The sequence below is a fragment of the Arvicola amphibius genome, chromosome 12 (genome assembly GCF_903992535.2).
Source record: "Arvicola amphibius chromosome 12, mArvAmp1.2, whole genome shotgun sequence".
Taxonomy (NCBI): Eukaryota; Metazoa; Chordata; class Mammalia; order Rodentia; family Cricetidae; genus Arvicola; species Arvicola amphibius.
In genome coordinates, this window is record NC_052058.2 from 21,785,011 (window position 1) to 21,905,329 (window position 120,319).

Below are 120,319 nucleotides of genomic sequence, written 5' to 3' on the forward strand. Positions count from 1 at the left end.
TGGCTATACAGTTCAAGACCTGTCTCAAGAAACAACACAAAGAAACTGTTAAATACTTTGTACATCTTTTTTCCTGTGGATGTAGATAACTCAGTAGTAGAAGACTTGCCTATCATGAGCAAATCTGGGTTCAATACCCAGTAACTAACTGAACAAAATTTCTACATTCATCTTGTTTTTGAGAAAGTTGTGTGCTACCATATGTAGTACTAGGAACTAAATCCAGGATACTGTACATACTAAGCCAGCACTCTACAATGGAGCATCTCCAGCTGTGTGTTTATATGCAGCTACATGTGGGTTTTCATGGGAGTACAGGTGCTCATGAAGGCCAAAACAAAACACTGGCTCCCCTGGAGCTGGAGTCCTCAACTACCTTGCCTGGGTGATTGGAACTGAACAATATGCCAGTAGTCAGGCATCTGTACTGACCTGCCCTTAAGGTCCTGACAGGACACGTTCTTAGCTGCTGCCACGAAGAGCATCTTCTGTGTACATTTGCTATGCTTCCTTCTAAAAGGTGAACCTTTCCCACCTCCCCTCCCTTTTCCCCATTTGTTCCTGTTTCTGCTTCTCTGCTTGTCTCTGTCTCTTCCCCAACCTCTCTGCCTGTTATAGAAGGCTGCTTGTTTGTTCCCAGCTGCTCAGCCCCGAAATAATCACACAGAAACCATATTATTTGCAATACTGTTTGACCAATAACTTAAGCATATTTCTGGCTAACTCGTACCTTTCCTTTTCCTTTTTTTTTTTTTTTTTTTTTTTTGAGACAGGGTTTCTCTATAGCTTCGGAGCCTGTCCTGGAACTAGCTCTACTAGACCAGGCTGGCCTCGAACTCACAGAGATCCACCTGCCTCTGCCTCCCGAGTGCTGGGATTAAAGGCGTGCGCCACCACCGCCCGGCCTAACTCATATCTTAAATTAACCCATCTCCATCAATCTGTGTATTCCCACAAGGCGAGGCTTACAGGTAAAGTTCCAGCATCTGTCTCCAGCAGGACTACATGGCTTCTCTCTGACCCCATCTTCTTTCTCCCAGCAGTTTAGTTTTCCCCACCTAGCTCTGTTCTACCCTATCAGATCAAGCTAGTTTCTTTATTAACCAATGGTATTCACAGCATACAGAGGGGAATTCCCACATCACCTGCCTCTCTTCTCTTCTGCCACTTCTGAAACTAGAAGCTGGTCCCCTACTCTTCCCCTTTTTGTTTCCTTTCCCCAAATTTTAAAAAACAAACAAACAAACAAAAACGGGACTGGAGAGATGGCTCAGAGATTAAGAGCACTGGCTGCTCTGCCAGAGGTCCTGAGTTCAACTCCCAGCAACTACATGGTAGCTCACAGTATCTGTAATGAGATCTGGTGCCCTCTTCAGGCAATAAATTAAATAAATTTAAAAAACCCCTCCATGTGAGCTCTGCCATGTGGCATCTCTCTCGTGCTTTTTAAATCACAACACAATACTTGCTCTTAACTGCTGAGCCACCTCTCTAGTCTATTTTGTTGTTTTTGAGATGGGGTAGTCCAGGCTGGCCCTGAAATAGCTGGGGTTATTCTGAATTTAGTGATTATTGTGAGGTTGAATGTTTTGATGGGGGTGTAGGTTTGTGCACCATGTACGTTCAGTACCTGTGGTTACCTGAAGGGTGAGTTAGATCCCCTGCAACTGAAGCTATGGCACTCTGAACAGCAGCCAATGCTTTTAACTGCTGAGCCATCTCTCTAGTCTCTGATATTTAACTTTTTTTAGGATTTTGGAGATAGGATTTCAATATGTAGTGCTTGGCTGACTGGAACTCATTATGTAGACTGGATCAGGTTGGTCTTAAATTCAGGTTTGCCTCTGCCTCCCAATTGCTGGGATTAAATGCATGTGCCACCAAGCCTGGCTGCTCTTAAACCTTTGGTCCTGTTTCAACCTTGCATGTGCTAGAACAGATGGAGCCACCAGGCTGGGCCTGAATGTTTGTATTTTAAATCAATGGAGTAACACACCATTTCCCCAATTAATTTAGTAAATATTACTATTTACAATAGGCAAAATGCCCTATTGACAATTTTGATAGTCTATCAATTTGACATAATATAGAATCACCTGGTAGGACCTCTGAGGGGGCTGGAAAGATGGTTTAGTGGTTACAAGCATTGGTTATTCTTCCAGAGGACTTGGGTTTGATGCCCAGTACACACATGGTGCTCACAACCATTTATGGCTCCAGTTCCAGGAGATCCATCTGATACCTTCTTCTCACCTCTATGGACACACATACACAAATAAGTAAATAAATAAGCAAGCAGGTCAGTGGTAGCACACACCTTTAGTCCCAGCACTTGGGAGAGAGACGCAGGTGGATCTCTTTGAGTTTTGAGGCCAGCCTGGTCTACAGAGTAAGTTCCAGGACAGGCTCCAAAGCTATACAGAGAAACCCTGTCTCAAAAAAACCCCACAAAACAAACAAACAAACAAACAAAAAAACAAATATTTAATTTTTTAAAAGGACCTCAGGGAATGTTTATTAAGAATTATTTAATTAATTGATAATGGAAAGACCTGCCCACTGTGGGCAGCAGCATTTGCTGGGTTTGAGGTCCTGAATTTAAAGGAGAAAGCTACTTGCCTCTGCCTCCAGAGTGTTGGTATTGAAAAGAGGCAGACATCTCCTTTTTTTCCACTCCTGTCAGTTCAGGGCCTGCCAGGTCTACATAGCAAGTTCCAGTCCAGATAAGTGAGATCCTGACTCAAAAACAAAACACAAAAAACCAAGAAGAAACCTCTAGTTGAGTACTGGCAGGAATCCTTGAATTCACTGCTCTCTGCTGTCTGGCTGCTTCAGATTCTGGCCACCTTCACTTCCCTGCAGTGACGATTTAAGCTGGAATTGTGAGTCAGATCGATCTTTTCTCCCTGAAGTTGCTTTTGTTAGGGGATTTTATTGCAGCAATGGGAAAAGATGCTAAAACAACTATGTGCTTACTATAAATATATAGTTTATTTATCTAATTATCTTCTATGTGAATATGTCAAATACATACAACAGTGATGGACAGATAGGTGCTCAGCAAATACTGGCTGTAATTAGCAATAGATAAAAAAAGTTGCAGAAAAAAATGGAAAAGAGAACTTTTTTTAAAAAAAAAATTTTTATTTAATTGGTGTTTTGCCTGCATTTATGTCTCTGTGGGTGTCAAATCCCCTGTGAGCTACCACATGGGTGCCAGAACTGAAGCAGGGTCCTCTGGAAGAGCAGTCAGTGTGCTTGACTATTGAGCCATTTCTCCAGCCCCAAGAGAACTCTTTTTACCATTGTTTAACAATGTAGAACTAAAAAAACAGTATCATTTTTCTCTTTGTAGTGTATATAGAGGGTTGAAGAGATGGCTCAGTGGTTAAGAGCACTGCCTGCTCTTCCAAAGGTCCTGAGTTCAATTCCAAGTAACCACATGGTGGCTCCCAGCCATCTATAATTAGATCTGGTGCTCTCTTCTGGCCTGCAGGCATATATAAAGACAGAGCACTATACATTAAAAAAAAAAAGATTCTCAAGCAAAGAATCTGTTCTCGTGAGGGAGCTACATGGATGTGAACAGGGACATCAAAGTAAGCGTCCAAGAAGAAAACAGCAAACCAGGGGGCTCTCTGAGAAATTTATTTTATTTAGTGTGAGCAATAAAACACAAGAACAATGGTTATAAAGGACAGAAACAAATCAATGAGAAATGGTACACATTTTGCAAAAAAAAAAGACTTCTTTTCAGACTGCAAGCGTCTGGGCTCACAGAGAGCAGGAACCTATTGATGACCAATTAAATGCCCAAGGAAAATACAAGACCGTTAGGAATTTCGTGTGGCTGAGGAAAAATGGCATTTTTTTACATTACACTGTTTTCTAGTGGAATGAAAACAAAGGTGATGGGTGAGAGAGGAATAAATACTCAAAGAATCTGCTAAACAAACCTTCAGCACAAGGTTTTCATTTGTCCCTTGCAAGATCCAAGCTGCAAGGCAAAGTCCTCTATGATCACAGCCACAGCCACCTTCAGGAGAGAGGTCTGCTGTACTAGCCAGAAAGTCAGGCTTGGAAATTCTCATTTGCCACAGCAGAGAAGGATGTGAAATTTTAGGGAGAACCAAATGTCAACAAGCTGAAGTGTGAGTGTAAGGGGAGAGTGGGAGGTTGGAGGCTAGACTCTGAGGGAACAATATGTGATTAACACAAGGGGTCTTAGCGGAACTGAAGAGGACTGATCCTCAGACCAATCACATCTTTGCCAATTTCTGTCACCTGTGGAAGTGGAGAAGAGGATCAAGTTAGAGATTAATAAGGCTGAAAACCCCAAAAAGGTTATTCCCTGCACCCCACAGGAGCAGTCGGATGGATGGTTGGTGCTGGTGCTGAGAAGTGAACAGTGGGCAGAAGCTTGAGCTCTCCCCAGTACCACTGCCTCAAGGAGCTGGGACAAAGGGACAAATACAAAGCGAGAAACCAACCACTATGTTTCCTTCTTTTCCTTCTGCCCCTCCCCTCCTAGACACACTCCCCCCCCCCCCCCCCAAGAGAGGGTTACTCTGTGTAGCTTTGGAGCCTGTCCTGGAACTCACTCTGTAGACCAGGCTGGCCTCGAACTCACAGAAATATGCCTGCCTCTGTCTTCCTGGGTGCTGGGATAAAATGTGTGCGCCACCACTGCCCAGCTCCTAGACACATTCTTGAGGATGGTACTTACTGTAGTGACCCTGCAGATTTGCCCCTTGAACTCAGGGGAATAGCAGGCCCCACTGAGTGGACACTTCTCCACTGGTTTTCCACGGTAGATGGGCCGGTAAGATGCAGCACAAATGTCAAAGGGGTTGTGCATGTCATAATTGAGTTGGCAGGCATCTGTGGGGTTCTTCTCACAGGCAGATAGGATTTTTCTGGTCTAGAAGAGGGAAGGGGAAGGAACATTTTATTTAAGAGGACAGAAAGCAGCACAAATAATCTCTGATAAAAGATACAACTATATGCTGGGCATGATGGTCTAAATCTATAATGTCAGCACTTAGGAGCAGGAGGATCTCAAGCTCCAGGCTAGCCTGAGTTACATACTGAGACCCAGTCTCAAAAAACAGAACACAACAACAAAAGTAACTGTACTACAGAAATACAGGTACTGTCCTGTGTATAGGATGTATGTGAAAAACTAACAATTGCCATTGCTTCTCGGTAGCACTCAGAAGGAGGCAGGAACAGGAGACTCAGGAGTTTGAGGGCAGGTTTGGGATACACAGTAAAATCTTTCTTTTTCTTCACATGGCTCCGTTGCTCTAAAGTCACATCTAACAAAGTCTGGGGATTAGACTATCAGGATTGAGCCCCAGAAAGAGTTAAAACAGATTTCTATTGCCCAAGAAGAATGTTCTTAGATGGCACAGATAATGGAATCTGTATAAGTAGAAGAGGTCAAGATGTGCCACCTGGAGCTTAAGTACTGATGCATAATCTTCAGGTGCACTAGAGTTTAGGGACAGATACATTATCTGCAGGTGCACTGGAGTTTAACAACTCATGCACTATCTGCAGGTACACTAGAGTTTAAGGACAGATGCATTATCTGCAGGTGCACTGTAACTTAAGGATAGATGTATTATCTGTAGATGCACTGGAGCTATTTAGGTTGCAAAGTGATGGTGCAGTAAGATGTAACACAAATGTCAAATTAAAAATTAAACCAAGCCAGGTGTGGTAGAGCATGTTTTTAATCCTAGTACTGGGGAGGCAGAGGCAGGCACATCTCTGTGAGTTCAAGGCCAGCCAGATCTACATAGTGAATTCCAGGACAGTCAGGTCTACATATAAAAAAAAAAAAAATTGAGTCAAATTTGGGTAAGGTATTTTATTTTTCTGTATTGCTTTCTCGTTACTAAAATACAGGTAATTATAGGCTCTACTCCATTTAAATATCTATATAGAGTATTTCAGAATGTCAATTACCTAGTGCCATATCTGAATAAATTATTACTCTAGTTTCAAGGTTAAAGGTTGGTAAGTGGTCAGAGGGTGACATTCTATTGTGTTTTTTTTCCACTTTCAGGTTGAATACTATTGTTTTGTTTCAGAGACAAGGATCTTGAGCCTCTACTCCTTCCATCTGGTCCCCCTAAAGTCATTGATGGAATTCTACTGTACCTGTTGGGCCACTTCAGGCTTGGGCCCAAGTTCCAACAGGCGCCGGGCAAAGGTGGCAGCTGTCTTGAAGTTCTTGAGCTTGAAGAAAAGATTGAGGGCTGTCCGCAGCACCAGGATCATGTGCACAGGCTGCAGGTTTGAGTGTGTGAAATAGGCTGCCATCTAGTGGACAGAAAAAAAAACACAAGGCAGACTGATACTCAGCTGTTTATAAACAGGTACACAATCATAAAAGAACACCACAAAAGAAAGCAAACATGATAGACTTTTAAACAGAGATTAGTTCTACCTCTTAAAATATGAGAACCGATGATCTGAGGAACAGGGTGGAGAAATGGAGTACCTCTTCAAGGAGATGAACTCCAGTTTTCCTTCCTCCCCAAAGCCAATAATGTTTTGAACTAAACACTTTAGATGTAATGGAGCGCTGGCTCCACACATCTTACCTCGCAGATGCGCTTCTGCTGGTCCAGGCTCTCCTTAGGCAGCTTCTTCCTTTCTATCTCCATGCACAAACCCACAATATATTCTCGGCAGATTGTGATGAGCTGCTGGGCCTGAAGAGGTTGCAGAAGACAGTCATGACACAGACAAGACTATGGAGGTGCCCAGGACTGAGCAAGAGGCTAGACTCTCCTACCTCTGCAATCTCCTGTTTATTGTCCACGACAAGAAGAGGCACACTGAGCAGGATGGAACGGAATTTTTCCACAGCTTCCTCAAACTTGCCCACTGTGGTGAGCTGGTAGCACAGCTGCAATCGTTGGATCAGGTCATTAAGCTTTAGGCCCACAGCTGGTACACCATTCTTTAGCCCTGCATCCTTCCTGGAAAGGGAAAATTATGAAGAAAATAGGTTAGTCAAGAGCCAAGGACTCATGCCCTGTTTTTAGTAAACACAATCACCAACAACCCTACTGTGAAAGTAGCTGGGAACAGGATGGCAGCTGATAAAAAACCAAACTCGAAAGTAACAAGCCACAGATCCTTTCTTTCGGAAGCCTTAGCTCTGGGGCAATTCCATGTCACTGTGGCTACCATCTGAAGTGTTTACTCCAACTTGGAGTAGGTAGCAAGGAGTAATGGACCTTACCAATTGCGATTAGGGTAACTATACATGGACGGCAAGCAGGGAAGGGCTTGATAGGTGGTGCGGCCTCGAGCATATGTCTGCAGGAAAAGCTGCTTATAGGGGCCAAACTGGATTACTCCCACCTGGTCATGAAGAAGCTAGCAAACAAGAAAAAAGAAACACAAGCATTTGTTTTCTTAGTTTGGTTTTTCAGGATAAGGTGTCTCTATGTGGCTCTGACTGTCCTGAACTCTCTCTATAGACCAGGATGGCCTCGAACTCACAGAGATCCACCTGCCTCTGCCTCTAGAGTACTGGAGGATTTGTTTTCTACCAATTAAAAATTAAGTCAAACTTGGGCAAGGTATTTTACTTCTCTGTACTTTTTTCTCATTACTAAAGTACAGGATCTACTCCATTTAAATATCTACATAGAGTATTTTTTAAAAATCCATAGAGACAATAAATAATCATTTATATAGGTGTTATAGTCATCATAACATTTGATACAGTGTGCACAAGAAGAGGTGCTGATTTTACTAATGTAAGCCAGAAAGCAAAATGCAGATCTCTGTGAGTTCAAGGCCAGCCTGGTCTACAGAGTGAGTTCTGAGATCCAGGACAGCCAGGGCTATACAGAGAAACCCTGTCTCAAAACAAACAAATAAACAAAACAACAACAACAACAAAAACCACTCCCATGTGGTTAAATAGACAATCAACTATTCTCTCTGGAACTCTGCATAAGACACTCAGGAGAGAGGGCCAAGATTTTTAAAGACTTACCCGCATGGCTGTTTCAAAAGAACCTGCCAGGATGTGATCAACTGGAAGCTGAGAGTTATTGCACCAGATCTAGTAAGAAACAGAAAACCTAAGCAAAATGAAAAATTTCCTTTCTCCTTCCAATTCTCCTCCTCCATCTCTGTTAAAAGTAGCCATTTTTTTTTTTTACACAGTAACCAAATATTAACCAGCTTAGAAGCACTCATCCCTGTATAATTGTGTTTTTCTGCTTACCTGAGTTGGGCTTGTTCCCTTGGTTGGGGGCACAAAGAACCCATCTTCAGCACCACTGGTGACCCCAGAGGGTACATCCTAAAAAAAAAAAAAAAAGAAAAGAAACAAACAAAAACAAAGGCTTTATTTATTTGTCTAAACAGAGTCTGACAAAACCTCAAACTCTCCATGTAGCAAAAACTCCTCCTGCCTCAACCTAGTGCTAGAATAATGGTCATATGCCACTGTGCCTGATTACGTATTGTGGGGATCCAAACAAAGGCTTTGTGCATGGCAGGCAAGCGCCCTACAACTGACTTATGTTTGTAGGTCCCAAATTAAGACATTTAAAAAACTGTCCAGGTACTGGTGTTCTGATGAATTCAAGACACAACCATTTAGACACCTACCTCTGTTCAAGAAAAGATGTGATGGTTATGGGAGAGAGACAATGGGAGCCATCTCACCAAGGACAAAAAAGATACAACCTTTTAGATGCCTACCTCTATAGGAGAAAGGTGACATTATAAGAGGGATAGAATAGGGAGCCACCTCACCAAAATGAAAACAACATAACAAAATCTCCAACTCAGATTTCAAACACTCCCCTCTTTCAAGTGGAAGACAAGTATCAGATAGAGAGAAACTGCATCCCCTTCTCTTATGCTACATGAGAATGGAAACAAGGCCACAGACTCTGGCTCTCTTCTTACAAAATGTATCAGAGATATATACCAGCATAGGAGGCTGTTCTGGACCCCCTCCTTTGTGGAGACTTCAGGATAGGCAGAGTGTAAGAGAGGTGTGTGTGTGTGTGTGTGTGAGAGAGAGAGAGAGAGAGAGAGAGAGAGAGAGAGAGAGAGAGAGAGAGAGAGAGAGAGAGAGAGAGAGCACACCCCTCTAGTTTTCAGAGGGTGAAAAGGAAAGAAATTCCAGAGTAGGAACTTCACATACCAGCTCAGGTGGCAGCTCCAGATCTTCTTCTACATCCCAGCCACCTCCTTCTTCTTGTCCCTTGCCAAGTGCATCCTCTCCCAAACCTTCTGGAGCCTCCACAAATCCATCTGTAAGGAAAATTCAGGATCAAAATAGATTTGGGTGGTAGCATAGTCAGAAAAAAAAGAAAGCAAAATATTAGTGTCCTATTGGTCCATGAGTTAGAAGCTTAGAGACTGCTGCACAAATAGCCATGGAGTGCTGTGGGATAACCCTTTGTGCACTGCGAAGATTTGTTGCTGTGATTGGTTTACTAAGCAAGCTGACTAGCCAATAACTGAACAGAATAAGGTTAGGCAGGAGAGCCAAACTGAGAATGCTGGGAAGGAGAAGGGCAGAGTCTGGAGTTGCCAGCCAGACACGGAGGAGCAGGAGATGAACATGCCAAGCTAATAAAGGGACCGCCATGTGGCAGAGAGTAAATAAGGAATATGGGTTAATTTAAAATGTAAAAGTCAGTAATAAGCCTGAGCATTTATAATTAATAGAAGCCTGTGTGGTAATTTAGGAAGCAGCTGCCAGGTACTTGGGGACAGGTGGTCGGACAGGAAAGGTCCATTTACAATGGAGCCTATCATCTCAGGAGAGCACTAAAGCAGCATTCTCACCTTCATCTAGCTGCAGTTCTGCATCCTCTCCCCAGCCTTCAGTACCAACAGTGTCGATGTCAATGTCAGCAGCCAATGCTCCTCCCTTCCCTACCAAAGGAAGGACAGAAGGGAGATGGTTAAAGAGTAGCAAGTCTCAAGTCTTCATCTCCTCTACAGGCAAGGCGCATGCTTTCAAAAGCAGTTCGGGCTGTGTCCTCAGGAGTGTGTGCTGTCCACTTAGAAAGTGGTAACTCTGAATGTCAGTAAACATGTATTATTGTGTGGTTAAGTCTCAAAACAAAACAAACAAACAAACAAACAAAAAACTCAACTAAGAAACAGTAACTGCCAAGGTGCTGTCCTGTTCTGCTCTGTCCAATTGTCTTTTTTTTTAAATGTGTATGTATGTGAGTGGCTGCAATTCCAGTGCTGGGAACCCAAACTCAGGTTCTCACTCTTGCATGGCAGGTACTTTACTGACTAAGTAATTTCCAAAGTTGCCATCCATATATTATGAGTTATTGTTCCTGTTGTATATATGTTATGCTAACTTGCAACAGGTTCCACAAAGTGAGGAAATGGGAGAGATAACCAGAGGTTGCTGTAGTTCAGTGGAAGAGAGCTTGTTTGTTATGCATGTGGCCCTGGATTCAATCCCTGTTGAGGTAGGAGAGAACTAACTCCCTACTACCAAAACCTGGCTGTCTCTGGCTGCCCACTCCAGGAACTTTTTCGTGAAATGTTTGTCCACAGACACACAGCCCACGACGAACAGGAAACTGAGTGGAACAAGCACAGTGAACTAGAGAAACGCAGCAAAGTCTTCACAGACGCCAGGGTAGCACAGCCGCCCACCCACATCATTCTCTAAATTTCTTTCCTTTCTGTTTTTTATTTTATGTATGTAAGTGCTCTGCATCAATCCCACTACAGATGGTTGTAAGTCACCATGTGGGTGCTGGGAATTGAACTCTGGAAGAGCAGACACTGCTCTCCACCACTGAGCCATCTCTCTAGCCCCTAAACTCTATTTTGTTTGTTTGTTTTAGGTGTGTGTCGGGGGGGGGGGGGGCAGGTAGGGCTAGAGAGCCGAGAAAGGGTTTCATGTGGCCCAGCCTGACCTTAGACTAGTTATGTAATCTGTGATGGCTGGCTTTGAATTCTTGTCTCCTCTGCATCAACTTCCTAATTGCTGAGAGTATAGGTATGTGTCACATCTGGCTCACATTCTTTTTAATGCTCTCAAAAAACTTTTCCTCAGTTTGTGAGACTACATCCTAGCCCTGGCTAGCATTTCAGTGCTCCGTGAAACGTCACACAGAAAAAAGAACAGATGAAACTATTACTTACTGGTACCTTCTAAAAATGTTTTTTTTTTTTTGTTTGTTTTTAAAACATGGTCTCATGCAGACCAGACTGTCCTAAAACTGACTATGTGGCCAAGAATGACCTTGAATTTTTAATTCTCTTACCGCTACATCCCTAGCTGGTATTGCAGGTGTGTGTCAGTTATGTGTATAATGGTAGGAACTGAACCCAGAGTTCCACATGCTAGGCAAGCAATCTACTAAGTATATACTCAGACCCATTTAGGATAACTAGTAACAAGAGTGCTATAGGAGAAATGAGCACTTACCCTTGCTGGCAATGGAGCCTTCAAAGAACCCTTTGGACACAGTCAATAAGGGCCAATTGGTATCCAATGGCATGATAGGTGCAGGAGGCTGGAGCAGCTTAGCATTAGGATCAATCTCTGGGATCTGAGAGGTGGAATAATGGAGACGTTAAGGATAAACAGCTCTCAAGATCTCGACAGCATCACACAGAAAAGGTTATGTGCTTCCTCTAGACATCTCTCAATAGTTTGCTGAGTAAAATTTATGGTTTTAAATTATCCCAAGATAAGAATGATTCCTGTTATCAGAGACACATGTGTAAATACTCACTGTCTCCTTCTCGGGGTCAAATGTTTCCTTCAGACTCTCAGCTTCCTCATCTAAACCATGTGTAGCAGCTGTGAGATAGGCCAGGGATTCTAAAGAAAACACAGGCTTTGTGGTATAATTACAGTCCCAAGAGAATGTTATTTCAGTAGACTCCTGAGTACCCAGATGCTTCCTAATACCCAACCCTAAGTGCAGCCTGAGGTTGTTAACTAGTTTCTAATACAAAGAATATATCGGAAGTGATGAACTGTCACACCCAAGATCAGTTTACAGTAATTGTGGATTCTATTTGGGTGTCATCTTAATTACCTGTTCTGAGGGTAACCAGGTACCATGTTGTGAATTTTATGAAAAGGCAACATGGCAAGATGATACTGCCTTTCAGACAAGGGAGAACAAAGACCCAAATACCACCCACACTCACACTGTGGAAATGCATTCTTCTCCTGTTGGGTCTTTTTAAAAATTAATTAATTAATTAATTAATTAATTAATATGTATACAATATTCTGTCTGCGTGTAAGCCTGCAGGCCAGAAGAGGGCACCAGATCTCATTACAGATGGTTGTGAGCCACCATGTGGTTGGGGGGAATTGAACTCAGGACCTTTGGAAGAGCAAGCAATGCTCTTAACCACTGAGCCACCTCTTCAGCCCTCCTGTTGGGTCTTTGTATGTCTACAGTACTGGCCACCCTTTGAATGCAGCTTTAGTAGAACACACTGAATCAAAGCTAAGCCATACTCTAAATGTGAAGGGACGGGTGTTTTATTTATTAATTTTTTTATATGTTTATTGTGTATGCATGTTTGTGTGGAAGTCTCATAGCACACATGTGAAGACCAGAGGACAATCTGTTGGGAGTTGGTTCCCTCAGCTGTTTTAAATATATCTTGGAAAGGGGCAATAGATATCACAAACGTGGCAAGAAGTCCCTGAAACAGCCCAAGAAGCATGCTAAAAACATGGATGAAAAAAATCTGGTAAAAAGAAACTTGTTGTGCCTGATGACTATAACCCTTGATTCCATTTCTGCTTAAACATCTGAGTTCATTGTCACATCTTTTGTCACTTACTAGAAGTGTTCTATTAGAGTCTATTATAATTAAATGTTTGTTAAAAGTAAATTAAATTAAAAAAATTATATTTTAGGTATCTTTCTTTGGAATGAATGAATGAATTTGAAATTTATGCCCAGGCAATGCATGGGCAGCCTGTATATGGTGGTTCTGTTGAACTTATCCATATTGGATTTCATGGTTGGTCTAAGTTGATAAGTTGATGAGGACGACTGACCAGGTCTCTTCCTCAAGAGAGCACCAGATCTCATTACAGATGGTTGTGAGCCACCATGTGATTGTTGGGAATTGGACTCAGGACCTTTAGAAGAGCAGGAAGTGCTCTTAACTGCTGAGCCATCTCTCCAGACAGTAAATGTTTCAGATTTTGGAGATTTTCAGACTTTGTAACATTCGCATAGATATTACAGTAGGAGTTTCCTCGTCTGGAAATCAAAAATCTGGACCCTCAAGATGACTCACAGATATGGGTTCTTGCTACCAAGCCTAGCATCTGAGTTCAATTCCAGAAGTACAATACATGAAAGGAGAACCAACTGCCATAAGTTGTCCTTTAACTTACACACACACACACACACACACACACACACACACACGAGATAGTTACTCATCCATCCAATAAATAATAATAAAAATTTTAAGAAAAAAATATAAACTCTGAATTGAGAAATTTTCTTTTTGTTTGATTTTTCAAGACAAGATTTCTCTATAATTGCTCTGGCTGTCCTGGAACTCACTTTGTAGACCAGGCTGGCTTTGAACTCACAGAGATCTGCTTGCCTTTGCCTCCTGAATGTTGGGATTAAGAATGTGTGCCACCACCACCCAACTAAATTCAGAAATTTCTAAGCATTGTAATGACATTTAAGAAGTTGGATTTTAGGCCGGGCGGTGGTGGCGCACGCCTTTAATCCCAGCACTCAGGAGGCAGAGGCAGGCGGATCTCTGAGTTTGAGGCCAGCCTGGTCTACAAGAGCTAGTTCCAGGACAGGCTCTAGAAACTACAGGGAAACCCTGTCTCGAAAAACCAAAAAAGAAGTTGGATTTTAGCTAGTGAGTTCAAGACTAGCCAGGGTTACAATTGTTTGGATTTTGGAGCATCCAAATTTTGGACTTAATTTAGGAATATTTAATCTACACTAAGTTTTAAGGTTTTTTTAAAATATTTTTTGCCAGCACAGCTAATTTCTTTCCAATTTTTAAAAATTAATTTTTTTGAGACAGTTTCTCTGTGTAGCCCTGGAAGTACTGGAACCCCTTCTGTAGACCAGAACAGCTTTAAATTCAGAAATCCACCTGCCCGTTTTCTGAGTGCTGAGATTAAAGGTGTGCACCACCATGTTTTTTGTTTGTTTTGTTTGTTTGTTTTGTTTTTTTTCAAGGCAGAGTTTCTCTGTAGCTTTGTAAATATATAAGAACTAGTTCTGGAACTAGTTCTTATATACCAGGTTGGCCTTGAATTCACAGAGATCCATCTGCCTCTGTCTCCCAAGTGCTGGGATTAAAGGTGTGCGCAACCACTGTCTGGCTTGGGCTGGCAATTAGTTCATAATTAATCCAGTTGTTTATCCTTAAGCACCATCATCAATGCTAATAACAACCTGGGACTTATCCCTGATTCCTCTCTATCAAAGCCTATATCTAGACTTAGTACTTAATTTTTTTTTACTAGAGATATATTTTATGTGTGATTTGCTACACATGTGTATATACATCATGTGCATGCTTGGTGCTCATAGAAGTCAGAAGGCATCAGATCCCCTGGAACTGGAGTTAAGTAGAGTTGTGCTGGGAACTGAACCTAGGTCCTCTGCAAGAGCAACAAGTTCTCTTAACAGCTAATCCACCTCTCTAGTCCTTTGTTTTTTGACACAGAGTCTTACTCTTAGCCCAGGATGGCTTCAAACTCATGGAAATCCTCTTGCCTCAGCCTTCTGAGCGCTAGGATTGGATGGGAGTCAACATTCTGAGAACTTGTTTCTTAATGGATCTCAAATTCTAGCATATTTGGTATACAGTGAGTTGTCAATAAACAAACAAGAGCAACAACAAATCAAGTCCTGTAAACTGCATGAGTTTAATCTCTACAGTGCAAGTTAAGAAACAGGACTCCTTGTCTGGCTCCACCACCATTTGGTTTGGAAAAAAAATTTAAACATACTATTATTTTTCACACACACACACACACAGTACAATAAAGGGCAATTCCCAAAAAATACTTCCAAAGGCCTCAAGGAGGTTGGCGAGTACTGGATAGATACTTACTCTGTCCACAGTTCTTCAGGATCCGCACTCTCTCTGACACATCACCCAGGTATAGGGCATTCTGATAATGGCCACTCATGTCCTTTCGGATCTCAGCTATATCAAGTCAACGAGAAAACAACTTAAGCCTTCTCTCTAGAGATCTCTCTCCTCTACTTACCTTCTTCCTTCCCCACAAGTTGCACATTTCCCAACCTTAGTTTTAAAGGAACTCACCAATCTTCATCATTTTACGAAGTTTCTCCAGGTTGCCGGTAATAAGGTACAAGAAGGAAAGTTTGTCAAAGTTTTTAGTACGCTGATAGCACATTTCTACAATCTGGTGATTACCCTGTAGCAGGGCCACTTCTCCCAGCTTCTCCCAGCAGTTCTTGTCATCCAGGGCTTTGGCTGCTTCTAGAGCAATCTAAAGAATTCCCATGGTCAGTGTTTAGTGTGGGCTATGACTCAACACCAGGGGAGTTCACCAAAACATTGCCAAAAATTTCCCAAGGAATTCTCTATACTTGCAATCACTACTTCCATTCTATTTCTATCAAGAATTCTATGTATGTATACATGCATGTATGTATGGGTGCATGTCCATCCCAGTATTCTTGCCCTCTGAAATTTACTTGTACAGTACTGTCACTATCAGTTGTGTACTCCACGGAGACTGACCTTGCTTATGCTGTCTTATTTCCTATCTGCTAGCTCTGAAACTCCATAGGGACTTTAGGGAAGGCAGAGCAAATAGTAAGAAGAGAAGAAATGCAGCTGAAAAGCAGCTTTCCTAGGTCCTTTCCTCCTTGAAACAATGTCTGTACCCTCTATGCCTCAACAATTCCTAAGTACTTCATCCAGCAATACCAAGCTCCAAGAAAAACAAGCAGATTCTTGGGATTTCTACTATCTTGCTTCAATACTAGACGTTCTTCTTTTTCTTTTCTTTTTTTTAATTGGGCTTTCCAGATAGGGTTCCTCTGTGTTTCAGTCCTGGCTGTCCAGGAATTTACTTTGAAGACCAGGCTGGCCTTGAACTTGGAGATCCATCTGCCACTGCCTCCCAAATGCTGGGATTAAAAGGTGTGTGCTACTACTGCCCAGGTTAGAAATTCTTGAATTCAGTTTGAAAATAGTAAAATGATGTGTGCGGTGGTGGCACACATCTTTAATCCCAGCACTCAGGAGGCAGAGGCAGGCGGATCTCTGTGAGTTCAAGGCCAGCCTGGTCTACAGAGCGAGTTCCAGGACAGGCTCCAAATCTACAGAGAAACCCTGTCTCGGAAAAACAAAACAAAACAAAACAAAACAAAACAAAAAAAGGCCATTTCCTGCAAACCCAGGAGAGGAGGACCTGGCCAGAATTTAAATCCTGCTTCAACTTTGACAAAAGAGAGAGAGAGAGAAAGAGAGAGAGAGAGACAGAGACAGAGACACAGACAGAGAGACAGAGAGAGACAGAGAGAGAAAAGGAAGAAAAGAAAAAGAAGATGATCACAAGAGTGGAAATACTGTGGCAGAAGAAGAGATGGAAGAATCAGAAACAGAAGAAGAAAATGGCTCACTTTAACTAAAAACATCCTAATTGCACTCTGGCTAAGGCACAAAGCCAGGATACCACTTTTGTGGAGGAGAACAGTTTTCCACCTAGCCCTCTATCATGTTCCACTAACTGGAACTCTCCCTTTCTCTACAGCCACCCGGGACAGGATCGTAGCCCTCTCACCTCGATGTTTCCGCACTCCAGAGCTAGGCTGAATCGAGTTTTCTCATCCTTTACAAAATGTAGGGCCACTTCAGGATAACCCTTCTTCTGGAGATACGCAATGATTGACTGGCCTACGAGTTTGGCATTCCTCACCATGTGCAGAACCTAGACATTTGGTGTGGGAAGCAGGAAGCAGAGGCTGCTTATAAGGAAAAAGGAGCACTACCTCTTAGCACTTCCCATTGGGGCTCCCTGCTTCATACCTCATCATACTTCCTGTTGATCAGGGCCAGCTTGAATTTGAACTCGGTGGGGTCAATGGTAAGTACCCTAGGACGACACTCCCTGTCCAGGCAGTATACATTGTTGCCCTTCACTCTTGTCACATAGATGGGTAAGTCCAGAGTTCGGATGATCCCATGGTCCCTAGAAATAGGGAGGAAAGGCACAATTTTCAGGAAGTGCAAGGAAACCCAGCTTCTTCTTTTCTTTTCTTTTTGGTTTCTCAAGTTAGGATTTCTCTGTGAAACAGTCTTGGCTACCCTGGAACTCACTCTGTAGACCAGGCTGGCCTCAAACTCACAGAGATCCACCTGCCTCTGCCTCCCAAATGCTAGAATTAAAGGTGTGAGCCATCACCACCCAGCTGATGCTATGGACTTTTTATGTTTTGCAGTAAAATGGATTGAACCTAGAGTCTTGGCCATTCTAGGAAAACACACTACCACTGACCAACTCCCCTTAAAAATGTAACAAATCATATGTGAGCATGATGTACAGAAATGTGTGCGCATTGCATGTGTGGAAGGCAAGGGACAGCTCCGAGGAATCCGTTCTCTCCCTCCTTCCACCCATACAAGGGTTCTGGGATCAAACTTGGGGCGCTAGCCAGGCTCACACACAAAGCATTTTTGTTTAGACCTGATGCACCGTCTCACTGATCCCTCCCCAATCCTTTATAATTTTTTTCTAAAGTTTTGAAAAATTTTTTATGTATCTGTGTTTGTATGTGTATATAATGCGTGTGTTGGGTGTTGGAGGATAACTCTCAGAAGCAGCTGGTTCTCTCCAGCCACCTGAAGGAATCTGGGGCTTGAACTCAAGTTGCCCGGTCTGAGAAAACCTGCCTCTATACACACACACCACATGCCCACACCCGCTCACATGAATGTCTTTAGCACATATGTGCCCTGCTAGCTTTTTCATGGAGAATGTTAACAGAGAACTGCAGTTATATCTCTTTGAGCTAGCACAGTGATTTCAAGAAGACACCTTCTCCTACTGTGTCCCAAATAATTAACTTACCCAGTGGTGACGGCATATTTGATGTGGTTGCTTGTGGTATAGATAAACACCCCACTCTCATCCCAGGCCCCACTCTTGACACGAATGTTCTCATGAATGTTACACAGAGCATCCAGCTTGCGGTTACAGATCACAATGGCTGTAGGAGGCAAAGGGCATGAGTGCTCTGTCGGACAGGGTGAGTGCAGCAGACTGGCAGGGAGGAAGTGGGCTCTGAGACGGTGGATATAATGAAGCCTTACCATGTTTGGCCAGCAGTGCTACATGAGACATGTCTGCTGACCAGATAACGTATTTCACTTTGGAAATCTTCACTGATGCCAGAGTCCTGGGACAGCAAGAGAAAGGTAATCACAAACTGGCCGAATTCCCTTGTCTCAAGCTAAGACCTATGTCTTTTCCATCTTTAATTAATGTAAAACTCAACTTCTCAATGTAACACCAAGGAAACATTGCCTATACTATAGGTCAGTGAGCTAAAATGTTTTGGCTCACACTCTGCACTGCCCCCTTCCTCATTCTTTGTCCCCTATTCCCTCCTATAGGCACTTACACCTATCAGTTCCACTACTAAAAGTATAAAATTCTTTAAGGACAGTAACTGTGCTATTCAACTTGTGTCCTTCTCACTCTACGACCTGAAAGCATTTGTCGCTATGTATGTATTATAAAAATGCCTAACTACACAGTCTGTTGCTGTACTCTAGAGTGCATGCGTAGGGTGGTAGGATTGCCATGGAAGGAGAAAAAGAACTGCGGAGTCTTGAAGAGCACAAGCAGCAGCTACGCCACATAGTAAGCCTAGGAAAAAGCTCCTAGTAAAGATTTCAACTTCCCCTCACTACATCTCTGTCTGTCAGAGGTATCTGCCATGTTACCGCTTCTGCTGGACATCAAAGAGTGTGATGGAATCTGCATCCCGAAGCAGGAGGTTGCCAGTGCCAGCATAGAAGATTTCATCACAGTTGGGCACCTGGATTTTTTTGGTGATCTCATTCTTCAGATTCTTTATCAGAAGCTGAAATGAGTACAGGTGGAGTTACAGGAGGCAAATAAATCACGTAACAGCTAATGACGTCCCTTAGCAACTATTCTTTCAATAAAGAATTTCTTTCCCTGTCCAAGTCATCATGCTGATCGCTCCAAGACTGTCTCCAGGGCCTTATTATTAACCTCTGTTTTGTCTCACTTCTTCCCCACCTCGCTCAACGTTTATGCATATGTGGGTACACACACCATGGTGTCCATGTTTATGCATATGTGGGTACACACACCATGGTGTCCATGTTTATGCATATGTGGGTACACACACCATGGTGTCCATGTTTATGCATATGTGGGTACACACACCATGGTGTCCATGTTTATGCATATGTGGGTACACACACCATGGTGTCCATGTTTATGCATATGTGGGTACACACACCATGGTGTCCATGTTTATGCATATGTGGGTACACACACCATGGTGTCCATGTTTATGCATATGTGGGTACACACACCATGGTGTCCATGTTTAGGGTCCGAGGAGAAAGTGAAGAAGTAAGTTCTCTCCTTCTACATATGGTTCCCAGGGACTGTATTTAGGTCATCTACATTGGAAAGGGTCCTTACCCACTGAGACATCTAAAAATCTAATGGCCTCTCACCTCTCTCTTAAAAAAGAAATCCTAGCTGGGTGGTGGTGGTGCATGTCTTTAATCCTGGCACTCAGGCAGGCAGAGGCAGGATCTCTGTGAGTTTGAGACCAGCCTGGTCTGCAGAGTGAGTTCCAGAACAGCCAGAGATACACAGAGAAACCCTGCCTCAAAACAAAACAACAAGAGAGAGAGAGAGAGAGAGAGAGAGAGAGAGAGATCATAAGAGGCTGGGCCTTGTCCTTGTGGTGGTGTAGGCTTATAATCTCAGCCACTTGGGAGGCTCAGGTAGAACTATAGGACTATGAGCCCAGTCGGGGTTAAGGAGTGAGTTCATTCCCAGTCTATACAGATCCTCACTAGTCTTAGTGAGATGCTCAAAATTACATGGTGCACAGCACACACACACACACACACACACACACACACACACAGAGTTTAAAAAAAAAATAGCTTGGGATATAGGTAAGTGGCAGAGCACCTACCTTGCACGAACAAGGCCCTAAATTCAATCCCTAGGACTCAAAAATCAGCAAACAACAAAAAAAGATATTCATCTAAATTTGATTTTCTCAGTCAGTTGGAAAGAAACCAGGCAGGGATTAAGCTTTAGTTGAGTATTTTATTGGGAGACCCTCACTTATCCTAAATTGGGCCTATCGTATTTATTCATTCATTCACTCACTCATTCATTTATTTTGAGGCAGGGTTTCTCTGTACATCTCTGGCCATCCTGGAACTTGTTCTGTGGACCAGGCTGGCCTCGAACTCACAGAAATCTGCCTGCCTCAAGCCTTAAATGAGTGTGCTACCATTCCCGGGAATCTAAACCTATTACATTTTAAGTACCGATAAGGGGAGTGGGACAGGGAGGAAAATCTCTGTATATAAATGATATTTTACTAAATTAATTAAAATCTGATGGCCTTAGCTCCTCTAAGTTCAGAAGCCCAGAGCCCTAGTAACATCAACCCAACAAATCAACTTTTCCTCCCCAGGGATTAGTCTAGGTCTAGGGCTAGAGGGAGACCCAGGACCCAGGACCACAGCTGCTCTGGAGAGACTCAGGAAAAGCAGTGCTCTTCACTGTGTGCTGCTATCGCACTCCCTAAACTGGTTTTTCCACTTTCAACCTCAACTCACCGAATGCATGCGATCTAGGACAGCAAACCGATTCCGAGCAACCCAAACTGCTGTCAGGCCCGAGGATCGTTTCCCTTCAGGGGCTGAGAAGAACAAAACCAAAGTATGAGAGCATGTGGTGAGCCACTAGCAGGTGACAGAGTCAGGTGCCATGGAGCTGCCATTTTGGCTTCACCAGTTCAGCTGCTTCCTAACTAATTCAGCCATAACCTCAGGCTACTGTCAGTGACTTTTCTCCACCAGTTTCCTCCAAACTCCAGCCCCCACCCCTGCCAACCCTCTTATCTCTAGGCCAAGTGGCTGCGTTTCAGCCAGCACCACATCCTGGCAGAAATGCTGCCCATCTTGGGAGACAGCATACTCCATCAAGCTAACGAGCAGGGCCTTCCTGGCCAAGCTGAGGCACAGCAAGCAGCCTGTCAAAGTCTAAGACCTCCTATCTAAGCAAGCTGGAGAAGTGACAGAACCCCACCCCAGGACGCAGCTGCTCTGCTGCTTTTAACATGCTAATGCTGGCCCCCTAGTAGGGCAGGGTGGGACACAGCACTTCCAGCTAAATGTTGACAGGCTCAGTGCTGGGCAACACAGCATCAAGCTGTTGCTCTGTGAATGTCAATTCAGCATTATCGCCCTGAGGAGAGTTATAAAATGTTCCTCAGTTTGCAGCTGATTGGAATTTTGAAATGGATACTCCACTCTCTGATAAACTTGTAAAGAATATATTCAAACAGTCTTATCTGTTATAGCAATGGAAAACAGACCAGAGCATGCTGACCAGCCTTGCTTTGTACTTTTCTGGTACCTGGAATGCCAAAGAATTTACAAAACAAATTTCTACCACAACGCTTACTACCCGAGCTTCTACTTTCTCTCTGGTGTCCACCACTTGAACACACCTTTATAATTACTATCCCTCTTAAAGGATGGATAACAGAAGTTCTACTGATTGCTAACAGATTATGGAAAATGAATAAAACTATGGTGGGCTGGGAGGCACCAAAACGTAAGTTTACTTAGGAAGACTTAACTGACTAATTTGTGAGGGAGACTTGACTTTATGGATCTCTCTCTCTTTCTCTCTCTCTATATCTATCTATCTATCTATCTATCTATCTATCTATCTATCTATCTATCTATCGTTTCTCTCATCATCTCAGCCTGAGCACATTTAAAAGGGTAAAGGGAGATGGCATAATGTGCAATTCCAGTATTAAGGGCAACTATGAGTTCTAGGCTTCTCTGGGTTATACAGTGAGACCCTCTCTTATACGCATATATGCACTCTCCAAAACAACAAAACAAACAAAAGAGAATATTACAACAATAATGACCTCTTGGCACTCACAAAAGGGACAGACCTAGCAAAATATTTCTCAGAACTTTGGAGGGTATAAAATATCAAAATGTACTAGTAAAAGGCAGGGCCTGTGGAATAGGCTTTAGACTGTTTAAGGCCTGTAAATCCACTGGAAGAACTGCACTGAAAAGAGCATAAATGAGACTCCAATCCATTCTGAGAATGTTTTGTCAGCAAGTTCTAGTAGTAAGGACATCAACAGGGGATGGTGGTGATGAAAGAGGCAGGCAGGGGTCTCAGCTGGATCCTGGGATCCCAGGTGGGTCATGGGACTGTTAGCAGCCTCATCTTTTTGACATGCAAAAGAAAGCAAATCGGATCTGGATATAGAAAGGCAAGAATAAATCCCCAGGCCCAGGAAGAGACATTGCAAGACTGGAGCCACATTTTTAAATAAATGAAACTACCAGGGTGAAAGTCATATCAGCTGACAATAATCTAGGATAACATGCTGTGCTGAAAGAGAAAATGGAGAGTTTCTAATAACCAAATTATAAAATATATATATCTAGCTGGGGTAATAAAATGGAGGCAGAACATGAATATTTCACACACAATTGCCTCTGGTGCAACTGTCAGCAGCACCTGCCAACACACATGAATGATGCGGCCACGGCCTGTGGTGAGGAGAGCTGGAAGCAGAGTGGAGGAGACAAAGAGCACCCACCATCAGGATTCTGGGAGTCTGCATCTTTGGGGATGGTGTATAGATCATAAGTACTATTCTCTAAATTGCTTGCTCTCTGTAGGGAAAAGGAAGACATGTTTAGGAAGCAGCATTGAAGACACCGTTTTCTGACAGAGAAGACATCACTGCAACACAGACAATTCTGAACGTATACTTCCATTACCTGCACCCAGAGGGTGATTGAGTTATTTCTATATGTGACAATTATAACGCTCTTAGCCAAATAACCAAGCACTGATGGCACTATTTTCTTTATCCTCTAAAAATGCAGATATTATCTGAATAAACACAAAGATTTCTCTCTATTCCACAATTAAAAGACAAGGAACCTGGTGCTTCATCTGAATATACTTGTCAATTTAAAAGTATGCTTCAGAAAAGAAAAGGAAAACAAAACAAAACCGATCTAAGAAGACATTCAAGAAACTGTCAGGGCTGGAGAGATGGCTCAGAGGTTAAGAGCACTGGCTGCTCTTCCAGAGGTCCTGAGTTCAACTCCCAACAACCACATGGTAGCTCACAACCATCTATACTGAGATCTGGCACCCGCCTCTGGCGTGCGGGCATACATTGAGGCAGAATGTTGTATATATAATAAATAAATCTTTAAAAAAAAAAAAAGAAACTGTCAGAAGAATATGGTTGTGTTAGATACTAAATGAGCAAGATGACGTATGAAAAGTTATATAGGAAAAGCAGTTATCATTCAGCCACCAGTATCCTAAAATTAGAATGCCATTTCTTCATTCTATTTTTTTCCAAATTATGTGGCAGGAAATGGGGAGGGCCCTGAAAACTCAGAAGGTGATTCACTGGAGAATCAGCTTCCAACACAGGCCTTCTATGTTCACCTGAGCAGAAGGAACAGAAAAGGTACCTCCTGTGCACAACAAATTCAAACACTCCTTCTGACCACCTCACAAACCCTTAGTAGGTTCATGACCATTTAGTGTGAGCTTGAGTGTCCACTGTGTCAGCTTGTACAAAACATCCATTAGGAGTTCTATCAGGAAAGGGTCAACTTGCCCACCAGGTACCCATAGGTTTACTCCTCAGTATTGAGGGGGAAAGGAGGAGCTTTTAAGAGGCAATTAGAAGCCGGGTAAAGGTGGTACATGCCTTTAGCCTTTAATCCCAGCACACGGGGAGGCAGAGGGAGGTGGATCTCTGTGAGTTCAAGGCCAGCCTGGTAAACAGGGTGAGTTTGAGGACAGTCAAAGGATACAGAGAAACTCTGTCTCAAAAAACCAAAAAATACCATTAGTGGCTCTCTAAAGACAATAAGATACTCACTGAGGAGAACCTAGAGAGATGCCATAATTACTTACAGTGCACAGCAGGACTGCATTTTCTGCTGGATTGTATGACATGTTGAACACTGGAAACTTGGAACCACTACATAAAAAAGGAAGAAATAGAATAGGTGTAAGAATAGAAAAGAAGGCTGGGCGGTGGTGGCGCATGCCTTTAATCCCGCACTCGGGAGACAGAGGCAGACAGATCTTCGTGAGTTTGAAGCCAGCCTGGTCTACAAGAGCTAGTTCCAGGACAGCTAGAGCGGTAATACAAGAGAAACCCTGACTCAAAAAACGAAAGAAAGAAAAGAACAGGAAGGAAAAAAAGAATTATCACTTCAATGTCTACATAGCCACTCAGTACACATATGTTCACTACTTCTATACTGAGGAAAAACAGATACTGTGTTTTTTTCTCTTTCCATTAAAGCTTGACTACTTAATCGTCCAATCAGCAAAGCACAAGCCACATTTCCATCAGAAGGTGGTAAGTGGTGGTACAAATAAATTCCTATGCATAATTGCAGTGGACACCACAGTGTAGTCTGATGTGATTTCTCTGCTTGTTTTCTTCTGTCCCTGGGACTGTTCACAAAAACCCATTTTTTTGTCATAGTGAAGCTAGCGGGTGGTTGTCAAGCCTGCATGCCAGTGTTTGCTGCCATGAATGTTTCAGCATGCTGCAGCTGGCATTCAAAGCACAGGTCCTTTGGCCAGGCACCCCAGAGGTTATCACATCTTCAGAGCTAACCGTTCCAGAGACACAGTTTTGCCTTTTAGGGTTGTGGGATTTTGCTGTAAAGGTTGAGTTCTGATATACTGCAACTCTTAAAAAATATCTTCCCTATTTTATTATCCTGAACTGTGGTCATTTAGGTTTATCACCCCACTCTGCCTGCCACAAGGTTCCTCAAGGCATAAGTGAAAAAGGCCAAAATTTGCATTACCAAATTGGGCTACATTTTAGCTAGGAGCTTTCTGTGATCTGCAAGAGATTTTGTAGACATTAGTAGAATGTCCTTGCACAGAGCCACGAGCAGTCCTCCTGTTCATGACACCTCTGTATCTGTCATTATGGGATTTAAACTGAAGGTCTGTTCAATGGGCATCCATGTCTGATAGCTGAGACCCCAAAGGCTGGTTATAGAGTCCTGCTTGAGGAAGTGCAACAGATGAAAGGGTCTGGAAAGGAAGTCAGACTTGCCTCCTCAACTGCATCACAGCTACATCTTTGGAGCTGTTGAAGTCCAGCTGACGCAGGAATCGGTCCTTTACATAATGTAGCATATTGCCATGAACAGCATAGGCTGGGCGTTCACGTTCCAGCTTAAATACAATCATTCCACCATCATGGCCTAGAGAACAGAGGGAAGAGAGGAAACAATCATCTGTAAGCAAAAGGATGGTTAGAAATAGGAGATACACAGATGAATATATTCAATGCTAAAAGGGTAGAGGGCATCTCCTACGGCTTGGAGACAGACTGTGCCTCAAGGGTTCATGTGTAGAAGCTTAATGTGAGATGCTGAGGTGGTAGAATCTCTAAGAGATGAGGCTTAGTGAAACGTCACTAGGTCATTAGAGCACCCTGGGAAGAATGTTGCTATACAAAGAAAATCCTGAATTCTCTCTGGAGTCTTCCCTGGTCATGTGATTTCTCCCTCTTGATCACTACTATCAAGATGCTTTGTGTCATACTGTAATTGAGCCAAAGGAATCCTCACCAAAGGATAGTTGGGCTGCTCAGTCTCGGATTTTCAACCTCTTTAATGGTGAAAAAAATAAACACCTTCTCTTTTTCAGATCTATTTTATGTCTACATGTGAGTACCTGCATTCAAATTATATGCACATTGTATACGCCTGGTGCCTGAGAAAGCCAAAAGAGGGCATCAGATCCCATGGAACTCGAGTAACAGGCAGTTGTGAACCACCATGTGGGTGCTGGGAACGGAACTTTAGTCCTCTGTAAGGGTAGCAAGTACTCTTCACCCATGAGGCATCTCTCCAGTCTAAATCCCCTTTTTAAAAAAGTACCTAGTGTAAAGTATTTCGCTATAGCTATAGATAACAGAATAATATAACATCTAAATGCATTCCTAAACTCTCACAATCCTTCGAATCTTTTTCCAAGTAATTTCTGTCACTCATCTCCTTGCCCTTTCTTCTTGAACCCAGGACCTCAAACAAGCTAGGAAAGCACTCTACCAATGAACTATATTCCCAGCCCTGTGTTTAAATACACCCTTCTGTGCATTCCCTTAATACTTTGTATAAACCAATGTTAGCATTCAAGTATCTCACACCAACTATTTCACATGTTCTCTGAAGAGAGATTTATATGATTTTTCATTCTTCCTCAGTCTTTAGCAAGTAAGAAAACCATAAAAACTATCTGCTTAAAAGAATGAATGTTTACTTTTTCTACATTTATTTGTTTGCCGGGGGAGGGCATATGGTTTTATGTGTTTGGAGGCGGGAGGACTACTTGTGAGAGTCAGTTTTCTCCTACCACATGGGTTCTGGGGATTGACTCAGGTGGTCAGGCTTATTGGCAAACACTTTTACCAGCTGAGCCATTTTGCCTGCACATGAAAGTCAATTTAAGAAGCCTTTATGAAACAAGTAAATAAATTAAAAACAAAACACGAAAAATCTTTTTGTTTCGTTCTCTCTATTATTGTAGAACTCACTTTGTAGACCAGGCTGGCCTTGATTCAGAGATCCTTCTGCCTCTGCCTCCTGAGTGCTGAGATTAAAGGAGTGGGATACCACTGCCCAGCCTAACAAAAAAAAAGCTTTTATGATTGTTTTTAAGAAAATGTTTCCAGGTGGTAGTGGCACACGCCTTTATTCCCAGCACAATGGAAGCAGATGCAGTCAGGTTTTTGTAAGTTCGAGGACAGTTAGGGCTACACAGAGAAACCCTGCCTGGAGGGGTAAAAAAGTTTGTATTCTCCCAATTAGCATCATTCATTCCTTAAATAATCTCATTTTTATACTCCAATTGCTTGCTCTCCGTGTACAAACCAGCTTTACTTTCAACTCAAAATTTTCCAATGGCTTCTTTTAAAAACTTGATCGAATTTTTTTTTCTGTGTATGAGTGCTTTGCCTACATGTATATCTGTATACCACATATGTGCCTCCAGGTCAGAAGAGGGCATCTGATTCTCTGGAACTAGAGTTATGGATGGTCGTCTTACTGTGTGGGTGCTGGGAGTCAAACCACGGTCTTCTCTAAGAATAACAAGGGCTCTTAACCACTGTGCCATCTTTTTAGCCCCTTTCCAATGGCTTTTAATTCATCCAAGTAAATTTTTTTTTTTTTTTTTTTTTTTTTTTTGAGACAGAGTTTCTCTGCACACTCTGGCTGTCCTAGAAACTCAACTCTGTAGACCAGGCTGGCCTTGAACTCACAGAGCTCCACCTGGCTCTGCCTCTGCCTCTCAAGGGCTGGGATTAAAGGTGTGTGACACCACTGCCCAGACAGAGTAAAATATTAAGTTCTAGCCATTATTATGGAATATTAGTTTAAGAAGTGTTAGATTTGTTTATGCTGTGGAATATTTGTTTAATGTGCAAAGATTTTATGTTGCATTTGTTTAGCTCTGTGAAGCTGTGTTACTTTGCCTGCCTAAAACACCTGATTGGTCTAATAAACAACTGAACAGCAATAGCTAGGCAGGAAAGAGATAGATGAGGTTTCCAGGGGCAGAGAGAATAAACAGAAGGAGAAAAAGAGAAGGAGGAGGAGTGAGAAAAGGAAAAGGAAAGGAGGATGCCAGGAGTCAGCCACCCAGCCAACAACAGAGTAAGAAATAAGAAAGACACCTAGAATAGAGAAAGGTATAAACCCAGAGGCAAAAGGTAGATAGGATAATTTAAGTTAAAAAAGCTGGCTAGAAACAAGTCAAGCTAAGGCCAGTCATTCCTAATTAAGAATAAATTTCCATATATTTACTTGGGAACTGGGGGGCAAGCCCCCAAAGAACAGAGTAAAAACAATCAATTACAAGCCATAGCTTATAAAACCAAGCAAAATCGGAGGTGGTTTTACTTCCTACTATCTAATACCATATACTATGTTCCCACTGGCATTTCTAATATTCCCCTATCATGCTAAGAACTTCTCTTTTTCATCCAGTTCATGTTTTTTGCCTATGACAGTCTTCCTTTCCCATGCATTTCCATTTTTCTCAACACTCAATATAAGCCAGCAGGACACACGCTGTCATCACCTTTCTTTTTGCTTCATTTGGTTCAAACACACATCATTTTATATACTTACTGTTTACAGTCTATTTCCCTTAACGTTCCATCAAGACAGGGACTTTCATGCACTGCTTTGATATCAGCACTCAGAGTCTAATATTTATTATGTATTTGACAAATGAATGAAATAGACTTGACTTCTATTTTCTCAGTGTGAGAACTCTAAGTGTTCAATATTAGTCTCCTATGAGCTCCTAGGAGCACATCCAAGAGAATGAGCTTAAGGTTAAACAGATCTGGGATGAGAAGAACACTAAAGAACACTTTCCCCAGAAGAGAGGTAAAAATGAGAAGCACTTCAATTAGATGGCTCTGAGAATTCTGCTTCTTTTTGTTATCTTATTGCCACACACTGGAGACAAAACTGATGAAAACCCACTTTCAAATCTTACAAACGTTTAACTAAATCAGAGGGGTGGTATAAGAAATGGCCCTCACCTGCTGCAAAAAGGTTAAGGTTGGGGTGGGCAGCTAGGACCCAGAAACGATCATGATCCCTGCGGAAGGTCTGAACCCCAGTCCTAGGAAATGAAAAGGTACACAAAGAAAACGGTTAATTCTGAAACTTCAGTACAACATACACAAGAGAACTGACAGAAAGCACATAAGCTGACTTTGAAAGTGGATCAGGCACACAAACAGTACAGATGAAGTTGTGTGCCAGGATACAGTCTTCAAGGACAAACTGATCCTATTACTGCAACTCGTCAGCTTCTCCCTTATTACTTCCTACTGCACGCTCACTTCCCAGTTCTCACCTCCTTAGCTAAACATCCAAGAAGAAAAAAAATCACATTTAAGTTTAGAGGAGAAAAAAGAATACACGGAGATTTCTATCTAATAAATATGTGTTGATATTTCAGTCTCTAAGGTTTGTTTGCTTATTGATTTTAACAGCAGTGGTCATTAAATTTAGGGTCTCATGCATGATAGGCAAACACTTTTACCACAAAGAACTATACCCTTCAAATTTTCATAATGTAGGGCTTGACTTTTCTTCATGCTAAAGAGAAAGAAATATTCTAACTTTTCCCTTTCCTTTAAAAAAAAAAGTATTAGGCCAGGCGGTGGTGGCGCACGCCTTTAATCCCAGCACTCGGGAGGCAGAGGCAGGCGGATCTTTGAGTTCGAGGCCAGCCTGGTCTACAAGAGCTAGTTCCAGGACAGGCTCCAGAAACTACAGGGAAATCCTGTCTCGAAAAACCAAAAAAAAAAAAAAAAAAAAAGTATTAACATACAAGGTGTGCACATGTGCACATGACCTTCTCATGTGAAAGTCAGAGGACAACTTGCTTTTGGGAGATGGTTCTCTTTTGGGAGATGGTTCTCTTCTGCTGCTGCAGGCTCAGGATTAAAGCAGGCCATCAATCTTGTGTGCAAAGTGACTTTACCTGCTGAGCCGTCTCACTCATCTTTTGTTGTTTTTTAATTTTTGAGACAGGGTCTCAGGTAACCTTGGTTGGCCTCCAACTCACCATACAGCAGAAGATGACCCCTGCCAACACCCAAGTGCTGACATTACAGGTATGTGCTACCATGGTTGGTTTCTAATCTAATTTTCAAAGACAGAGAATAAGAAAGTCACATAACAATAATATCCTTACCGCTTAGACATATCCCAGACTCGGATACTCTTGTCCTCAGAATTGCTGAGGATCAACTCTTGGCGAGGGTGGAAAACAGCACAAGACACATTGTTGTAATGGCCCCGGCAGGTGTCAACCTCCCATGCCTTTGACTCTGAAGAACAAAAGGAATTATTACCACAATTCTCTATAAGTCTAACATCTATAAATCCAACATCCTTTAAAAAAAAAAGATTTTATTTGTTTTAATTATGTGTGTATCTGTGTGTGAGTTTGTGCAGCTAAGTACAGTGCCTGTGGAGGCCAGGATCCCCAGAGCTGGAGTATCAGGTGGTTGTGAGAAGTCTGACATAGGTGCTATGTCAGGAACCAAAATCAGGTCCTCTGAAGGTCCACTGAGCTATCTCTACAGCCCCAATGTTTTGAAGAGATGAGGTTTAGCTATGTGGCTCAGGCTGGTCTTGTACTTGTGATCAACATCATACATGCTAAGACTGCAAAAATATACCACCATGTCTAGCTATGATACTCTTAATCAAGTGTTAAGTATTATTGCAAAAATACTAAAATAATTTTTCCCCAAATGGGGCAATGATTTTATGTAAGTCTTTTCCTCTTTATGTATTGTTTGTCTGTGTGGTTTTGTTATTCTATCCCCAACACCCTCTTTTCTGAGAAGATACAGTTTTGCTGTGTTGTACAAGCTGGCTTTGAACTCCTAGGAACAATACGGATACGGCAGCACCACCACAGCCTTACTCACCATTCATGCGCCAGATCTTCACTTGTCGGTCGTCTGCCCCAGACACAATAAGGGGCATGGTGGGGTGGAAGGCGGCCCAGTTTACTCCACGATCATGGCCCTGTTAAAAAGACAAGGTGAATCTTCCAAAACTGCTTTAAAGACACAATTCAAAGCAATCACACTGGTATTTCTTTTTCTGCAATTCGGGCACTCTAACTCAGGGCCTTGGATATGCTAAGACCACTGAGCTATTTCCCCAGCCCTCTGAAACACTCTTCAAGTAAAAAGACTCAAGGATCTGTGCCACTTTAAAGTCCATTTGTTAATGTTTTATTTTCATTTGATATGGTTTTTAAAGACAGGGTCTTGTTGTATAGATTGAGTTGGGTTTAAACTCTAGACCTTTCTCCTTCAGTCTTCTGGTTTGAACATTAGAATAGCCATGTCAATATGTCCACTTACTTCAAATTCTCACGGGTCGTTCCAAAGATTTCCACCAGGAAATTCAGATTTATTTATTTATTTATTTATTTATTTATTTATTTATTTATTTATTTATGTTTTGTTTTGTTTTCTTAAGACAGGGTTTCTCTGTAGCTTGGCAGCCTGTCCTGGAACTAGCTCTTGTAGATCAAGCTGGCCTCAAACTCACAGAGATCCGCCTGCCTCTGCCTCCTGAGTGCTGGAATTAAAGGCATGCACCACCACCGCCGGGCTAATTTTATTTGTATTTAGTATGTTTTGCCTTCCTTTTTACTTGTCTATGTATGTTTTATTGCTCCAAGTACTTGTAAATTCTTAAGTATAAAGACCTACTTTATAAGTTAATGCTGAAGTTCTCAGAGCATGATCTGGAATCCTTTGGAGGAGTTCCAAGAGCCATCAGGAAGTCTGTAAACTCAAAGCTACTTTCCTAATCCTAAGACTTTATTTGCCTTTATTGTTATTAGCCATATTTTCCATAGGATACATGATAGGTGATGACATCATTGCTCTGACAGTTAATGAGATATATGCTGACAGAGCCCATCTTTTTAAAGGCCCTCAGTCTTAGGCTGGGGGTGTAATTCAATTCAATGGTAGAGCATCTGTTTACTATGTGCAAGGTACCAAGTTTAATTCCTAGCACAAACAAAAAAATAAAAACAAAAAACAAGGGGCTGAAGAGATGGTTCACTGGTTAAGAATACTGACTTTTCTTGAAAAGGACCCACCCAGGTTTGGTTCCCAGCAACCATATATGACTGTTCATAAAACTGCCTGTAACTCCAGTCCTAAGGGATCTAGTGCCCTCTGATGGCCTCTGAAGGCATCAGACATTCATATGGTACAGATATACTTGCAAGTAAAACACTTAAATTTTTTTAATTGAAAATAGATTCTTCTCTCATACAATACATCCCAACCAGTTTCCCTTCCCTCCACTCCTCCTTGTTCCCCCAAAAGTAAATCACTCTTATACCTAAAAATAAAAAAATCTGCTTCATTTAAAATATGGCTAATATTGACAGATAAAATACATAAATAAACTCTTGAGAATCCCTATGAAAGTTTAAGAATGATGACTCAAGAGTGTCCCTATTCTACTGTACCTCATTCTTTGACAGAATTATAGATAAGGCAGCTTTGATTCAAATAATATGTATTTCAGTGAGTAGTTATGTGGTTTAGACTCTTTTTCTGGTTTTTTGAGACAGGGTTTCTCTGTGCTACAGTCCTCGCTGTCCTGGAACTAGCTCCTGTAGACCAGGCTGGCCTCAAAGTCACAGAGATCCACCTGCCTCTGCCTCCCAAGTGTTGGGATAAAAGGTGTGCACCACCACCACCACCACCACCAGAAAACCTAGTTTCTTTTCCATTTCTCATCATTAATGAAGTTTCTCATATAAAATTGGCTTTTGGTCCTTCTCACTGACTTTCTCTTTTTTCTGTTTTTTCAAGACAGAGTTTCTCTGTAGCTTTGAAACCTGCCCTGGAACTAGCTCTTGTAGACCAGGCTGGTCGCGAACTCATACAGATCTGCCTCTCTCTGCCTCTCTAGTGCTGGGATTAAAGGCATGCACCACCACTGCCCGGCTCTCACTGACTTTCTTTAGGAGCCTTCCTTCCACAAGCCTAATAATGGGTTATGCTTTGTGACAGGGATGGAGCACATGTCCAGTTTTCTTCCTTTCTCCCCACTGGGTTTATAAGATGGCATATCTCTCCCTTTCACTGTTGGCTTACTTACAGTTCTATTCTCCAAACCTCAAATGGTGCCCAATACTTACATATTTGCTGAAAGAATGAAAAATCGTTGGCCAGCAAGATGGCTCAGTGGATAAAATGCTCACTCCCTAAGTCACAGTTCAAATCCTGGGACTCAAAAAAAGATGGAGAGAGCCAACTCTACAAACTTGTCCTCTGGACTCCACACATATGTTGAGGCACACACCTACACACATCACACACCCATACAGAGATGAAAGTAAAATGAACAGCATACTGAGACTTTTCCCTAGCGGGCAGCACATACTCACCAACAGCAACAGAGATAAATACCTCGAGTACGTGCTTCACCACTGCATCTGTAGTTCCAAACAGATCAACCCCGGTTATTCCTCTCACATCTGACTCCACAGCACCAGGAGACAAATTTTTTTTCCTCAGACCTTTGGAGGGTTAAGGAGTGGAATGAAAGATGCAAATATAATGTCATAAGAGCAAAGTAGCAGAACTGCATAAAGGTATATCGAAAGAATAAGATAAAATGAACCAGGCAGGTAAACCTAGAGAAAAGGAGGAAAGGAGCTCACAAATACCTCTATGTGTGCACTAGCTCCTTCCTTAACACTTACACAACCCCTGCTAGGAGCCAGCCCAAACTTCCAACACAACTCAGTTCATTAAATCTCATCTCAAAGAGCTGTCTATTTCAGATTAATAGCACTTTCCATTCTTCAATCTTCTCTAAATGTGGCCTCAAATGGCAATCACTCAATGTCTACTTTCAGGGTCATAAAACCTATAGCAACCTTTTCCCATCTTAAAATTTTATTTTTTTACTTTTTAATTTTTTTTTCAAAAAATGTATTTTATTATTTGATGAGTATGGGGGTTTGCCTGCATATACATGTGTGTGACCACATTCATGACCAGTGCCTGCAGAGGCCAGAAGAGGGCTTCGTATCCTCTGGAACTGAAGTTACAGATATTTGTAAGCTGCTAAGTCGGTGCTGGGAACTGAACCCCCAGGTTCTATGGAAGAGTGGTCAGTGCTCTTAAATGCTGAGCCGTATCTCCAATCCTCACGATAGAAGCAATTTGAAGAAATGCCCCGGGGGAGTTTGTGCTTTAGTGTTTTAGTGTGTCCCAAACTGGAAGCAATGTGCAGAGGCGTTCCAGATGCACTGCAGAACTACACATATTAAACCAAACAGTCACCTAGTTTGGAAGAACTATTATATATACTATGAGAAGATACAGCAATAAGGTACTAGCAAAAAGTGTACTCACACCTACTTGCCTCTTGGACAAGACACCAAATAATTACAACTGTTTGATTTCTCATGTTCTTGCATAAAAAACTGCTTATAGATATAACATATGTATTTTTCCATTAAAGCCAACAGATGCTAGTTTCACTGGGGGGAATTATTAGCTGATAATTTTTTTGTTTTTGTTTTTCGAGACGTGGTTTCATTGTGTGGTCCTGGCTCTCCTGGACCTCACTCTGTAGACCAGACTGACCTCAGACTCACAGAGATCTACTTGCCTCTGCCTCCCAAGTGCTGGGATTAAAGACATGAGCTGCCACCGCCTGACTGATAATTTTTAAATGATAGGCAAAAGATACCAGGATGAGAAGTGTCTTTTTTGTGGATGATCATGTTTGTGATTCATCTAGAAATCTTTAAAAGATAACTACTTGAAGTAAGTTGTGTTGGCTTATACATGCAATTTTAGCACTCAGGAGTTAGAGGCAGGAGGACTGCCACAAGTTGAACCTGGGCTATTAGTGAGTTTCAAGGCTGGTCTGGGCAGGGAGGACTGGTGGAAAGTTGACTACTTGTGTTAAAACCAGAAGCAAAGGTGGGTGGTGCTGGTGCACGCCTTTAATCCCAGCACTTGGGAGGCAGAGGCAGGTGGATCTCTGTGAGCCTGAGACCAACTTGGTCTACAAAAGCTAGTTCCAGGACAGGTTCCAAAACTACACAGAGATATATTGTCTCGAAAAACCAATAAAAAAAAAAAACAGAAGCAAAATTATAGTACAAAGCACCAGTATCAGATTTAATTCTGATAACAACCCTTAGAGATAGGTAATAATAATCATGGATATCATACCAAATTGTACATAACAAAACGAAATAGGGATGAAAATCCTTTAAAAATATTTGGGAGAAAAAAATGGTTAAGAAAAAGTTACTTAGTATTTGTTAATTTTTTTTAAACAGACAGTATTTTAAAATAGGGACTAAATAAAACATATAATTAAAAATAAAACCTAAGAAGCTTCAGACTAAAATGTGGTATCTGTAGAGAAAGAAAAAAAAGTTAAGCTCAATGAACTTATCACCATTGTTTTAAACTATACTGTATTTCTTCTATTAGAATAGTACCTAACATCAGCATCAGAGAACGGTTTTAATCTAATAACTTAGCTTATGCCTAATTCAAGAGATTCTTTGTAGGTATAGAGACATAAAAGTTATAAAAAAAAGCACTCTCTCCTGTCTCGAAAAACAAAAAAAAAAAAAAAAAAAAAAAACCAAAAAAAAAAAAAAAAAAAAAAAAAAAAAAGCACTCTCCTCAAGCTTCATTAATACATGGTCATAAGTATGCCTTTGACTTATTTCATTTGTCCCTTTAATAGGGTCTGTCAACTTTTTCTAATGAGGCTAATGTATGAAATAGGTTCAAAGACAAATACAAAAGCAGACAGCTGTGAGGAACTTCACCTCCAATAACCTTCAACAAACACATTAAAATGAAAGCTGCATGACAAAATTAAAGTCTTTGTTGCACTTGCCTGCAATGATCCAAGAAAAGGGGAAGGGCGAAACAGATGAATAGTGACAGGCAGTGAAAAGATACTTAGAGAAGAAATATTTGAGCCTTTGACAAGCCACTCACTAGGACTGAGCGACAGATGGAAAATTTCTACAGCAGCTACCCAAATCCAGAGGGAGAGGAGAACACTCTCAGAATGGACCAGTTATTATATGCCTCCCAGTGGGGACCAGAGGAAGCAGTAAAGAGAGAGGGATGAGCAAAGGATTTGGCAGCATATTAATATATTCTAGTAGATATTTCAAAGAGTGAGCCTGAATTATATGGGTTGACATGCAAAGGTGTAAGCATATTAAAATAATTTAACTGACAGTTTACTTGGAAGCACAAGCTGAAACCCATCTTCCACAGCTAGTTTTTAAACTGTTCCCCTAAAAACTAATGATTGTTTTCCAGGCTCACAGAATATTCAGGTTTTAGTAAGTTCCGGGGGGCTAAATTCACATGGGAAAGATGTTAAGGGACGGCTTTGCCTTTAAAGTGTTACTCACTAATTTAGAGTGTTCTTTTCAAGAGTCAAAATAATGAGAAACGTCACAATCCCCTAAATTTGGGTACATTCATTCCCTTATTCAGAAGGTCCTTTCCTGCCTTGGAAATGTTATCGTCAGTCCCTAAGAGACCAGAAAGTTGGTTTCTCTTACTGTTTCAGACTAACCGGAAATAAAGCAAAATGGAATTCTGAAGATTATGCTAATTTTGAGGACAGAAAAATATGTTAAAAAGTCTAACCCAAATGCTCTTCTGCTTACTCAAATACCAAAACATTGCCTTCCACTCTAGTTAAAGGATTATTTTAAGTCAGCAGTCAGCAGAGAAATAGTAGATGCGTTCACATTAGTACAGCAAGTTAGTACATCATTCTCACTATACCATCTACAAATTACAGCAACTGCAATACCACATAGCCATCCATGCAACCCACACATTCAAGAGCAACACAAACCCCACTGAGGTCATACTCTCCCTCACTCCTCTAATCTAAGGCCCTTAACTTTGATGCAAACATGCTTTCTGCCTGCTAAAGTTGAAGAAAGTACTTCTTGCCCTGGGCATTTCATGGTCACAAATGAGAACCTAGCCACGTTACTTCCCCAAATCGCTTCTTATTTTAATTAACAGATTTTTTAAAATACATTTCCCAAGTCACTTTAGTTAGACCACAGGGAACATGCTGTGCTAGCAGCAGATGGCAAAGCAGTACTTTTAAAGTGGAGCGGTATAGGGGCCTTTCTCAACTCAATGTTCTGGGGATGAACCCCTAGTACCTAAAAACAACTGTGTAGCATAAAATTAACATATATTCTAGGATAGAATTAGCTGTACACAATTCCTGGGAGAACTGAGAAAAATCACTCAAGATACTTCCTCCAGCACCTTTCTCACAGAACTTAAGACTATTCTACATAGCTTTCCCTGATCAGCGGGGACAGCACAGGCTGGGAGCCGACCTCATTAGTGCATATATTCCGAGCAGAGAGTGTGTCTTGAATGTGAGCATGGAGCAACCGTATGGAAAGTCACAGCCAGGTTACTGCAGAGTGAATGCTAAGCTCCCCAGTACTGGCAGTGAGGAGAGGGCACAGGCTCACAAAGCCTGTACCAAGCTCCTCCTGTTGGCATGGCTGGTCACATCTGGGTGTACTTCAAATAGCCTAGTCGGTCTGACAGAAAACTGCAATGGCAAAGCCCTAGAGGATGAACATAATGGCCCTATCTCCCAAACCATCTTGTTTACACCACGTCCTGTAATTCTAAGCTTTGGAAAACTGCAGAGACAGCATGATACAGTGACTACTCTCCAACTGCCCTCTTTTCTCCTTGACTTGTTTGGGTTTTGTTTTTTGTTTTGTTTTGTTTTTCCTTTGGTTTGGTTCTTTGAGACAGCGTCTCATATAGCCCTGGCTGGCCTTAAACTCATTATGTAGTCAAGAATGACTTTGAATTTCTGATCCTCCCGCTTCTACTTCCTAAGTGTTGGGATTATAGCATGCAAGACCGTGCCCAAATTCCCTTGGTTTATTTCTACAATAAATAAATTGTAAATGCTGCGATAACATTCCAATCACTGTATTCAGGAATCCAAAGTTTGCACTGATGGTTTATAAAAGCAGCAACTCCTAAACGGTCCGAGCCCAGCACTGTCAGAGGAAGCTGGGTAATTATCACTTTAGCACTTTATAGAAAGGGAAAGCTAAACCCTTCACTTTCACAGAAAAGCAGGTAAGGATCCACAAGGGCCTTCCTATTTAGGGAAGAAATGCTGTTTTGCAGTCTCATATAACTTTCCTAAGAACCCAATCTCAGAATTTCTGAAGTGGCAAATAAAGATAATTCAGTGAGTGAGGTTTTTTGTTTTTTAAATTTAACTGGGCAGAGAGCACAGTATTTAGAGTCTCGGTTCCCTATTCCAGCATGAAGCCCCTCTATGCATGTCATAGACAGCATTCTCTCTCAGTATTCTCCATGTGGCAACATTTTAGATCTCCGTATGACATTAAAATTTCAATCTTTATCTCAAAAATTATATATAAATTATGACAGGAGGACTTCGCCTAATTATTCAAAGGGCTCAGAAAGCTTATTTTTTTTTAAGATTTATTTATTGTGTATACAGTATTCTGCCTACATGCATGTCTGCAGGCCAGAAGAAGGCACCAGATCTCATTACAGATGGTTGTAAGCCACCATGTGGTTGCTGGGAATTGAACTCAGGACCTTTAGATGAGCAGGCGGTGCTCTTAACCACTGAGCCATTTCTTCAGCCCTCAGAAAGCTTATTAAAAGGTATTCTGAATACAAAAGTCACCAACTCCTTCCCATTCTATGTTCCTTATTATAGAAGAAATCTAATAGGGAGACTTTTCTATTTATAAATAAGGCAACAGGATTCACAAATCCCATTTACTTACATATTTTCATTTTTCTTTTCTGTAAAATATGTATTTTACTTGAGTGGAAAGCTTGGTTCTTAATCAAATAAATCAGATGTACTTTTTAAAAAAAATAACTTATTTAACTTTATTTTATGTGCATTGGTGTGAAGGTATCAGATACCCTGGAACTGGAGTTACAGACAACTGTGAGCTGTCATGTGTGTGCAGGGAATTGAACCTGGGACCTCTGGAAGAACAGCCAGTGCTCTTAACTGCTGAGTCATCTCTCCAGCCCAGATGTACATATTTCAATGAAAATCTGAGGTAACTAAAGAAATCAAATTAGCTTCCTAGAGTAAGTCGCGTTCATAGAAAATACTGCTAACATGAACATCAAAGCAGATTCAATACCTTCAAAAACAAAGATATTATACAGAAATGGAAATTCTGAATTTTGTTGTTCGAAGCCAAATACCCTTGCTGTTTTAAGCAATTGCAGTTTTGCGCCAGACGTGACTAGATTGTCCCCTGAACTTGGGCAGCTCACCAGAAATATCCCAAACGCGGACAGTCTGGTCCAGGCTAGCGGACACCACCAGGTCTTCAGAGGGGTGGAACTGGGCACACATTACATAATGGTTGTGTCCCGTTAACACACTGCAAGGAAAAAACATTCAATTAAAGGTAGAAATCAACAGACTCCTAAGCTAAATGCTTTCTTCACAGTCAGTGGATGCTTTTCTCATATTTTTGTGGAAGCAATGTAAGCCATCCTAACAATTCTAAACTAGTAATAAGCAATGACACCTGTGCTAACAATGGTTCCTTTTCTGCTATTTTGTTTTGTGGTTCTTTTGATTCCAAGTGCTGGGATTAAAGGCATGTCCAGCTAATAGCTCCTTTTTTTTTTTTTTTTTTTTTTTGGTTTTTCGAGACAGGGTTTCTCTGTAGCTTTGGAGCCTGTCCTGAAACTAGCTCTTGTAGACCAGGCTGGTCTCGAACTCACAGAGATCCGCCTGCCTCTGCCTCCCGAGTGCTGGCATTGAAGGCGTGCGCCACCACCGCCCGGCCTAATAGCTCCTTTTTAAAAATATATAGTTTTTTGGCCAGGCAGTGATGGCACATGCCTTTGACCCCAGCCAGAAGGCAGAGGCAAGCAGATCTCTGTGGGTTTGAGACCAGACTGGTCTACAGAGCAAGTTCTAGGACAGCCAGGGCTACACAGAGAAACCCTGTCTCAAATAGACCAAAAAAAAAAAAAAAAAAAAAAAAAAAAGTTATCTTCTTAGTGCAGTGGCAACAGTGGGTGGGTGCCACGTGGAGTCAGTTCTCTCCTCCCCTTTACATGGATCAAACTCAGGTCACCAGGCTTGCAAGGCACCTTTTTGCTTTTTCCAATAATTCTCTTTCTAACACTAATTGTTTAATATTTAAATATTACTAATTTCATGGAACCAAGATTACTCTCAGATTAAAGACTTATAAAAATATGAAAATAAATGCAATATTAGTAATTCATATAGGAAATACACTTGACTGATTTTAGTAGAATACCTTTAGTGGCTGAAGTTGGAAATTCTTATGGCAATTCTACTAGAGGACCAGCCCAAACACTAAGTGAGACTCATTGTCTATATTACAACTCCAGTTTTATGGACATAGAACTGAAAATGGATCTAAACGTTCTACTCTAAAAGTCTAGTTTTATGACCTATTCTTGTTAAGACATCACAAAATCTAGGCTAATATTATTATATTTAAAAGAATCCTACAAATATGATCAGTAATTAATCAGTAGATATGGCCTGCCTGGGAAGGAAGATGACTGACCTGAGAAGAAGCTGATTGTAAGTATTTAGAAAGAATTAGACCCTTTTTGTGAGGCTACTGCCTCTTGGTTTACCAGACACAGGTTCTAGATTGCCAGTTCCACACACGAATGGTTTGGTCATCTGAGGCACTCAGAATCCAAGGATACTCCTGAAAGACATTTCAGACAGGGCTAGGACAATCTCGTTCTCTCAGTGTGCACACTTGACAAGTGTTCTAGCATCACTAAATTACACCCAGCCCTTGTTTTTCAGACAGGGTTCACTATGTAGTTTAAGCTAGCCTTAAGCTATGCAGTCACAGTGCCCAGCTTCTTATTCACAGCTGGAGCTCTAGTGCCAGGTATAGAGATTACTGTGGAGAGATTACAGAACACTGCATAATGAAGGTAAACAGCCACTTACATGATGAAAAAATGTGGTACGGATATAATCCAAGTGCCCAAGCAATGTGAAGAGGCAGCGCCGAAGTTTATAATTCCAAACCTGAAAAGACAGAAATTCAACCACAGAATAAGACATAAACACCTTGGACTTAAGAAAGTCTCACTGGGTTCCTTTTGTTTGCTTGCTTGTTTGAAACAGGGGTTTCATATACATAGAAACTCCTACACTCGCACTTACTATATGGCCAACAATGACCTTGAATTGCTAATCCTGCCTCCAATTCCTGAGTGCTGAGACCCAGTTTTATATGGTGCTAAACTTCAAAACATTAGGTAAGCATTTCACTTAGAAATCTAGTTTTGGAGATCCAAAGTTGCTGCACTATATTTACCTTTAGATCTGTCTACATTCTGTTGACTATCTCACCTAACGTTAAGGTGTTACTATTACTAACAAACTCCTTACTCAGCAATCTAGAGGTTTCTTCTTCATCTGGATTTATTCTGACGACTTCATTTTTCCCTAAACTTCCTTCTTCCTTAGATTTTCTTTGGTTTATCTCCAAACTATAAAATTACTCTTAGTTATTCAATTTTTCTTCTTTTTCCGGTCAAGTATAGCTGGTATTTAATACAGGAATCTTAATGCAGACTTAAGCACCAGGGGTAAGAGAAAGAGAGGTACTCAGAAGAAAGTAAGGCACACCCAAGAGCACGAATACAGGCTTCTCAAAGAAAAACCACAGAATGTAGGACATATCCACATATGGGAATGGGCTCAAGGGAAAGTTGCCTCTCTTTGTCTTAGATTATCATTTGTCTAGCATTCAAACTATTCCCTGTGCAGCATCCTTTAACTCTCTTCTTACTACTGACAAATTCCAAATATCTTCAGTGAGTCTCCTAGGTACTTCAAGCACAATAGAGCCAATACGGAATTATTCATTCTCCAAAACTCCAGAAAACTGTACCTACTGCAGACTCGTCTTTCCCAGCAGTGAAGGGGAAAGAACCAGAATAGTATCTCATTCACTTTTCTTTATCATCCCTCTGACGTACATCACAACCAACCCCTGGTTTTGTCCTTAAGCTCTCATTCCATCTGCTTCTCTCCACTTCAGATGGTATTCCTAAGTTTAGATTCTGCTCACTTTCCCCAAACGTTTATAAAATAGTTTCCTCATTGGTTTCTATGTCTTCAGTCCTTCCCAATTTATCCAATCTTTTATTTACTATTATTTGAGAAAAAAAAATTTTTTGGTTTTGTTTTTTGAGACAGGGTTTCTCGGTGTAGTCTTGGCTGTCCTGGAACTCACTCTGTAGAGCAGGTTGGCCTCAAAATCACAGAGATCCACCTGCCTCTTCCTCCCAAGTGCTGGGACCACTGCCCAGCTTCATTTGAGAAATTTAAAAAATAAAACCAATGTAAATCTTCTACCACTCCTCTATCTAAGCCCCAGTATTGGCTCCACGCTTGTGTAATGACAAGAGAACTCCTGAGCACAGCAAACGTGCACTCCTGGTCTTATCGACCTTCTAGATCTCTCTATCTTCTGCCCCCTTTCACTGCCTCTAGATTTCATCTCTCTAAAAGGAACTAGAGATTCCCAAGCACATCCAGCTATGCATGTCCATTTCTGTACCTGGACTGTTCTTTTTCTATTTTGAGTATTTATATATCATTCAAACTATTTGTCTTAGTTAGGATTTCTATTGCTACAATGAAACACCATGACCAAAAAGCAATCTGGGGAGGAAGGGTTCATTAGGCTTACACTTCAGCATTGCTAGTCATCACTGAAAGAAGTCAGGACAGAAACTCAAACGGAACAGAATCTGGGAGGCAAGAGCTGATGCAGAGAGGCCAGGAAGGAATCCTGCTTACTGGCTTGCTCCCCAGCCCACTCACCCCACCCTCTTATAGAACCCAGGACCACCTGCCCTGGGATGGCACCACGCACCATGGGCTGGGCCCTCCCTCAATGATCACTAAAGGAGAAGATACCTTACAGCTGGATCTTATCGAGGCATTTCCTCAGCTGAGGCTTGTTCCTCTCTGATGCTTCTAGCTTGTGTCAAATTGACATACAAAACCAGCTAGTACACTATACATGCTATTATTTGAGTATACATTTATCTCTTGTATTAGAATAAAGGCTCCTTGAGAACAAAAGTTACTTTGTACTTATCTTTCAATTCCCACACAAATGAAAAGTTTCTGATATACAGTGAGTATTCAGTAAGTGTTTGTTGGATAAGTGCTTTGAATAATGCTAGAAGTCCAAGTCCTCTATAAATGAATTCTCCTGTCTTTCAATTCCTTAGTTCCCAAACCTTACCACATTCTCCTATCCATTATTCCCAGCCACGACAGAGGGCCTGTACCTTAATCTTATAGTCATCTCCTCCAGAGACGAACAGGGGCTGCTGCTTATGGAAGTCAATACCTCGCACTGGACCTAGGGAAGAAGGCAGGCAATGTATGTTAGGCAAGTTATCCTCTTTATTAGTGTCTATGTGTAGTGCACACGCAGAGGTCAGAAAATAAGCTGCAGAGCCAATTCTCTTCTTCCACCATAGGGGCCTCGGGGATGGACCTCACCAAACTCAGGCTTAGCAGCACGTTCACCCTCTAAGCCACCCCACCCGCCTTTTTTTTTTTTTTTTTTTGGAGGCAGGGTTTCTCTGGGTAATAGTTTTAGCTGTCCTGAACTTTGCTTTGTAGACCGCGATGACCTCGAACTCAGAGATCTGCCTATCTCTGCCTCCAAGAGCTGGGATTAAAGGCGTGAGCCACCACCCAGGTTTAAGATTCTTATTTGTATAGGCCAAGCAATGGTGGTACATGCCTTTAATCCCAGCACTCGGGAGGCGGAGGCAGAGGCAGAGGCAGAGGCAGAGGCAGAGGCAGAGGCAGAGGCAGAGGCAGAGGCAGAGGCAGAGGCAGAGGCAGAGGCAGAGGCAGAGGCAGGCTGATCTCTGTTTGAGGCCAGCCTGGTTTACAGAGTGAGTTCCAGGACAGCCAGGACTGTTTCACAGAGAAAAAAAAATTCTTATTTGTAGCTTTTGTTTGTTTGTTTCTACCTCTTTCCATTTTCACATTCTTTAATTTTAGGGGAATCCTTGTCAAACTAGGATTCTTATTTGAGGGATGTTTAAATCACCCTATAGAATGACAAATACTTGGCCTTCAGAAGTATTCATTTTGGGGCTGGAGAGATGGCTCAGCCGTTAAAGGCTAGGCTCACAACCAAAGAATATAAAAATATTGATTTTTATTATGTGTGTGTGCGTGTGCACATGTGTTCAGGGACCAGACCCCTGGAGCTTACACGCCAGGTTTTGTGAGCCCTGGACTGATGTGGGCAGGGAATGAACTCAGGTCCTGCATGCACAGTCTCCACTTTTCACCTCTGAGTCACCTCTCTAGCCCCAGTACTTAAATCTTATAATTTCCCCTAGAAACTAACTTACCATCATGTTCATCAAACTTGTCGATGAGAGTGCACATCCGATAGTCCCATAACTGGATGACCCCATTGTGTAAACTGGTCAGGATCCAGGGTCTTTTGGGATGGAAACTTAGGCCTGGGGGATGGGGACAAGCAGAAAATTATACAATGAGATAGGGTCCCTGATGTCTTCTTTTGTCAAGTCTGATAAAAAGGAACAACCAGAGGCTATCTTCTATTCCTTCAACATGCTTGATAGCTTTCTCCCTAATTTTTAAAGTGTCTTTGTATGGCCCTGGCTGTCCTGGAACTTACTTTGTAGAGCAGACTGTCCTGGAACTCACAGATTCGCTTGCCTTTGTCTCCTCGAGTGCTGGGATTAAAGGCATGCGCCACCACCTCCCGGCTGATAGCTAGCTTTTTATGGGATACCAAATACAATAAATCTTATTGTTAGGTATTTCTTTTTTAAGCACTGCTGGGCTTTGTTCTGAGGTGTATCTTAGCTGGAATCAGCTGACAGATAGGACCTAAAGTTTTGTTACTGTGGGTCTATAGCTGCCTTTATAGTCTAGGTCTAATTTGAAATCACTGCTAAGGGAATACCCACCAGAGGGTCTCTATAGGATGCTCAATAATGTCTTTCTTTAATGGAAATCTTTCTTTAACTGCTGAGCCATCTCTCTAGCCCCACAAAAACAAGCAAACAAAAAAAAAAAAACAACCAAACAACAACAACAAAAAAACCCTTTCTGTTTGTCTTATAGGAGCACAGACTATTTCCACCTTTGTGTGAGCTCCAGGGATAACTGTTCTGCTTTCTCTTTCCATTCTTTATTTAAAAGTTATTATTGAGATTTGTTTTTGCCAGGCAGTGGTGGCATACGCCTTAAATCCCAGCACTTGGGAGGCAGAGGCAGGCAGATCTCTGTGAATTCAAGGCGAACCTGTTCTACAAGAGCTAGTTCCAGGACAGGCTCCAAAAGCTACAGAGAAACCCTGTCTCGAAAAAACAAAAAACAAACAAAAAACCAACCAAACAAAAAAGATTTGTTTCTGTGGGGCTGGAGAGATGTCTTAGAGGTTAAGAGAACTGGCTGCTCTTCCAGAGGTCCTGAGTTCAATTCCCAGCAACCACATAGTGGTTCACAACCATATATAGTGGGATCTGATGTCTTTTGGTGTAAAGGTGTACATGCAGAAAGAACACTCATATATACATAAAAACAAATATATAAATCTTAAAAATATTTGTTTTTGTATTCTTTTTAATTATGTGTAGGTGTGTGTCTGTGTGTGGGTATGCACACATAAGTGCAGGTACCTATGAAAACCTATGAAGGCCAGATGTGTTGGATCCTCTGGAACTGGAGTTACAGGTGGTTGTGAGCCACCTAGCATGGGTTCTGGGAACTGAACTTGTGTCCTCTGGAAGAGCAAGTGCTCTTAACCACTGAGCCATCTCTGGAGCCCTCTATTACTATTTATTTTTTCTCTTTTTAAAAAAGATGACCTCATTCTTATGTCTAGGCTAGTCTAAAAAGTCACAATCTTTCCATCTCAGCCTCCCAGTGCTCAGATTATAGGTATGTACAACTTCTAAAATTATCTCTTAATTTTTTTGTTTGCTTTTGTTTTTTGAGACAGGGTTTCTCTGTAGCTTTGGAGCCTGTCCTGGAATTCTCTCTGTAGACCAGGCTGGCCTCAAACTCACAAAGATCCACCTGTCTCTGTCTCCCACGTGCTGGGATTAAAGATGTGTGTCACCACTGCCCAGCTATCTCTTAATGTTTTAAAATACTTTTCATATGTATGAGTATTTTGCCTGTATGTGTCTATGTTCACCGCATGCATGCCTGGTGGCTGTGGAGGTCAGATCCCCTGGAACTGGAGTTACCAATGGTTATGAGCCACCATAATCACTGAGATGCTGAGAACTGAACCTGGGTCCTCTGTAAGGGTGCCAAGTGTTCTTAACCACTGAGTCATCTCTCCAGCTCCACAACTATCTCTTGATGGCTTTTTCTTAAATTTTGGATTTTTTTTCTCACATGCATGTACCTATTAGCACTCTAAGAAAAGCCCAAGGGAACCCATATAGTCCTCCAGTGCTCTGTCATTTCTGGTATTTTCCAAGCACAGTTTAGCCATCTTTGTTGCCCCAAATGCTGAGCTCTTATTCCTCTGATAGACTACAGGGTTCTTCACTCTTCCTTCACTACTGCCTGAAATCTGTCACGAATCTAAACAAACATAGGACTTCCCTCAAGGAATAGTTTCCTGTACTCTTTACTGATCAATGTCTGAAACCTTTGTAGTTTTGTTTACTTGTTTAGTGATTTAAGGCAGGAAAACAAATCTATCTCTTGTTACTCCACCAGGATGATAAAAGGACAAACTAGAAGAAAAGAATTGTTAACAGTTTGGAGTATGTCCAGGTTTTTAATGCAGCTACATATAAACACAGGCCTTACTATTTTATTGGCATGGAATTATACAATGCTATTTTGCAAACCTTTCTCACTTAAATATATGACATAAATCTTTTTATACTTAGTGGAAATTAAGTATAATTTTCATTCTTTCTTTCTTTTTACAACTGTAAGGAACAAAGGCACCAAGCTTAAAATTTTTAATTACATTTATTTATTTACTGTGTGTATGCATGTGTGTTCTCGTGTAGGCACACATGTACCATGGTGCATGTATGGAAGTCTGAGGACAATCCATATATATGTATATGTGGGCTACATATTGAGACACTGCCTTAAAAAACAACAAAACAACAAAACAACAAAACCTTGCAGGTGTCAATTCCCTTCTTCTACCATATGGCCTTGCGGACTGAACTTAGATCATTAGGCTTGGTGGTAAGAACTTTAACCACTGAGTCATCTCACTCGTCTATCACATTTTAAACTATTTTGGAATTGGAGATTTACTTCAGTGGGAGAGAGGTGGCTTGGCTGGTGCCCAGTTTAGTCACTAACACACACACACACACACACACACACTCCCCCAAACTGAGCATGGTGTCACACATCTGTAATCCTGGCACCTGTGAGGCTGAAGCAGAAACATCATGAGTTTGATGCCCACATGGGCTATATAGCGAGACATTGTCAATAAACAAACAAACAAACGAAAAACCCACCTTACTCTTAGAAAACATTTAAGTTTCACCTCTAGTTTCTGGCTATCAAAAGGATCTGATGAAGCTGAGTGGTGGCACATGCCTGATGTGGGAGGGTCTTTTGTTTGAGTTGATTTCATTGGTTAATAAACTGCCTGGCCCATTTGATTGGCCAGCCCTTAGGTGGGCGGAGTAGACAGAACAGAATGCTGGGAAGGGAAGTTAATAAATCACCATGTCTCTGCTCTCTGAGCCAGATGCGAGGAAGCTCCGGCCCAAGATGGATGTACACTAGAATCTTCCTGGTAAGGCACCACTTCATGGTGCTACACAGATTATTAGATATGGGTTAATCAAGATGTGAGTAAGAGGTTGAAACTAATGGGCCAGGCAGTGTTTAAATGAATATAGTTTGTATGTTGTTATTTCGGGGCATATGCTAGCCAGGAGGCCAGGAGTGGGGCAACGGGAACGAGGCCCGCAGCCCCACACTACACATGCCTTTTATCCCAGCACTCAAGAGCCAGAGGCAGGCAAATCTCTGTGAATTTGAGGTCAGCCTGGTCTACAGAGTGAGTTCCAGGACAGCCAGGGACACACAGAGAAATCCTGTCTCAAAAAATAACCAAAAAAAAAAAAAATCTACTGAAGATATGTTTATATATAAAATCTAGACCAATTGCCTTAACAGTGCTTTAGGCTAAAAACTTGAAAATGGAATGGCTACAAAATCGAACACGTACATTAAAAAGTTTGCATTACATTTATTTGAGAGTGTATATATGTCTTTGTTTCCACATACACACATGCCATGGTATATATGTGTGAGAATCAGCTCTCTCCTTCCATGTAGGTCATGGCGATCACTTGGTGAGATGTACCTTTACTCACTGAGCCATCTCACTGGCTTAGAATATGTACATCTAATATTCTGGTAAACGTTTGGGCTTTAGTTTTTCAGAGCTAAGGTTTCTTTGTGTAGCCCTGGCTGTCCTGGAACTCACTCTAGAGACTAGGCTGGCCTCAAACTCTGCCTGCTCTATGCCACCACACCCAGCAATGTTTGGGTTTTTAAAACAGGGGCTCACTTTGTAGTTTAGGCTGGTCTCAAACTTGCAACAAACCTCTTGCCTTAGCCTCCCATGTGCTGGGACGACAGGTGAGAGCCACCACATCCAACTCCGGTAGCTACTGCTTAGTTGTAAGAACACTGTACAAATATGCTCAATCAACAAGTTTACAAAGACACCAATTTTGCATGGTGTTTCTTTTATTTTTATGGTATACTGTTAACATCTTTCTTTTTTTCCCCTTTTGGACAGGTCTCACCAAGTAGCCTCCAAAGAACAGCAATTCTCCTGCCTCAGACTCTCACGCGCTGGGATTTACAGACATGAACCACAGCGTCTAACTTAGCACTTACATTTATTTTTTATTTTTAATGATGTGTATCTGTGTGGGTATTATGTGCACATTAGTACAGGGGCCTGAAGGGGGACAGAAGAGGACACTGGATCCCATGGAGCTGGAGGTATATATATGTAGTTGTGAGGCATATGACATGGATGATGGGAACCAAACTCTGTATGAACAGTATGCAGTTTTAACTCTGATTGCACAATCTCTCAAATACTCATTCCTCCACCCCTTTCTACTAACCAAGAAGACATCTGAAAAGAACTGAGAGGAAATGAAGACTCATGTCATCTACTCAAGTACCAGAAACTGGTTTTGTTTGTTTGTTTGTTTTTAATTATGCTAGGCACCTGTGAGTTCAGATGCACACAGAGTCCAGAAGAGGGGATCGGATCATCTGGAGCTGGAGTTACAGGTGGCTGTGAGCTGCCAAACATGGGGCCTGGGAACCAAACTCCAGGCCTCTACAAGAGCAGTAAGTCCTGTTAACGCAGCCATCTTTCCGGCCCCAGAACCATTTTTTGGAAGTGTCTCACTGTAGCTTTGACTGGCCTGGAGCTCACTGTGTAGACCACACTGGCCTCCAACTCAGAGATCGACCTGCATCTGGCTCCAGAGTGCTGGGATTAAAGCCACGATGACTGTACCAGAGATGATGGGTCTTTCTTTTTATTGCCACTGAGACAGGCTCTACATAGCCATGACAGTAGTAGGAATTTTAAGGTACCTTTCATGATCAAATTTCCCACGATACTTGGAAACTGCTCAGAATATAACCTCACATTAAATAGCTTCCAGTTTTTGAGTTACTGAGTCTGGCCAGGCATTATTATAACATATGCAATATACTTTCTCATTTTAATTCTCTTTATAAAAGAATGTTAATTACCCTTAGTTTTAAAAATAAGAATATAGAAATTTAGAGATAGTAAGTCTGCCGACTCGGGTCACATAGTTTGTTAGTGGATGTTTCAGAATTCCTAAGCAACTTGACTCCAGAGAACAAATTCCAAACCATTTCACTATAATGCATTTTAGGAAATATTCCAGATATATCTTTAACCAGATTTCCGTAGACTTAATTCTCTGCTTTTCTAATTTCAACATTCTGAAAGACTGTGATCTCAGGCCTCTGTCCTTCAAAAAATTATTACCAAAAAATTGTCTGTCTGACATTCAAATCTAATACAAAGCATCTTGTATTTATCGAACAATCTTGCCAGTCTCAGGACTTGATGGGGCTGTAGGCAAGTAGGCAGTAAAGTCCAACGGAAGCACTGGACATCGAGATGTGCAGACAGGCTCATGGAGTAGCCAGTGCCTGACTCCAAAAAAGCTACAGGGACAGAGGTGGAGAACCAAACGCCAGATGTACTCCATATAACATGGTCATCAAAAAAACATAAAAGTCACAAGGCCCTAAGAACAGAATGAATAAAAGTCGGAGCACAGCCCTAAGAAGAGGTGGATGGGAATAATAGGAAGCGGGCCTAAGGGATCTCCTTCAATGCAGGAACCATTTTATGAGTAAATCAAAGTCCCAGGACTCACTAAGAAGCGCAGACTGCAGAGACTCCACTAGACCTAACCCGCCTCCCTCGGGTATTCCTCCGGGTTCAAGTGGGCCCAATTCGGTCAGCGAGTCCGCCCATCCTCACTCCCTTAGTGACAGCACCGCCCCTAACATCCAACCCCCGTTGTTCTCCTTTTCTTCTTCTTCACTACCTTTGACCCGCGCGCTCTTGGTCTCGAATTTGGTTAGCATCCTTCAGGCCTCGGGTTCCCAGGTCCGATTAGCCGCTACAGCCGCTCCCGTTCGTGGTTGCCTTCCCAAGGCCTCCACGTCAGCTACCCGAGGTCGTGGCTCCCGGAAGCTCCGCAACAGTAACTTCCGGTCTTTGGAGGGCTGGGCTACAGAGACGGTGCCGGCGGAAGCCTAGAGAGGCCGATACGAGACTGGAAGGGACCCGATGCTTCCGCCCTGCGGAGAAGCAAGATGGCTACGACTAGGGGCGGCTCTGGGCCTGACCCAGGAAGTCGGGGTCTTCTTCTCCTTCTGTCTTTTTCCATGACACTGGCAGGTGAGGCCACTCTACCCCGGGGCTCTGCTCTGTAAGGAGAACCGTCCGGATCAGCCCTTCGCCAAGCGCAGGCGTTGCCCCTTCTGGTTCCCATTGCCCGTCTGTCCCCCCTGCCCTGTAAATCCGTCTTGTCTTTCGTTCCCATGACATAAGTTCCCCCTTTGACAGGACCTTCGTTTCCTATCTCCCGAGGCGCGTCGTTTCGATCAGTTCTCTAAAGCCCTTTTCTGGGGTTCCTGTCTGATTCTCTTATACCTTATTCGCATGCCTCGTTTTCTTTAAAGCCCCAGCCACCCCACCCACAACCAAAAGGGACAGGTGTAAAAAGCTCAGCCTGCTTTCTTTCTCTGGGCTAGTATTTTTGAGACCAAAAGTCTTGTTTTGTGGGAGCTTTTGAAACACTTTGGGGGTGGGGTGGGTGGAGAGCCCTCATTTCCTCCTGTTGATGGTTGTATATACTAAGTATGTGTTCCTTATTTCCTTTACTTACTAAAGTGAGGGAAAGCTGGGCTTGGCTGTTTTAAACTCTTAAGAGGGAAGTAATGAGTCAAGGACTTTTAGACGTTTAATGTATATGAATATTTTCATTTTTTCGATTTAATATTCATCTAGTAATTTGGCAATTACTAATTACAATCACTAACACATCAGTAATTCTTTATAGTGGGTTCAACTAAGAATTGAGCAAAGTGTAAATATTTCTTTATATGGCTATGGCTTTCTAGTTAAGTCTTAAAATGCAAACATTCCTGTGTATAACCATGACTAAATTGTCCCCTCCATTCACATTGTTTTCGACCTTCTTTAAGGAAGAAACTGTAGCCTCCACAAATGATCTGATGTTTGAGCGAACAGGTGTGTGGCATAAGGTTTCTCCTAGGCCTGTTCAGATTCTTAGCCTGGTTTTGTTTTCTTTGTTTGGTTTTGGTAAGCTATATTCTCAGACCAGAGGTCTTTTGCTAATTGGTAATATACATACAAGATAGAAAAGCAGAAGTGTGTACCCATGCAACCAGACCCTGACACATCTCAAGTCAAGGACTTTTGACAAATCATTTTTTAGCTTTATTGTTAATTGGTCATCATGGAGTTTAATAACTTCCTAAGATACATACCTAGGTATTCTTAAACGTTTATGTTCCAATCATGCGACCAAGAAGTGAAAACAGTGATCATTAATCCCGTGTTAGAAAACATGACAGGGATGATTTACCATGAACCAAGCTAATGATGATAGAGGCTAATACCAAATATCTTTCATTTTTTCCCTAATACTTTTTATCTTCTGGCCAGGATTGTGTCGGGGAAACTCAGTGGAGAGGAAAATCTACATCCCCTTAAATAAAACAGCTCCTTGTGTCCGCCTGCTCAATGCTACTCATCAGATTGGCTGCCAGTGTAAGTTGAAATTGCAGTTTGTATTTGTGGCCGCTAATAACTCAGTTTACATCCTGGATATGCAGAAATACTCGTATCCTGCTTAGGAATTTTGGCATTTAAATCAGAGTGTTTCTATAAGAGGTGATTAGCATCTGTCAAACCAGGCAAGATAATAAGAGCTAAAATTTAGTAAATGCTCTTTTAATGTGTGCACTATATTTTTACTTCCACATCAATCCCTGTTATTTACATTGTACAAACAATGGGACTAAAACTTAACAGAAATTGCTTAGCTTTCCCACCATTATCATGATAATAAGAGGTCGTGCTGGGATCTGAACCCTGGTGGGATTCTTAACTATTTTATCATAGAGTTCTCTAAGGAAGACGAAATCCCATATTCTATGGAATCTAGCCATCACTCTGGCATGAGTGATCTTTTTTGAGCCAAAATGACCTTTTTTTTTTTTCAATTTGAGCAGAACCTTACTGTGCACCCCAGTCTGACTTTAGCCTTCTGCATAGTTCTGGGGCTGCAAACATGTACCCCTATTTGTCTGAGCTTCTCTTGTTGTTTTGTGATGCTGTTGATTAAATCCCTATCCTCAAACTAATATCCCCAATCTCTAAAAATCAGCTTCTTCACGGGCAGTAAACTAGTTGAAGAAAAAGCATTAAAAATGCTAAGCAGGTGGCCAGAGAGATGGTTCAGTGATAGGGAGCATTCATTGCTCTTGCAGAGGGCTGACTTTTGGTTTCCAGCACCCACATAGTGACTCTCAAATAGCTATTACTTCAGTTCCAGGAAATCTGATGATGCTTCTAACCTCCGCTGGCACTGAACACATGTGTGGGTGCACATATATACATGGAGGCAAAACACTCATATATTTTTTAAAAAACATTTATTTTTATTTATTTGTTTTTTATGACAACTAAGGGCTGGGGATGGCTCAGTAGGTAAAAATGTTCTTAGGCATGAATTTGAATCTCTGGAATCCACATTTTTTAAAAAGCTAGAGGCATAATATGATTGCTTATAATCCCAGCATTCCTATAGAGAGACAGGATGCAGAGACAGTAGAACCAGTGGAAACTCACAGGCCAAGTAGTCTGTTGCGTACAACAGGAAAACAGCAAAGAGATCCTGCCCCAAACAAGACCAAAGACAAGGACAGAGCTGATGTTGTCTTCTATCGGGCATTTACACATAGTGCACACGTGTACAAACAAATGCCAAGTAAAGGCTGGGGATGGAAGTGGTCAGTAGAGTGCTTTCCTAGCAAGTACAGAGTCCTGGGTTAAGTCCCTAGCACCGTATAAATTATATATAGTGGCACTGCTATAATAGCAACCAGGAGGTAGGATGCCAAAGCCAGCCTGAGGTAGAGACCCTATTGCCCATGCCATCTACCAAAAGAGAAATAAGTGAAGTATTTGGACTTATCCTTGTACTTTGGAAATGTGTTCCAAAACAATACCATGAGAACACCATCACTCTCTGTACTGTGTAACATACCATGAGAACACCATCACTCTCTGTACTGTATAACAATACCATGAGAACACCATCACTCTCTGTACTGTATAACAATACCATGAGAACACCATCACTCTCTGTACTGTATAACAATACCATGAGAACACCATCACTCTCTGTACTGTGTAACATACCATGAGAACACCATCACTCTCTGTACCGTATAACAATACCATGAGAACACCATCACTCTCTGTACCGTGTAACATACCATGAGAACACCATCACTCTCTGTACTGTATAACATACCATGAGAACACCATCACTCTCTGTACTGTATAACATACCATGAGAACACCATCACTCTCTGTACTGTATAACATACCATGAGAACACCATCACTCTCTGTACTGTATAACATACCATGAGAACACCATCACTCTCTGTACTGTATAACATACCATGAGAACACCATCACTCTCTGTACTGTATAACATACCATGAGAACACCATCACTCTCTGTACTGTGTAACATACCATGAGAACACCATCACTCTCTGTACTATGTACATTGCTGGAAGGGTAGCTCAGTGGTGGAGCACTTGCCTAATATGCACAAGGCCCTGAATTCTATCTCTTGGTACTACACATATTAAAAAAAATAAAATAAAATAAAAATCACAGCTGTTTTCTGCTTGAGCTATCTGTTATCATAGTCTTCCATGAACAGTTTCTCTGTCAGAAACTGTTTAAAATATATTTTTTGCAGATAAGCAGGGCCTGATCTTGGCTTTATCATCAAATTGATTACTTTCTGAATTTTAATTTATCCTTTTAATAGTGGCTGAGATAGTGATACACAAAGCTGAAAGTCAAAGTATCTTTTTTTTTCTTTTTCTGTTTTTTAAGACAGTATCTAAGTATATAACCCAGACTGGTCTTGAACTTGTGATCTTCTTGTCTCAGGCTTCCTAATGCTGAAATTGTAGGCATGGTCCTCCACGTCCTGCTTCAAACACTTTTTAAATAAGCGTCTGTTGTTGATTTGGAGTAAAGTGTCAAATAGTTTTATGTGATTGCCTTTCATCTTGGTTAAAAAGAAACTCAGTTACTCGAAAGTAAGGAATTTTCTCAGGGAGGTAGCTTATGCTTTTCTACCTATACTTCCGTGAGCTATACTACATATTGTTCATACAGGAACTTCCGTTTCTCATACGGGAAACACCACAAGTAGATTCATTGGTTACGGACAGCCTTAAGGTTTTTGGATTTAGTTTCCCTTCTGAATTGTGAATGAAGGAGAACTAGGTCCAGGGTAGGCTGAAATCAGACTGCTGGACATGTCAGCGCCTGACTGCAAGGACCCCATCGTCCTGAAGCAGGGCTCTAAAAACTCTCCTTTGGCGATGAGTCACTGCCTTGTGTGTTCTCCAGGCAGCCCCGCGGGAAGCAGAGCTGTAGCCTCTGGAGATAAAGCCAAAGCTAGTGCAGAGTGAGGGGGTGAAGGGGGAGGGGGAGAGGGAGTGGGAAGAGAGGGAGAGGGAGAGAGAGAGAAAAAAGGGAGGGGCTGGACTCTGGCCACTTCCTCATTAGGATCTTGTTTCCCTTCCAACCTACTTCTGAGTCTTGCTTCATCACATCAGTCCATTCCTTCACAGGCAACACCCTTTTAATTAGGGTTGGAGCTTAATGAAACTGAGGAGAAAAGATGAGCTCTAGATTTGATTTTCTGATTATTATGACCCACTTATTGGATTCTTAAAGTGCTCAAAGAGAGCTACATGTAACTGTTTCCCTCCATCCCCACTGTAGAAGATGAATGGGGATAAGAAAACTGTTTCTTCCTGAAAATCCAGAGAAAGCAAACACATTACTTAAAACTCTGCAGTCACCAGTCAGGACCTGGATGGGAGTCCAGGTTTCTTTAGTTCAGCATCACGGTTTGTCTCTTCCCTTCCTCCTTAGAGCTGGTTACCGGTTACCTTTATTTATTTATTCTTAATTCACTACACTAACTTTTCTCATGTTTTAAGAGCTTTAGCAAGTAGGAGACTGTTTTCTCCTTTCTATTGTTTTACTTAAAACCTTTGTTAATATCTGGATCTTAACTAAAGCTATCCCCAGCTCCGCAATTCTTCCACTACGTTTTATTGCCATGGCCATGATCCTGTTAATTATTTACTGTGTATAAGGCATAGGCAAATGTTGTAGACTCTTCGCTGTATTTACTGTTTATTAGATGTCCCAGGAGAAGAGTTCTGTTTAGTTAGCAATTGAGAAGTACTTGATGGTTTCCAGTCTTCTGCCAGTTGCAAGTTGATTTCAGTGCTGTGGTCTAGAAGCATAGTTCTTATCTCTGACTATAAATAGCCAAGAATTACATATGATAATTTTAGAAAATACATATATCCAGGCTCAACTGAGAATTTTACTTCAAAAATTCTAGTGTCTGGGGGTGCAGCTCATTGGTAGTGGGTGTTGTCCACAAGGCCTCTGACTCAGTCCCTAGTGCCAAAAAAGCAAAACAAAGAATACTTCCGATGTAATTGTACTCCACAGTTGTGTGAGGGCTAGGTCTAAAGTAACTCTCCAATGGCACATATAGTCTTCCCTAGGTTGTCTCCGCATGAATCCCTAGAGACTCAGACTATCATGTTAAATTCTAGACATCCTGGACTGTGGATCATTCGTTCTCTGAGGTAGTACTTCCTAGTCTTTGTCATATCATGAGATGCATAGAAATATTGGATTTGGCATCCTAACATATAAAAATAGGTATTATTCATGGGTCATCCTGGGTAAATGAGGAGTCTGCTCTTGTTTTTGGACAATCAAGGATCTCTTGAAACCCTAGATTCCCAGAAAGGAGTCAGTAATTATCAGCATGTCTTCAGTCCATTCCAGGCCTATCATTTGGGAAGCTCTGCTCAAGAGAGCTCAGAGTTCTAGATTAAAATCACCTAGCCCTGGTCAGGAGCAAATAAAGACATTCCCAAAGGAGGCTGGAGAATCGCTATTGAGGCCACAGAATCTGTGTCTTTTCAAAGGAAGATCAAAGCTGGAAGTCTGAGCTGGCAATAGAGAGTCTGGCATTTTCTGGAGGAAAAATCAGATTTTGGAACTTGAATGTCTAGTGTTCTAGAATCTTGTTATATGGTTAAGTGAGATTTTTGGAATTGGGTTAAAAAGAAAAGTGAAAATTGCAGTCTTTCCATCATCTAATAAAAAGGGCTGTAGAGGCCAGCAGAAGACCCAAAGGGTAAAAGCACTTGTTCTACAATCCTAATGACCCAAGTTCAAACTTTAAAAAAAAATTCAGAAAGAGTCCTCGTGGGCTTTTGTTCTCCTTTTCCTCCTTCAAATGGAGCTGGGGTAATTCAGCTCTTCAAGTCTGGAAGTGGCAGTGTTTACCCTAATATTTTGTGACATCTTTAGAGATAAAATCTACAGAAGCTGGATGTGGTGGCCTTGAATCACAGCACTTGGAAAACAGAGGCAAAAGGATCGCTGCAAATTCAAGGCCAGCCTGGTCTACACAGTCAGTTCAGGTCAGCCAGGATTACATAGTGAGGCCCTGGTTTTTTAAAAAAAAAAAAAAAAAAAAAAATCTGCAGAATTATCAACCATGGGAGCTTTAATTTGATCCATTCTGTCCTGACAGCTTCAATTAGTGGGGATACAGGAGTTATCCATGTAGTGGAGAAAGAAGAGGACCTGCAGTGGGTGTTGACGGATGGCCCCAACCCCCCGTATGTGGTTCTTCTGGAGGGCAGGCTCTTTATCAGGTAAGAACTGTATGTGTCGTTCTGGAACCATATGTAGAGAAAGAAAAGATCTGATCCTTGTACTGATGAGTGGCAACTTCTATTACACTAGTCTAGTGTGGGATAGGAAGCTGGGTTTATATTCAGAAAAGAGGTAACATCAAAAGGAATCATCTTATTGATATCAAAATTAGACCTTCTTCAGGGAAGAAGGAGGGTTGTCCAAAATCACACAGGGACAAAGTAAATGAAACCCTGATCTCAGATTGGACCATAGTCCAGACTCAGAGGTTAAGCCCCAAAAGAGAAGAAGTGAGTTAAGTTCTGAGTCCCTAATTCTCCAGTTGTTTCCGTCTTGAGTATTAGTCTCTCTGATACCTTCATGTCTTCTCTCCTGTCCTTGTCCATTCTAGGGATGTAATGGAAAAGCTGAAGGGGAAAACCAACAGAATTGCTGGTCTTGCAGTGACTCTAGCCAAGCCCAATTCGACTTCAAGCTTCTCTCCTAGTGTGCAGTGCCCAAATGATGGGTTTGGTAAGAGCCTCAAAAGCTCATGAAAACCTTCTATTGTACAAAGCTAACTGCTACACTAGCATCAGGTCTCAGGGGCAGGGGGCATATGTCTGTGTGGACTATGTACAACTGACTCCTCCCCACTTCCTCTTCCACCATTCCTTCTTATCACATGCTCAGATACCTAATCTGCCAGCCTAGGCTTCCCTGATAGCAGTTTCTATCTAGTGGGGCTGGTGATAGATTCATGACTGCCTCTTAGAATCATTGTCTCTTTCTGTACTCTTAGCTCCAGCCCTATGATATCCTAACCTTCGTACTTCTCCTGGTCCCTAAATACTTGGTGCTTCAATAAACTGTTCTCTGTGCCCCTCCCTCCCTCCCTCCCTCAGGTGTTTACTCCAACTCCTATGGCTCAGAGTTTGCTCACTGCAAACAGACACTGTGGAATGAACTGGGCAATGGCTTGGCTTATGAAGACTTCAGTTTTCCCATCTTTCTTCTTGAAGATGAGAACGAAACCAAGGTCATCAAGCAGGTACTGACTCTGCCAGCTTCTGGCGAGTCCAGTGAGAAACAGGATTATTTTTCATGTTGCTGTCCTGTTTGGTGGGTGGCTTGTTCTGCTAGTGCACACCTTGAAAGAGGCCAGCCTGATCTGCAGAGCTAGTTCCAGGACAGCCAGGGCTACGCAGAGAAACCCTGTTTCAAACAAAAACAAGAACCACATAAAAAGAACTTTGGACCTGGTGTGATGCCTCATGCTTAATCCCAGGCACTGGCAAGAATAGGTCAGCCTGGAGTGAGAGCTTGTCTGATGAAGGACAAAGCAAAAACAGGAAAGAGAGAGTTGAACTAGGGGTTGAGTGGTTGAGTTCAGTAAATCCCTGAGTTCTGTCTGTCTGTCTGTCTCTCTGTGTGTGATAGGAATGTATGCAATGCAATGTGTGTACCTGAGTGTGTGCAGAGGCCAGAGGAAGGCATCAGGTATCTTGCCCTTCACTCTCCACCTTACTCCCTTGAGACAGGAAGCTGAACCTAGACTGGCAGCCAGCAAGCTCCTGCAGTCCTCTTGTCTTTTCTCCCAACATCACTGGGGTTACGGGTTCATGCTTGGCTGTGTCCAGCATTTTACATGGGTGCTAGGGATTGAAACATAGCTCTTCATGTTTTCACAATGAATACCATTACCCCCGAGCCATCTCGGATGAGTTGTTTACAGCTCTGATGTCCTCGTTCTGTCTTGTCCAGCGTCTTCACTTTAAGATAAATTGAGAGATTTGTCTTTAGAATGACAAAGTGAGTTGCTGGCCAAGCTGTCCTGAATTTTTATTCTTTATTTCTGAAGTCAGGCACAGTAGCACACACCTGTACTATCAATGCTTGGGAAACTGAAACAGGATTATGAGTTTGGGGCCATTGTAAACTGTGTAGTGAGACTCTGTGGTGGCTGAAGCTTGGACCATACCAGTTAGAATTGGATAAGTTTATCTGCTCCAACCAATCTGTTGAGTCCATGCTATTTGTACTGATTGAGGAATTTTTCTCTTTGACCTTATATGGTTATCCCAGGACACCTGTAGCTTGGGGACTTATGTCTCCCAAAAGGGAATGGCTTAAGAATGGAGCTGGGCCTTCCTCTTCCTGGAAAGCGAGAGAGGGCCTCCACAGCTAGCTGTCTCAGTGGGGTCCATCTCCTCTCCAGTGCTATCAAGATCACAACCTGGGTCAGAATGGCTCTGCACCAAATTTCCCACTGTGTGCTATGCAGCTCTTCTCACACATGCACGCCGTCATCAGCACCGCTACCTGCATGCGGCGCAGCTTAATCCAGAGCACCTTCAGCATCAACCCAGGTAGGCAGAGAGCCAAGCCATGCAGGTGGACTGCGGTGAGCGGGGTGGACCCAGCCGGGGAGGTTGGTGAGATCATCCAGGGAAGAGTGGGCCCGGGCAGCAGGCACTGGATGGGAGAATCTTGAAGAGAAGAGGCAGCCTGCACCTGAAGTGGACGGAGGCAGAGAAGCAGAGCTAGAGCTGCTGAAGGTGGAGAAAATGGTCCTCGGAGTTTATGGGGACGGAGTCTAAGTGATCTTGAAGGCATTCTCTACAACTGCCTTCTCCCTTAGTACTATTGATCTCTCGTTGTTTGTGTCCTACTCAGAAATCGTCTGTGACCCCTTATCTGACTACAACGTATGGAGCATGCTTAAGCCTATAAATACATCTGGGGCATTAGAACCTGATGACAGGGTTGTGGTTGCTGCCACCCGGGTGAGTGTTGCCCCTGTGCAGCATGGGCAGGGCTCCCCGTTAGATACATCTGATTTCAGAGTGAGCACACTGGGGAGCCTTAATGGAGAGGGAGCTGGGCTGTTGGACTCCTTGGCTCTAGTACTTGCCCCACAGAGAAGGCGCTTACTTGGCTCTAAGGGTCCAGTTTTAAAGTACACCACCCTGTCTTGTCTTCTGCTATTTCAGCTGGATAGCCGGTCCTTTTTCTGGAATGTAGCCCCAGGGGCAGAAAGTGCTGTAGCCTCCTTTGTCACTCAGCTGGCTGCAGCTGAAGCTTTGCACAAGGCACCTGACGTGACTGCCCTACCCCGCAATGTGATGTTTGTCTTCTTCCAGGGGGTAAGGGCTTTTTCCCTAGGGCAAGATGGCAATGAGGAAGGGGATGGTAATGGTGGGAGAGGAATTACTGATCTGAGCTGTTAATCAGAGTTTCTCTCTGTTTCCCCTTTGGCATCCTCTGTTTTAGGAAGCTTAGATTTCCTGTATTGATGTGTCCCCTTCCTTTCCCCATTAACAAAATTTGTTTGAGGCTTCCTTTCATGTTTACTGTCCAATCCCTGTGGTGTTATAGCTTGGCTGAAGTGCCCAGTAGTAGAAGCCAGAGCTGTGGAGATGGTGGAGAATCAAGAAGCAACTGTAGCAGCTGGTGTTTGCTTCAAGCCTTTATAAAGGCTGCTTTCCCCACCTCTAGGCTCAAAAATCCCATGATACATGCATGTGAGAGACAGATGGGAGGTTGCGGGTGGGGGGGGATGGTAGATCTCATGACTGTAAGATGACTGTCAGCTAAGATAACCCAAGAAAGCAACCCACTGTGTTGACCTCAGACTGCCCTATCCCTTGGGAATCTCTCCTATCTCCACTCCTCAGGAAACTTTTGACTACATTGGCAGCTCAAGGATGGTCTATGACATGGAGAACGGCAAGTTTCCCGTGCGGCTCGAGAATATTGACTCATTTGTGGAGCTGGGACAGGTGTGAGCCTCTATCCTCCACCTCTTCCCTGCACTTAAGTACCCTGTTCTGCAGCTGTCACCCATCCCCTAGTGTCTGTCTCCCAGATGTGGGTCACAGGATATGCATGGTGCTCTTCATCCTTCCCAGGTGGCCTTAAGAACTTCCCTAGATCTCTGGATGCACACAGATCCCATGTCTCAGAAGAACGACTCTGTGAAGAACCAGGTAACCCAACAGATAAGAGAAAGGATAAAATTAGGTGTTGGCTAAAGTTGAACACCACTGCTTTGTGAGGAGAATCATAGACGACGGTATCTCGTCGGTTCCCTGGACTAGGTAGTTCTCTGTGATCATTCAGCACCTAAATACTATCACTACCGACATGTGAGTGGCTGCTCCTTCTTTCTCTTCTTTTCCTTTCTTCTTTTTTCTTTTTCTTTTCTTTTTCTTTTCTTTTTTCTTTTTCTTTTCTTTTCTTTCTTTTTTTTTTTTTTTGTTGTTGTTTTTCAAGACATGATAGCCCTGGCTGTCCTGAAACTCTGTAGACCAGGCTGTCCTCGAACTCACAGAGATCATCTGCCACTGCCTCCCAAGTATTGGGATTAAGGCGTACTTCACCACCACCTAGTGTGACTTGCTCTTTCTGTGCTAGTCTTGCTGTCCTATGGACCCAGTTGCCAGAGCTACCTGCTGGAATCCTGCCTGTATCGGGCTCCTGCACAAATTGCCTTCCACTTTATGGGGGGGGGGGGAACTTACAGATTTATTTTGTCTTATATGTATGAGTATTTGCCTGCATGTATATTCACCATATGCATGTCTGGTGCTCAGGATCAGAAGAGGGGCAGATCCCCTAGAACTGGAGTTACAGATGGGTATGAACCACCATGTTGGTACTAAGGATCAAACCTGGGTCCCTGCAAAAGCAAAAGCAACAAGAACTCTTAACCACTGAGCCATCTGCCTTGCCTCTGCCCTCCTCTTTCTCCATGCTTATTCATGACTCTTATGTCCTACCAAGTGCATCTGTATGCCTGCTTTTCTCCTTGGAGTGCTCTTGTTGCCTCTCCAGCCTTTGCTGTCATATCTGCTCTGGACTCCTGTAGCAGAGAATGACTTAGATATTTGGCATTTTGTTGTTGATTGGCCCCTCCAGTTCTGCACAACAGATGATACAGGAAACACCCACTGAGGATAAGGCAGAGTCCTGAGGACAGAACTTACCTATAAAAAAAACCAGGCCTCTTTGTGCTCTAATTTCCTAACTGTAGAAAGAACCATGGGAACTGTAGGGAATTCAGAGTCTTGGTTCCAAGGCATCTGAAGACTATATCTAGGAGAGCATAGGCTGATAGAGCCCTCCCACCACCCCGCCTCCCAGCAGTCTGCGTCTGTCCCTTCCTCAGGTGGAGGACCTCCTGGCCACTCTGGAGAAGAGTGGTGCTGGTGTCCCGGAAGTTGTCCTCAGGAGACAGAATCAGACCCAGGCCCTTCCACCATCATCTCTACAACGATTTCTTCGGGCTCGAAACATCTCGGGTGTGGTTCTGGCCGACCACTCTGGTTCCTTCCATAACCGGTAAGTCACCTGGCACCTTCTTTTTTCTCAGAGACAGTCTAGTCTGTAGTCTGGGAGGAAGATGCCGTCTCTTCCCACCCCATACACTTCCAGCTGGGTGTTCTTCACCGGTAGCCTGTCCACAGGAGGCCTGGAACCCTGGTCCTTAACCTCGAGCACTCCTCGTGCAGTCATCCTCTGCATGGGTCCACTTCTCCCAGGCTCTCCCGGCACCTGTGCTCCCAGTGGCTGCCATGGAGGTCTTCATCTCAGGCCAAAGCATGGGAAGCTAGAAAGGAATTCTATTTGGGGTCCACAAGCAGTGTTCTTACTTTGAAATGTAACATGGTCTCACCACATGGTAGGTGCATGTGGCTCAGTGTAGGAGAGGCCTCTGAAGATAAGAAGGCACCATGTCACCTCTCCTGGTTCTGGAGAGATCATCACGCTTTCCTAACTTGAGCCCAGGGATAATGGGGTTCTCACTCAGGCTACATGCTTCTCTCTCTCTCTCTCTCTCTCTCTCTCTCTCTCTCTCTCTCTCTCTCTCTCTCTCTCTCTCTCTCTCTCTCTCTCTCTCCAGCCTCGTTGGATCCAAATAAGTTTTTAAATAAAAATGTTTAAACTTTGATTCTCTGACCCTAGCAAAGATCCTTTCTCACTCACTCAAGGGGGTGGCGGTTCTAGATTACTGTTGCTATCAGCTTTTCTTTTCCTATGGGGTAAGAGATACTTCACTTGATTATGTGGCTTTCTTGGCTCTTTCTTGGGGCAGCAATTCATACCTACATAGGAGGCATTTGAGTAGGAAGGCTAAGGGTGCTCTTTAAAATATGTTTCCTTGGCCTCACAGGGACAATTACAGTGATCTGATCCAGAGTGTCTGTCTGTGAGCATCCCTGGTTTTAGCCCCGACAGCCTCCCCTCTGTCACTGTGAGCATTTATGGGAACACTCATACAGGGAGATAGTTCTCTGAAAAGCCAGGCAGCCTCCTATGTGTCCAGAGCCCGCTGCTGCTGCTGCTTTTTTCTTTCTTTCTTTCTTTCTTTCTTTCTTTCTTTTTTTTTCTTTCAAGACAGGGTTTCACTGCAGATTTGGAGCCTGTCCTGGAACTCACTCTGTAAACCAGGCTGACCTCGAACTTACAGAGATCTATCTGCCTGTCTCTGCCTCCCAAGTGCTGGGATTAAAGGCGTGTGCCACCCCCGCCTAGCTGTCTGGCTTATTTTTTATACTCTGTCCAGCAGCAGAGGCTTTAAATTGCTTTACCTCATTGTTATTCCTACTTTCCCATTTCCAATACCTTATTAATAATGGAGCCTGATTTTTCTCTCTCCTTTTCCCACTGGACAATGAAAAATAAGATAGCAAGTTCCCACATAAGGACATTTAGATAGGAAAGGGACAGGACCTGGCTTCATATAGCCAGGGCTCATGCTGACTTTTCGGGCAGGTATTACCAGAGCATTTACGACACTGCTGAGAAGATTAACGTGACCTATCCAGAGTGGCAGAGCCCAGAAGAGGATCTGAACTTTGTGACAGATACTGCCAAGGTAGCACCGACCTGGGCTGGGTGGGAGCATTAGAAATACAGCAGAGATGGCTCGAGTGAAGCCCTGGGAGACAGGTGAGCCATCCAGCCCTTTTCCTCACCCGCTGCAGGCACTGGCGAGCGTGGCCACAGTGCTGGCTCGCGCATTGTATGAGCTTGCAGGAGGAACCAACTTCAATGACTCCATTCAGGCTGATCCCCAAACAGTAAGAAAAGATGGGCCCCTAGTCCCTCTGTTTCTGTTAACACAGACTACCTCCCCCACCACCCCCCGTGGTCCTTGCCAACTTTCTAAACTTTGGAATTTAGCATGCCTGTTCATGTCTGCAAGGATGATACTTGAGAGCTCTTGAGTGGGCTTCATCTACATCCTTGTGAACTGCCCACTGTCTCCCAGCCCCAGGAGACATCCTGTCTCATAACTGATCTCTGCTCGTTGTTTCTCTGGTCTTGCTAAAAGTCACAACATTTTTTTCTTCTCTGTGTCCCAATCCTAGGTTACACGTCTGCTCTATGGGTTCCTGGTTAGAGCCAACAACTCGTGGTTCCAGTCTATCCTCAGACAGGACCTAAGGTCCTATTTGGGTAAGCATCTGCTCTGAGAGGGGGTCCCTACCCGACAAAATGTATAGAGAAAAGGCGTCATTTTCGTTAATCTTTATTCTCCTTTCCCTCTCTGCTTTTTTTTTTCTTGATGCTTATTGGGCTATTTTTTCTTAACCTGTTCTTCTGGCTCCTGCCAATTCTGGGTTCTTTCTGTTTCTGCCCACCTTGACCTCACCTTCCAAATCGTCCTTTCCCTTTGGCGTGCAATCAGATGATGGGCCTCTTCAACACTACATCGCTGTCTCCAGCCCTACCAACACGACTTACGTTGTGCAGTATGCCTTAGCAAATCTGACAGGCAAGGTGACCGACCTCACCCGAGAGCAGTGCCAGGATCCAAGTAAAGTCCCAAACGAAAGCAAGGATGTGAGTGGCGGTGGGTGTCGGAGGTGTCCTGGGGCCTCTTTCCCTTGGAAGAGTTGGAAATCTGCTGGGCAGATGCGGGAATGGGCATGGGAAGGTAGAGGGATATAGTCCTTGAACCTGCGTGTTGAGGAAGCAGTATCCTGAGTGAAACTGGGCCACCTGTGGGATGAAGTGTCAGCCAGTTGGTGGGCTGGAATGTGGTGCTAATAGGGAAGCAGGGAGCGAGTGAGAAGACCGTCACCTCAGCCCTGTGCTCTGACCTGTCTTCTTGTGCAGCTGTATGAATACTCGTGGGTACAAGGCCCTTGGAATTCCAACAAGACTGAGCGGCTCCCCCGGTGTGTGCGCTCCACAGTACGACTGGCCAGGGCCTTGTCCCCTGCCTTTGAACTAAGTCAGTGGGGCTCCACAGAATATTCTACATGGGCCGAGAGCCGCTGGAAAGACATCCAAGCTCGGATATTCCTGATTGCCAGCAAAGAACTTGAGGTAAGAATGGGCTGGAGGGAGGTGGTAGAGTTCCACTGGGGTCTTCTTTGCTATCTCTCGTCTCAGTTCTCTTAGGCTCCTTTCTGCTGTTTCTCATTTGTCCCAGATTTACAGCAAAACCAGTGCAAATCTGTGCCTGGTCTGCTATTGCCTCCCTTTCGAATGCCTCCCTGCACTGATAGTGTGAATGCATGCTTATTTAGGAGAGCCCTGTTGTCAGTCTAAGAAGTTCTGTTGTGTCTCCCATTCCTGCCTGGCATCTAGTTTATGGCATAGCTGGGAGGAGTCAGTCGAATAGTTACTGAGCCCCTGTTATAAGTAAATCATGAGCATAAGTATAAGAGGACCGGAGCCTGAGTCCTGCCTACCTTCAGATCAATTAAAGAACACAGACACCGCTCTTTTCGCCTAAGGAGAGCCAGGGCTGCTCACTGGGAAGATACTGCCCATGGTTGTTGCTGCTTCTTGGTACCTGAGTCTACTGTCAGAATTCTGATGTCGTTTCTTCCTGAGTTATCTAAGACTGTGGCATCTGAAAACTCTTTCCTTTCCTTTCACACTTTCACCCTTGCAGTTCATCACCTTGATCGTGGGCTTCGGCATCCTCGTCTTCTCGCTCATCGTCACTTACTGCATCAATGCCAAAGCCGATGTCCTTTTCGTTGCTCCCCGAGAGCCAGGGTCCGTGTCTTACTGAGGAAGACTCCAGCCCCGAGAACCAGGGTCCGTGTCTCACTGAGGAAGACTCCAGCTCTCCCTACAGCTTTGGACTTCATTTCCTCGTCAGTTGTCCCACTGGGAACAAACCACTAATTTACCCCTGGACTGGCTCTGGGTCTGTCCTACACTGGGATTGACACACAGAATGGAACTGTGAGTGGAGAGAGGGAGAGATGGACAAGTTGCCTCCCCTTTCCCGCTCTCCTTTCCTGTTTGCTCCCCCTTCTCTAATACCAGGGATTATGATAGAAACTTCCTTCTGCTTAACTCACCAGTCACCCACCCTCGTCTGCCCTTTTCTTGGGATACCTCCTGTCTTTCCATCCTGCTCTATACCTCTCTCTGATCCTAGTGTTACCCTATCCCCACCCCTGTACCCAACCACCTGCTGGACAAGGAAGAAGGATGTGAAGGATTGAGCATCAAATTCAAACTGCCCTAGCCCTTGGGGAGAAGAGTGGTTCTCTGGCTGAGCCCCTGTGTCTTTCTCACAGTCCTTTCTCCAGGCCCCCAGATGACATGTTGGGGAGCACGCCGTACCTCTCGCCCACAGTGCTCAGTTGTACTTTTTATTATTAAACTGTAATACCTATTTTTGTTGGGTTTTTTCCTTTTTGTAAATATATAAATAGCAAATTTCATTAAAATTATCCCATACAATTTATATTTGTTCCTTTGTATTCTTCTCAGATCACCATGTTCAGTGACCCCGAACTAGAGCACCGTGTGTGTAGCCTTGCCCTTTAGAAGTAAGATACTGTTACAACACAGGTGAAATGCAGGGCTCAGACAGCCCCAGAGCCCCTCTTAGAACAGTATTAGTGGAGTTTCTACTTACTGTATCCACTCTGAGCAGATGCAGCCCTAAGCCTTGAGCTCAGGGTTGGAGTGAGAGACAAAGACAGCCTTAGAACCGGATGTACTATTGAGTGTAATAAATGGAAGCATTGTGATGTGCTGCAGATGGGAGTCAGGGCAATGGATGTGACTGAGTTAGGATTAGAATTCCCCACACGGGGCTGGAGAGATGGCTCAGCGGTTAAGAGCATTGCCTGCTCTTCCAAAGGTCCTGAGTTCAATTCCCGGCAACCACATGGTGGCTCACAACCATCTGTAATGAGGTTTGGTGCCCTCTTCTGGCCTGCAGACATACACACAGACAGAATATTGTATACATAATAAGTAAATAAATAAATATTTAAAAAAAAAAAAGAATTCCCCACACGCAGAAGCACAGCAAGCAGAAGCACGTGTCTGGGCCATGGTAAGTGTACTCAGTGTGCATGAACCATGAGGGTGAGCAGGCGGTGAGGCTGGGGCCACACCCGAAGGTCCTTGGGAGCATGCTAAGGAGTTTGGGCCCTGCACTAATGGCGGACTTCTTGTCACTCAACACAAGAGTGGTTTGGGGGCTGCTTCAGGGAGACCCTCAGCTCTTGGAGACCAAGTCCCTGCATCTTCGTGGAGGTTCAGTTGTAGAGTAGAGCTGAGCAGAGCTGCGGTGATTGTGGGCCGAGGCTGAGTCAACAGAGGGTGGGGGAGAGAGCCAGCAAGGGTGGAAGCCTCAGTGGGGCTTGCTCTCCTTGCTGCTGGCCAGGAGGCTATTGCTCACATGTGTCTGAAGACCAGCGGGCATGGAAAGCTGGTGTTTGCGCCATCCAGACACCGTTCCTTGGTTGAGCTGTTTACCTTTTTGAGAATCCTGCTGAGAGGAGATGATCTTCCTCCAGGTTTCTCTCCAGGCTCCCTGGAGGAAGCATGTTTAGGGTTCTGGATAGGAAATATACCCTGCTGCTCCCCTGCCAGCCCCCAGTTGGAGCTGGAAAAGCTGTGTGCTGTGCTGGCACTGGTGGGAGCTGAGCACAGCTGCCGCCTTCGGCTGGGCCGGCTCCATGCCTCCCTTGGCCAACAGGTCTCCCAGCGGACAGAGCAGTAAACTCCCTCATCCTGCTGGCAGCTTCAGGAAGCGGGGACATGGCTGGGTACCAGAGAGGGGGCTAAATAGAGAAGCAGAGCTTAGGCAGAGTCAAGGGATTGGGGTAGGAAAAAAGAAGAGGACAAGATGTTTCCTGTTCCTGGGGAAGAACACAGAATAAGAGCTCATATGTCTTCCATGCTCCATTGTTGCACCATTCTTTATCCCTGCCCCCTGCCAGCAACCACAGAACCCAGTTCTTTACGATCTTTGCAGAGGCCAGACTCCATGGAAGGAACATAGCCACCGAGACCGACCCTCAGGGACTCCCAGACCCTCTCCCTCTCTCAGGCCTGTGTGTTGGCCTCTCAAGAGGTTACCCCTTGTACCCTAAAGACCAACTGGCCTTCAGCATCTTAGGGCCCACCTTTATTATAATCCCTTAGTCTTCCTTTGTCCCCTAGGAGGCCTGCGCCTTCTGAAATGTGTCATTTTCTCGCCCTTTCCCTTCCCCCAGGGCTTCTCTCTCACCCTACTCTTTGTTAGTTCGCATCAGCCCTTCTCTCCGAGTCCAGGTAGAAAGTTGAATGAATGACCCCCCTATGCCTCAATACCAGCCTGTCTACCCACAGTGACACCTTATCCCTCAAGTCTAACCAGGAGGCCTCCCTCCAGCCAGTGTCTTCTCCAATCTGTTTGAATAAAGATGCTGTTTTCTCTTTTTCACATCCTGGTGGTTGTTGAAAAGCACACTCTAGGAAGAGATGTGCACTTTTGTGTGTACGTGTGTGCGTGCACGTGCGTGTCAGAGCATGTGTGTGGTCAGAGGACAACTCTGGGGAGTCAGTTCTCTCCTACCATGGGACCGAGGAATCAACCTTCAGTGGCTTGGCCTGCATGGCAAGCACTCTCGCTGGCCTGGCCACTTCTTTGGTCTGTATTCTGGTGTTCTGCACTAAAATCCCACCTTACTCAATAAAACTTTTTGCCCTTGAGGGAAATTAATTAATTAGATTTGAGGTAGGATTTCACTATTGTAGTCCCAGCTGCCTGGCACTTGCTATGTAGAACAACAGGCTGACTTCAAACTCACAGAGATCCACCTGCTTCTGAGAGGTAGAATTTTAGGAATGCCACAACCAACTTTTTTTTAAATTTTTTACTCTTTTTAAAATTTAGTCATTTGTATTTTATGTACAATGGTGTGTTTTCCTACATGTATGTCTGTGTGAGGGTGTTGGGTCCCCTGGAACAGGAGTAACAGACACTTGTGAGCTGCCATGTGGGTGCTGGGAATTGAACCTGGGTCCTCTGGAAGAGCAGCCAGTGCTCTTAACCTCTGAGCCATTCCCAGCCCTGCCAACATTTTTTTTTAGGTTAGCATACAAAGCAGCAAGTTTCACTATGGCATTTTCATATGTATGTGGCATCTTCCTCTCTCCCTTTGCTTCTTCCCATACTCTCTGCATCCAGGGACTTAGAATTTCTAAGACCTTAGAAATCATGTGTATTTTCCCCTCTTTTTTGAGACCTAGCCTAGGAACAGGAGAAATTTGATTAATGTGGCTTCATTTCCTCAAAAGAAATAAAGAGGAAGGGAGAGAGACAAGAAGGAAGGGAGGAGGGAGGGAAGAGGAAAGGGAGAAAAGGTGAGAGAAGGAGGATAGAAGAAGGAAGGAGAAAGGAAGGACAAAAAAGAAATAGAAGAAATAAACCCAGGTTAGCCTCAAACTCAGTCATTCCTGGCTCAGTGTCTCGAGTCCTGGAAATACCGGCATGTGCCACCATGTTCAGAGGCTCAGCTCATTTGATTGATAAGCAGGGGAGACTAGCACGGAGGAGGATGCTGCTTGCACAGGGTCCTCCAATAAACGGGAGACTGAGGGGGAACTAGAACTGTTAGAGCCCGTGGGCCCCAACATAGATAACTATAGAACATGCCTCGTATCTCTGCCGGCAGCCATGGCAGTAACAAACATTTGATGAGCATGGCTACCCGGGAGGTGCTTTGTCCCCACATGGTAAAAGCATAAGAGATATTGCATCTTTTCTTGAAGATTCCAAAGTTTGGATGGAGGGAGGGGACATGGTGCAAGATAACCCAGCAAGGCTGTGTGTGCACCATACTAGATCAGTCTTAGAAGGTTCTACCCGAGTTCAGAGAACAAAGGTCATCGGAGAGGAGCCTCATGTTGTGGGACGAGCTCAGGACCAGAGGTTTAGTTCTGCGGCCTGTGTGACACTGGGAGGAGCATTGCCCTTCTCCAGGCTGCTCTAGTCCACACTGGCTCTGTCTGGTTCCGTGAAGAACAACAGGGGTTCTAGCCTCTTCCTTTTCCCTAAGCTCCTTGGGGCAAGGACCATTTGAAACAAATGATCAACTCATGAACTCTCAAGATAGCATAAGGATCAACTCTAGAAAGGGACACTATTGTCCCCTAGCCTAGGAACAGGAGAAATCTGATAAATGTGGCTTCATTTCCTCAAAAGAAATAAAGAGGAAGGGAGAGAGAGAAGAAGGAAGGGAGGAGGGAGGGAGGAGGAAAGGGAGAAAAGGTGAGAGAAGGAGGATAGAAGAAGGAAGGAGAAAGGAAGGACAAAAAAGAAACAGAAGAAATAAAAGAGAAGGCTGCGGTTATGCTGGAGAATCTGAAGCCCGTGGAAGGCCAGGGTCCCAATGGGCTTCTGGATAAAATTTTATTTCTCATGAATTCAAACTCAGAAGGTATGAGAGCCTCACCTCCTGTGGTGCAGAAGGGCAGTGTAAGCCCTGGGCCCACACTGGGAAACTGGAGCAAGAGTGGAGGGTCATCTCAGGGGGCCTGAGGAGAAGTCATTCACCTGAGGTGATGCAACTGTGAGCCAACATTACCATCCTCTGTCCCAACTAAGTGGTTGCTCAGGGCTTAGGGGCTAGGACCCTGGAGTCCTCCCTCTTCCCCCAACTCACAAGTCAGAGGGGTGGAATTAAAATGGGAAGTGAGAGAAGACATCCTGGAAAAACAAGATTATGATAGGAAACAGGGGAAGTTGGTTTCCTAGTAGGGCCTAAGGAGGAAGGGGAGGGAGAGGGAACTGAGCCCAAGGGGAGAAAGGCCAGGCGGGTGTGGCCAGGAGGGGAGTAGGCCCAGTGCTGGTGGTGACAGATGGGAAGACACAAAGAGGAGGGCTTCAGGGAAGACAGATGGGTGGGGGAGGGAAGGGAGGAGGCTGGGGGTTGGGGGTACAGTGGTTGGAGGCTGAGACTGTAATGAGATTGGAGATGGGCTCTGAGGTGAGTGAAGAGGAAGAAGAAAGGGGAGAGGCTGCCTTAGGAGACAAAGGCAATAAGGCCTAGGGGGCCAGGGGCAGAGGGCTTGGGCTGGGTGCTGAGAAGGGGGAGCTTCCAGCTGGGCTGGCAGCACAGAGAGTGACAGATTGTGTGGTTAGCCAGAGTGGAGACCCGCTGTCACCTTCTAGAGGCACAGAGAGGTAGAGGCAGAAAGACTGACGGAAGCCATGTGGCGACCAAGAACAGAAACTGGACGATGAAGACACTCTAAAGCGCTCCTGCATTTCCGAGTGACAGCACCTCCTACTCAGGCTTCTCCTGCCTGCCTCTGTCTCTGTGACCCAACACACCTCCAGCGGCTGACAAAATGACACCTCAACCCCAGCCACTCTCAGGGAAGGGTCAGGCAGTGCAGCACAGCAAGAGTTAACACTGTCTGCTCTCCCTGCCAGCCATTTGCCTGGTTGGGTCCCCAGGGCTCCCTACATATGTCACCCCCTCTCCTGCCAAGCCCACTGCTTCCCAGCTTCTCCAGGCCCTCCCCTCACCCTCAAGGACCAGCCCCAGCCCCTGTGTCTAACCTACCCTCCAAACTCCCTCCTCCCCTCAGAACTTCATAGCCTGCCTAAGGATAGAACAAAATTTATAATCCACAGCCTGAAAAAGTAGATGCCTATAAAATGCAAAATAACAATAAACCACAAAGGTATAATAATTTTCTCCACCCCCAAAGCCTCTTCCTTGCAGGGAAGATAGCCCTATACAAACATCAGACAGACAGTCATGCACGCACGCACGCACGCACGCACGCACAGACGCGCACATGCACGCACACATGCATACGTACGCACACCCATAGCTCCCAACATGGAAAGCTTACCTCAGATTCCCTCAGTCATACTGCCTTACATACATATATGAATGGAACTTCCTATATCCTTTGAACCACCATGCGTATGTAGAGAATTGGGGTGAACACTCCTCAGTTCACTCAGCGATCTCCCACAGACTGTTTCACTGGGCGTCACAACAGGTCTATAGAGAAGGCAATATTATGCCCATGTTACAGACCATGAAAAGAGTCCATTGAAGGTTATGTGACTTGTCCGAGGTCACAAGGACTTGGCCCCAGGTCCCACAGATTCCAGGTTGAGTAGACACGGTGCTTTCTATGGTTCTAGGCTATTAGCTCCTCTTTACTACCTGCCTGTGTTCTTTTTAGCTACTGCCCTAAAAGGTAAAAACTGAATTCCTGTATGAGGCCTGGGACTGGGCCTCCCCAGAGCCTAAGATCTTGGGATGACAGATGCAGAGGAGCAAGAAATAGTCCCCAGAGCACATGGAACAGCTAGGGCTGAATGCTTCAGGGACAGGGCTTGCAGGGCTGAAAGTATCTGAGCTAAATAGCCTGCAGGGGAGAGGCTGGCAATAGGAGTTTGACTCCTTCCTCCAGTGTCCCTTCCCCATCCCATCATCCCTTTCTGCTCTGTGGTCTCTCAAGGCTCTGCTCCTGTGTTCCTCAATGCCTTACTTTTTGGGGTCTGGGTCCCCCATTTTGGTGACACCTTAACACTTGACGATCGTGTCTCCCTACCTTACCACCCATGATTTTTCTCCTCCTGACAACTGTCTGCTCTCTGCTTTCCCCTTGTCTACCTCTCCCTTCTGTCTGTGGCTTCTCTCAGACTTTCCCATTCCTGAGTCTGTCCCTCCACACCTGAATCTCCATAACAGTCTTTTTTCAGATCCCCCCAGGTTTTTCCCCCTTCTTTTCTTGCAAAGACTTGTCAACCTGACCCCACCCTCTTTCTGCACCTCTGTCTCCCCTATGTCTCTGTCACCTTATGACTACATCCTCTCTCTTCTCCATGTCTCCCCACGTCTCAGCATCTCCTCTACTCTCCATCATTTTCCTCTGCTTCTCCCTGTCTCCTCTCATCCCTCCCATGGCCCATTCTTCCAAGTTTCTGGCTTCCCACTCCTTAGATGGGTTGGAGGGCGGGAGGGTGGTGGAAGTAGGATTGTTGTTGCTGGGGGCTCATTAGGTAGAGATTGGTTTTTAATCAGCACCATGGCAATGATGATGCAAGAACCAAACCGCCACCTGATCCCCTGCCCCCCCACCCCCTCCTCAGGCCTTCTTTCCCCTCCAGCTCAGCCCATCTGCTGGCGCCTGGGCACCTGTCTGGGCCTGCCCAGGTGGGAGTTGGCACCTCCCAGGCCTTGGGGGTGGGGAGAGGAGGGTGAGCTTGGGGAGGAATTATAGGATTCCCTATAGGGAAGGCCTCACCCTGGAGAAAGCCCAGAAAAGGTTGAGAAGGTACAGTGAAGTGGCAAATCCCTCCCACAGCGTGGGCTCCTACTAGGGTCTATGCTTATTACAAGCATTATCCCCTTTGATCTCCATGGCAACCTAAGTAGTTATAATTTACCCCATCTTAAAGAAAACAGACATTGAGGCCCAAAGGTCATGCTTGCCCAAGGTTGTAAACTAACAGAGCCCCTTTCGCTGTCGCTCACTGAGTCTGGGGTCTCTCCAGCCATGGTACGTTTCTGATACCGAGGCTCAATGGAAACGTCCTGCGGCTGAGTACATGGGAGAATTTCCACACTGAAACCCAGCCCACTGCTTCTCTGTGCTTCCCTCAGCCCCAGAAACTTGCTCCCCTCTCAGGCTACCCTGCAACACACCCACACAGACACAGACACAAACACACGCATACGCACAGGCACAGACCCTGGAGGCGGCTGAGCTTTTGAAGTGAACATAATCAGTGCTCATTTGCACATGATTTTGTATCTACTTTTCTTGATGCTCATTTGATGGTCTGCACACTCGGGCAGCCTGGACTGCCCTGCCCTCCTCTCCCAGAGTCCTTCCAATCTCTGTTCCGCCTCTCTTGGATCTCCTCCTTCCTCTCCTATTAGCTCCCCCACCTCTCCGCGTTTTCCCCAAGTCCCTGATTCCCTGTGGACCAGCTTGGGCTGACCAGTCTAGAATAACTGCTCAAGGGGAGGGGTCTCGATCTAGAATCTAACCCCACTCCAGCCTGGTGATGGGGTAAGTGGGAGAATAGGATGACAAGAGCTAGGACCTGAACAGTAGTGAGGAGCAGCCTGTTCAACTGTGCATACTGTGTGTATGAGAACTTATTTACGGGGAGGACTTTCAGGCCCTCTTCCACGTCTTAGTGCTGGTCTCTTAGTCTTTTCATAGTTTTGCTGTTAGTACTAGGGAGAGCCTTCTTCCCAGGGGAAGGGAGATATGGAGAAGGGGCAGTCAAAGCCACTCTGGAACTCAGAATGGTACTATTTTAAATCCAGCTTCTTTAGAGACCCTGCCCTACTACCTCTAGTGTGGAGACTGAGGGGGTTCATCTGTGGCCCTGCCCTGGCTCTCTCCCCAGCCCCACCCCTTCCCCAGCTCTCTATTTCTTGCTTATGAAATATGCATGGAGAACAGATGTCCCTGCTCCCCCACTCCCCGCCCCCCTCAGGGCCAGCCCCCGCCCCCAGCTCCCAAGGGGTTCCCAGATCCCTCTGCCAATGGCTGCCTGGCCTGGCTGTTTAATATTGATGAGGGGGCTGCCTGGGCCAGCCAATGGAGAGCTGGGGGTGTGTGTGTATCTCCATATATATACACACATAAGGCTGGGCCAGTACAGGTGTGTATGTGTCTGTGAGTGTGTATGAGTGTGTGTATGAGTGTATGAGTGTGGGTGACTCCAGTGCTTGACTAAGACCCCCCTTCTGCCTAGGCTCTACATCACCATGTGTACGCCTCTCATCCGTCCTGGAGCCTGTTCAGCCACAACAAGCTATCCCTAAGAGCTCTAGAAACTGACTACTAACTTTGCAGACAGATGACCCTTGAGCAGCCAGAAGAGACTGGAACACTCTACACTGTCCCCCTCATTCGCCGGCTTGGATCCTTTGACAGAGTCCTTCTAGGTAAGGGGAAACCATGGGCTGGAAGAAAGAGTGGGCATGCCACTCCCAATCTCTGGTTGGAGTCCCCTCCTCCCAGAGCCTTCCGCTAGCTGGGTCTCCCTCAGCCTCTGCCTCTCTCTCTCTTCCCCTGTTCCCTTGGATTCTTTGTGCAGCCTCCGTCAACTGCAGTTCGAAGAAGTAGGGTGGGAATTTCTGTCTTGGATGGCTTGGAATTGTTGTGTCCCTGCTCCTCGGAGCCTGAAACTTTGAGACCAGACATAGAGGAAAAAGACTTGATGGGAAAATAGAAGCTGCTGCCAGGACTGGAGGTGGGGAGAAGGGAGGGGCAGGTGGAGATGGGTTGTGACAGATGGGGAGCAGGAGAGAGAAAGGGAGGGCATCAGAGAGCGATGGAGGATGTGGGAGCACGGGGATTGGTCAGGGAGGGACTCCAGTTGTAATAGACATACTGGGAACTCCAAGGCTAAACTCTTGGTTCCAGCCCACCCTGGGAGTGGGGAATTATGGACTACTGGGAACTGCTCTCCACCACCCCACACGATTTCTCTCCTCTCTTCTTCTTGTTCATAATTTCAGCTTTAGTCAGCTTCTGTTTTATGGTGCGGTTGGTGTGTAGGTGTCTCTCCGTCATCAGAAGCTAGTGGTCTAGTGTCCCCTTAAAGGCTTATAACTGTTCTGGTCTCAAACCTGTCTTCTGTGTGGTGGGATGGGGGCAAGCCTTGGAGAAAAGGTGGGTCCTGCCAGACTGTCCATCAGCTGGAAAGCCAGGGCTGGGGATGAAGGGCATAGTGACTGGGAAGGAGTCTCAGTGTCTCTGTTTCTATTAAGGCTGAGCTCACTGTGAAAGACCCAGATATTCTGGAACAAGCAAACTTAGCTGGTCTCCATAAGGGTGGCTCCAAGAAACTTCCCGTGTCCTCTTCTGCAGACCATGTCACAGGCTGTGGGTGAGTGTCTCCCGTCTACCTTGAAGGCTTTCCAAGAGGCCATGAAATGGCAAGGGCTAACTGTGCTAAGGACAGAGCTGGGGAGTCCGGTGGTCCTCAGCAGCAGGATGTGCTGAGGAGAAATAACTTCCTTTGGTTCTGACGGGCAGGATGGTAGAACCTAATATCTCCAGCAGTGGTGCTGAGAAAGTTGTACCATGCTTCATATATTCCAGCGCACGCAACAATGACCAGTCCCTGTGTTTGCTTCCTTTCCCCAGCAAGGAACAAGAGGACAGAGGGTCCCAAAGCCAAGGCTTAACAGTCCTCCCCTCACTACTGGGAAAGGGCTAGAATTATAACCAACTTCCCTTGGGGCTATTTCTCTGTCTTTCCCCTTATTTATTATTATATGAGCCCCCACCCGACAAAAAACCTACACACACACACACACACACACACACACACACACACACACACCAAAATTTGCAATCACAACAAATGAGGGTAGAGCCTGAGAGTGTTAAGTATATTCTTTTATGTGGAACTGATCTCCAGAACTTTTTTATCTTTTGAATGTGAAATTCCATGATCCTTATAAAACAACTCCCCTTTGCCTTCCCTCCAGCCCCTGGCAGCCACCACTCCACTTTCTCTTTTTATGAATTAGACGACTTTAGAAACTTAAACTAGTGGAGGCATAGTACTTGTCTTATAATGTTCTCAAGGTTTAATCGACGTTGCAGTATGACAGGAGTCCCTTCCTAGTCAAAGCTCCAATGTATATATTTATATAATTTTATATTTACTTATGTTTATGTAGAGATTTATAATGTATATATTATATTTACATTCTGTTTATCCACTGCTCCACTGGTGAACATTTGAGCTGCTTCTGCTATTATTATGAGCATGGGTGTGCCAATATCTCACAAATGCTAGAACACATTGTATTTCCAGTTTCAGGTGTTTTTTTTTTTGTTATTGGTGGTGGGTTTTTTTTTTTGTTTGTTTTTGAGGAACATCCAGGCTGTTTTCCATAACAGTTGTACAGTCCTATAAACAAGGGTTCCTATTTCTTCACATTCTTGACAACACTGATTGAGTCTTAGGCTTTTTCTCTTTCTGTTGTTGTTTTGTTTTTTGTTGTTCTGTTGCTAGTGAATGAGAGGTGATGTTTCACTGTGGTTTTAATTTGTATTTTTAGTGACCAATGATATGCCATGCATTTTCATAAGCACGTTGGCCATTTGTGCATAATCTTTGGAAAAATGTCCGTTCAAGCCCTTTTCCCACTTTAAAATGAAGTTATGCGATATTTTCGTTGTTCTGACTTTCCTCTTTTGAGACTGTGTATCACTATGCATCCAGTCTCAAATTCACAATCCTCCTGCCTCAGTCTTCTGAGTGCTGGGGTTACACAGACATATGCTGCCACCCTTGCCTAAGAACTTCTTCATATGCTCTGGTGGATATGAACTTATTACCAGGTATATGGTTTGTGACTGCTTCCTTATTCCGTAGGTTGGATATTCACTGTGGTAATTGTTCTTAGTGTGCTACAATTAAGTTTGGTGTAGATTTTTTTTTCTTTTTGCTTATGCTTCTGTTCTCAAAGTCAAGAAAAATGAAGGCCAAGTCCAATGTCTTGAAAGGTTTCCCCTCTGTTTTCTTCTAGAAGTCAGCGGTTTTAGGTCTTCAGTTCTCTAGTTCGGTGTTAGCGTGCCTGCTGTGTCTTTCCTAGAATTTTCTCTTTCCTGTTTTTCCTCTCAGTATTTCCTGCCTCCTGGTCTCTCTAACGTTGGACAGCCCTGACTCCAAGTTTCCAACTCTTCTCCCAGCTCTGAGCGGCTCACCCCATTCAGCAGTCAATTCTTAATTCTCCTTCTCTGTTTCAGGCTCCAGGCTCAAATCCTGACCATGGAACCTTGAAGCGGCTCTGCTTTCCTGAGCTTAGTGGTGGACCGCAGCACTCCAGACCCTTACTGCCTCTTCCACAGCCCGTTTTCAAGCTCCGAGAGGGAGGGATAGGGAGGTAATCCGGCTTTCACTAGGCTGGGGGTTTCCATCATGATGCTCAACTCTGACACCATGGAGCTGGACGTGCCTCCCACCCACTCGGAGACCGAGTCGGGCTTTAGCGACTGTGGGGGCGGGCCGGGTCCGGATGGTGCCAGGTCGGGGGATCCCGGAGTGGGCCAGGTCCGGAGCGCAGAGCTCGGAGAGGCCGGCCGCAAAGACCTGCAGCACCTGAGCCGGGAGGAGCGGCGGCGGCGGCGCCGAGCCACGGCCAAGTACCGCACAGCACATGCCACGCGAGAACGCATTCGTGTGGAAGCCTTCAACCTGGCCTTCGCCGAGCTGCGCAAACTGCTGCCCACTCTGCCCCCAGACAAGAAGCTTTCCAAGATTGAGATCCTGCGTCTGGCCATCTGCTACATCTCCTACCTGAATCACGTGCTGGACGTCTGAACTCAGTCCGCCTCCCACCCTGGATTCTCCCCTCCTCCTGGGGCCTCTTCTGAGATCCCTGCCACCATGCATTACTTATGGCTGTCTTCCTCCCATCCCAGAGGACCGGGCTCACACCGCTGGTCCTGAAGGCCAGTTTCTTTTCATTGACCTAGGCTTGTGAGAGATGCTCTCATGGGTTTTTTTTTTTTTTTTTTTTTTTCCAGAGAGTTGATAGGGCCTAGCTGATCAGAGCTGCTTGCCTGAGTAGTCAGAATGTAGCCCTTGCTGGATTTACTAACCCTAGCCTCTGCGCAGCTGCTGCCTCTTCTGCCCTATGTCCAAGTTTTCAGAGACCCTAGACCCATATTCTCTTCTGGCAATGGTGGGATTCAGCATCAGAATCCAAAGGGGAAATGACCAGTGGGAGAATGAGGAGTGGGTTCCTAAGTCCTAGACTTATCCAGCCATGCCTGGGAGAAGAATGGGCTCTTGGGACAGAACAATGAGTGAGGTGACTCCTGGGTAGCCAGGGGCTATAGAAAAAGTCTGCCTTTCCTTTCCTATTTTATTCCTGAGGCTTAGAATTATACAGACCTCAGATCTTACTTGGTAGTGAGTGCCTTGCCGGCTCTAGGAGCTGTCTGACCGCTCTCCTGTCTCTTCCCACTTCTGCCATTCCAGTTCTCCTTTCCCCTGTGGCTGCTAGCAAAAGGAAAACCTCAGTCTTGGGATGAGAATGACGTCCCAATATAGCCCGGGCACCTTGCAGAAGGCCCAGGCCTTGGGTGGGGCAGGCTCAGCAGCAGCCGCTTCGGTCCCAGCAGACCTTGAAAACATGCAAACCCCATCAGCTCCCCCCTCAGATGTAAGGGGATGCCTGCTACTGCCTCCATTGCATGCTCTAGGACCTTCTTATATCACCCCCACTTCCTTTCTGAAGCTGCCAAGGAAAGGAAGGTGTCCCGCCCATGCTGCTGAGCCCCGCCCATGCTGCTGAGCCCCGCCCATGCCTCTGAACCCCACCCGCCCTTTGTAGTCTTTGCAACGTGAGTCCCTGGGTCTTAGAATCCCTGTAGAAGAGATGAACTCACTGCTTCTCCATGCCCCATCCACCCTCACAGCAAACTCCTAGCTCTACAAGGATATTTATTTATGTATTTATTTATTTATGCATTTATTTATTTATAAATATTACTATTTATTACTGAGTTATGCACTTTGGGGTATGGTGAGAGGGGCTCCCTGCAGCTAACTCTAGCTGGGACCCTCCTTTCTCCCTGGTACCTTCTTTCCTTTTCTTGCTCCTTCTCCAATGCAGGTATGTGTGGGGATCCCTTCACCCAGCATACCAGCACCCCTTCCTCAGCTCCGTCTGTCCCCACCCCCTTTCCTTTGGAATAGTGCCCCTCACCCAGCCTCCCACCTTCTGGTTGCCCTCTCTCAACCCCTCCATCCCTGGTAGTCCCGCTCCAGTCCTAACCCACCTCCATTCCTCTTATTGACTCTGCTTTTCCCAATACCACCAAGAGCAGACCCCAGAGTCCTGGTCTGGTGTCCTGTGTGTAAGTCTCTCTCTGGTTACACTGCTAATTTCTTACAAAAAGAAAAATTAAAGTGACCTCGATCTAGTACCAGATATGGTTGTGGCTGCTTTGTGTTGGGAAGCTGGCCTGAAGATTATAGTTGAGCGGTGGTGGCACACACCTTTAATCCCAGCAACTAAGGAGGCAGAGGCAGGTGGATCTCTGGGAGTTTGAATCCAGCTTGGTCTACAAGAGCTAGTTCCAGGACAAGTCCCCAAAGCTACAGAGAAACCCTGTCTCGAAAAATAAAAAACAAAAAGAAAGAAAAAGATTACATAAAGTGGATATTGAGAGTCCTCGGCACTGAAGCCTCTTCAGAGTGTCTGTCTGTATCCCAATGAGAGCTTCGTGTGGTAAATAAATGGAGACAGAGAAGAGGGGCTACAGGGAAAAGAGGTTGTGCTTAGTCCCCAGGTCTCCTACCAGAAATCTCATACATTCCGTTTTAGCAGTCACTGAGTGATGCTTTCTGTTTTTCAGGTCTTTCTCACTATGGCCTTGAGAAAAGGCAGCTGAGTGTCCCAACAGAACCTAAGTTAAACCTGTAGGTCCATGCTGCTGGAGAAAGCCATGGTATAAAACCTTTGCCTTTTCTTTGATCATCTCCAGGCTGGGTCAAAACTACTTGAAACAGCTTGTGGTCTGTTCTGTGCGCCGCAGCATTATTTACAGGCTGGAGCGTGATGGAGGACGTGGTAGTGAGAGGATGAAAGGAATTAAAAAAATAGAGTCTGTGAGACTGAGGCAGGCAGGCATGGGTTCAAGTCCAGCCTAGAACCTGCCCAAAACACCAGAGCGGGGGGAGGTGCTGAACCGGCATCAGAAGGATTCTTGAAAAAACTATAAAATCAGCTTATAAAGATATTTAAACCCAGAGTGAGAGAGCACTTTTCCCAAGGTCACAAAGTTATTAGGGACACAGTTAAGACTCAGACTTAGAATCAGCTTCTTTTTGTGGGGGCAAGTGGGTCAGTTGAAGACAGGGTCTCATGTAGCCCAGGCTGGCTTTAGCCTTGACTGACACACAGTCTAGGGCAGTATTAAATTTGAGATCTTTCTACCTGCTAACCTCCCAAGTGCTGGAATTACACGTGTTTCCCGCTCTATCTGGCCTCCCTAAAAGAAGCCAACCTGCCAGGCGGTGCTCTTTTGGACCCCCTATTTTTAAGAGGAACACTAATAGAACAGAGAGACCCATCACATGGTTAAGAAGGCGAAAGGTCTGGAGTCCATGCTACAAGGAAAACAGAAGATACATTTGGGGGTTTTGTTTTGCTTTTGGTTTGATGCTGGGGATGGGACCAGAGGCCTCACACATTGTAGGCCAGTGCTGTACCATTGGGGTGGGAGGGCGGGTGGTGGAGGGGGGACAGGAATGATGTCTGTCTTGATAAGAGTATATTTAGGGGTTAGAATATATATATATATATATATATATATATATATATATATATATAGTATAGATAGGAGCAGTTCAGTTGGTAAAGTGCATGCCTAGTAAGCACAGAAACCTGGGCTTGATCCCTGGCATTGCATAAAAGGGGTTGGTTGCACCCCTCTGACCCTGGCACTCCAAGGTGGCAGCAATTGGATTAAAGTTATTCTCAGCTACAGTTGAGGTCACCCTGGAATATGTGTGAGAGCCTACCTCAAAAAACAAAGCAAGCAAAGAGTAGATTTAGAGGTAAAACCATCCTTATCTTCAAATACTAAATGAAGGAAGAAAAATGGACTTTCTATGTCTCCAGAAGCTAGAATCATGATCATTGAGTAGAGGCTATAGCATAATAGATTTTATTTCCAAGAAAAACTCGGCAGTTTTGTAGAGTCTGGAGCTGTCCACTTGCCCCATAAAGAGGAATCCAGGTAGAGGGGCTGGAGTATCTACTCTGTAAAGAGACACCTAGAGCACGTTCCCACTCCGGATGGATCTCTGGAAGAGACTTTCCTAACTTAGGGCCATGCGAGATAGCTGAACTTCAATCATGGGAAGGGTCTACTGAGACATCCATCCTCTGGTCCAACAGAATGCAGTATGTTGTACTTACATCCCAGAGTGACTGCAGAATGCCATTAACAGGAGGGCTTTGGATGACAGTTGGAAAGGAACTCCTAAGATGTGACGTCTTCTCTTCTGTGGGTGATTTAAGCGAAAAATCCTGTACCCAGAGCCTGGCGAGAGCGCGGGCTGTACCGAGGCCAGTGAGATCTGAGCGCTACAAAACAGCAGGATTGGAGGGACCCTGGAGGATCCCAGCGTCCGGCTCCCCCCATTCTTACCTCTCTTCCTTTTAAATGTTTTGTTTGTTTGCTTTCAAGGCAGGGTTTTTGTGTGTAGCCCTGGCTGTCCTGAAACTTGCTCACTCTGTAGACCAGGTTGGCCTTGAACTCACAGAGATCTGCCTGCCTCTGATTCCTGAGTACTGGGATTAAGGGCACCACCACTGCTCAGCCCTAATTTTATTTATTTATTTATTTATTTATTTATTTATTTATTTATTTATTTATATGGTAGTATACACATACCAGAAGAGAGCACCAGATCTCATTATAGATGGTTGTGAGCCATCATGTGGTTGCTGGGACTTGAACTCAGGACCTCTGGAAGAGCAGCCAGTGATCTTAACACTTGAGCCATCTCTCCAGACCTTGGTCCTAATTTTTATTTATTTATTTTTTTTACAAACTTGATACCAGGTGTCACTATATAACTCAACCTGGCTTCCAACTTGCATCTTCCTACCTCAGTCTCCCCCGGGTTAGAATTACAAGGCTGCACCACTGTACCTGACCCACACCTTTGGTTATTTATCTACTTATTTTGATACAAAGTCACATTAAATAGCCCAGACTGGCCTTTAACTTAGCAAGCACCTACTTTTTTCTCTAGAAAGCTTGGATGACAGTTATATGCCACCGCCACCGTGCCTGGGTGCCTGGTAACACCTTTGTTTCAAGGACAGCTGCCTATCCAGAAAAGTGATGTGACTCACCATGACTCCCAGGATCCTGGGTGTGAGCCCAAGCCTTAGCACTATGCCTCTGTGCTCAGGGACCATCTCCCTCCCTCCCTCCCTCCCTCCCTCCCTCCCTCCCTCCCTCCCTCCCTCCCAGGCTGGAGAGCAGAAGGGTTAGGGGCCCCTCCCCTCGCGGGTCCCTCAGGGCCCGAGGGTGGTAAGAGAGGGCTGCTGCAGCTGTTGTGCTGCTAACTCCGAATTTCTTCAGATAATCAATTGGCCTCGGCTGCCGCTCTGCTCTGCATGGCAGGACAGGGAAGGAGGCAGAGAGTGAGGGAGGAGGGGGGGACAGGAGACAGGAGCGTGTGTGTGTGTGTGTGTGTGTGTGTGTGTGTGTGTGTGTGTGGTGTGTAGTGTGGGAGATGGCAGTCCCAGGGCTGAGGGAAGGAGAGGAAAGTGGAAGCTGTAAAGCTACAGGCACTGAGAGAGGGCAGGGAGAGAACAACCCAGCTCATTTCACACTGCTCCAGAATCCCGCTCCAAAGCAGGGCATGGTGACTCAAGATTGGAATCCCAGCACCAGGAAGGCAGAGACAGGATGACCCCAAGTTCTGAGAAGTCAGTTTGAGCTATATAGAGAGTTCTGGGCCAACCAGGGTTACATAGCAAGACCCGATCTCAAAAAACTGAAAGAAGAAACAGAATGAAATCACAAGACAAAAAGCAAAACCTGGATCCAGAGCCGGCAGGGTGTGGGTGAAGGGGGCTGTCGGGTGAGGGGGAGGTTACTTGGAGACCCAGAAGAATGACAGTCGGACACATCATCCCTTTCCTCTTCGAGGGCCCATACACAGCGCGGTCCCTTGGAGTTGTTCATCCCCTGGTGGCCACAGGCCCTAATCTTCTAGTCCTGCCTGCAATATAATTGCCCCCCTGCCTTCTATCTCAGAAAGCCTTAACACAGTGACAGCAGAAGGCAAGGCCCCAAGGGCTTCAGAATGGGGTCTCTAAGCCAGTCCTCTCTGCACACACACACACACACACACACACACACACACACACACACACACACACACTGAGGTAGACTGGCAGACATATGGCTTCTTTGTGTCCTCACAATGGAGTCCCTGTTTGTGCCCCTTTACAGCCTGGGCATAGAATACGGGTGCTTCTCTCTCTCTCTCTCTCTCTCTCTCTCTCTCTGCTCACTCACCCCTTCCTTCTCCAGACCCCACAGAGTGCTTGTCTTGTTTTCCTCCTCTTCTTCTCTTCCTGGAAGGCCCCAGCTTTCATCTTTCTGCTTCTTTCTAATGATCTTTACTGTGCTTTCAAATACGACCAAGCATGGAAGGTAAGTTAGCAAGAAAGTCGCCACCGCAGGTCATTAACACAGGAGAGGAATACACAAAACCATTTGTCTGTAAGATTGGGAGGCATGGGGTGCCCGGGTGGGGAGGGTGGAGAAACAGGACCAGGCAGCAGCAACACTGTGCAGAGGGAGAGAAAGCCCAGCCCATACCCGACAGCCAGAGGACTGGTGGTGACCCAGTTCCCTTCCCTCTCTCCCTGTCTTCCTTCTCCTCCTCCTCTTCTTCCTAAATAGTATTGTTGAGATAGAAAACTTGCTGCCATCCTCCTGCCTCAGCCCCCTGAGTTCTGGGAATACAGGTGTAGACCTTTACTTCATCTTTACTCTTTAAACTGTAATAAACAAACTGTCTGTTATGCTGTCAACTTCTTCATCTGTAAAGTGGGAAGGCAATGAAGGCCTGCCAGAGCGCCAGGAGGATTAAATGAGAGCTGCACAAAAGTGCTCCATATGCCCGCCAGTGGTGGCACCCGCTTTTAATCTCAGCGCTCAGGAGGCAGAGGCAGGTGGATCTCTGTGAGTTTGAGGCCAGCCTGGTCCACAGAGTGAGTTCCAGGACAGGCTCCATAGCTACACAGAGAAACGCTGTCTCAAAGGAAAAAAAAAAAGCAAGCAAGCAAGCAAACTGTGAGATAAACTAAGACTGGAGAAATTATAGCCAGGAGAGTAGGGGTGGGGGTGGGGACTGAAGAAATAGAATAGGGATTCGGAGAAATAGAAAAGAAAAAATGAAATTTCTAGAAAAGGGTCTGAGAACCCGTTTCTTTGGTTTCCTTCTCCAGGCCCAATTTCTGTAAACCTTGATCATTGCTTGTTGAACACTGCCCCCTGCTGGTCACTAGCAGAGATGGTCTTCAGACTTCGTCTTCCTGAAGGAGAGCAGCTAAGAAACCGAAAAAAAAAAAAAAAAAAAAAAAAAAAAAAAAAAAAAAAAAAAAAAACCAAGGAAACTATCAGATTTGGGGACAAAGAGCAGAGAGAGCGCTGGTGGGGTGTGCAACACAGGATTTTGTTCTTGGAAGATAAGGGAATGTGGGGTGCTGACTAGGTACATAGATTAGACTTTGTGTTTTATTACATCTATTCATTGACAAGAATTTCAAATCATTTTTGTCTGTGGCTGTATCATTTGGTGTGGGTACACATCTGTGCCTTGATGCTTGTTTCTTGTGGGTGCACACAAACACACACACACACACACACCAGTGCAGATGCTAGTGGAGGCCAGAAGTGCTGGATGCCCCAGAGCTGGAGTTACAGGTGATTGTGGAGACCAAACTCTGGTACTGCACAAGAACAGTGTGCACTCATATGCTCCGAGCCCCTGTCCTGTCCTTTGTGCCTTTGTGTAGGAATCTGGGTGGCGGCTGTTAGGTAGGCAGCAAGAACAAGGCACTGTTTTCTCCTCTTTCCTGGAGGCCTCTTCTTTCTCTGAGTTTCACTTCTCCCTTTCGAAAGGCTCTGTCATCCATGTAGCTGTTTGCAGGTTGCAGATTTTGTTCTTTCTGCTCCCTGTCCCACTTCATTCGCAGCTTAGACACTTGATTTTCTCTAACATGAAAGGCTTGGATCTTCCAAGAGAAGCAAGGGAGAGATAAGGGTTCGAGAACAGTCTGTCTGCTAGCTACCTCTTTTTTTCCTTTTCTTTTATCCTCCATGGCATTCAAGTCCAACTTTCCCATTTATTTATTTATTATTTTTTTCAAGACAGGGTTTCTCTGTGTAGCTCTGGAGCCTGTCCTGGAACTCACTCTGTACACCAGGCTGGCCAAGAACTCACAGAGATCTGCCTGTCTCTGCCTCCTGAGTGCTAGGATTAAAGGCGTGTGCCACCATCACCCAGAAAACTTTCCCTTTTATAATCTTAGAGGGTTCTCTATTCCATCCAGTGCAACATGTATCCACCGAAACTGCGAGTTCATCCAGCAGGGCTGCGGGTTCCCACACAGGCTCGCAACCACCTGTAATGAGATCTGGTGCCCTCTTCTGGCTGGCAGGGACACATGCAGGCAGAACACTATACATAATAAACAAATGAATTTTTTTTTTTTTAAAAGGAGTGGTGTGAGGAAGACTGCTGAGGACGGAACAGGTAAATCTGAGCTGGGTTCTGAAGGTCAAGGGCCTCTCAGGTCAGCAGGGTGATTAAAGTGGCTGCTGTAGCCAAGAAGCCTTCTTCATTGGACAGAGGCACTTTCTTCCTAGGTGTAGGCGTGTAGGTGTAGGCGTGCTGACTCACAGGTGAGTCTCTCTCCAGGACGTGCCCTGGGAGGAAGATGGCTCTCTCCCGGGGGCAGCTGAATGCAATGATTGACCGGTGTGGGCTATCCTAAGCCTGAGAATCCTTGTGGGATCACCAGAGGCCCCTGTAGCCATCCTGTTATTATCTCACACCTGAACCGAGTTCACTCCTGGGAGCCCTTGCCCGCGTTCAATGTCAGAATCAAAGGACCCCATTCCCACCATAGGTGTGTTTCAGTAATAGAATGCTCACTTACGATGTCTGCGTGAGGCGCTGGGTTCAGTCTCCAGCAGCGAAAACAACTAGCAGAAAACATAGAACAAAACCAAAACAAAACTGTGTTTTAGCACGATGTGGATAATCCTGGTGCTTTTGAAGCTAAGGGGGGAGAAACAGGAGATGGATGGACAATGGTCAGTAAGGTAGGTGGCGGCCAGTCCTTTGCTGTGCATGGGTGGGAAAGAAAACAGTGTGGACAGGCTCTAGTAGGGTACATAGGTGCCACCATCATTTTATATCTTAAAAATGTCACTTTGAGAGGCTGGGCAGATGGTTCAGCAGTTAAAGTACCTACTGCTGACTTCAAACTCTACTAGAGAGCTACAGTACTGAAAACAGCCTGGTATTGGCATAAACAGACAGGAGGACCAATGGAACCAAATAGAAGAAAGACCCGGATATCAATCCAAACACTTTCGAACACCTGATTTTTGACAAAGAAGCAAAAAATATCAAATGGAAAAAAGAAAGCATATTTAACAAATGGTGCTGGCATAACTGGATATCAACATGTAGACAATGAATAGACCCATACCTATCACCATGCACAAAACTCAAGTCCAAATGGATCAAAGACCTCAACAAAAAGCCAGCCACACTCAACCTTATAGAAGAGAAAGTGGGAAGTACACTTGAACGCATTGGCACAGGGAGCCACTTCCTAAATACAACCTCAGCAGCACAGAAAGAAACAATTAATAAATGGGACCTCCTGAAACTGAAAAGCTTCTGTAAAGCAAAGGACACAGTCACCACCGCCCGGCTCGCTTCTTGGGTTTGTAGCTGAAGAGCTGGGTCTCTTTCAGAGATCACTCCAGAAATCTCCAACTCTACATGCCCTGAAGGAGTTATTTTTATCTTCTTCCTGCTCCCTGACCGCAGTGCTGCTAGCACACCAGCGCGCCATTGCCCTGGCTACCACACGTTCCTTCTCTCTCCTCCCACCTATGTGGTTTCACCTCCCCAAAGCAGTTGCACCTGGATCTACTGCTGTTTTAGCCAGAAGTGTGGTTCAGCAGTTACTGGTCTGTGTTCCACCTGATCTGCCTCCTGCTGTTGCCACCACCACATGTAGTTTTAAACTAAATCTCTATTGTTCTATGTATCAATAAGACTCAGGAGTCAGAGGCTGGGATGTAAACTTGCTAGCTCAGAGAGGTTGAGGAGCAGCTAAATGAACTTTCCTTTCCTCGGTTGTCGTAGAAAGTGAACCTCCTTCAGCTCGGCTAAACCAAAAAAGGAACACCACACTCAAAGTCCCTCCCTACTACTTCCTGTGTGTTTCTCTATCCATCTTCCAGAGCCCCTCCGACTCTCTATGGTTAGTTCCTGTAAACTAGTTGCTGACTCCGCCTCCTGACCGAAGGTTGATTTTATTTAACACAAACTCAAGCTCAGGGTTTATAGTGTGATTGAATATCCTGTAACACCAGCAGCCTGTCATCACAGGCTACATTTTTACCTCTTAAATGAGGCTTGAACCCTCTTGTATATCCATTAAAACCTCTGCTTTCTTTCCATAGAGCTTTAGCAGCTGCTTAGATGTCCACCCCTTACCTCCCAGGTCCCTCTTCTTGAGTCCACAGTGCAGTCTGACATCACACTTACCCAATCACAATGCAAATCTAACTCCCCTGGCTCCCCATGATTTCCAGAAGAAAACTCATTCTTCCACTTGGGATAAGACTTCCTTCCTGGTGCCCCTCCAGCAGCTCTGCCCAGCCTCGGATGCCATTCCATCCTTGTGCTTTAGGGTCTGGCAGTCTCGCGAGATCAGCATCCTCCGGCGTATTCCAAAGGACTTCCTACTTCTGTGTCTATACTAGCACGGTTTCTCTACCTGTCCTTCACCCAGGAGTTCCTGCGTTCTGTCCTTCATCTGAGATCTCCCATGCTCTGCACTTCCTCTGTGACTTGCTCACCTTTCAGGATAACACAGATGTCTTCATCTCCAAAACTCTCTTAGAAGGGGTGTGTTCCTCCAAAAGCCCCAAGCCAGACCCTGCTCCACTGTGCGTCTTTTCTGTGAACACCTGTTTTCGTGATTGCCCTCTGTCTTAGGGTGTCTATTGCTGTGGAGAGACCCCATAGCCATAGCAACTCATCTAAAGGAAAGCATTTAATTGGGGCTGCCTTACAGCTTAGAGGTTTAGTCCAGTTTTGTCATGGTGGGAAGCATGATTGCATGCAGGCAAACATGGTGCTGGAGAGGTAGCTGAGAGTTCTGGATCGTCAGGCAGCAGGAAGAGAGAGAGTTACACAGGGCCTAGCTTGAGCATCTGAAACCGCAAAGCCCATCCCCATTGTCACACTTTCTCCAATAATGTCACACGTCTTAACAGTGTCACTCCCCATGAACCTCTGGGGGCCATTTTCACTCAAATACCACATTCTACTCCCCAGCTCTCATAGACTTGTGGCCATATCATAATGAAAAACTGCATTCAGTCCAACTTCAAAAGTCCCCATGATCTGTCACAGTCTCAACAATGTTTAAGAAGTTCAAAGTCTCTTCTACAATTCATACAGTCTCTTAACTGTAATTCCTAGTAAAAGCAAAATAAAAAGCAGATCACACAGTTCCAACATACAATGGTGCAGGATATATATTACCATTTCATCAGGGAGGAAAGGGAGCATAGTGACCTGGATCAAAGCAAGACCGAAAAACCAGCTGGGCAAATTCCAAAGTCTGCATTTCCATGTCTGATGTCAAAGCACTCTTAAGATCTCCAAGCCTTTCAACTTTGTTGACTGCAACACATTTCTTCTCTTAGGCTTGTTCCATTCCGGTTAGCGGCTTTCCTCTGCAGGCATCCCATGAATCTGGCATCTCCAGCTTCTTAGGGTCTCCAAGGCTTTACAGCATCATGCAATGACCTCTCTAGGCCTACATGCAGGGACAACCCTGACGTAGGCTTTTCTTAGTTGCAGAGGGAGATTCTATAACCCTTTTTTTGTATCCTTGACTCTAAGCCAAAACCATGTGGCTGAAGCTGCCAAGTTCAGCTGCTTGCTGGGGCTGGAACATGGCCCCCTCATTCAATTACATCTTCACCAGCTTTCTGTCATTTGCTGTCTAAGTTTGACTGTCTTGGAACTTGCTCTGTAGACCAGGCTGGCCTTGAACTCAGAGATCTGCCAGCCTTTGCCTTCTGAGCTCTGGGATTAAAGATGTGTATCATCAAACCTAGCCCCAAACTTTTCTTTAATTCCTTTCACAGATTGGAAGCTTAGCTAGGTGGGGGTCTCACCTTGAGGTCACCACTCCCTTTATTCCATTTAACATCAGGATTTTCTTTGTTTATCTCCTTGAAGACAGGATTTAGCTCCATTCCTCTTCCTGGTGCCCCTTTGCTCTTCAAACTGTACATTTTGTGTTTTTACTTTCTTAGCTTCTCCTTTTCCCTATAGATCTGCATAAGAGTGAACACTAATAACGACATGACAGAGTTCATACTAATAACGACATGACAGAGTTCATACTAGGCTGTTTTGAGATTTGCCTCTACCAACACAGTTAATCCAAAACTATTCGGTTCAGCCTCAGGCAGACTTTTTGAACAAGGGCAAAAAGCAGCTAATTTTTCCCCCATCAAAATATCACATAACAGTCTCTAGGCCACATCCTAAAAATTTTCTCCTCTGAAAACTCTTGAGTCAACTCCCACCATTCAAATTACTCTAAACACTGCTATCTTTCATGCTTCTACCAGTATGGCCCAATAAGCCCTGCTCAAAGTGTCCAGTTGCTTTTCTAGTTCAAAGCCCTAAAGTGTTCCGTTGTTCTCCAGGCAAAAAAGGAATTGTGCCTATCACAACAAACCCTTACTCCTGGTCCAGCTTTTGTCTTAGCCAGCATCCCTGTTGCTGCGAAGAGACTCCACAGCCACAGCGGCTCTTTCGGTTTAACGATTTAACTGGGACTGGCTCACAGCTCAGAGGTTTAGTTCATTGTTGTCATGCCAGGAAGCATGATGGCATGCAGGCAGACAAGGTGCTGGAGAGGTCGCTGAAAGTTCTACATCTGGATCCACAGGCAGCAGGAAGAGAGAGGGACACTGGGCTTGGCTTGAGCATCTGACACCTCAAAGCTCACTCCAACTTCCTCCAGCAAGGCCACATTTCCTGATAGTGTCACTTTCTATAAGCCTATAGGGGCCACTTTCACTCAACCACTACACCCTCACCACGTGGAATTTTATTGACACCACCTCTATACTCACATGTGGATTTTGGTGTGAACCAGAATAAATTATTTAAAACCTCTGTCTATTTCCTTACAGGAGATACCGTGTTCAGCCCTATGCTGGAGCAGAACGGTGCTCAACAAATGGCATTTGTCTTAGGGTAGTTAATGCTTTTACTGTCTAGTGTTTCAGTTGCTGAGTTGTCTCTGCATCTGCCTGTTGTCATCCACTTTGAGAATATGGGTTTGTTTCTCTCTTCCAACATTCATTTCAGATGGGGCTTTCATAAGTTATTTCCTCCAAAGCTGTGTTTTGTTTTTTCCACTTCATTGGAATCTACAGGATCTAGAGGGATGAGGATTTTCACTCCCAGTTCAAATAGAAGACATGTAAACAGCCATGATCCCATACGCCTACGGTCTCGGCGCTTGGGAAGCAGAGGCAAGGGGCAACACTGCAAGTCTGGTGCTGTCCAGCACTGCATAGGGAGACCCTGACTCAGAAAAGATAAAATAAAATACTGTTCTTTTTGAGGAGCAATTGTCACCACCTATCAGAATTTTAAACGTGGGGGTCAGGGAGGTGGTTCCAACAACACGGCCTGATGCTTTGAATTCAATCCCCGGAATGCATGGAAAATGCTGGAAGTGGTGGCCCAAATCTGTCACCCCAGCACTGCCTCAGCAAGATAGGAGGCAGACTCAAAAAAAAAAAAATAGACCAGAAGCTCATAACCAGGTAACCTGGAGTGTGAATATAGCAACAGAGTCTGCCTCAACAAGGTGACAAACCGTTGTCCTCTAACTCCACAAATGTGCCGTGTCATGTGACACACACACACACACACACAACTAAATTTAAAACTTTAAATATACATTCTGTGGTGATTTGAATCGGAATGGCCCCCATGAACTCATGTGTTTGAATGCTTGGTCACCAAGGAGAGGCACTATTAGGCAGTGGCCTTGTTGGAGTAGTGTGTCATGGGGGCAGGCTTTGAGATGCCCAATGCTCAAGTCAGGCCCAGTGTGGCAGTCTCTTCCTGATGCCTGCCAATCTGGATGTGGAGCTCTCAACTCCTTCTCCACAACCGTGTCTGCCTGCACACTGCCATGTTTCCTACCATGACGATAATGGACTAAATGTTTTTCTTTATAAGAGTTGCCATGGTCATGGTGTCTCTTCACAGCAATAGAAACCCTAACTAAAGCATGTTCTCTCTGGGCAGTGGTGACGCATGCCGTTAATTCCAGCATGCAGGAGGCTGAGGCAGGCGAATCTTTGTGAGTTAGAGGCCAGCCTGGTCTACGAAGCTAGTTTCAGAACAGCCAGGGATACACATAGGAACTGTCTCAAACACCCACCCCCGCCAAAAGATACACATTACACCCTTATGCTATTGTGACGTGTTGGCCATTACTGTGGTTCATAGGTGTCATAACTGGGTAGGACTGCTGGTTTCTTCTCTCTCTTGGAGGCTTGGCTGACACATTCTGGTACCCTGAAAGCTGTTCTCAGGGAGGAGACTTTCAGGTCAGATCCAGCTCAGGTCCTCTGAGTCCTGTGTCCAAAGTGTATATATCTTCAGCAATAGGGACTTACCTTTCATCTCTGGGAGACACCCAAAGGCAACAGCAAATAGCCAATAATGCTTTGGAAGTCTTTTGGACAGCTCTGACCAGCAATTCAAAATGAACCTTGTAAATGGAGACTTTTCTCTGTCTCTCCCAGCCCCACTAGACTAGTTTCTCTCCACCCACCAGTCCCCACAGCTGCTTATGAAATAATCTCTCGAGGCTAATATATTAAATATAATTGTTCGGCCAATGGCTGAGGCTTTTACTGGCTAGCTCTACCTATAAATTAACCCATTTCTACTGATCTATGTATCATCACATGGCAGTGATGTTACCTCTGTTCGGGCATCTTTCCCCTTTGTCTGTTACTGGCATCTCTCTTTTCGGGTGACTACATGGCATCTCCCTCAACTCTGCCTTCTTTGTCCCTGTATTCACTTTGGCTTTCCTGCCTAACTATATTCTGCCCTGCTGTAGGCCAAAGCAACTTTATTCATCAACCAATAAAAGCAATACATATTCTCAGCGTACAGAAGGGCATTCATTCATGTTAGAGCCTCTCATGCCTGCTGTTGAGGTTTTTGTTAGTCTATGGATTTTTAAATTGATTTTTATTGAGCTCTACATATTTCTCTGCTCCCCTCCCTGCCTCTCCCCTCCCCTTCAGCCCTCTCCCTAGGTCCTCATGCTCCCAATTTACTCAGGAGATCTTGCCTTTTTCAATTTCCCATGTAGATTAGATCCATGTATGTCTCTCTTAGGGTCCTCATTGTTGTCTAGGTTCTCTGGTATTGTGATTTGTAGGGTGTTTTTTTTTTTTTTGCTTTATGTTTTAAAAACCACTTATGAGTGAGTACATGTGATAACTGTCTTTCTGGGTCTAGGTTACCTCACTCAAAATGATGTTTTCTAGCTCCATCCATTTGCCTGCAAATCTCAAGATGCCATTATTTTTTTCTGCTGTGTAGTACTCCATTGTGTACCCGTACCATATTTTCCTTATCCATTCTTTGGTCGAGGAGCATTTAGGTTGTTTCCAGGTTCTGGCTATGACAAACAATGTTGCTATGAACAGGTTGCTGGCTCAGTCCCACCTCTGCAAATGTCCCTGGTCTAGATCCGCTCCTGCTCCCATGGAGTTCCACCTTTCCAGGCGTGCTCTGGCCTAGGTCGCTGGCTCAGTCCTAGTCTATGGATCTTGAGGAGAACATTATTTACCCAACAATTCTATTTTTATACAGGAGATGGAATTTCAAATGTAACATATGGCATATAGTTCATCTTTTGTATCTATATATACTATGTATATGTTCTGCAATCTATCATATAAGATTTCCCTCATTTTCTGCAATAAACACCCTTGATTATGCTATTTTGTGTGTCATTTGCAGGGTTAGTTAGTAATATATTCCTAAAAGTGGAACTGGATCATAGACTATACATGTATTCAATGTTAATAGAGACTTCTAAATTGTCTTATAAAACACACAGATTTATATCCACACCACTAGCCCATTTGGGGTTCCATTTCCTTGGTAGGAAGACTTCATTAACATTTTATATCATTCAACTATTAAATTTTACTACTTAGGTAAAGTGATATAAAGTGCAAGATATTATTTTTCTGTTTGGTTGTTCGGAATTTTCTAACTCATTCTAAGAGCTTTAGGATTATTGCAGGACTCACAGAACTATAGATAGTAACTTTGCCATGCCAAATTTACTTAGGTAATAATTTATGTGTTGCCAGAGATTAAAAGCTGAGGTAGACAAGAGATGTGAACTAGATATCCAGTCCTATTTTTACTTTTTATTTTGAGACAAGATCTTAGCAAGTTGTCCAGACTCAACTTAAACTCACACAGCCCAGGTAGGCCTTGATCATGAGATCTCCCTGCCTCAGCCTCATGAGTAGATGGCATGGCAGGGTAGGGCCACCAGTCCCAGTTTAAGAAGATAATGTTTGTATTTTGGGTCTTAGTCGTCTCTGCTCTAAAATCATAACAGAAAAACCCTACATGTTCCATTATAATTATTATTGTTGTTTAGCTCTTGTTCTTGTCCTTTGGCACTGGGGGTGGGACCCAGGTCTTTATGCCTGCTAAGTACGTGTTCTACTACTGAGCTTCATTCTCAGATCCACTGTCTGTATTTCATTAGATGTAAAATCCAGGTAACAACCCAACTTTATTTTCTCCACGGGTCACCCAATTATCCTATTCACATAATAAAATATCAACACTGAAAAAAATATTTCTTGCTTGGTATTTTTTTAATAGTTTTGCCATTTTCTAGCTTCTCATTTTAGTTTTTTTGAGAGACAGGGCCTCATGTTGTCCGGGTTGGCCTCTAATTTCCTATGTAGTCAAGGATGCCCTTGAACTTCTGACTCTCCTGTTTCCAGGCCAATGCGGGGATTATATATAGGTGCACAGAGCCATGCCAGTGTATGCAGTGTCATGGATTGAAGCCAGGGATTCACTCACGCTAGGCAAGTACTTTACCACCTGAGCCACATCCCTAGCCCTTGTTTTAGTTTTGGAACATTAAAAGATGTTTTTAAAGTTTTAAATATCTATTTGTTTTGTATGTATGCACACACACACACACACACACACACACACACACACACACACACACACAAGTATGTGTACATGTGCCATGGTGAACATGTGATAAGACACTCTCCTTCCACTCTCTCTGTTTCCATTACATGAATTCCATGAAACAAACTCAGGTCATTAGGCTTTGGCAGGCAGTGAGTTCCCGTGTTTTACTGAGATGGGACTGTAAGCAAGCTTATAGGGCATTTTCTTTATTAGAGATTGATATGGGAAGGCCCAGTCTATTGTGGGTGGGGCCATCCCTGCCTAGGCTGGTCGTCCTGGGTTCTATGAGAAAGTAGACTGAGCAACCATGAGAAACAAACCAGTAAGCAGCACCCGCCCATGGCCTCTGCATCAGTTCCTGCCTCCAGGTTCCAGCCCTGCTTGAGTTCCTGTCCTGACTTCCTTTGATGGTGAACAGTTCTGTGGAAGTGTAAGCTGAATAAACCCTTTCCTCCCCAAGTTACTTTGGTCCTGGTGTTTCATCACAGCAATAAAACACTAAGTGCTCTTACTTGCTAAGCTGCTTCCATGGCCTTTAAGAATTATTTTTAATGCCGCAGTTATATGCTCTATTAAATGTGCTCTTCACCTCTTTTCTCCCTAGTCTGCAGCTGAAGTGTCTTGATCTCAGCACTCAGGAAGCAAAGACGGACAGATCGCTATGAGTTTGAGGGCAGCCTGACTCACATAAGGTTTCCAGGCCTGTTAAGGATACACAGCGAGATTCCATCTCAAAACAAATAAACAAACAAAACAAGTGGCTTGAGAATAGAAATTGTTTTTGGGGTTTTCAAGACAGGGTTTCTCTGTGTGGCCCTGGCTGTCCTGAAACTTGCTCTGTAGATCAGGCTGGCCTTGAGCTCAGAGCTCTGACTGCCTCTGCCTCCTGAGAGCTAGGATTAAAGGCATGGGCTACCATTGCCTTGCTTAAAAATGGAAATTTTAAAAAATATTTATTTATTTATTTATTTATTTATTTATTTATTTATTATGTATACCATATTCTGTCTGTGTGTATGCCTGCAGGCCAGAGGAGGGCACCAGACCTCATTACAGATGGTTGTGAGCCACCATGTGGTTGCCGGGAATTGAACTCAGAACCTTTGGAAGAGCAGACAATGCTCTTAATCACTGAGCCATTTCTCCAGCCCCCCAAAATGGAAATTCTTAATTTAGATAAATTCTAATTTCTCATTTTCTTTTGTGTACCTTGTTCTTAGCATCGTACCTAAGAAAATTTTGTTTATCCCCAAAGTTACAAAGATTTTCATCCTACTTTTTTGTTGCTGTCTTGAGACAGGGTCTCAAGTTAGACCTGACTAACACTGGGCTTTAGATGATCTTCTGCCTTCATAGTGCATTAGAGGCATGGCCTACCATGCCTTTTCTCCCTTGTTTTCTTCTAGGAGTTTCTGTGTGTGTGTATGTATGTGTGCTTGCATACATGGTGCTGGGAGCCTAGCCCAGGGCCTCATGCATGCTGGCCTATCACTAAACTAGACTCCAGTTCTTGTTTTGTGATCAATTTTGGGTTAATCCGTATGCCTAGGGTGGGTTATTAGTTTTTGCATGTGAATGTCCTTCTGCCTTAGTAGGTGGACTTGTCTTTGGACTTCCTATTGAGCCCTATTCAACTTGTCTGTCTTTATACTTATGCCCCTACTGTCCTGATTAGTTTATGTTACATAAGTCCACTTTATTTTTCTTCAAAGTTGTTTTGTTCCTTTGAAATTCTTTTTTAAAAATATATATATATTTATTTATTATGTATACAACATTCTGTCTGTGTGTATGCCTGCAGGCCAGAAGAGGGCACCAGACCCCATTACAGATGGTTGTGAGCCACCATGTGGTTGCTGGGAATTGAACTCAGGACCTTTGGAAGAGCAGGCAATGCCCTTAACCTCTGAGCCATCTCTCCAGTCCATGTTCCTTTGAATTTCTATGTTGTTGTGGAATAGTCTTTTTGTACACTGTGAAGATGTGTCACTTGGATTGGTTTAATAAAAAGCTGAACCACCAATAGCTAGGCAGGATTTTTGATGCAGAGGGGAATGCTGGGAAGAAGGTGAAGACCTGAGGGAGACGCCATAAGATGCTGAGCGAGCACGATGGGTGCATGCATAGCTGAAGTAAATGAGCCTCATGGCACATAGACTAATAGAAATGAGTTAATTTAAGTGGTAAGAGCTGGTTAAAAACAAGCCTAAGCTATCAGCCAAGCTTTCATAATTAATAAGTCTCCGTGTTGTTTGTTTGGGAGCTGGCAGGCAGGACAGAAAAATCTGCCAACTCCATGTGATGTTTAGAATCACTTTTATTAGTTTCTTCCTTCTCCCTTGCCCTGCTTTATTTCTATTTATTTATTTTTAAAATATTTGTCAATTATGTATACAATTGCTGGGCGGTGGTGGCGCACGCCTTTAATCCCAGCACTCGGGAGGCAGAGGCAGGCGGATCTCTGTGAGTTCGAGACCAGCCTGGTCTATAAGAGCTAGCTCCAGGACAGGCTCTAAAGCTGCAGAGAAACCCTGTCTCGAAAAAAAAAATTATGTATACAATTTATTTTTAGCTTTAAATTATGTGTGTGTCTGCATGACTCTGTACATGTGTGTACAGGTATTCTTAGATTCCCTAGAACTGGAGTTACAGGCATTTGTGAGCCTCCATGTGGGTACTGGGAATAGAACCCAGGTCTTCTGAAATAGCAGCTAGTGCTCTTATCTTCTGAGCCTTCTCTCCAGTCCATTTATTCTATGTGCATAGGTACTCAGCTTGCATGCATGTCTCTGGGCCACTGTGTGCCCAGTGCCCACAGAGGCCATAGGAGGGCATCAGATCTCTCGGAACTGGATCTACAGATGATTGTGAGCTGCTATATGGATGCTGATAATTGGACCCCGAGTCCTCTGGAAGAATCACCAGTGCTCTTAACTGAGCCATCCACCCACCTCCCCACCATGCCCTTCTGAGACAGAGTCTCACTTTGTAGTGCAGGCTGGCTAGGCGCTTACTATGTAGTCCTAGAACTCATGGCAATCCTCCTGCCTTTTCTCCCTGTTTGATTCATAGGCATGAGCCAGTGGCTCATCTTGTCAATTTATATTGTTTTTAAAGGAGTGTTATGATTTTGTTTGGATTGAATTTGTGGAGAATAAAATATTTTCTTTCTTTCTCTTTTAAATATTTTGCATCAAGTTCTTGCTCTGTATCCCTGGCTGGTCTTGGACTTGCTGTGACCCTCCTGTCTTAGTCTCCCATGTGCTGGGATTTCAAGTGTGTGCCGTCACACTCAACTGAAAATTAAATCTTAATATTACTGAGTCCTTCAATTCGTGAAAGTGAACACCAGTCCATTTATTTAGATCTTCCTTGATTGTTCTGATTAGTATTTTGTAGTTTTCGGTAAACTTGATTTGAACACCTTTGTTAGATGTATCCCTAAAGGACATTTTATTTTATTCACGTTATATTTATATATGTGTGTGTTTAATACTATGTAAATGGTATTAAACTATTAATAGTATTAAACTATATAAATAGTAGTAAAATATTTTACAGTATGTTACATAATCCAGGGCCTCACCATCTCTACCATTGCAGTATATCGTCAAGCCCCACTCATCTTCCTGCTTTTGAGACAGGGATCTTGCTATGACCTTTAGGCTGGCCTTGCATGCCTAAACTCCAGCCACCATTTTGCCACAGTTTCCTAAGTAGTTGCGAACATAGACTCAAAGCACTGTATACAAATAAACTGTATTTTTCATTGTATGTGTATTCATTGCTAATGTTAAGGATCATATTGTCTTCTTTTCAGAGATCTCTTGCGAACTGGAGAGATGGTGCAGGTTAAGAGCACTGGATGCTCTTCCAAAGGGTCTAGGTTTGCTTCCAGTGCCCACGTGGTAGTGTGCAACTACCTGTAACTCCAACTGAACTCAAGACCTCTGGAAGATCAACCAGTGGTTTTTACCTCTGAGCCATCTCTCCAGGCCTCAAAACAAATCTTTTTTTTTGAAAAGAAAAATTCCATTGGCAATGGATAAGAGGGACTGGAAGAGATGAAACAAGTTTAGAAGTGGTAAAGTTCTGAATAAATCAAGTTGGGCATAATTTCTGAAGGAAGATAATATGTTTCTTTGAAAATTTTTACATTTTAGGTACTGTGCTGTCTAGTTTTATGTCAGTTTGATACAAGGTAGAGTTACGGGAGAGGAGTGACCCTCAGCTGAGAAAATACCTCCCTAAGATTGAGCTGTAGGCAAGTCCCTAGGGCAGTTAGTTCTCAACCTTCCTAATGTTTTGAGTTTTAATACAGTTCCTCATGTTGTGGTGACCCCCAATCCTTGTAGGTGGATGTTTCTTTCCCAATCTTGGCCACTAGTCCCAAATAACTACAATAGACTTAATATAAATTATAATTGCTCAGCCAATAGCTCAGGCTTATTACTACCTAGCTCTTAGAACTTAATCCATTTCTATTAATCTATGTGTTGCCCCAGGATTGTGGCTTGTACCACTATCCCATTTTGTATGTCAACTCGTTCTCCATCTGGCTAGTGACACCTCTGACTCCTTTCTTTCTTATCCCATTATTCTCAGTCTGTCTTTCCTGCCTAACTTTATCCTATTGCACTATTGGCCAGTTAACTTGTTTATTAAAGTAATCATAGTGTCACATATTCACACAGCAAACAGAAGGATTACTCCATAGCAAGCCATAAAATTATTTTCGTTTCTACTTCATAACTGTAATTTTACTACTGTTATAAATGGTAATGTAAATATCAGATATGCAGGATGGTCTTAGGCATCCCTGTGAAAGCGTCATTCAACCCCCAAAGGGGTCAAGACCTATAGGTTGAGAATTGCTGCTGTAGGGCATTTTCTTAATTGGTGATTGATATGGGAAGGCCCAGCCCATTGTGGATGGGGCCACCCCTGGACTGGTGGTCCTGGATTCTATAAGAAGCAAGCCACAAAGAGCAAGCTAGTAAGCAGCACTCCTCCATGGCCTCTGCAGCAGCGCCTGCTTCTAGGTTCCTGCCCTGTTTGAGTTCCTGTCCTGACTTCTTTGGATGATGAACAGTGACGTGAAAGCAGAAGACAAATAAACCCTTTCCTTCCCAACTTGTTTTTGGTCATGGTGTTTCATCACAGCAATAGTAATCTTCACAAGGACCGGTACCCAAAGAATGTACATGCCTGAATGCTTAGTAGGAAGTTGGAAACTTGAATCTGCTGCTTAGATGAGAGACCTGGAGTCCGAAGTGTCAGTAAGTGAGCACTGGATGAATGACATGGTTCTGGGAGAGCAGTGTGAAGGCGGAAGGAGCATGGGGATGGAGTCTAGGCATGGAAGAGGAGGCAGCCATCCCAGAGAGCTTCATAGTGAAGGTAGAAGAAAGGATACTGATGGGGAATCTATCCCTTTAAGATGGTAAGGTGAGCCGGGCGGTGGTGGCGCACGCCTTTAATCCCAGCACTCGGGAGGCAGAGGCAGACGGATCTCTGTGAGTTCGAGGCCAGCCTGGTCTACAAGAGCTAGTTCCAGGACAGGCTCCAAAGCCACAGAGAAACTCTGTCTCGAAAAAAAAAAAAAAAAAAAAAAAAAAAAGATGGTAAGGTGAGTCTGTGGGTATAGCTCAGTTAGCAGAGTGCTTACCAAGCATGCACGACACCCTGTTCTGTCCCCAGGACCATATAAACGAGCCATTGTAGCACATACCAGTAGTCCTGACACTTAGCACTTAGGAGGTGGAGCAGGATCCTTGGTTACACAGTTGTGGCGGGTGGGTGGGTTGTGGTGGGGGGAAAAAGTAAAATAAAAAAGAAGAGAAAGCTGAAGCAAAGATGGGTACTGAGTGGAGGAAGGTATTTGGTTTGTTTTCTTGTTTCAAGATAGGGTTTCTCTGTGTAGCCCTGCCTGTCCTGGAACTCTCTTTGTTTTACCAGGCTGGCCAGAGAGATTCACCTGCCTCTGCTTCCCAAGTGCTGGAATTAAAGGTGTGAGTCACCGCCATCTGTTATTTGATTTTGTTATATGAGATGCGGATGAGTGAAGAGGTCAAAGTCAGGTGTGGGAGAGACTGGGGATAACTGACAGAAGTGGAAAGGGACAAGACCCGCCTCCCAAGAAAAGTAGGACAGTCATTTATTTTCCCAGAGAGGGGGGATGGAATCAAAACGTCTGTGGTAGTGAATAAGATGTCCTCTCTACTACCTGGCAGTTGAGTGCTTTGCCCCCCAGTTGGTGGCACTGTTTGGAGAGGCTCTGGCTGTGGCATAATTGGAGAAAGGAATGTCACTGGAGGCAGGCTTTAAGAGTTTAAAACCTGGTGCCATTTCCCATTTGCTGTCTCTGCTTCCTACTGTTTGTTCAAGATGTAAGCCCTCAGCTTCTGTCCAGCCGCCGTATCTGTTTTTCTCTGCCCCATTTCTCTACCACGATGGATTCTCACCCCTCTAGAACCATAAGTCAAATAAACCCTCCCTTTGAAAGACCCCCGGAGTGGGGAAACTCTCACTCAAGTCTCGGGATAACACGACTCCCTAGGAACTCACAAGGGACCATCCTTGCTGCAATCACACAAGGTTTATTGACAGGAACCGGAGCGCTGCGCCCGAAACTCATTTCCCACACAGGGGTAGAGGAGTTTGACCCCAAATAGCTGGGAGAAGGAGTATTTAGGGGAAGAAACCACAACCCAAAGGGGGGTAGGGAGGGTGTCATTGGAAAATTCTGAAAATACCAGTGATAATCACAAGGGGGTAACTCCCCATTTCTCAAGATTATTCTCAAGATTATAATCTAACTTTATGCTCAGCTAGTTCCTGGAACAGAGTCACTGAACTGGCTAACCTAGATTTTTGGCTCTTCTCTTCCTGCTAGATTTTTGGCTCTATTCTTCCTGCTATAGGGGTCTGGATTTATCCAGGTCTTTCACCATCTATGAGTTGCTTTGGTCACGGTGTTCTTTCACAGGACCAGAAAAGTAACAAAACAAAGCTATAGTTTTTTTTTTTTTTTTTACATTTTTACATTAGAGTAATCACTAAGGAAATGAAACAAACAAAAAAGCCCATAGTTGGATAACACCTTGGAAGTTTCTGGTTTAATTGGTATGGGATGAGTCCTGGGCATTGCTATATTTTCAAAGTTCCACATGAGAATATTATCTATGATGAAGGCTGAGAATCACCCATTTAATTTGTAGGTAACTTTTTAGATTAGTGATAATGGAATTGGATTCAAGGAAACTCAAAATTAAGAAGCGTTGAATAAGTAGAGAGCCACAAAAGTTTGAGACAGACGAAAATGGAGAAAAGAAAGATATTAGAAAGGAAAGACATGGACAGTAACCTGCTGTTTTTTTTTGTTTTTTGTTTTTTGTTTTTTGTCTTTCTTTCTGGGATTAGAGGAGTGTGCCACCTTCGCCCTACCAGGGACAGTTTTACTGACACAGGAAAGCAGTCATTTTTCTATAGCCTGATTGTCTTCCTAAAGAGAAGCTATTCTCACTTTTTGAATCTTCTCTGAAAGACAAACCTTCCAGGGTTTCTTTCTTTTTTTTTTTTAAATACTTATTTATCTATCTATTTATTTATTTATTTATTTATTTATTTATTATGTATACAGTATTCTGTCTGTGTGTATGCCTGTAGGCCAGAAGACAAACCTTCCACGGTTTCTTTTTTTTAAAAAAAATATTTATTTATTTATTTATTATATATATAGTATTCTGTCTGTGTGTATGCGTGTAGGCCAGAAGAGGGCACCAGACCCCATTACAGATGGTTGTGAGCCACCATGTGGTTGCTGGGAATTGAACTCAGGACCTTTGGAAGAGCAGGCAATGCTCTTTTTTTTTTTTTTTTTTTTTTTTTTTTTGCAGGCAATGCTCTTAACCTCTGAGCCATCTCTTCAGCACCCTCTCTTCCAGGGTTTCTGAGACACCTCTGGATGTTAGCTTGCTCCATTCCTGCTGCCCATGACCCTGAGCTGACAAGGACTTAGAAGAGATTTTACTGAAGGCTTTGAGTTTGGACTAGGAATCCACTTCTCTGAAGAAGAATCCCGAAAGACCCAGGGGTGCCCTAGGCATGGAACAGGGAGGAGGAACTTGACTGGGAATTCACTGGTTCTATCGACCTTGTGCTTCTATAGAGGGGATGCCTTCTGTTACATCATTAGTATGCTTTACATGAATAGAATTGAGGTTTGAATAAATAAGTTGTTTGTGCATTCAACATCCAAGAATGGTAAGTCAGACATGGTGGTATTTTGGAGGCTGAGGCAGGATGGTTTTAAATTTCAAGCTAGCCTGACTACATAAAGTAGTAAACCTGGACTATGTAATGAAACAAAGTCCAACTGTCCCACTATGTGTTCTTCAGGTTCCCGACCTCCTTAGTTTCCAGCCCTGCTCTGCTTCAGCATGTTGTCCTCGGGAAATTGTGGTTAGATATCACCTGCCTCGGTGGGTGCTCTTCTTCCTACAGAATTAGGCTAGGACCTGAATGCATGACTGACTCTTGTCTTTGGGCCTTGGCTTCCACTCTGTGATCTGAGGATGTGTGAAATCCATCCAATGGCTGAGAGTGGAGGGTTGTTCAGAGAGCTGTATGTATGGATAGGACATACTAGAACAATCACATTTAATGTCGGATAGTTCTATACGACAGTATTTTCATCATTGCAGAGACAATTTATCAATTTTATTTCATCCTCCGAAGAGAAAAAGGAAGAATGGCGTGTATTCCAGGCTCATGCCTAACGGACATTAATTTTAAAGTCTTGTGTATTGACATGACGTCTTCACTGACATTTCAAGCTTTAACTGGGGCCAGTCTACAAAATCATCTATAATTTAGCTAGGTGGTGGTAGTGCACACCTTTAACCCCAGCATTCAGGAGGCAGAGGAAGGCAGATGTCTGTGAGTTCAAAGCCAGCCTGGTTTACAGGACAGTCAAGACTGTACAGAGAGCCCTTGTCTCAAAAAAATTTAAAAAACAAACAAACAAACAACAAACAAAAAAATTGACTATAATTCTTACATCAGATACTTGTTTCCAATTCTTTGAGGGCCTTCTGAGGTCTGGGAAAAAAACTGGCAGAATATGAATATAATATACACTAAACATAGCAGAGGACCTCCAGTGACGTGGCAGCCCCAACAGTGTCAAATTATAAACTTGTGTTCAACACTGGAGGTATGCTTTGGTCGGGGCAGGGGACTCTGAGGTCTTTACTATCTCCTTTTATGGTCTCCTGCTCTCCTGCCATGTATCCTTCCCTTACATTCCTGGTGTTAAGGGACCCCCAGAACAGTCCAGTGTCGGCACAAGATAGACGTAGGTGAATGAGGGCCACTGTGTTTGCACAGGCTGTGGTACTTGAAATGATGACTATTGAAGTCTTGGTGCTAAATTTTTTGCTAACCCATACTGGTTAGAAAAAAAAAAAAAAACAAAAAAAACCTAGTGGCTGAGGAAAAGCAAGGGTTTGGGCAAGGTGGACATTTGTTTCGGTTCTTCATCTTCGAACGGTCATAACACAGACAAAGACAAGCTGTCCTCATTTGGGGACCGGTTAGAATGCACAGCAGCGACAAGAGTGAGTTTTCGGAAAGACTATCAGAGAAAGGAGGCTGGGAGTCGCCTTCCCTGGGATTTCTTAATCACAGGGTTGAGAGGGCAGGTATCAGAATTGAAAGGTGGAGATGGTGGGGGTGTTGAGACGTGTGTGAAGATGCTTTTGAAGCCATACTGTTCAAGGTAAGTGGCAGGTTACTGGGTAAATAATACTAGCGGCGATATAATAATACTTTTGCTTTCACTCACTCCAAAGGCAACCTGGCCTTCCCACAGCCAATTTATGGTAGGCTCTCCCCTGTTGGGTTCTTTCCCGCTTTAGGAACTGTTTCTTAGTGTGCTCTGAAGTGGGAATGCCTTAAAAGTGCCAGATATTTTGTGCTAACCTACATTCTCTGGGTCCTACTTGCAACGCTAAACTACCCAAAAGTCCATGGGTGGAGAGCTAGGAGTTCCGCACCGACCCAGGCATTTTTTACTCTAGGTTCCTGGGAGAAGGCCCCCCTCTCCTCCGCCGCCTGAAGTCGAGGGCCCTCGTCGTCGATTCCCCCTCCCCCGTTCCCGTAGGGCAGGATTCCCTTTGTAATTAATCCCAACACTCAAACCAGAGGGGAGGAAAACGTGTTAATGAGCGAGCGTCCCAGTCTGACTAGGCGGTCGTCGCTCACAGCTAGAACACCGAGTAATTAAATTATTTTTGGAAGAAGGGGGGTATGGTGGCGATGGTGTCAGGGAAATTCCGTATACATGGGAGAGGGGCCTGTCTCTTGTCACTAATTAAAATCAGGGATGACCCTTTTCGCAGCTCTGGGCCGGGGAGGGGAGGGGGATCAATCTTCCCACGTCTCAGATTCCAATGGATTTCGTGTGGCCGGGTTTGTGGTCCCAAAGAAGAGAATATGGCCAGCATCAGGGCCTAGGGAAAAGGTCTTCAACGAGGGGTCGAAGGAGACAGTTCCAAGAGGGGCTGCGGGCTGGACCAAAGCCAAGAATCGAGGCAGCATCAAGCCCACCTTCCTGGCCAGGTTCGCAAACCCGGAGCGGATTCCCAGGATCCCGAGAGCGTAGGGCATGGCCAGGCGCAGAGCTGGGGGTGCCACGACTTGGGGAAGAGCCGGGCCGCAGACAATGGACGCAGCGGCGGGAGGGGCGGCGGCTGCGGGAACAGCCGGGAGGCGGCACCTGGGAGCAGGCTCCCCGCCCCCTGCCCCCCTCCGGTCCCCTCCCCCTCCGCCGCCGGCTGGAGATCTGATTCCTGATCCCCGATTGCTTGGTCCTCCTTGGTCCCGCCATGGGAGCCTGAGTGCCCTGCAGTTTCCCCGGCCCCCTGCCCCCGGGGCCTCGAGGGGGAAAGAGGCGAGTGGTCTGGGACGGAGCCGGGGTGAACGACCTCAGGAGCCCCCCTCAACAACCCCCATCGGCCGCGCTGCCGGTCCTGGAGCGCGGAGTTCAGAGCGACCCGGTGCGCTGCGGATACAAAGGCGCGGAGCGGAGCGGGGCGTGCGCCCAGTCCAGCCGACTGTTCGCAGCGGCGGGTGAGTGGCGGGCCGCAGGGGCGCGGGCAAAGTTTGAAAAAAAAAAAAAAAAAAAAAGAAAGAAAGAAAGAAAGCAGCAGAAAAAAAGGAGATCATGCAAAGGATCAGGGAGCGCCCGGCCCTGGAGAAAGCGGGGTGGCTTCTGGGGGAAGGGGGGCTTGAGGCAACCCCCTTCCGGTCTGTTCTCTACTGCCCAGCGGAGTACCCCCAACTTTGGGGAGGGGAAAGGGTGTGTGGGGGAAGGGGCGGGGCCCAGGCCTTAAGAGCCGGGGACTTTCCTGGGCTGGGGGCCCGGGTCGGGCGCTTGAACGATCCCCAGGGAGCCCATTGAAGCTGGGGATTGGGAAGCGTGTGTTGGAGATGGTGGGAGAGGCCATGGAAGGATCGGAGGCTGGAGGTTTTGGAAGCTAAAGGTATGTAGGGCTGCATATACACCTTTGAAGTGTCGGGAGGGAAGGGGCAGGTCCATGAACTCTATGTACATGGTGTAGAGTGGATCCCTGAGAGATGGCCCTGGACAGCTGTGTGTGTGTGTGTGTGTGTGTGTGTGTGTGTGTGTGTGTGTGTGTGTGTGTGTGTGGGGAGAGAGAGAGAGACCCAAGGATGGGACTTGCAGCGATACCGGGGAATGTGTGTCGGGGTGGGTTGTGGGAAACGACATCATCTCTCCCTCGTCCTATTTACTCATTGAAGGTCTTGGACACTGTGTTAGTGAGTTTTAAAGGGTTGGTTGGGGGATCAGTATGCATGATTCTTTGTTTTTGTGTGTATGTGCACGCCTTGACGTGCTGCGTGTTCCTGCAGGTGGGCCCTGGGTTGTAGATGGTTCTCTCTCTCTGTCTCTCTCTCTCTCTCTCTCTCTCTCTCTCTCACACACACACACACACACACACACACACACACAAACACACACACACAGAGAGAGAGAGAGAGAGAGAGAGAGAGAGAGAGAGAGAGAGAGAGAGAGAGAGAGAGAGAGAGCGAGCGAGCGCTGGCCACATATCTGCTGTGTTTGGTGTGTATTTGTGTGTATACTCTAGGGAAGGGGTGTGTATCTGTGTGTGTATGTGCTTATAGGAAAGAGGTGGGTAGGTATTAGAGAAGATGGGTTTATAAGAGCAGAATGGGTGGTATATGTGGATAGTTATGTGTGCTCCGGTGTGGTGGGACCGTGTGTGTGTGTGTGTGTGTGTGTGTATGTGTGAATCTGTGCTCTCATGAGTAACCTGTACTGATGGGTAGATATCAATGTGTGTGACTGCCTTTGCTAGGGTGTGTATTTTTGAGTATGTATTGGGGGTACCTCTTGTCTCTGCAGGCAGATTTTCCTGGCCGAAAGCCCACAGGGAAGGCTGTCTGCAGTATTTGAATGGCTCTGCCTAGATTCAAGGGTAGTGTCTTGAGGATTTGAGACCCTCATGGGGATTGTGCATTTGGGGGGTAATGAGCTTTATGAGGTGGTGTGTATTTGGGAAGGTAGACTTTTCTGGAAGATGGTGTGTATTGTGAGGGAGTGGGGAATAGGCTCAGGAGACGTGGAGGGGCTCTGTAGTCCTAAAGGAATTTTGGGGTTCAAGGAGGCAAGGACACAAATAAGAGTGGCGACCTTCCCCACTGTTCTAGGCTGGGCTCTAGTGTTCTTTGAGGCCACATGCTTGGCTTCTCTGCCCCAGTTCCTTCTCTGAGGCCACAGCTCTCTTGGAAAGCCGTCTTGAAGGTGACTACTTCAGAGCCCTCCAACTCTGCCCTACCTCTAGGATCCGGAGATATATGTGTGTGTGTGTGTGTGCGCGCGCGCGCGCGCGCGCGCGCGTTGGGGGGTGAGAAGCATGCACACACTATGAGACCTAGTAGGGAGGTGCAGGGTTGAGAAAGTGACTTGGGGTGCTTCTCTGGGAGTTTCTGCAGGTGTCCAAGTAGTGTGTCCTGTAGTTTCTTGATGAGAAGCATTGTGTGTGTATATGTTTGTGTGTGTGCACATATGTGTGAATGTGTGAGTTCATATGTACACATGTGCTTGTGTTTGTGTTTCTGTGTGAATGTGTCTATGTGTGAGCTCGTGTGTATGTGTGCTTATGTTCAAGTGTGTGTGTGTGTGTGTGTGTGTTGGTGCTGAGCGGACCAGGGGCCAGATTGTCCACATGGTGGGAAGGGTCTGCCTTCATCATCATGAGAGTGGGTGGCAAGTCAGAGACCATGAGGGGAACATCTCTTCTCTGAGAAGTAGCAGCGGCTACCTCCTTTTTCTCTTTGCTCTTGTTCATTCTTCTTTTGGGGTGAAAGGAAGACCGGGGTGGTCGTCTCCTCTGGGACCCAAGTCTTGTTCCCAGCTGCACGTTCTCAACCATTTCCCACTTGCTGCCAGAGGTTAGTTAGGCGGGGACACCGGTTTTAAGACAGGGGCCCATTAGAGTCCCTGGGTAATTGCAACTGGAATGTTGGTCTCTAATGGGCATGTGCAGTTGGAATGTTCCATCTTTAGCCCTCAAAGCTCCCTACCCTTCATAAAGCCTTTGGAAAGAGTGGAGAGGTTTAGAAAATGTTGGACTAGGAAGAGGAGCAGGCTAGGAAAAGACTAGATGTCCATCACCCCCCCCCACCCCCCCCCACTGCTCCATTCCTTCAAATCAGACGCCAATCGGATGGTTTTTCCCCAAACCTGCAAAGCGCTTGTGTCTAAGACAAGTGCCCTGACTTTCTGGCATACCCTATTTGCTCAATTTATGCTCACCACCAATAGGAGTTGCCCCCCAAGCAGGAGGACTTGTGGTTAGACAATAGGAAGTGCCATTTCAGAAAGTACTTCCAGACTGGAAACCAGTGGCCACATTGGCCCCTCCTTTTCTATTGTCTTGGTCCTACTTTCTACTTTCTCTAATTCCTACAGGGCTGCCTTCCTTTCTCTTCCTATGTTCCCTCACATTCTTGTAGGACTTGAGGAGGGAGATCCCCCTTTCCCTGACCCTTCGTTCCTTCTGAGCTTTAGTGACTCTGGTTTTGTCTTTTGCTGGCTCCCGCACTCTGAGGACAAAAGGAAGAATCAGACAGTTTCACTTAGTCTAAGAGTGATGTGACCCAATGCATGTAATTAAGTTCCATTCCTTAGCCGCCTAGGTGTTCTAAGACACCTTCCTCCAAGGCCGCTCTGAACCCATCCACAAGGAATCCCAAGTCCCCCTCCTGGTGCTGTGACCTCTCTCCCTTGTTGACAATTTGCTCTTCACTTCTAGCTTTTCCTAATTCTGTGACCTCAGACAAAATGGAGAACTTTTGTAAAGCCTCACCTGTTACATGGCTTGATGATAGGTCCCACCTCTTAGGTTCATGAGGACCAAGTGAAATAACCTGGGAAGAGTATGCTCCTCAGTGCCAGGCACAGGGGAAATGACTTAGTAAGTCCTGGCTGGTGTGGCTTGAATTTTAATCCATGGCTGTAGTAAGCAGTGGAGGTCTGGGCAGTAGGGCAGGAGAGTGAGCTAGCTTGCTTTGTGCTCTCCTCTGGCAGATCACAGTCAGTGCGGTCCACTTTCTGCTAGGTGTTGTGAGAAGCACGGGGGATGGAAGGGTGAAGAAGACACTGTTCACAGGGGAAGCATGCTTGAACACGTCGATCCCTGTAAGCCCCTGAGTGCCGGATGGAGGTGTATTCTGGAGGCCCTTGCAGCGTAGAGTTTGGTTCTGAGGTGGCGTATTGGGCAAGGTTCCTGAAGGAGATGTGTTGGCCGCTGGAGTTTTAGAAGTTAACATGAAATGAACATTAAAGAGAGTGGAGTTTTGTGCACACAGGCAATACTCTGCAGCCATTTCTGTTGAGTTGTGGGACATTTTTGCTAGTCCTGAAGGAACTGCAGGCACACTAAGCTGTAGTTCCTAATGCCCTCTTCTTCAGTTCTTGGCCGCCCCTAACCTGCATTCTGTTTCTGTGGAGTTACCTGCTCTAGCTATTTTCTCCAAATTTCATCATTTTATGTCTGGCTTCCTCCACTCAACATGTTTGAAAGGCTTAGTCATGTGGCAGCGTGTATGTACATCACTCCTTTTTATGGCTTAGTAGTATTCTACTACATGTATATTTCTTATAAGATCCCATTTATCTCTCATTATCCTCTGTCTGTCTGTCTATCTATCTATCTATCTATCTATCTATCTATCTATCTATCTATCTATTGTCTATCTATCTTGAGGCAAAGTCTTGCTTTTTATCTTTGCTGACCTGGAACTCGTAGAGATCTGCTTGCCTCTCTGGCTCCTGGGTGCAGGAATTAAAGTCCTGTGCCATCACGCCTGGCCCTTAGCAGTTTTTCAAGGAAAGAAAGACAGGGGAGAGAACTGAGGAGGGCTTGCTGGTAGAGGCTGAGCATGAGCAGGAAGGACTGGGGTGTTTGGTCCTGCTGGATCTTGAAGTACGAAGTGGGGATTTGGTCTCAGTTTCCCTAGCTATAAAACAAAATTAATGATCTCTTTTCTTTCCTGTCTGTGGTGTTTGTTGGTAGAAGTGGCTGCATCAGGGAGAGAGACTGGGATGATAGTCTTGTCTCTCCTCAGATCTTTTTTTTTAACCTACTGTTTCCTCCCCTCTCCTCGAAGCTCCCACTGTGCCCTGTGTGCTTCTACTCTCATCCCTGTGCGAATTCGTCTTCCTGCTTTGCCTCCAATCAATATCCTCTCTCTCTGAGTTGACCTGAAGCCTCTTGCCCTCTACAGGTGGGTAGTCCTGTGCTGCGTGTGATTTTGATAGGAGAGATGTGACGGGCTCTAACGTGTTTGGTCTTCGACAGCTGTTTGTCACTTTCTCAACGGTGACCTGAACAGAACTTTTCATCTCTTTTATTCCCCCTTCTGCGTGGTGCAGAGTGGGAGGCAGAGGCTTCTGTGGTGGGGCCCTTTGGAAATGAGCTGTTGGATTGCCAGTCTGATGCCCCTGGCAAGGTTGGTAATTACAGACAAGACAGCTGGGGATGGGCTTGGGAGAAGCAAGCTTGGAATCAGCAGCACTGGGGCTATCCTGGTAATCAGGGTGGGGCCCTGAGAGGGGCGAGTAGGCAGTAGCTGAGGGCTGGGGTGGGGCAGGAGCCTTGGGGTCTCCTTCCTCTTCCCATCGATGAATGGCTAGGTTGAGAGCCTGCAGAAGAGTGGCAAGACATTGGATCCTATGCCTGGCCTCACTGAAGAAGAGGGAGGAGCAGAAGAGAGAAGCTAGGGGACCTAAGAGCTCCCGAGGAAATGGATCACTGTAGGATTAGTTCTGGCTGAGGCCCATGTTGGGGAGGAACCACCTCTGCATCCTTTTTATTCTGAGTGGAATCTATTTTTTATAATGAGGTTAGAGGAAAAGAAGTAGAAGGATTGACTATCCGGTACCTAAGAGAGCTGGGAAACAAACATTTCACTGAGCATCAGTTTTTAATCTATCATCTATAGATCTGGCTATCTTTTGTTTTTTGAAACAGGGTCTCACTCACTGTGCGGCCCTGACTGGCCTGAAACTTGCTTTGTAGACCAGATTGGTCTCAAACTCACATAGGTCTGCCTGCCTCTGCCTCTGAAGTGCTGGGATCACAAAAGCATGTGACTGTCATACCTGGCCTGATGGAGCATCTTGTATATTACAGCTTCTTTGACTTACTAGATACATTATATGGAAAACTATTGTCCCTATTTTACAGCCAGGAAAAAAAGCTTAGAGAAGGCAAGGAAGTCTTCAAGATGGCGTAGCCCCTAAAGGCTGGGCCTGATCTCTGTAATTTCTGTGCTCTTTGGTCTTCCTTTTCCCAAAGTGCTCTTGTCATGTCTGCGCTGTCATCCCAATTTTATCTGATTGCTCCTTCTTGGCTTTAATCTTGAACGTGACTAATTCCTCTTCCCCCTTGGAAAGCTAACTTGAGTCCATATAGCCTGATGAGTAGAGACACCTTCTAAGGATGAGAACCAGATGGGGCCTTATTAGAGAAACCCAGGCTTTTCCTGGGGGAGGGCACCTCATTGTCTAAGCCATGGCAGGACTCCTGTTGGAGCTGAAGCTCTTCCCTTCTGTGTGGAGCAGGCGCTCAGCCAAGAGAATAAGCCTCGCTACCGTAGCTCATGGCGTCTTGTGTGGAGGGGGATCTGGCCATCCTCGTCATAGGATTTTCCCACAGTCATTACTGTAGTACCTCAAGTTCTGCTCTCACTGGCGCCTGGCTCCTTCGGCCTGGACGGAAGACAAGAGGGGGTTTGTGAATGGGGGCTCTAGCTTTTTAGGATAAGCGGAGGAGGTCAGGCAGAAACAGGTGCTGAGCCTGACGCGTGATGTGGTAACTCAGAAAACAGCTGAGTGTGAACAGAAACACGTATTTTGTCACCTGCTCTACTCCAGGAATGGAAGTGGCAGATATAAGGATGGGGGAGTTGTTCATCTTCAGAAAGAGCGAGAATCCGAATCTCGGGTGAGGGAGGTAGGTGTTGTCAGGAGAGCAGAGGCTGGTTGGAACTCAGGCCTTTCTGCCTGCACAGTGTTCCTCCATATGAGTGGCCCTGGGCTGAGGTGGGTGGAGGTTTTATGGAGAACCCCAGGCCTACCCGCCCCCCAGCACACACACTGTGTCTCACACCTTGAGGCTCACTCTACGGCTTCCCCATACAATCCGGCCTTCACCCACAGTGTCCCATATGTCTCTTCCCCCACACTCCTTCCCCACGTCCCAGCGCTCCTGGTCGACATCGCCAGCCTGAGGTTGGCTGACTTCCCCTTCCTAAATAACTCTTCCTGCCTTGAGGCAGGGGCTGACTGAGCAGGCGTTGAGGTCTCTTGGGGTCAGGGACAGTTGAGGCCTACTTAGGATATCAGGCGCTGAAGACAGTTTGGCATTTTGTATGACCGTGTGTGGGGAAAGTGGGCCTGTGGGTCAGCACAGCTCACCCCCTTCCTGTCGTCCTCCCATTTTCCTCCTTAGTCCGTCCACACCTCACCTGGCATGTGGGGAGGGGCTTTTTTGCCACAACCTGGGAGGCAGCAGCTCAAAGCCCTGTGGGTGGTGGAAATTAAATAGAGCATCTTGGTATTTCAATCCCAGTTGCCTCCGTACAAGTTCTGTGTCCTCTCTCTCCCTATAGCTTCAACCTGGGAAAGATGCCAAAGGGAATATTCACCCCTCAACATCCTGCTCAAGACTGACCAGGGACGAGTCTAGGAGAAACTAGAGAATGGGATGCTATGGGCTGTGTGTGTGTTTGTATGTGTGCGTGCGTGTGCATACGTGTGTGTGTGTGTGTGTGTGTGTGTGCTGGATTGGGGGTAGGGACTCTGAGAGCTGGGTGGGGGTAGGGGTGCCAGAGAGAGCAGAACAGGTCTCTACAGAACCTGCCTAGCCAGGGTGGGTGGAGCTGGGTGGGGCAGGCAGGAACCATTCCAGGTTTCAGAAGGGGAACCAGAATGTATGTGTGCGCATGTGTATGTGTGTCGGTGTTTCGTGTCTGGGTTTGGAGGGTATCCTCCACGCTACTCTGCTTTACATCGAGGGAAATTACAGAAGGTGGAAAGGGGCGTGGCTCTGCTTTCTAGCACCTTCCTTCTAGTTAGTCTCTGGTACCCTGGCAGGAGCCCATCTGTGGGTTCTTCCCTGCTCCTCTGCCCCTCCCCTGCGAGGGGAAGGCTCCTGCCCCCACCCTGGGGCTGTGAGGATGGTGAGCTCATGTCTGGCCCTCCTAGGAGAGTGCTTGGTTAGCAGTACGGGGGTGGGGCACCTGGTGCCAGCTCCTGGGCACCTGGTCTTATAGCCTTCCCACTGGGTCCCCTGAGATCCAGCTGCCTTCTTTGGCCTCTTGGGTCACTAGAGTCACTGGGTCTATTCTGACTACTTAAAAGAGTGAGTCTGGAGCCCATTTTTAGGCTGAGGGTGATCCTTGCCCATTCTGTGCCTTGATTCTTTCTGTGATGGGAAGGACCTGGCATGAGCCTCTTGGAATGGGAGGCTTGCCCATGTCCAAGGCTGGATGCGGAGGAATGAAGGTGTGCTCATGCTCTTTGGAGCCGTGGCTGGTGACGTAGGGATTCTTTGCTATTGGGTTTAGGCCTGCCTGACCTCTGATTGTTTTCACTGGTGGGAAGACTCAAGGCAGGAGTCAGCAAATCTCCTTCCCTCAGCTTCTTCTAGTGTTGTCTGTTGAAAGGACAAGAGGGAGGCTTGCAGAAGAATCTGATTGCTCTTCAAGAGAAATTTTCCCAGCAATAAGAGGCCAGAATGGGCTGTCATGGAAGTAGTGACCACTGGCCAGCCATTTCCTTCCCTTCAATGGGCCTTACTGTAAAACTTGGTTTGTTTTAGGGCTCCGAGTTACCATTCAGCTAATGCTTGCGGTAGCTGAGAGAATTGGGTGGGTCAGTTCACTGACTCCTGGTATAAGAGAGACAAGGGCAGAATCAGAAAGCTCTACCACTTTCTTCAGAGATCCAAGTTAGGGGTCTGTATTTTCACCCACATCAAAAGCCTTGAGTCTCTACTGTTGCCTGACAGGACCGCCTGTTTGGACGCATCTCAGACATTCAAGGGATAGTGTGGTAAAGACCAAAGGAACCTCTAAACCTTTGCTCTGCCTCTTGATGATGAGCCTTATGACTAGGTGCTCCACTTCTGGCCAGATAGCTAATCAGTAAACCCCCACCCCCAAAGTAGGCACTCAGCACTTGTGAGAGCTACCTAGGAGTCCCTCACCTCTCTGCGGGCTGTGGTGCAGAAGTGGGGCCAGGCTAGATACAGGACGACCGTGACTCTTGTGTAGGAATCAGGAGGCTGTAACGGGCAAGGTCCCACAGATGGATGCCTCTTCAGGAGACCTCCTGGTCCCTGGCTGGGAAGGGGAATGTGGTCGCCTAGAGACAGACTCCTGTCTAAGCAGCACTTTTAGCTTCTCGTCCTACTTTCCTGTCCTCAGGAACAGGTCCCTCCGCCCCACAGGCCTGCTACTTCCAACCCTGTCATACGGGTATAGACGAAGAACGCCGCTTCTGAGGTCTGCACTGGGCATCCGTCCCTTCCCTACCTTTCTCTGGCTGAGTCACCCAGGCTTTCTGATTCTTCCCAGATGTGTCCTCGTTGTGTTTTGCCTCATGTCCCCATGCTGGGTCTAAAGGCCTGAACTGCACTGCGGGCTACTGTAGTGGCAGAAGGAGGTGGTGACCATAGGCTCCCATGCCTGGTTGTTGTCCTGAGCACCTGCCACAAGTGGGGTGCCTGTGTGTGTGTGCACGTGTGTGCACACGCAGAACACTCGACTGACACTCAGCTGTTCCTGTGAGTGGCGAATGAGGAAGGGTCGTTTTGTCCTGGTCCGTATTTACCCGGCACTCATATCTACCCACGTACCACGTACCCCAGGGTCTTCTTGCCAAGTTTTCAGTTTATTTTTTTCCTAGAGGCCTCCAATTGTTTCTTGAAGAAACCCGATCCCAAGCTTAGACAAAAGCTGGGGCTGCCAGCGGAGAAATCCCATTCTCTCCCCCTCTGTCCCATTCTCCCACCTCTATAACCTTTCTCGCTTTGGATGCTGGGTATGGGTTCCAGGACCTGGCTGCCATCACCTAGGCAACAGGGGGCTTTGGTTGCTATGGTGATCAATGTGGGAGAAGCTGGGCAGCCGGGACAAAAGCCCCCACATTCCCCTCAGCCCTCCCCCCCCAATTCCCTTGGGGTGATACTGAGACACATTCCATTAATTTTATTTCTGAAAGGCCTTTGGAGGGGAGAAAGGTCTCCTTTTTGTGTGGGGCTCTCTTTGCTCTCTCCCTCTCCTCTTTGGCCTCCTTTTAACCCCAGATAATCCATGGCTGGTTTGAGTAGGGGACGAGGTGCCTGTGTTTGTGTCTTGAGGAGTGGGGGGTTAGTTGAAAAACAGTTGGGTATGTTCCCTTTTTACCGCCTCCCACCCTTTGCCCCTCAGCTGGGTGCAGCTCTCTGCCCTGTGCCAAGTCCAGACCTCTCTGTCTTTCCATCGCTCTGACATTTCTACTTGTTGATCTCATCCACTGATCCCCTCCCCCACCTTGTTTCCTGGGAACACTGCCCACCCGGGAGACCCTCCAAACCTGATCCTTGAGACCGATTAAGTAAGGGGGGAGGATCTTCTGCCCATCTTTTTGCCTGCCTTTCATCCCTTCCCAATGCTGCGATTAGCTAGCTCCCTTGGGTACCCAAAGGGACAGCAGGCAAAGGCTTCAGAAGTGGTCCTTTGTGCCCCCTGTGTTGAGGGAGGAGCACGTTTTGTTGCATTTTGGGGAGCCCTCTGTATTGCAGGGCTATGGGGTTTGTCTTTTGCTAGTGAAGAAGGGAGTGGATCCAGGCTAAGTAACTCAGAACAAAGAGTTGGGAGATGGCTGGCACCCTGTCTGGCTTGAAATTTATCTGTAGGGGAAACAGCGGCTTCACCTCACATCTGGGTGTGTTTGAAGTAGTGGGTCTGGTTGGGATGTGTGTGTGCGCGCAAGTTCTTTATTTAGTCGTACAATTTATTTATACCTCCGCCTTCCCTAGTTTCAGAGGAAGTGGTTGGGGACTGGAGTTTGAGAGCTTATTAATTGCTTAACTGTTAGTAGCTGTACAGTGTATGAGAGCACTCCTTTCATCCCCGTGTCCCTTGCAGCTACCCCATGAAGGGGGTATCATCACCTCATTTTACCCAAGGGCCCACCGGGCCACTAGCACAAAAGGGTTAGTAACTTGCCCACAGTTAAGACAGCTCAGCAATGGGAGAAGGAGTCTTTAAAGCCAGTCTTTGTGTAAATCCAGGCTCTTTCTGCTGTTGGCTCTGGCAGATAGAGTGCAGGTATTCGGGGATAGGGATGGCGAAGGAGAGGGCTCTAGCGTCTGTCTGGATCTAATCCATGGCATTTCTTTATCCTTTTATTTCACCCCTCCTCCTCCAATCTGCTGGTCTCAGAGCCTCCTGGCAAAGTTCAGTGTTTAAGAGGAAAACTAGAAAGAATAGGTGGGAACCACATCAAAAAGTGGTGTGGCCGCGACTGTCTGAGCCACATGGAGGAGTAAACCAGTAGAGTGGGTCCCCAGGGGAGGGGTAGAGAAATCCAACATGTGATTTGCAGACAGAGGGATGAGCATGGGACGCGCCCTGTTTATGGTTCTGTTTTAGAGAGGTTCAGGTTCGGGTTGGATTATATTTGTCCCAAAGTATGTCTCTATCGCATAGTGCTTTGATGTGGGGGTATTGATATCACTGGCTCATGGATTGCTTCCACGTGACTCTGTTAGGCAGAGAAATGAATAGATTTCACATTGATGCTTATCTCCCTGCAGTGGCAGTTTCCCTGACAGTCAGACAAGCGTGTTCATTTACTAGGTGGGTATCGGTTACTTGCCCTGTGCCCACAGGAGGGGAGATGTCTGCGAATATGTGTGACTTAATCTGCGCCTTCTCCACTTGTTGGTGATTTAAAGTGGTTGGAAAAAGGTAACTCCACAAAGCAAGTCTGCTTCAGTGCGTGAAACAGTGGGCTTCTCAGCCGTGTTGGACCTGGTTGTGTTTATTTCTCCCTGGAAGTCCTCTTGTCTTATTGGTCACCTTGAGATTACACTCTACTGACCTCCGGACTTGCCTTTTTAACCTCTATGCTGGACACCCTCCCTTCCATTTCTTGCATCTAATTATGAAGTTTTCTCCTGCGCTTGGTGCAGTGTCTCTGCCTGTGGCCCCTACGTCCAGCTCAGACTCCAGTTCCCTGGATGCCAAACTGTCCAGTTTCTCATAGCCATGACCTTCCATGCGTGGCGAACAGTCCTCTCAGTCCTTCTCTCCACACATAATTCTTCAGAAACAGTGTCCTCCCAACCACGTCTTCTAATAATCTGCCTTCCCGGAGACTCAGCACCTTCTCCCTTGCTCAGGCTAGGGTTTATTTATTTATTTATTTATTTTAATTTTTGATTGTGTTTTACTTACTTATTTTATGTGCCTGATTAGGTGTTTTTGTTGCTTCTCACCCCCTCAGCCAGCCTTTCACCAGGTCTGGTTGGTTCTGGGAGTCCGTTTCTTTCCTCCTTCTTGGTTCTGGTGGCCAAGTCTTCCTGCCGTGGACCCTCTTCACTGATCTCTCCGTTTCTGCTGCTGCTTCTTTCCAACCCAAATGTGCACAGCTAAATAGGCTCCTGATGACCTTAGAATAAAACCTGACCTCTTTACTTGCCGCCCGCTGCTTCTATCATTCTCTCTTGTCCTCAGCTGTGTTGGTGGTTGTGCCTTAAATGCACGAGCACTTTCTTGACTTGGCCTTCTCTGGTGTGGTGTCACTTCTTCCCTTCCTGGAGCTTTTCCTTCCTTTCTTCGGTTTCCATTTAAGTGTTGTTTTCCAGTGTTTCCAGACATTCAGTTTAAAGCATCTCCATGGGGCTGGAAATGTAGCTAGCTCAGTGGTAGAATGCCTGTTTAGAACACAGGGTTTGATCCCTGATACCTTTGCCTGTTGTCGGCTAAGCTCCACCACACTGATGGCTGCTTGTATTTATTGGCCTAGTTGCTTAGCATACATCTTCCCCCCAGACTATAAACTCAGAGTTAGTTACACCACAGTACCCAGGGCATAGCAAAGTATATAGTTCAAAGTAGGTGCATTAGAGAGGTTTGCTCAGTCACTGAGTGAAGACAGGAAGTTCTCAGGGCAGGGTGATGACTTAAGTTAGTGTTGTCGGTATCAGTGGAGAAGATGACCCTGGTTGCTAGAGCAGATGGGCCCTTTTGTGGGAGCTGGGTCTGGGCTCTGAAGGATGGTGGGTGGTGCTTAGAGATTGGGGAGGAGATACCATCCTCTGCTGCAGAGTCGTGCAGTGTAAAGGAGGCTGCCCACCAGTCCAAAGTGGAGATAGATTTGGATCTTGCTTGTCCAGAGATTTCAGGTGTTTGAAGGATGCTTCTGTTTGTTTTCTGCTGTCAGGCTACATCCTCTATTTACCCATCATTTTGAGAGAGAGAGAGAGAGAGAGAGAGAGAGAGAGAGAGAGAGAGAGAGAGAGAGAGAGAGAGAGAGAGAGAGAGAGAGAGAGAGAGAGAGAGAGATTATGTTTGCGAGTTTGTGCACACGTCCATGTGTCTCTAAGTCTCTGTCTTCCTGGCTGAGAATAGGAAAGTACTGCTTTGA

At 45.0% G+C, this 120,319-nt stretch overlaps 3 protein-coding genes across 3 annotated transcripts; 2 read left to right on the forward strand and 1 right to left on the reverse strand.

Annotated features, from left to right (window-relative positions):
* Positions 1–3,635: 3,635 nt before the first annotated feature.
* Copa (COPI coat complex subunit alpha) lies at positions 3,636–50,848 on the reverse strand. The gene is made up of 33 exons (XM_038348801.2): positions 50,703–50,848; positions 44,451–44,564; positions 43,362–43,435; positions 40,996–41,076; positions 40,665–40,741; positions 39,309–39,418; positions 33,375–33,484; positions 30,852–30,951; positions 30,107–30,242; positions 28,941–29,023; positions 25,434–25,584; positions 24,263–24,329; positions 22,914–22,989; positions 20,890–20,972; positions 18,988–19,127; positions 18,352–18,437; positions 18,110–18,248; positions 17,068–17,230; positions 16,823–16,969; positions 15,331–15,520; positions 15,115–15,210; positions 11,772–11,860; positions 11,462–11,585; positions 9,844–9,933; positions 9,194–9,303; positions 8,261–8,338; positions 8,027–8,095; positions 7,262–7,398; positions 6,809–6,995; positions 6,615–6,725; positions 6,169–6,330; positions 4,727–4,921; positions 3,636–4,284 (listed from the first exon to the last, which is right to left on the reverse strand). Exons 1-33 carry the CDS (start codon positions 50,740–50,742, stop codon positions 4,225–4,227), a joined length of 3,675 nt encoding a protein of 1,224 aa, XP_038204729.1. The 5' UTR covers positions 50,743–50,848; the 3' UTR covers positions 3,636–4,224.
* Positions 50,849–50,902: 54 nt separating this feature from the next.
* Positions 50,903–67,407, forward strand: Ncstn (nicastrin). The gene is made up of 17 exons (XM_038349843.1): positions 50,903–51,058; positions 52,352–52,456; positions 57,580–57,703; positions 58,096–58,217; positions 58,589–58,734; positions 59,902–60,052; positions 60,360–60,469; positions 60,677–60,829; positions 61,361–61,465; positions 61,595–61,672; positions 62,854–63,026; positions 64,461–64,563; positions 64,673–64,768; positions 65,060–65,147; positions 65,380–65,534; positions 65,811–66,023; positions 66,598–67,407. The coding sequence occupies exons 1-17, from the start codon at positions 50,974–50,976 to the stop codon at positions 66,718–66,720; spliced, it is 2,130 nt and encodes a 709-aa protein (XP_038205771.1). The 5' UTR covers positions 50,903–50,973; the 3' UTR covers positions 66,721–67,407.
* An 11,469-nt stretch (positions 67,408–78,876) lies between these two features.
* Nhlh1 (nescient helix-loop-helix 1) lies at positions 78,877–79,278 on the forward strand. Its single transcript, XM_038309542.1, has one exon. It carries the CDS (start codon positions 78,877–78,879, stop codon positions 79,276–79,278), a length of 402 nt encoding a protein of 133 aa, XP_038165470.1.
* The last annotated feature ends 41,041 nt before the right edge of the window (positions 79,279–120,319 follow it).

Coding starts and splice junctions, on each gene's coding strand:
- Copa (XM_038348801.2), bottom strand. CDS start 50,742: ATGCTAACCAAATTCGAGACCAAGAGCGCGCGGGTCAAAG. Junction 15,521..16,822: donor TGGAGTGCGGAAACATCGAG/GTGAGAGGGCTA, acceptor GGAATTCTTTAG/ATTGCTCTAGAAGCAGCCAA. Junction 9,304..9,843: donor AGAACTGCAGCTAGATGAAG/GTGAGAATGCTG, acceptor TTTTCCTTACAG/ATGGATTTGTGGAGGCTCCA.
- Ncstn (XM_038349843.1), top strand. CDS start 50,974: ATGGCTACGACTAGGGGCGGCTCTGGGCCTGACCCAGGAAGTCGGGGT. Junction 61,673..62,853: donor ACGACTCTGTGAAGAACCAG/GTAACCCAACAG, acceptor TCCCTTCCTCAG/GTGGAGGACCTCCTGGCCAC. Junction 64,769..65,059: donor TTCAGGCTGATCCCCAAACA/GTAAGAAAAGAT, acceptor TCCCAATCCTAG/GTTACACGTCTGCTCTATGG.
- Nhlh1 (XM_038309542.1), top strand. CDS start 78,877: ATGATGCTCAACTCTGACACCATGGAGCTGGACGTGCCTCCCACCCAC.